The 128004-nt window shown below is 43.9% G+C and overlaps 3 protein-coding genes and 1 long non-coding RNA gene across 5 annotated transcripts; 2 read left to right on the top strand and 2 right to left on the bottom strand.

The window, feature by feature from the left end:
• Nucleotides 1-12818: 12818 nt before the first annotated feature.
• On the bottom strand, nt 12819-47670 carry PNPLA2 (patatin like domain 2, triacylglycerol lipase). Its single transcript, XM_075837599.1, has 10 exons — nt 47545-47670; nt 47146-47360; nt 24666-24898; nt 21971-22036; nt 18487-18696; nt 16188-16248; nt 14931-15092; nt 14602-14734; nt 14393-14515; nt 12819-13589 (listed from the first exon to the last, which is right to left on the bottom strand). Exons 2-10 carry the CDS (start codon nt 47330-47332, stop codon nt 13313-13315), a joined length of 1452 nt encoding a protein of 483 aa, XP_075693714.1. The 5' UTR covers nt 47333-47360; nt 47545-47670; the 3' UTR covers nt 12819-13312.
• A 13902-nt stretch (nt 47671-61572) lies between these two features.
• RPLP2 (ribosomal protein lateral stalk subunit P2) lies at nt 61573-75831 on the bottom strand. The gene is made up of 5 exons (XM_075837598.1): nt 75722-75831; nt 73836-73959; nt 72497-72545; nt 68618-68716; nt 61573-61681 (listed from the first exon to the last, which is right to left on the bottom strand). Exons 2-5 carry the CDS (start codon nt 73956-73958, stop codon nt 61608-61610), a joined length of 345 nt encoding a protein of 114 aa, XP_075693713.1. The 5' UTR covers nt 73959; nt 75722-75831; the 3' UTR covers nt 61573-61607.
• Nucleotides 75333-81782, top strand: LOC142660761 (uncharacterized). Its single transcript, XR_012850564.1, has 3 exons — nt 75333-76093; nt 79124-79190; nt 81682-81782. It is a non-coding gene; the product is annotated as an uncharacterized LOC142660761 (long non-coding RNA).
• Nucleotides 81783-84360: 2578 nt separating this feature from the next.
• On the top strand, nt 84361-122373 carry PIDD1 (p53-induced death domain protein 1). 2 transcript variants are annotated; one of them, XM_075837596.1, is made up of 15 exons: nt 84361-84688; nt 88177-88590; nt 89640-89846; nt 102345-102399; nt 106075-106276; nt 106777-106911; nt 107263-107439; nt 107552-107690; nt 107995-108130; nt 109902-110052; nt 113476-113599; nt 116958-117076; nt 117820-117927; nt 118757-118962; nt 121811-122373. In XM_075837596.1, exons 1-15 carry the CDS (start codon nt 84430-84432, stop codon nt 122052-122054), a joined length of 2676 nt encoding a protein of 891 aa, XP_075693711.1. In that variant the 5' UTR covers nt 84361-84429; the 3' UTR covers nt 122055-122373. The 2 variants fall into 2 exon arrangements, with proteins under 2 accessions (XP_075693711.1, XP_075693710.1); XM_075837595.1 differs by having other exon boundaries at nt 107552-107699.
• Nucleotides 122374-128004: the final 5631 nt, after the last annotated feature.

Raw genomic sequence — 128004 nt, 5'->3', positions numbered from 1 at the left:
TGGAGTTCTATTATACTGAGCGACATTTTAAATTTAGCATCATTGACCATGTGTCCTCTTTGAGAAGGGGAGGAGATGGGGAGCATCTCCTAAAACGTAAAGAATTAGGGCCAGTTCACACAGTTTTTCGGAGCTGATTTTGACGCGGAAACCGTGTCAGAATCAACGTCCAAAAAACGACCAAAATTACCTCCCATTGATTTCAATGGGAGGCGGAGGCGTTTTTCCGTGGCGGCTTTCGGCCGCTCGCAGGAAAACAAGTGGTATGTTCTCTCTTGCCACAGTTTTGCTTCTGACCTCCCGTTGAAATCAATGGGAGGCAGAGAAAGCGTTTTTCACTTCGTATTTTGCCCGCGACGCTCAATGGCCACAAGCAAAAAACGCCACGAAAAACGTGGCAAGAAAGTGCAGGCATGTCAAAAGCCTTGTGATCCTTGTCTTGTTTTCGTGCCCACTGAAAATTGTGCATCAATGTATTTTATACCCTTTTGGGCTTTTGAGTGCTATTGTATTGCCTGTCATTACATTTATTATTTCAGATATACTGGATAATCAACACATCCGATTGCACTCATTTGCACTTTTTTGAAGATACTAATCTGAATGGAATGACGTATTCCCTGTTTTTTTATTATTTTGTATTATTTGTGTAAATATAATTTTATATTTTGTTTATATATATATACATAGTGTTTTCAGATCGATGTGAGAGCGCTGATACTTGGGTCACATCGGCGGTCTTGGTTTTGGTATAACTCTTTTTTTTCTATTTTGGGCCAGGATTAGTGACAGTCTCTAATTGCATTCATGGGTGCCTGTTTAGATATGTCTGCGCTGACAGGTGCGGTTTTTCAGCTGCTTTATAAATATGGATATTTGGAGATTCCAAAGGCTGGTAGTGGTCCCTATGGTGGACATATGGACCCTTATATGGGGCCCATTGTCTTATAGTTACCATGGCTGGTGGTCCCCTCTCTTCTATCTGGGGAGAGGTGATGACTTGCTTAGCCTCTAATAATGGGTCATTATACAGATGTATTCTTTTTAGGCCGGATTCACACGAGCGTGTGCGTTTTGCGCACACTAAAGGTTCATAAAAGCTCTGTGTGTCAGCAGCGTATGATGCGTGGCTGCGTGATTTTCGCGCAGCCGCCATCATTATGACACTCTGTTTTTATGTTTGTAAACATGGTGCTTTCCTGTTTTCATTCATAGTTTTGACTACTGTAGCACGCATCACGCGCGGCACACGGAAGTGCGTCCATGTGCCACGCACGGTTTTCACGCACCCATTGACTTCAATGGGTGCGTGATGCACGAAAAACGGGCAAATATAGGACATGTCGTGAGTTTTACGCAGCGGACACACGCTGCGTGAAAATCACTGACTGTCTGAATGGCACTATTGACTAACATAGGTCTGTGCGACACGCGTGAAAATCACGCGCGTTGCACGAATGTATTATACGTTCGTCTGAATAAGCCCTTAAACTGTTGCTCAGGGAATTTATTTGCCCCTTCTAGTGTGGCGCTATATGCGTCTAGTTGATCGTGCCTCATGATCCGCATCCGCTAGATTCTTATTCGTGATGGTGCACGTATTTATTTTGCTTTACATACTACAGCACTATATGTGTCTATAAGTGGTTATCCCATTATGGCTATCACTATTACTGGCCCTTTATTTAACTCCTACGTAATCTCTAGGAGTACATACCCCTACATAACATGGGGGCTGGTGTGCTCCTTTTTTATACCATTCTGTGGCTTGTCCCTGTTCCAAGATGGCGCTTGTTACATTATGTCTGCACTGCACATGTGCAGTGCACCTTTAGCGCTCTCATACTGGCTAGCAAACACGGAAATCACAGTTGATTGCACTGGACACCAGTTTTAGCATGGACGTCTTACGTATGCTTGAGTTGAACTATTAATATGGTTGTATTGCTTTTTAATATTTTTGTATTAATGATGATTAGAATTTATTGATTGACATGTTTGCTATCTCCCTATATATACCTGTTAATTTGCAGTTACTTTGCTTAAGAAAGGTTCTTTGCAGGATCGAAACGTCGCTTATGGATTAAACAAACCACTTTTTTCCCTTTTGCAATTTCGAGTGCCGCCTTTCCTTTATTGTAAAAAGCTCTGCACCTTGAGTGTTTTTCAGTGGTGCTTTGGACTTATATATACTAGTCCTTCTCAATGAATTAGAATATCATCAAAAAGTTTATTTATTTCAGTAATTCAATTCAAAAAATAAAACTCATATATGATATAGATTCATTACACACAGAGGGATCTATTTCCAGTATTTTTTTCTTTTAATGTTGATAATTATGGTAACAGTTAATGAAAACCCAAAATTTAGTGTTTCAGAAAATTAGAATATTATATTAGCCCAATTTCAAAAAAGATTTTTAATACCGAAATGTTGGCCTACTGAAAATTATGTCCACTATATGCCCTCAATACTTGGTCGCGGCTCCTTTTGCATGAATTACTGCATCAATGCGGCGTGGCATGGAGGCGATCAGCCTGTGGCACTGCTGAGGTTTTATTGAGGCCCAGGTTGCTTAGATAGCGGCCTTCCGCTCGTCTGAATTGTTGGGTCTGGTGTCTCATCTTCCTCTTGATAATACCCCATAGGTTACAAAAATAAATATATATGAATATAGTGATCTATAAATACATATTTGGGATCTCCATACACGTAAAAACCTGCGCAAGAAAGTTATGGTATAACTTAAGGTAAATGTGAATGGCATGAACAATTTTAATTAACCCGTTAGTGACCGCCCCATAGTGTTTTTACGGCGGCCACTTCCGCTGCATCGGAATAAATAAACAGAGCAGGGAGCCGTTAAATCTCCCTGCTCTCAGCTACCAGAGGTAGCTGGGGGCTGGAGACATCCCTGCTCGAACGGGTGAGATCGATATTAGTATCGATCTCACCCGTTTAACCCCTCAGATGCGGCGATCAATAGCGAGCGCCGCATCTGAGTTGTTATGGAGAGAGGGAGGGAGCTCCCTCTCTCTCCCACCGACACCCGGCGATAAGAGTATGTGGAAGTATTGCAGTGTATTATAAATGCGATAGTATGATCGCATATTGAAGTCCCCTAGTGGGACTAGTAAAAAAGTAAAAAAAAAAAAAAAAAAAAGAAGTGAAAAAAAAAATGTAAAACCCTCTTTTTTCCCTTACAAACTGCTTTATTATTAAAAAACAAAATAAAGTTAAAAAGTTACACATAATTGGTATCACCGCATCTGTAACGACCCCAACTATAAACTTATTACATAATTTAACCTGCACGGTGGACGTTGTAAAAAATGTAATTGCTGTTTTCTTTGAATCCAGCCTAAAACAAAATGTGATAAAAAGTGATCAAAAAGTCACATCTATTCCAGCCAGGACAGGATGTGTATTCAGAATCCTGACCACTTCTGTAGCATCTCTGTGATTTTCAGCACAGCGAGATCTCGCTCTGCTGTGCTGTAAATCACAGAGACGCTACAGAAGTGTCAGGAGAATGAATACACATCACGTCCTGGCTGGAGGTAATGTATATTCATTGTCATGACACATGAGTAGCGTTATAGTGTGTTTATGTGACTGCACATAGCGATATAACTATATCGCGATTTGCTGTGTAAATGAATGGGGAGAAGTGTATGACGCTGATTGGTCACCGATTGGTCAACGTCATACGCTTTTCTCCACAACGCCCACTTGGCCATATAGTAAAACACGCCCAGTTGTCCATTGAGAAACTCATTAGCATAAAGCTAATACAGGTCATAATTCCGTAAAAAAATTATCGTTTTTCTAAATAAAAAACACTACTGTAATCTACATTACAGCGCCGATCACATCATGTACAATATAGGCCACTTATAATGTGGTGACAGAGCCTCCTTAATGGTCATTAAGGGGTTTAAATACTATGGTGAAATTGCAAGAAACAAAACGGACTGCAGGAGCTGCACTGTAGCATATATTGGGTGCTATCCTCAGAGGAATCTTGACAAAAAACCTCTAAGGCCTCATTCACACGGCAGGGTTTCCCGTCCGGGTGCCGGCCGTTCATAAATCGGCCGGCACCCGGCTGCATTAGGAATGATAGACCCCTAATGGGGCTATTCACACGACCGATTTTTTGACGGCCGGAAAATCCGGCCGTCAAAAAATAGGACATGCTCTATCTTTGCCCGGGTACCCGGCCGCCCGGCTCCCATAGAAGTCTATGGGGCCGGGTATTACACGGCTATCACCGGAATGTGTTCCGAGTGATGGCCGGGTTTCCCGTGGCTTGCACTCTATCTCCTCCTCCTCACAGCGCAGAGTGCATGTGAGGAGGAGGAGTTGATGCCATTCTGACGAATGGCATCGCTGCACACTGTGTTGCAGGGCCGGGGTGTACAGCAGGTGGAGGGAGCGCTGCGCTGGCTCCCTTCCCCTGCTTGTTAAAAGCACCCTGGCTCGGCGACACCTTAGATGGCGCCGCTAGTAGCAGCAGCTGCTGCTGCGGCTGCTACTACTGCAGCGACGCCACTATAGCAGAGCAGGGAGGTATCTCCCCGCTCTGCTATGTGCTAGCCGCACTTTAGCTCCTTGAAGGAGCGGAATCCCCGTGTGTTCGGGGATTCCGCTCCTGGACAGAGCGCTTGATGTCTCTGTCCATATCTGGGCAGTGACATCAGGGGAAACTCCTGAAGCGGAATCCCCGAACACATGGGGATTCCCCTTCAGGAGCTGCCGCTGATGTCACTGTCCGGATCTGCCCGGCCCGGCACGGATGCATAACTTTATGCAAACCGGCCGGGCAGAATGGCCGATTTTACCGGCCGGCACTCGGGCTCGGACCCGACCCGGTCGTGTGAATCCCGCCTAACCAAATTAGATCCAAATCCAAAAGAAGAGGCAGCACTCCGGTAATATAGAAAAATACAAAATTTATTCACCCAACATACGGGCTGATGAAATTGCTACATTTATGTATTTCGTCATTTTAAAAAAAATTCATATATATGAAACGTCAACTTATATGTACCCCAAAATGATGCCTACAACGTATCCTGTAAAAAAAACAAGGCCTTAAATCGCAGTGTAGTCATGATAAAAAAGTAATGGCTGACTGAATACAGGGAGGCAGTAACTGAAATATAGTTTTTTGGACAAAATGGCCACAATGTTTACTTATGGGTAACATAAATAATTAAAATCAAAATAACCATAAATTTAAATCATGAAAACGAATAAAATATCAATATTAAACCAATAAAATACCGCCCAGCATTTGTCTGGGTGACAAAACCCTCAAAAAAAACAAAACATTGCGGGAAGAAGGGACGTGAAAATCATTAGAGGGAGGGAGGGAGGGCGTCTGTCCAATTCTTCCAAAACTACTGCTTAACCATGACGGGACCGCTTCTTTTATGGCCCATTTTCCCACCTTAGAAATTCAAATGTCCAAACTGTTGATGCTAGGAGAGAATCTGCCCGGTGGTAGGAAATTCTGGAACCTGCTCATGCAACTGCATAGCTGACCAAGGTCCAATCAGCTGGTACCAAAGAATAATTTGCCTGGATACAGAAACATCTGGAACTGGCTCGTGCCAACAGCACAGCTTACATAGGGGACACCAGTATGGTAAGTATCATTCTACAATATAGAAAATGGGAAAGGGGGGGGGGGACATACCAACAACGCCGCAAACTACACCATACAGAAACTTTGGGGGTTCATGCGACCAAGTGTCCTCCGAGCAATAGCTTGGGGGGCCCTGTCATTAGATGAAAAACCCTGTTAAATGACAAGGATATGAGAAGAAAAAAAAGACACAGAGCGCTCTTCTAAGGCGATACCGTAGATTCAAAGACTAGCAAAGGTATTTTTGGAAATATACACTCCCCTTCTGTGGTTGTGCTAGAAGGTCGGCACAACTCGATCATCTAGCGTGTGGAGCCATTGAGCTCCATACTCAGGCAGTCTGCTGGCCTTCAGAATGGACACCAGTGGCTGAATAATCAGCAGAATCCGATGTGGGAAACAGTCCAAAGAAACTTGAAAAAGGATCACTCCTTGCTGAAGGCGCTCCTGCACAAGCGTTGGAAGGCCACGTCCCCAGTAACTGAAGTATTGGATGAAGTATAAAACAGCTTAATGCCTGATGAAGACTTAAGTAGTAGGTCAAAACGCGTAGCTTCCAGAATCACATATAGAGACATATACTGTTTCAATACACGTCTTTTTAAGCAATAAAGCAGTTTTATACTTCATCCACTGAGATGCCTTTCCGTTACTGGGGACGTGGCTGTGTAGGAGCGCCTTTAGCAAGGAGTGATCCTTTTTCAAGTTTCTTTGGACCGTTAAATTACAAGGCAGGTGTGGGAGTGATGGGCAACATATTTGATAAATCCATTTACAGCCATAGGACAACTGATGGAAATAAATGGTTTATGGACAGAGTTGTGTTTGCTATGGACAAGAATTACTGAGAGTGTCCACAGCCAGATATTTCCATAGGAAATTCAGTTAAATGCAGTAGGGTGGGGTTGTTTGTGGTCGGAGTTTTAACTAATCCTATCGTTGGTGTCGAATTCTGCTTCCTCCGTTTTCTAAGGAAAGCAGTAATACCTCCTGTAATGTAATTTGGAGTGAGTGCTTTTGAGCCAGTCTTGGATCTTTGCAGGTGACTTACATAAAAAGGATGGTACAGTAATGTACAGTAATGTGGACATGTGGGGCATCAGCCGAGATGAGCGGGGTGGCGAGCTTTGCTTGGAGACACCACATGCACTGGACAGTCCTGATCCCTAGTCATGAGGTCATTTTGTTTTACACATTTTTTAGAGTATATCCCTTTAAGTGCAGATTACTGCAAATAGGAAATACCGGACCAGGATTGTGTAATAGAATACGGAACGAGTGCTGATTTGTGAATATGTGCTTTAAGGGTGGATGTCAATCTGATAGCCTCAACAATGCATATGCTCACTGACGGTCTCTTCCAGATTACTTGCCAACAGGTACTGTTACAATCAATGCTAGACAGGAGTCCTCAAATGGTCAGGATTACCTGTGCATGCCACCATTAGCTTCTTCTGCCAGACAGCTAGTAGGACATATTTGTCTTTTTGACTTACAAAGTATTATTAAAAGAAAAAGGCAAGGAATTTACCTCAACAACCTTAAAACGTGGCTTATTGTGCCTGGGCTCACTAGGGAGGTCAGTGACAAGCCTTTACAGTGTGTGAAATTTTGGCTCAGTCAAGGTGTACCATGAATAGCAAAATCTGTACGACACTTCCCATAGTACTGCTGTTCTTTAAGTGGTAAAGGGGTCTTTTAGCCCCCTCAGACACCGTAGACCTGCACTCCTTTGTAATCCCTCATTTGTTACCATTTAAAAAGGTGTTGTCAGAGATTAGGAAAAAAAGTTACTTTTTTTTCCTGACCAGCGCCAGTCTTGTCCATGGGCTGTGAATGGGACTGAGCTGCAATACCAGTCACAGCCCATGGATTAGAGGGGTGCTGTTCAAAAAAATAAAAAATATCAGACACCTTTTTTTGAGTCTCAGACAACCCCCATAATGAATAGTAGTATATTGTAAGTGAGAGTATAATTCACTATAACATGTTTTCTGAATTTATCCAGTGCAGAATTTAAACATGAAGAATTTAGGCTTAGTTCTCATTTATGTTCAAGGGATCCGTTTGCCGCTTTTTGCTAGAAACGGGAATGAATCTCAACCCAAGGCCGCATTCAGACGACCGTAGTATACGTCCGTGTCAGCGGCCGTCACATGTATTTCAATGGGGCCGTTCGCACGGTCATTGTTTCAGTCTATAGGACTGATGCATTCAGCAGGGAACAGCGCTGGACTGTTTCAGTCAGTCCCTTAGAACATTGAATGGAGCGGTGGGAACACGCTTGAGGGAATTTTTACCTTTTATTATCAAGTCTTAAAAATTCTGTGCCGATTAATTAAATTATCATTATAGCGGTTGGAGCTGTTTTCCGGATAGAGCTCCAATTTCCCTGCACAGACATGCCTGCAGCTGCCACTAGAGGTGTCCAAGGGCGGACATTCATTTTAAAACAGTCATTTATTAGAATTACTAGAAATCACCTGACAGCAAAACTTGACTGTACCTTATAGCAGTAAACAATGGAGGGAAGGAACCCCTGAAAACACGATAATCCTCAGCCCCAGCCTGCTATGGGTCTATACTGTATCTTCATTTGCCACAGATTTTATATGGAGTCACATAGAGGCATGTAGCTAGAGGCGTAACATGAATCCTGCCTACTAGGGGCTTTTTATTATAGGAATGTCTTCTTATGCAGCAGAGGGACCTTTGGGCCCCCCATGCACTAGGGTACAGTTGTGACTGTAATCTCTGCACCCCCTGTAGCTACACCCCTGCATGTAGCATTGCTTGCAGGATTATGGAAGCCCCATACAACGAAACCCTAGGAGTCTGCAATACTGACACTCCGGGCGCCGCTGTACAGGGACGTGCACAGGACTTTGCCGAATGCACGAGCCCAGAGACTATCTTCACATTTGTGATAAACCAGTCCATGTCTCATGTTATACAAAGGTGAATACATCCTGAAACAGAGATGTCCTTTAAGACCTCACTTGCAAATGAGAACTCGGAGCCAGCGGTGTTATGCAATCATAAATCCTTTTATTTATATACATAGATAAATACATAAAGCAGCTGTAAATGGCAGCTAGGAAGGAGAAAGTGCAGTAAATTCCAAGTCTATATACAAATATAATACATGTGGTAATTTGAACGTCCGCACACAGATGCATCATTCTTGGTAGTTCTTTTCCTATGGCGCGACTGTAAGGCGCTCTTTGCGGTAATGGACTTAGAAAATTGGCAAGTAAATACTGTAGTCTGCGTGACCAACTATATACCATGTAAAAAAAAACCTGTTCAGACGTGTAACTTATATACCAACAAGAGATGGAGAACCACCGGTGGTCCTACCCGTAGGTTGCTGCACAATAATATGGAATGCTATACATAATCATTCAATCAAGACTCCAAGATCATTTCAGTCGTGGCTTAGAATTTAACGGACATCACCGAGATGGTACAGGCTAAAGTGATGTGTGAACGGAGGTTACGTGCCATCCTTGATCTCTTCATTCAGCGATCTCAGCCATGAACTGGATCGTCACCAGTGATTGCAGAACATGACAACATCCGGCAGCCAACACTTTCTTGTGACTGAATTGTAAACTGGAAAAGTCAAATGCAAAACTTGCCTGGGGCTGTACAGAAACTAGCAACCGATCTGAGCGGAGGTTATTAATCTAGTTTACTACCCTGCAACTTTGACAAAATCAGTTTTTCCTTCCAACAACAGGTTTCGCACTTTAAGATGGTTATAAAACCTACCTACAAAATCCACCTCAGCCGACAGTGGCGTCCTATTCCTCATGTAACGAAGAAAAAGCGTTCTGGGCATCCCTTGCAACCAATTGTATCTCAGGTTTCATAGAGAATGAATACTGAAGTTTGATTGGTTGCCACACATGCCAATTAATGTGGAATTGGGACAGATTCATGTATCTTAACATCTTATGATAAAAGTGGATTTTGGTCCAGAGAATAACGGGTTGTCCAGTGTTATGTAAATAAGGCCGGATTCACGTGAGCGTGTTCGGTCCGGGATATAAGGACCATATGTCAGCAGTATTTCCAGGACCGAGCACGCTGCAGGGAGCCGGGCTCTTATCGTCATAGTTATATATGACGCTAGGAGTCCCTGCCTCGCTGCGGGAAAAAACTGTCCCGTAGTGTAATCACGTTTTAATTACAGGACAGTTTTCCGCAGCGAGGCAGGGACTCCTAGCGTCATAGATAACTATGACGGTAAGAGCCCGGCTCCCTGCAGCGTGCTCGGTCCTGGAAATACTGCCGACATACTGTTCATATATCACAGACCAAACAAGCGCGTGTGAATTCGGCCTAAAGCTTTACCTAAATATATTACACAGTTGCAGAACATTTCATCACATTGTGTTTTTTGTTCCTCACCAGTTAAAATCTCTGCTGGCCTCCAGTGAATGTAAACATTCATTATTTATCTGAAAACCTGTCCTCAGGTTCATGGCTAGTTACAGTGAACCAAAGTGCTTTCTTGTATGGAGTTGTGCGCCTGTTTCAGGTGGACATGATGAGGACAGATTTCCAGTCACGGAATGTTTCAATTCACTATCAACAAGCAGAGATCTAAAAAAAAAATAAAAAAATTAAAAGGTGGAGCATTGACACATAAAATAGATTACCAAGTTGCATAACTTTTAGTCATACAATGAATAAACTCTATTTCTATAAAAACAGACAACCCCTTTAATAGTTATCTTCTGGTGATCTGATCCCCAACACCGGTTCCTGATGTCCAAAAGCAATAACAAAGAAAAGAAAAAAAAAAAAAAAGTATAAAAAAGGGCTAATAAACTCAACAAACGTCCAAGCTCAGTTCAAACAGGTATATCCTAGAAAACCTGCACATGCTGACTATACTAGTGAAGAGGCAAGTAGGGCAAACAGGCTCTGGTGATGGCAACGCTAATACCAGGTCTGCTTCAAAGTGTGGCCTGTGTGTGGTTATTCCTCGCAGGAAGACACACATACAAGTAAAAACAGCAACATGGATAAACCGGCTTCAAATGACAGATCACTGAGAAACCCTTAGATTCCGTCAAAAAATAACATGTCTTCCATCTGCAATAAGATGATGTATGTATGTATGTATGTATGGCTGTATGTATGACTGTATGTATGTATGTATGTCTGTATGTATGACTGTATGTATGTATGTGTGTATGTATGTCTGTATGTATGACTGTATGTATGTATGTATGTGTGTATGTACTGTATGTATGTATGTCTGTATGTATGGCTGTATGTATGTACTGTATGTATGTATGTATGTATGGATGGCTGTATGTATGTATGGCTGTATGTATGACTGTATGTATGTATATATGTCTGTATGTATGACTGTATGTATGTATGTATGTGTGTATGTACTGTATGTATGTATGTCTGTATGTATGTCTGTATGTATGGCTGTATGTATGACTGTATGTATGGATGTATGTATGGATGTATGTATTGCTGTGGCCACGCTATAATGTAAGGGGCTAGATAAACAACAATTACGTTACAGCAAAACAGAGCAGCTATGTTTATATATGAAGTAGACAAAGAATAGTTTGGGTACTGCATCCCTGAGGTGGAAATCTTTTGTGTTATTCTGAGTGTCACCCAGTCTAAGATTCACAAAATGTATATGTTGCTATATAGAAGGCAGCGTAGGTCGGAAAGTATTAAAAGCAGAAATATCTGTACACAATATAGAATGCTAAAAACAGAGCACGTAATAAATTAGTAGAGAAAATAACGTGTGCGCTCCACGTACTGGTTCTACAGGCCGTGCGTATCATTCCTGGTAGAACAACGGACTATAATCTTACCGCAAGAAATACAAGCCACCATTCTGTAGAACAGTGAAGTGTGATTTATACAGAGCTGTGGAGATGTGCGCATGTGTAAGTCACGGGCCGCAGAAAGCTACGGCGTGCCATTTTTATACGAACTTAAAATAAAAGACCCAGCGCGCCTGTGCATTATATGAATGGCGTCTAATACTACAACCGCGGCTTCCCCCCGCGTATACAGCTGATCAATGGGGATAAAGAAGCCTGACCAGTCTCGATCATTTGATCGCTGTGTTGGATTCTTTTTTTTTTTTTTATTAAAAAAAATAAAAAAGTTTCTTGGTGAAACAACCCCTTTTAAAACACAAAAACCTAGTAAATAGGAGGTCTGACTGCAACCAACAGCAGCTGTGGCAGCCCCCACTAGACCCCAATATCTACACAAGCTCAGGTAGATTTCATTACGCTGCTTATTCAGCACTTCCTAGAAGCGTCCTAACGTCTCCGCGTTGATGTCCCAGCAAACAATTATTGTCTACCGGGGGCATAGATAGGAAGGGACTGGCAAGGCATGTGCCCCGGGTGCTGCGTACCAGGAGGAGCACAAAAAGCCCCTCTCCTTAACCATGGTATTTAGAGACAGGGCTTGGGCAGCAAACTGAATCTTTGCCCCAGGTAAAGAAAATCCTCACTACAACTCTGCTGTACGAATCATTTTATCTTTTTCCTTAAATGTCGCACATTGTTTAACCTTTCAATGATCAGTCAACAAATCGCATACAATTCTTTCCTCAAACATATTCTTATCCATTTACATCAGTGCACCCCCCCCCCCCCCACCCCTGCTGTCCTGGTCAGGTAGAGGATTCTCACTAACAGATGAGATGATTGCGAATCTGTGGACACTGATACAATCGATTTACCGATATTGATATCAACTTCTAGTTAAAAGATAGAAAATAGATTCTTCAATGCTCCGCAAGGGGTCAAATTATGCAAATCAATTTGTAAACTGTACAACCTGGTGAAATGATCTGCTCATCATAACTATATTTTGGGGAAATAATATTACAAGTAGTGCTCCACTCACAACTTTCGTTTTTGGTGGAACAAAAAAACCAATCTTCTAGGGTAAAGATTATATACACATGACTAGTAAACTGGAATTCAATATTGGCACTAGAGATACAGGCAGATACAGATCTAGGACCAAACGGCTGACACTTTACTCGCCTCATCTATACGATACCCGGTCTGTATGGTAATTATGATATAGGCCTATTATATGTATTGACTGAACGCTCTCTGGGATGAATGGAAATGTGGCAGGAACCTCACCTTTTCTACTTTAGCAAATTTATTATTGTGCCTTTTGAAAAGGTTTATCTGCGAATGGAAAGACTGAAGCCGTGTACTGTGTTTAGACACACGATGCGAACAACGTACGTATAGACTCTGATATTTGTAGAACTTTCTTTTTCTTGCATCACTTGCAGTTTTCGTTCAGATCTCTATAGCTCCTATATATTAAACAGAATCTCTACTTCTCAATAACCCTGGTACTCCATACAACAAATGAGTATTACAGCGTGGTATCATAATCCATATCCAGTGTGCGTTATGAGGTTTTCACACCATTAAAAAAGGTGACAGTCGCTCTAGACACCGACATTCGAGTCCCTTATTTAAAATGCCACTTTACCTTAAACATTGGACCATGATCATTTGTGGATATATCTTTCTATAACTCAATAGAAATACCACTAGGAGAGAAGGTCCTAAACCAAACAGAGACAGGTTCTAGTCAGTGGTGTACATCTAAAAATATGGTTTTCACGAGGTCTCGGAGACATCAGCTTTGGTCACTTCCACCATAAGGCTGTTGGGGTCCATGGAGATCTCCGGCTGTTGGTGGTAGAGCGTGGCCTGCATGTCCACGTTAATACAGAAGAGTCCAGGCATCAATTGCCGTTGATAGTCCTCCCATTTTTGCATCACGTCCATTAAGGAGGCATTGCTCCTAATCCACCTGGGCAAAGACTCGCTGGCGCCAAAAACCAGTGGGACAGGAAGGCTCTGCGATCGCCTCAGTTCCAGATGGTAATATAGCCTGGAACAAAACGCAAATCATAAACTAGAGAAATTTCTGTAAAGAGACGGCATGTAGCACTCTTTATTTTGACTCTTAGGCCCTGTTCACACAGACTTTTTGTGCAGGCATAACATCTGACTCAGAATTTCTTCAGGAATTTTGATCTGCCTGCACATATATTTCTGCGGCATTTTGTTGACCCGCGGCGCTAAACAATGGCCGGGGGGGCCATTGAAGCTAACGCAATGACCGCGTGTGAAAAATGCTCAGAAACTAGCGCCGCGGGTTTTTTTCTGATGCCCATAGACTTCAATGGGAGGTTGAGGCGGAAACCTCAGCAAGAAAGGACATGCTGCTTTTTTTTTTCCACGAGCAGCCAAATTCCAAACGGAATTTTCAGGCAGATTTTCCGCCTGTAAAAAAACTCTGTGTGAACCCAGCTGTAGGCCTCATGCACACGACTGTAGCCATGTGCACGGCCGTGATTTTCAGGTCGGCTGGCAACAGAGTGTCACCAGTGAGCCGGCTGCAAATCGCGGGGCGTGCACATGGCCGCGTCCATTATTTCCTATGAGCCTGGACCACAGAACACGGCCGTAATAAGACATGCCCGTTCTTTCTAAGGTCCAGGCTCCTGGGCCATGCACGGACTGTGGAAACCACGGGCGTGTGCATAGCCCCATAGGAATAAATGGGGCTGCAATTCTCCCGTGGATTTTTGTTGTTTAAAAAAAAAAAAGGTAATATGGAATCTCTCTTTAATTTCAATATTTCCTTCAGCCATTATATTAGGACTTAATAGAAAAGAAATAAAAGTGTACCGAGCAGATATGTGACTCCCCAGCTTCTTCTTCGCTTTCCTGAGGACATAGTGACATACTTTCCGGGTCTGATCCTTTATCCATCGGATATCCTCTGGGACATCAGGAAGCCATTCCAGAAGCCTGCAACAGAGAGAAGCATAGTTCTAAAAGTTTACCGTTAATATGTAAATCGGGACATTATGTTTAACCCTTCGCCTATTTCATACCTGACGGTGAAGGACACTGCAGATTCCAATGGTAAAGTGTATGGTAGCATTAAGGCAGATGCCAGGCGTACAGGCAGCAGGTTGGATATGGATAGGTACACACTACGCTTCTCAGTACAGGCCTCTAGAAGAGCTGGCGAGGGAGGAGAGAGACGGTGAGTTATCGGAGACCAAAAAATGTATGTGTAATAGGAGGATGGGGGTGATATGATGACGTAGAACTACAAACATCAACCTCTTCCACTAGGAGAACAGCTGTGCATTCATATAGCAAACATCACTGAGGATTTCTTATGGTTGGCGCTTCTACATAGATTTCTAATTCTTACCCTGGTTTAGTCTCTGAGGAAGATGCTCAAATACATGTTCTTCTGCCTCCTCAGCTGCAGTACTTTCTGCCGCCTGCTCCTCTCTTTCACGGCTTTCTTCATTCTGGTGGGCCGGTGGTGGCAGGGCCAAGTATCTCATAGGCCGCGGTCGGTTCAACAGCCCTACGGTGAGAAGGCATGGAATAAATTTTGTTGTACTACGGATTTAAAAAAAAAAAAAAAAAAAGTCTTTGCAGCGGCCTGCTGCACTATTCTTGCTGTCAAGTGCTGGAAACCCTGACAGTGAAAGCAAAAACACCAGTGGGCACTAGAGTCTAAAGGAATAGTATTGGATTCGAAAAACGTGGCTGCCCTATTCCAAAACCGCGCCACACCTGTCCATGGGTCGTGTCTTGTATTGCAGCTCAGCTCCATTGAAGTGAATGAAGCTGGGCTGTAATACAACACACAACCTGTAGACAGGTGTGGCGCTATTTTTGGGAGAGGGCAGACATGCTTTTCTAATCCTGGACAACCTGTTTAGGGCACATTCACACGTGGCAGAATTGCTGTTGAATTCCGGTGCCGACAGTCCGCAGTGGAGTTCTGCAGCAGCCGTTTTTTTCATTTCTTTCTATACATTTTTAGGAAAGTTAGTTCAGACGTTGCAGAAAATAACTGTGCGGAAATCAGGCTGCGGTGCAGAATTTTCACTCCGCAGCATGCTCATGACGTTGTGGAGAAGAAGCGGAATTTCACTGCGGATTTCAGCCTTTGCAATACAAAAACTGAAATCTGTGGCAAGTCCGCTGTGATATCTGCAACGTCTGAATTACCTGTCAAATATGCAAATGTTGGTGGAGATTCGTTGCGTAATTGCCCCAAATCTGCACCAACATTTGCAGCGGAACAATTCTGCCACGTCTGAATGTGCCCTTAAAGCAAAATAACTTCTTGTAGAAAACTCAGCTTGTGTGATAGTGTCCAGACATCCCAAACTTTTCAATTCGAACTAGCCTGGGGGTCCTGCCTCTGAGAATCAATGAAGGAGGGTCCACGTTGCCAGCGAAACAGCCCTGGACCCGGCTGAATAGTTGCCATTTGTTACCAGTTCTGAGTACAACAGGAACATGGATCGATCATGTCCTTTTTATTAGAACTTGTGAATACAAAAAAATATCGCTATATTTCATATATAGAATATGATGTATGTACAGAATAAACATATGTTGATGAATAATCCAGGAAACCTCATGTAGTAAATACATATATACATACCATTCTTCTTTAGGAAACGTAGAGCGTCCTTGTATCCCTGCTTGCACATCTCTTTCAAAACCTACGGAGAAAAAAATAATAGGTTAATATAGAAGCACCTCTGATGTGTGTACAAGAGCCTATAAAAATATACTCGATTACAAACTAAACTTAGATTTTTGTCCCCTTTATAAGGCCTCAGTCACACAAACGTGTCAGCTTTGCATCTGCAAAATTCTGGCTGTTTTTCATGAATATGACTGTGTTGGGCGACTGTGATTTCCGTGTGTCAGCAGTTTTTCTCTTTCGTGTTTCTCTTCTGTAAGCACTTCCTGGGTTAACTTTTTATTCTCTGCATTTCTTTAGCAACTGATGCGTGAAAAACGGACAGCACGCGGATGTCGTTTGTGTTTTTCACGCATCCATAGACTTCAATGGGCGAGTCTGTTCCGCAAAAACGGACCAGAATAGGACATGCAGTGAGGTTCGTGCAACGGGAAAAAAAAAAACATGGCTGTGTGAATAGCCCCAATGAATCACATGGGTCAGTGTGCTGTCCGTTATTTAAACGGACAGCACACAGACGTGAAATACATTTGTGTGAATAACGCCTAATTCCCATCTGCGTTTGACGCTCTGTTAGGGCCTCCACCACAGATCCGATTAAGAATACTGTAAATACTGCGCTATTGTTTCTGGTAAAACCACCCCAACAGAAACCATTAAAGTCAATGGGTTCAGTAAACCGCCACTGGTGTCCATCGTGCATTGGAACCCGCGCATACGTTTTTTCCCTTGTTCTGCTTTTCTGACGGAGCAGAGCAATGGAATGTCGAACGCAACGAACGCTCGTCTGCCCGATAATCGTCCTTTGTAAAACCCCATTAAGACGTGCATGGGAACGTTTTTTTTGCCAATTGTGTGTAGCGGTTCCTCCTTATCTACTAATGTTTACCAAACAACTCACATGCCTCCTAATAACTAGGGCAGCGCCAACACCGCCTTTAGTATAGGTAATACATGGCATACTATACAATGTCAGTTTTAACAAATCATTCTTGGTCTTTTCCACTGCTTCTTGAAGGGTTTACTCGCCATCATTACCTAAATACACCTGGATTAAAAAGGTAAAATTCCAGTTTGAAAGGAAACAGTTTGGACTATAAAGCCACTGAGGACACCAATAAGAAAAGTCTGGACAGCCAGCCGCGCCACGGACGAGCTTACAAAAGACAACGTGTGCTTTCAATGTAATCTTTGCCTGGCTGTCACTCTGGGAGAAGCAGTTCTAGTGCTATATAGATGTGTAACTATGGGGGCGCGCGGCAGACAATAGAAACGGTACGTTAACGTAAGAGTTTACTGGAGAAAAAAAAGATTAACCCTATAAAGCTCCTTTATTGTTTCACCGTGCAATAACTGTTCTACGGAGTAATGTTTACATGTAACATAAGAGAGATTGTATTCTTCTAATAATCCAGTGGGGGGCGCTCTTCAGAAAACATCTGTGCATATTGGGATATATTCTCTAATACGGTCAGGCAGCATACCAGTATTTAATTATAATGTAGCGTGCGCTATTTCCCAAGACAGCGATGTCAGGCAAGCTATATGTTTCTGCATAAAAAAATAATAATTATTTCTACCTATTTTCTTAGTTGCAATTTACAGAAGTTATCCATGATTATTATATTATATACGCCATAACACGTCCCTGCAAAAGTATAAAGAAATCTACAAAACTATGTACAGCATAAGGCCCGTTCTCCCGTACAAAGTATGGGAGCACGGGCCGTAAAAAAAAAAAGCAAAAGTTAGGACATGTTCTTTTATCCGTAGCGATACGGCAAGGTGTCCACGGCCAATAGAACTGAGTGGGTCCGTAGTTGCGGACCGTATTACGAAGAATTTTTACGGTCGTGTGCATGGGGCCTAAGAAGATCAGAAAGTGTAAAAAGAAATCATAGTTATACATTTTTTACCACTAGGTGGCAGCAAAGCACAGCAGAATCTCAGCAAAAAGTATTGTCCGAGTATTGCAATAATAAAGTTTCTATTTCCAGGATTACAAGTCTTGACGGTCTATAAGAGCCGCATTTTCAAGCATGTGGGTTATATTATCCTAAGCAAACCTTTTATCTAAATTCCAGATCTATTGAAAACCCCCGACATAGTATAAAAAAAATGTTTTTCTTGACATTGCCACATATCATGCATAAATCCCGTCCATTCCAACTTTGTTACATGCACAAATGATACTACATGGTAATAAACCTATAATTGTCCCGTCTGACACATGATAATGGATGGTCATCAGTACCTGAGGCTCTGGAGGGAACAGGGCTTTGGACAGTCGGTACAAGTTACTGAGGTTGAACTGGATGCTGGTGTTTGTGACCCGGAGCTCATGGATGTTGGTGCAAATATCACGGGGACAGATGTCACTCTCGCCTGAAAAGGGGGAGACTGTGATGGTGTTCTTCAGCTCATACTGGGGGAGGTTATCAGAAATTCCACCATCTACATATCTCTGAAACAAGAAGGAAATGAGTTGGTGAGATATGAATAGATCTAAAAACTTACAGCCATGATAACAGAAGCGAGCAACGCTTTATACTAAACTCTATACCGTCACGTGGCATCCCCCGCTATAGTCAACCTTTCACAATCCACAAGGTCACTGACCAACGACAGATGTAAAGTAAATACGTGCTAGCAGGGATTTGTACAAGTCAATTCAGTAAAAGTTAGCAGAGTTGTCAACACCAAAGTTACAGCAAGAATGAACTTAGTGCAGGACGCCACAACCTGCTCATATTCACTTTCAAAAACCCTCATCTGTGCCGACAGGGCATCCCGCTCCATCTGCGGCCTAAACCTTTATTCCTTGGCTTCCCAATTGATTATTTTCTATCCTCAAACTCCTCACATGAGCCCGTTCTTTAGTCACATAACTGGATAGGAATCAGACACTTAGAGGACCACTACACTCATCATTTGTAACGTACGTATCCTCTAGTTGCATGGCCACACACGTTGAAAAGCTGCCAACCCAACACTCGCCATTTCACCCAGCCATTGCCTGCTCTATTTATTACAATGGTGAGAGGGGACTAGGCTGGCAAGCTGCTCTGGCAGCGGCTTGTTTCCTGTGGGAATAATAGAACAGGGCATGTTGAAATTTAACATGTCCGATTCACCCCCCGCCCCCTACAGCTGCTGTTTGGGGACAGTCAGACGAGACTAGATCACCAGCCCTCCTGCCAAAATAGTGTTTGGCCATTTTTATATAGACAGGAAATCCTCAAGATAGGTTCCAACATTGATTTACAGTTATATTCCAGGACAAATGGGTCCAATAAACACAGGTCTACAACTGTTACATTGAGATTTTCAACAATTGGTAAAAATTATTTTTTAAATAAGTTCTTGAAGGTTCTTATACAGCGCTGGAAGCAAAATAAGCCCTATAATTCTGGGGACTGGATGTGGGAGGGGTGTATGGATTTGGTTTATTCATATGGACAGAATATTTATATATATTTCTATGTAAGTATTCCATTACCCTGCCCATATATGAAGTCTAAGTAGACAAACACCCCCCCCCCCCCAATGCGGTCCTGGAGGATAACAATTCTGTCCATGGTCATGTGATGGACACACGGGTGCTGCGAGGGTTAGAAGACTCCGCTCTGATAGACACACTTGTGTGTCCATGGACTGAATTTTATCCACTGGAAGTAAACAATGAATATTCCTACTGAATGACAACAAGCAGAGATCTTGAAAATGGTTAGGAATTAATACAGAGAGTATATTGGAAAATTGTATAACTTTTAATTATATAAAAAAATAACAGTAATTTTCTGAAACCGGACAACCCCTTTAAGAGCTCAGGGACAGAATTTAAGTATATATTAATAAACACAGAAAAAGCCCGCAGAGAACCCCATAAAAAGCTTAGGGGCAGTCATTACAGACTGAACCCGGATAGAGATCTCTACTCTGATAAATGTCTGGTCATTTGTCCTGGAGATATTTAAAGATTACCATTCACCTGCACAACAGAAGCGGTTCCGTGGCGGTGGCAAGAGTATCGTCAGCAGCGGCATCGGAGCACACGCTCTCACTCTTCAGCTCTCAGCAAACAAGGACGACAAGACTGTGTGATCTCGCACAGATCAGACGCGGTTGCAGACGATACACCCGCTGCCACGGAATTCATTCTTCTTCTCTTCCTCTGTTCCGTGGTGGCAGCGGAGCTGTGCGTGCGCGCTCCCCTCTCTATCTCTTGTCAGACAGTGAAGGAAAAAGACTGATCTCGCGAGAGAGATCACACAGCAAAAGCCGCTGTGACACGAACCGTAGCTGAACTGGACAGTGTCACAGCGACAAGTAACACGCCCCATTGACAGTTCAAGGGGTTATTTACATATTGGGCGCCAAATATAACGGCACTGATATCTAAATAACAGAGGATAGGAAAAAAATTAAAGTGAGGGTATGTTCACACGCAAACTCAAAAACTTCTGAAATTACTGGGCTGTTTTCAAGGGAAAACAGCTCCTGATTTTCAGACATTTTTAAGCCACTCGCGATTTTTGCGCTGTTTTTTTAGCTGTTTTCCATAGAGTTAATGATAAACAGCTCCAAAAACGTCCCAAGAAGTAACCTGCACGTTTTTCAAAACGGCCCGTCGGAACAGAACGCCGTTTTTTTAAATCAATGGGCAGATGCTTGGAGTCGTTCCGCTTCCGATTTTCCGGCCGTTTTTCAGGCGTTTACGGCCTGAAAAACGGCAGAAAATGGGTCGTGTGAACATACCCTGAGACCGGGTTTGTGCAGCCCTGCCTATTACATGCAGCACATGTATGGGCAGGTGAAAGGTTCTCTCATTTTAAGAAGCCTTAACCAACAGAAAGCCAACGTGTAGGTATTCAGTCCGAAAGGCCAAGCGCTCGTCTCATGTATGGCAGATGTTGATTTGTAAAGAAGTTCATCTCCTTTTCATGTGGAAATAATTAAAAATGACAGTAATAATGTCTGAAGCTCAGTGATGAAGAGATAACAGGTCATTCTGCATTTCATCAGCGTTGCACAGAACCATAAAAGACAAGGTGCAATGACTGAGCCGGCACATTCACAAGGATTACACAACGGCTCATGATTATTACTTATATTGGAAGCAGAATTTACTTTTAACCACGTCATTGCCCGCCTGTTATACCATATTGACATTTTGCTATGTGTATAGAGAAAGACAGTCTGCAATGTTCTACTAATAGCAGTGCTTGGAAAGTCAGCCTGTACCCTGCATCTATTTACCAATGTAATGTGTTTTGCCAAAGGCACTGCCCGTTTAATGAATAGTGGCGGACTTCTTTCACGGTCACTAAACCCGCATTGGTTGGTCTTGGCCTCCTTTAATGATATTCTGCCATTTTTGTCAGCCTGACCACAAGGACTTCTACTTCTGGCTCAGAACAAAACGAGGAATTTACTGCTTATGTCGCTTAAAAGGGGTTGTCTGGGACTGGCTGTGATAAAACAAAATAAGGATTACACGCCTGGTTAATCCCCCGCCACTCCAGCGCCGCCGCTCCTGTGAGGACGGTGATTGGATGGAGCGGTCATGTGCGAGTCGTCCCCTGCCACTTCATGCGGCGCTGAAGTGGCAGGGGATTTATCAGGTGAGTTATACTTATTTTATTTATCCCATCCCCTGCTCTTAGTGAGTCTTTTAAATGTCCCGGACAACCCCTTCAAGCGTGTCCTTATGAAGACACAGCATTGTCTATACTCACCACTCCTTGCAGACATGGAGGTATAAGTCCGCAGTATACAGGTATAAACGTACTGCACACGCAGGCCTGAAAGACAGAGCGGAATCAGGTTAATTACGTCAACATACCTGAGAATATCAAACAATATAATGGAAGGCTTCTTATCGATAAGTGTTATTATAAAGCGATAGCTTTTCATGTATTCATTTTATACAGATTGTGAAAAATTTTTTTTAGAAATAAATAAATATATATATATACTATAGTTCTCATGGAGCTACGGACATTGGTAACCGACTTTGCGCTTACGCTCTTCAGTTAGGTTACTAGACGTCAATAAATGGATTATATTAATAGGCACAATTTCTCTATTCACAGTGTGGAAGTATTTAAATAGAGGAATATATTCTAATAAATTCTAAACATAAAGGGTATGACAGAAACAACTTTCAGGTAGTATTTACGGTGGTAATCAGCTGATCGCTGCAGGTCTGGCTCTTGGCATCCCTGGCAAACAGTTGATTTTTGCTGGGGAAACCCGTGGCCAGTCATATCTTTCCCCTGCACGGAAATGTAGTATTACATGGCGGCCATTCAGATAAATAGCCATCCATGTAATGCATGGACCGCTCAGGTCTGCCCGAGTGGAGCCCCATGGGACGTCCATATGCCTTAACAAGGAATACGGACAGGGGTTGTCTTCATGCAACAACCCTATTATTTGGGGTCCTGCAGAGATCCAAAGGGTCTGGATAGCTCCCTGCACCTTAATCAACTGCACGTAGTAAAGAACTGTCCTGTCCTTTGTAGGAATGTCGCTGAACTTGCTAATAAAGTATTGGTTATATTCATCTGCTTGCAAGAAGGACAAAGCAGATCATACACCACTAAATACAGTGAGATCAGGGCCGCACCGTCCATTATGCGAGATGAGCATCTCGCCTCAGGCCACCCCCACTATAATTGTACATGCGTCTATAGGACGCGGATACAATTACATGCATAAGCGCTGAATGGCAGGGCACGTTCCGTGCCCTGTCATTCAGCACTTTTTAATGACGCAAGTAGCGCGATGACATAATCTGAGGTCATCGCGCCGCTTGCGTCATTGAAAGGTGCTGATTGGCAGGGCAGAATACCTTGCCCAGCCTTTCAACGGAGCAAATGATGTCATCGCGCCGCTTGCGTCGTTCAGCCCCAGCAGACCTGCATTGCAAGAGGACGGGGCGGGAACGGGATCAGGTGACTATGGTTTTGTTTTTTTCTGTTAAAAGTATGTGCTGAACTATCTACAGGGGGCAGTGTGTGTGTGGCACAGTGTATGGTGCGATTATAATCAGGGACACAGTGTATGGTGCTATTATATTTAGGGGCGTAGTGTGTGGCACCATGAGAAGTTTATTGCCGTTTTTAGGTGCAGAAATGTTTGAAAAGTGAGAAGCTGAAAACATCGGAGCGGCAAACTGCAGAAATGGACTGTGGCTAGGAGAAGTCATCATAGAATTCTGGACCGGATGGAGAAGAGAAAAACAAACAACTAGAATCTGTCACTTAATGTAAAGGTTTATTCTTCCTCTAATCAGTGCTGTAGTAACTGTATAACCTGTAGCGAGATGATGGATGGTCCGATTTTTTTTTTTTTTTTGTGAAATCACAACTCCCAGCATATCCTTACCATTGTTCTGGCCATTCTGGGAGCTGTAGTTTTACTCCGTACAAACGTATACGACAGGGGTTGCACTAAATTGAGAAGTATATGTGCTTGTGCCGTACATACGTACTGAGCTTTGTTCTGGTGCCGTACATATGTACTGAGCTTGGTTCTGGTGCCGTACATATGTACGGAGCTTTGTTCTGGTGCCGCACATACGTACAGAGTTTTGTTCTGGTGCCGTACATACGTTCAGAGCTTGGTTCTGGTGCCGTACATACGTTCTGGTGCTGTAAATACGTACTGAGCTTTGTTCTGGTGCTGTATATATGTACTGAGCTTTGTTCTGGTGCTGTATATATGAACTGAGCTTTGTTCTGGTGCCGTACAAACGTTCTGGTGCTGTAAATACGTACTGAGCTCGGTTCTGGTGCTGTATACATGCACAGAGCTTGGTTCTGGTGCTGTATATATGTACTGAGCTTTGTTCTGGTGCTGTATATATGTATTGAGCTTTGTTCTGGTGTTGTATATATGTCAGAGCATGGTTCTAGTGCTGTATTTATGCACTGAGATTGGTTCTGGCGATGTATATATGTCAGTGCTATGTTCTGGAGCTGTAATTATATAGGATATATTTATAATAACTAAATTGCAGGGCAGATGGAATTGTTTTAAATTCATTGTATATTTACTTTCTCGGATGCGCCATTGCCTTGTACTCCTTGGGCACGCACCGTGTAGCGAGGTGTACTCTGCATGGCTTCATCGCTGCACCACGCATGCCAGTGGAGCACAAGGCAACGGCGCATCTGCAAGAGTTGGAGGAGGCTGCTAGTGATGTAGAACAGCCAGGGGGATGTCAACCAAGACCTGGGGGGGGCGCCATTTCAATTTTCGCCTCAAGCAGCAGAAAAACTAGAATTGACTCCGACAGTGATAAGTGTGTGTTTCTGTAGGAATCAGGCAAACTATACAATCCTCTAAGATTAGGGATTGAAGACCGATTTTCAGTCTATGCCTGACATTATATTTACTGATAAAATATGACAAAGTATTCATTACCTGTATAAGCTCTTCCTTGGTGTTGAACTGCGTCAGCAGCACATTCTCCCCATCAGACACTCGTGTCAGGGATATCCCCAGCCTTCCAGTAGCATGCTCGTGTGCATCGTCCGGCAAGGTCTTGTACAGACAGTTCCGAATTATCTTCACAAGATTAAATGAAGGATGCAGCGGACCCAGGAACCGCTTTCTTGCCTCCTTAGAGACATCAATAATGTTTGCACCTGCCTCTCCTATAAAAAAATAGAGCAAAAAACATGTATAAATATAAAACAAAATTTAAAAAAAATAAATAAAAAAATAAATAATATATATATATATATAAAAATAAAAAAATAAAAGAAATAAGCAGCACTCACAAAGGCTTATAGTGAAAAAAGAGGGCGCTTTATTGACCCCAAAAGTATGTATATATATATATATATATATATATATATATAATTAGTATCAGATTCAGTAAAAAGCGAAGCATAATTTATATTGTAGTTTATCTGTGCCTATGGGCTTAACACGTTCTATTGTTTCATTAAGTTAATTGACGTAGTATTTCTTCCTCTTTTAAGTTGGCATGCCATATCTTGACTAGAGCTATTTTTGGGAAAGCGAGGGGACAACTATGAAGGCTGCCATTGCAGCTCCCACAGGGGTCGTCACCCAGATACCAAAATTTTAATTTGGCTTGAAGAATTGACAGAAGCTGACAACTCCAGATCTTATATTTACTGGTAAATGGGTTTTATTTTGACAGGAAAAATAAGAGCTTTTTGGTTCGAATAATAATTTCAGTCTTATGGTAAAAGTGAAAGGTTTAAAACATCGTAAATATTTCACATTGGTCTTGGCAAACATCAGAGAGGCTTTTGAATAAATATCACTTTCTGGAAATGCGAAAAAGTTCAGTCATTATGATAAAACTCAACCTCACTGCAGTCTCATGTTGTTGTCGGGAACTTTTGCCCAATTTTCCTACATTTTCTCTAGGGGAAGAATGTTCTATAACCGCCTGCTTCTCCACCAGCAATGTGTTCTTACCGAGGAAGTGGACCTTTTATACACTAGATTATTATCTCCATAGCCTTCAGATCCACCATCTGGTTCCAGAGTAGTAGGAGGTAGATCCAAATCCACTTTTTGGGGTTTCTTTTGTCATACACCGTACTAGTCAACAATGTAGACTTTATAACGTACAAACAACTCAAAAGCACTTACAAATATTCAATTTTTCCGACATTTATGGGATAGCCTTAAAACGGGGTACACAACCTTTCCTGGTACATGGGCCTCCTTGTCAGATTATTCCACTCCCAAGATCAACAAGAAAACTTAGAGATATCCTCATCTCTGACATTTATGCCCTATGGACAGTATGTTCTACTTTTGGGGGCATTTCGCAACTCCCATAAACTACAATGGGGAGCACAGCATGCATGTTTTGCCACGTCTTCACCTCATCTCATTCTCTCTAGAGTGTCGATCAGGGGATATGCCATAAATATCTCAGATTGGAACACCCATTCAAAAGGATCATGGTTGTGTACCATGTCCGATAGCCATAAGAGGCGGCCACCACATCCAGATGATGGCTGCACACCCACGTGGTCACCTCCGTTCATGTGTATGGCAGCCTGTTCTGCATATCAGTACATTTTGAGACTCACTTGCTAGACAGAGAATGTATTGATGAAACTGTCACATTATATAACAGGCCTGGACTTGTTCATAGGAGACTAGGCTGAAGGCCAGCAATGCCCCGTCCTCTGAGCAACTGTTGTAAATGTGACACCGCTCTCTGCAACGTGCACTGATCTCTCAACAATTATCACGTGGCTGATGTCCACGTCATGTGTATCCTGAGTGACGAGCCGTATCTTCTGGGTCACATATCTACACTATAACGTTCTTTGGGATCATGCGGTCTACCGCTAACACCACAACTTGCCACCGGCAAAAATTAAGTGGACATTTTTGCAGATTGTAATGCACAAATAAATAGGGGTAGAAAAGTTCTATAATTTCTCCCATCCCTTGGTTGAACTTGATGGACCGGTGTCTTTTTTCAACTGTACTAACTATGTAACTATGTGGAAGGAAACTCAGTGACTGTAGTTGGTGACCTTCTGTAGATCGCAGCTAAAAAATGACTAAGATGATAGTCCTATAGAGGGTGGAAGAGCAGAGAAGAAAATATGGGTGTACGCCTAACTCTGTGCATATCGAGCACTGCGAGAAAGCTTACTAAATCTCAATTGGCAGTGAACAGGTTACCAGGGTTATTAGCCATGAAGCAGTTAATAGCAATATGCCAAAGCAGGTTTTTAATCCAGCACCCTTTTCGCCCAGCTAGCTATGTGTTGTGCTAAAGAACTGGCTTTACTCCATGTGTGAACAAAGGGCAGGCAGCTTTCCAGTGTCAGCCCCTGTGACAGCTTATCATGTTGGCCATGGTGGTAAAGGAATCTGAATAGACTCTGGGATATTTAGGAAAAATCCCAAAGCTCCAGTGAGTAAATAACGCACACGGTGTACTCTTGTACAGGACAACAGCAATATGATCAGTGCATATAAATATCCAGCATTGCTGTACAGTACAACTTAAACGCTAATAAAAGCTTGACACGTTAAAAAACCCATAAAAACTTCACATTGCGCTCCCGTCTTGGTCGATTACTCACCAGCCAGAAAACGCTTGTCTCTAGATTACTGACCCTTATGGAAATAGATGTCTAGACCACAGCAAGGCTACAATGTTGCCTATCCTTAGGATCTCCCGGATCCCCATTGATCACCCTGTGAGCGCCGCGTCCCCTTCATTGTTTACACAACGGCAGCTGTGCCTCCTACTGCAGCTTTCCCCATTCCCCTTGTGGCCCCTTCATTGTGCTAATCAGCAGGTTCCCCCCACTGATTAAACATTACTTGCCTCTGCTAGATTAGGCCATCAATGCTTAAGTCCAAGAGAACCCTTTTAAAGGATATGTCTCTTTTAAAAGACTACTTTCCATATGCCCTAAGGTAAAAGACGGGGATAACCTGGGGGTTAAGACCTCCATCGATCACACATTGATAGGCAAAGTTCATCAGAGTCCACCACTCCTTTAGAACGGCCCCCCGCGCTGCATCATAGAAAGGAAGGTCCCGAACGAGGGACGGTCCCAAGCCTGTATAAAATCCCTGTGCCGAAATAGAGACCCACATGGGCTGACGAGCAATAGCTGAACACTTTAGAAACCCAATGATGAAATAGAACCCCAAAAAGTTAAACAAACTTCCTGTGCAATGAACAATATTATAACAAATATGATGATGTATATTCTGGGGTCAGCACTGTGTAATATGTTAACGCTATATCAATAATTGAAAGCTTCAAAAAAAGATCCCACATAAATAAATTCGATTTTATAGTAAGTCCGTTACCTAGAAGTAGACATTTCCGTAAAAGGAGGTACTAGGTTTGCAAAAATATAAAAACAAACAGTCAATAGGATGGAATAAAGTAGAAGGCAAAGATTGATACTGCAGTAAAGTGCAGCTGTACGTGAGGTAAAGGTCCTCATTATACGCAAATTCCTCTCTTCAATAAACATTTCTAGGAAAAACATTTCTAAGAAAAGTCTCGGAGTGTGCTGGCTGAGTGCCAGGAGCTGGCTATATATAGATATACACACACACACACACACACACACACACATGAGCGGGATCCCATAACCTTCACGAGTCAAGGCTTGGGTAATCTACGGATCTCCATTTGTTGTATAAGGGAACAATCACATCCTGGACAATTGGCTTTATTTTCTCTGACAGCTCTGGGGGATTTGATTTCCCGCTCCTCCGCCATTACCAGAATCAATCCTGCTTGTATAGGGAACGATTGGGGTAATAGAAATAGATGAGGTAACTGCTCATAATAGAATTCCCAAATATACAGAAAAGAGTTCCCCAAAGAAAATCATCACATAGGATGTACCAAGAAAGTGTGCCCTACATAGTTATAGGTCAGAAGTCTGTGAGCTGCTGAATACCAGTCGCACAGATTAACACGCGGTAGAATGAATCCATTATGAACGAGGACTTCATTTTTAGCCGATTGTACATTAAGCCCATAATCCAGATCGTCACATGCCGTCACTACAGAGGGAAAAGCCAGAGAAATTGTCCTATTTCTGAACTAGAGCAAGAAAACTATTATACAACATCCATCCTACATAAGACACCTCATGTATAATCATGTTAGCAAATTATTTGAAAGTCTGCGGACAAGACTTGACAATGCTACTGTAATGACGGGGTAGGGAGACAGACAGGTGAGCCCTAATCTGCCCGCCACTCAGTCCCTGCCTACTTGCACGACCCGTCCTAGGCGACGGAGTACAACTGGGCGACGGTCCCTACGCTTAATACGTGCACGACAGACAAACAGACAAGGGTACACAGAAGCTAAGGGAAATGGGGCAGTTGCCCACGGCAACACTGTGAGCAACAAGAGTAGTGAACGAGCCGAGTCAAACCAGGAGTGTACGAGGTACCAAACGCAGAGCAGGAGAGTAGTCAGTAAAGCCAGGGTCAAAATGAAGCAAGGTCATTAATAGCAGGAGCAGCAGAGCCGGGAAACAGGAAAGAATCACAGGCAAAGACAAGCAAGAAATTAATGTATAAATAGACAGAGGGCGGGTGCTAGAACCGTCTGGCCAGGCTGTGATAGGTTCTCCCACTCCTCAGCCTACCAGCCTGAGTGGTAGCAGATCGAGTCACCCTATCAGACCTAGGAGCAGATGCAGACCGAATACCCACGGGCGTCGACACAGAAGCTGTGTCTGGCAGATACTTTACAGCTACCTCTCACCCCCCACGCCCCATAAGTTCTCCGTTTTTATTAGTGGCTCGATGGGAAAGGTGCAACCGGACAAAACAAGTATTGTAAACAATCAAGACAAGCAAGGCAAATAGCTGAAAAAGTCGTGGAATTGTAGTATTATATGGTAGCGGGTGTCCGCCTTGGCTCATATAGGAGGGTCCCAAAAGGGAACCCCCTCCATGAAGTCCATGTGAAAAATGGTTGTCAAGAAAATACAATCCCCTTGCACACTATAATAAGGATCTGTGCGATACGGAACCCAAACACTTGCGTGCTTAAACCATTAGTGATAGTGTCCATGATAGATAAAATGCATTACTAGGACTTTAGTAAATATTAAAAAAAACAACCAAAAAAAAACCAACCACAAGTTAGAGGCCAGAATTTGGGCTTTGTCCTGTCTTGCTAGGATATATTCTCGGTAGTTGATAAAAACAAATAGTTCGGCATGTTCTTTAACTGGATATTTGGCATCACAAGATATCATATCTAAGAGGAGATAGCAGAAATATGACCAAGAGCCTCTGCTTTTGACAGATAAACAACACATTTTTGAGGTATGCCTGTTATTTATTAACCTTCTCCCTACCGCCTACCTCAGGAATTTGGAAGAGGGATGCAAATACAACCAATGTGATCATGACATCGATGTATGAAAATTGTACACATAATAAATGAACTGTGTCCAGTATAGAAAGAAAAGTACTTTAGAATTAGAAATACAGTGTGTCCTATAGAACAATCAAATCCTTGTAACCAGTGTGTGTGTATATATATATATATATTACACACACACACACACACTTCTAAAAATGATCAATGAGATTCCAGTTCGGACAGGTAGTGATTAAAATGATGGGATCCCGGACCATTAGGGGAGACCCACATAGTATTACAATCATCACTGTGGTCTATTTAAGTATCATTTTTGGTGCAAAGTCTTTCCCGCCATTTTGATGGTAAAGATTTTTGGCACTAGTGATGGCTGCTATTGGATCCTGTGTCATGGCATCCAAAGGGAGGAATTTAGATGTCCAGTAACGGGCCTGGGATTGAGAGATAGATGTGTTTAAGTGATCATATTTAGGTTTATATGTCGAAATGTTCAACAGTTTGTGTCAGACTCCCTATTGTAGGTTAGGAAGGCATTGTTTGTTCTACATGTATATTAAAGGGGTTGTCCCAGAATCCCCCCCCCAAAAAAAAAAGAGGATTCCCCTATCCACAGGACAGGTGTTTTTTTTTTTTTGGGGGGGGGGGGGGGATTAACAACTGGGGGTCCCCACCAATCAGGTGAACAAAAACCCTGTTCCTCCTCCCTGCTTTACCGCAGTAGGGAGGACATTAAATGGTGCAGTGGTGAAGCATGCGCGCTGCTGCTCCATTCAGTCTGCAGGTATAACGGAAATCACCAAGTACAGCACTCTGCTGTTTCCATAATTCTCATAGACATTGAATGGAGTGTCGGGCGCATGCTCAATACAAGCTTCTCCTCATTGTGGGGGGTTGACGTGAGGAGGATCTATTGATTTAGGACTCTCGTTCTTGGGTGTCACTGCTGGGACTGTCACCATCAGAAAATTCTCTACTATTCAGTGGATAGGTGATATGTTGGATTCTGGTACAACCTCTTTAAATTTTGTATTAAAAAAAAAACAAAAAAAAACAAAAAAAAACACAACTTTAGGATTAGTTTTTATTAAACATTTTTTTTTACTTTTTGAGATACAGCTGCTTTGCATTTTGCATACAGAGCAGCTGTATCTTACGCTGAATCCTGTACCCATCAAAAAGGTGTACTTAGCCCTTAAATGCATGTCACTAGACAGCCTGTATTATCTGACCTATTCGCACAAGTGGCCACAAAAGAGCAGGCAGCAGGTTGCTGACAGATTTGAACAGCTATTGAGGAGAATTTGGCCCGCTAAAGACGAACCAACACTAGAAGTCAGATGTAGTCAGGGGTCTCCCTATTTTCTGCATGTAATGGTCAGCCCACAATTAAGCAGTCAGTCTGAGATAACCCTGTGTTGTAGAATATACCACTATGCACAAATAATAGAGGGGTTCTGACTACAGAACAGACTCTGTTCCTGCAATGGAGTACATTGATTACAAAAGTCTTCTTACGTTGCTCTTTATGTTTAAACCCTGTATTGTAAAAGTTTACAGCCAGCACATTCACCTAGACCTTGGTTCCCATGCTTGGTGGAATTATCCTATGATACATTACTGAATGGAATAGAACCCACTCGATGCCGGATGAAAACAAATAAAGAGTGAGTAGCATCTTAGAGGACAGAGATTTAATTCACCTTTATGTATTACCTGGATTTATAATCAATTAAATGGGAATATGCAAAGAAATTGCTGCCCTCTGGAACAACAGGGGTTACACTGTTTTTCTTTTGCTGTCCCGTCAATGGCGTAAACCGTGCACGCTCTAAACACTGTTCTAGACAGAGGTGACAGGAGCATTCACGTGTTCATGAACGCATGTGATACCCTCTGCCAATAATACCACAGGGTCACAATGCAATTATCAGCCGCTGTTATGGATGCAGGCAAAACAGGAACGGGGGGCGGGGGGCGGGATAGGCCAACAAATCACCTCTCTCATTAAAGAGACTTTTGTGTTTTAGTTTTACAACGCTCTGGGTTCAACTTGTACACTTGGTTTTCCCTTGTACTATTTAGAAGAAAAAAAAAAAAAAAAGGAACGGATCCCAGAGAGGTGAAAGATAAAATGTCCCGAAGAAAACATGTAATCGCTCTTAAAGAGGTAAAATACTTCATTTAAAGAGGACCGGTCACCTCTCCTGACATGTCTATTTTACTAAATACTTGTATTTTCCATGAAACAACAATTCTGGGATATCTTTTCTTGGAACTCTGTTTTGCCAATCCTCTATTATTCCTCCTAGAAATTTTTGAATATATCGACAACTGGGTGTCATTCTCCTTGTCAAAGGGGCGTGTCCCTACACAGTCTCACTTGGTCGGCGCGAATTGGACATTGGCAATCTGTGTTCGCCCATCACCACAACTAGATGTCAATTTATTCATACATTTCTAGGAGGAATATAAGAGGAACAGCTAAACTTAGAGTTCTAAGAAAAGATGCTCCAGAATGGTTATTTCATGGGGAATATAGTTATTTACTAAAACAGACACGTCAGGAGAGGTGACGGGTCTTCTTTAAGGTGGTCAACCCCCGACACAACACATGCTAGGAGAAAACCACTAAAGACTTCTATTAGGCTGGGTTCACACGACCATGTTACGTCCGTAATGTACGAATTGTATTTCGGCCGGAAGACCCGGACCGAACACACTGCAGGGAGCCGGGCTCCTAGCATCATAGTGATGTACGACGCTAGGAGCCCCTGCCTCTGCGTGGAACTACTGTCCCGTACTGTAATCATGATTACAGTACGGGACAGTAGTTCCACGCAGAGGCAGGGACACCTAGCATCATACATAACTATGATGCTAGGAGCCCGGCTCCCTGCACTGTGTTCGGTCCGGGTCTTCCGGCCGAAATACGTTCCGTACATTACGGACGCAACATGGTCGTGTGAACCCAGCCTTACAGTGTTCACAGGGACGGCCACACAACTTTCCACAGATCCTGACATGAATCTGTATTTTATCCCATGCCTCAATGCCATTCCAATGTCTCGGTAACAAACCAAGTGCCCTCACCAATATCAGTTACTTCATTCATTGAAATGTTCCTCTGGGCAAATTTGTACTCGGTGTTCCAAGAACTGTACCTTGTGAAAGTACATTTGAACGTTGACTTCCTGGCAGATAAGACTCATGTCCTTGAATGGGACACTATTTTAGTATAAGTTCACCACAGCAGATTGTGCTTCATAAAATAGCGATAGGGTGTCGCATTGGGCCACATTCAAGGTGGAGGCATCTGATTGACGTAAGACTTAATTGGCACAAGTGTACTCAGCCGGGCAGAAGACTGGGCGAGTCAGAGCGGAGGAATGACTGAAGAGCACTTGTTCATGGGGGAAAATCATGAGTAGTACATGGCAAACACTCAAGAGAATGATGTAGTGCGGTCATTACGTGTGTCCTATCTACACCCCTACTGATGTGCGGCTTTATAGAGCGGACGTGCCCTATAAACTATTAGCATGCAGGTGTTTTATTTTTTACACAGTTCAATGCATATTTTTTGGTCGGGAAACTAACTTATCTGGAAAATCTGCTAACCTTTTTTTGACAAATAAAGCGTCAAAAATGGTTAAGCCGCACGGCGCTGTTTTTTCCGCCTCCAATTGATTTCAATGGGAGGTTTAAGACTGGAACATGCCCTAAGATAGAGCAAGACGTTTTTTCAATAAACGAGCAGAAAGTTAGTCCATGAAATCAAAGGGAGGCAGAAAACAAGTAAAAAAAAAAATCAGCGTTTAAGAAAAATAAATGAAGAGTTTAAAAAAAAAAGTGTGAGTCCCGGCAGTTGGACCCCACCAATCACACAGTGAGGGCATATGTTAGCGATAAGCCATTCATTTATGGGATAGGAAGATTGGTTAATGGACTTTATTAGTAGCACTTTAGCTAAGGCCTGATTTACACGAGCGTGTGCGTTTTGCGCACGCAAAAAACGCAGCGTTTTGCGTTTTAACGGCTGTGTGTGTCATCAGTGTATGATGCACGGCTGCGTGATTTTCGCGCAGCCGCCATCATTATGACACTCCGTTTGGATGTTTGTAAACAGAAAAGCACGTGGTGCTTTTCTGTTTACATTCAGAGTTTGACAGCTGGTGCGCGAATCACGCAGTTCGCACGGAAGTGCTTCCGTGCGGCATGCGTGGTTTTCACGCACCCATTGACTTCATAAATATAGAACATGTCGTGAGTTTTACGCAGCGCACTCACTCTGCGCAAAACTCACGGACTGTCTGCACTGCCCCATAGACTTGTATAGGTCCGTGCGACCCGCGTGAAAAGCACGCGCGTCGCACGGACGTATATCACGCTCGTGTAAACTAGGCCTAAGGGTGGGCATTTTCTGCCCAGGTAACAAGCACCGATCGACAACAAGTCGATTGGTGCTCGTTCGCTCCATTTACTTGGAGCAATGACGGAGTATGGGAGACGAACAATAGTTAGTACGATTGTTCATCCCCATGGTACTTTCATAGTGTCGGCAGCAAATCCCATTTACATTGGGAGATATGCTGCCAACAAATTCCCATTTTTATGGGATCGCCGGCGGATCGCTGCCATGTTTACACAAGCCAATGATTGGGAAGGAGCATTAGTACAAGCGCTCGCTCACCTGATCGGCCCATGTAAAAGGGGGTAATACTAGTTAGCTGCTTGCTCAAAATCCTTGATTATGTTCACACATTGTGTATTTCATGCAGAAAAAGAAAAATCTGTAACAAGTCCACAATGTTTTGCGGCCGTACACTATCCGCAAAGGCTGGACCACAAAAAAAAAAAACCATGTCATTATACGTCCGCATTTGCTATGTACGTTCTGGGTTCATTGAAATGAATGCGCATCTTCTGTGTGCACGGTCCGGGACTGCGGACGGCCCGCGGATGACGCTCCGTAGCCCGTCCGTGACGTAATCACTGACCGCACTCACAGCTACGGCCGTGTGCAGGAGGCCTTAATCTATATCTGCGCAAAAAAAGCACCACTAGAAATAGCAAATATATGTAACCATTCCCCAAAATGTCATGTAATATTCCAGATATATTTAAGAAGCAGATAGTTCTACACATCTAAGAACGTCACACATGCTCAGCCATACAGATAGGGTTTCAGTCAGCGGCAGCGCTCAGTCTTGTTATGCAGCACCCAGAGGGGAGGGGGTTAACACAGGGAGGTTATAAGAGTTTATTGACGGTCAGTTACCTTCCTCATAGATAAGACAGCAGTCTATACCGTGAAAAACAGGTCAACATTGCTCGCTCTTAGGACTTGTTCTCATGTTAGCGTTTTTGTAAAGCGCTTCTTAAAATACAGGCGTTTTTGATGCGTTTGGACGTGTTTTTTAAACACATAGGGGTGCATGTCCCATAGAGTCAGATTTGAAGGCAAATTTTACCCTTTGCAATGCAGAGAGAAATCGGTGTCTAATCCACAACGTGTGAACATACCCTGAGGGTATGTTCACACGGCTTATTTTCGGCCGTTTTTTGAGCCGTAAACGGGCGAAAAATCGGAAGCAGAACGCCTCCAAACATCTGCCCATTGATTTAAATGGGAAAGACGGTGTTCTGCTTCGACAAGTGCATGTCAACTCTTGAGCCGTTTTTCATTGATTCCATAGAAAAAGAACTCCAAAAACGGCCATAAACACGCAGCGTCCTGCAGTTCTAGTTGCTGCAGTAGTCTCCGTTCAATGCTTTTATACCCCCCCCCCCCTTTTCTGGTATAAAATAGACCACCCATGGAGTAAGTAAGTGGTCATCACCCAACTTTCCAAGAAGAAATTATAACACCCTAATAGAAAACGACCACTCAAGGACTTCTCTTGTAATGGGACTAGCAGTGAATTCTACAAACCCCATTCACACGATGCAGGAAAAGCTGCATGGATTTGAGGACATGCACTCGATTTTCAGATCCGCGGTTTTTGCTGCCGCTAAATGAAATCCGTGGCAAAATCTGCGAGATCATCTAGTGAACGTGACACAATGGTTCATGGCTCAGCCTCTGCCTCATTTTACAGTGTATTTATGAAGAACTATTTCATATACTGAAGTGTGTCGAAGTTCATTGTGGCAGGGAAGTTGTAATAAGAACACGGGGCTGCACTTAGTTTACAGTTCCCTTCCTTCCTCTTTTTTGGAACAGAAAAATAACATAACCCCCACCAGGCAATATTACATGAGACTTCTTCACAAACAAATCTGGCCAGGTACTTGTAAGGGCATGTTCACACGCAGTGTTTTCGGGGCGTAAACGCCTCGAAAAATGACTGAAAAAAAAAGGAAGCTGAACGCCTCCAAACATCTGCCCATTGATTTCGTTTTTTTACGCGGCCGTTTGAAAAAAAGGTGCATAAAAAAAGCGCCCCGTAAAAAGAAGCGCATGTCACTTCTTGAGCAGTTTTTCATTGTGTCAATAGAAAAACTTCTCCAAAAAACGTGGTTTACCCTTGAAAACGGCTCCATACAGCCGTTTTTTACTTCAGCGTGTGAACATAGCCTAAAAGGGATGGCATAAACAGGATCACCTCCAAACAACGAGATAGGCAAACACATTGAACCCCACCGCAGTGATGCACTATGCCGCTACCTCCCACGAGTGTATTACTTATCAGTACGCCATTCCTTTTTTTTCTGCCCATTGAAGTCTTTGGAGAGTGACAACTACAGATGCATCAGTATGTAATCAGTATTGTATCAATAGTTCAACTGCTTTTCAAAGTGGCCGTCTCATGTAGCCGTGATGGCCCAACAGTGTTACTGATCAGTCATACGGATGATACACTGATGCGATTTTATCTGAAATACGTCCATATTTCAGATCCTACCAATATGCTTGTGTTGCAGAGGACACACGGCAGATTTGTTGCAGAAATTTCTGCGACTGTCCTATACATCTGAACAAGGCTTACAGAGGACCGTGCACATTTTGTAGAAACAACCCCATCTGCTACGTGTGAACCCTGACACATCAACATATAATCAGAAGAAACATCGAAGCTGTAAACAGCAAAACGTAACTATTAAAACTGGAGAGCAGTTGCCCATAGCAACCAATAAGAGCACTTTTATACCGAAGGAAAACGTTAGGCGAAATCTTTCTGGTTGCTCTAGGCATCTGATCCAATGGACATGCAGTTTTTATACATTCGGTCCCGTATTACTATAAAAAAAAATCTGCTGCAAATGTGGCATTTATAGAAGGGATAATGTAGCCTTGGCGAGAAGTTAAAAGAATAGAACTCCTCAGCTGCTGCAGAACCTCTTGACTGACATGGAATGTTCTCATCCATTTAAAGATGAGAATCTGTATCCAAAGTGTGTACTGAGAAGTGAAGAACTCTATAGTAAGCACCGCAGCTGCTTAGGAATCTCTTAGTTTTAGGGGTATCAATCCTTGTTTGGCACAGGAGAATGAACTTCTTTCAAAAACGATCTGCGATTGGCGCAGCTTGTTTCTCCAAATAATTTTAAATATATTTTTATTTTTTGTTCTTTGAAGTTGCAATAAAAGCAGGATAAACCAAAGTGAACCATGATACATAGACTAATATTTCAGAGAGAAAATTGACCGCCACGTATAAACACAAATGCACACAGTAGAGAAGTTGCCCACAGCAACCAATAATCAGTTTTTTATTTGGAGTGATTTGGATAAAAGGGGGTAAAGGGGGGGGGGGGGGTGTCACTAAAAGCTTTATTCAAGGTGTGTTAAGTTTTGGCTTGTGTTTACCATCATCACATGAAAAGGAACGGAATCATGATGCAACCTTTTACAAGTTTCAGTCTTGTCCCATAGGATATGTTTACAGGAGTATGTTGTTGTTGTAGTGTTTTTGTGTTTTTTTTTGCTACAATAATCATGGAAAACCTGCGCCATTGTTTTTCAAAACTGCAAACTTTTGCCGCAATTACAAAAAAAAAACAACTACTACTACTTATGTAAACATAGCAATACAATGGTTCCCAATCCTTGCCCTGATGAGCTCTAACAAGCCTAAAACAGCTGAATGTGCCGTAAGCTGAAATAAGGCTCTTCTCACATCTACGTCAGCGGCTCCGAGCCTTTGTCGCAGATGATGTCAGATTTGAATGAAAGAACATTATTAAGACACCAGGACAGAACCCAACAGACCCAATTATAGGTCAATGGGTTCCATCGGGCGCCTGTGGTATCCGTTGTTCTGGATGAATAGTTGGCATCAGTTACATAAGGGTACAAATTTGATCTTAACCCTGGACTTTTTGGGTAATTGATGGTAAGCTATGTACGGTACCTTATGTTATGAGAAAGCCTTGGTGTGTTTAAGGGCATGTTCAGACATAGCAGAATTTTTCCGCTGCAAATGTTGGTGCAGATTTAGGGTAATTACGCAACGAATCTGAGCCAACATTTGCATATTTGGCAGGTAAGTCAGACGTTGCAGATGTCACAGCGGACTTGCCCCAGTTTTCAGTTTTTGCATGGCAAAGGCTGAAATCCGCAGTGAAATTCCACTTCTTCTCCGCAACGTCGAGCATGCTGCGGAGGGAAAAATCTGCACCGCGGCCTAATTTCCGCACAGTTACTTTCTGCAATGTCTGAACTAAGTTTCCTAAAAATGTATAGAAACAAATGTAAAAAACGGCTGCTGCAGAATTCCACTGCGGACTGTCCGCAGCGGCATTCCACAGCAATTCCGCCACGTGTGAATGTGCCCTAAGGCCTCATGCACACTTCAATCACTGTTTTCACGGCTGTTTTTGACGGATCCGTGTCCATTTTGGTATCCGTGTAGTTTCCGTGTGCACTCAGTGTCCGTTCCCGTATTTCAGTTTTAGGCCTGATTTACACGAGCGTGTGCGTTTTGCGCGCGCAAAAGGCACTTGGCAGCTCCGTGTGTCATCCGTGTATGATGCGCGGCTGCGTGATTTTCGCGCAGCCGCCATCATAGAGATGAGGCTAGTCGACGCCCGTCACTGTCCAAGGTGCTGAAAGAGCTAACTGATCGGCAGTAACTCTTTCAGCACCCTCAACAGTGAATGCCGAACACAATATACACCAACCTGTGAATAAAAAAAGACTTTCATACTTACCAAGAACTTCCTGCTTCCCCCAGTCCGGGCTCCCGGCCGTTGCCTTGGTGACGCGTCCCTCTCTTGTCATCCGGCCCCACCTCCCAGGATGACGCCGCAGTCCATGAGACCGCTGCAGCCTGTGATTGGCTGCAGCCTGTGCTTGGCCTGTGATTGGCTGCAGCTGTCACTTGGACTGAACTGTCATCCCGGGAGGTCGGACCGGAGTTATCGGTAAGTCAGAACGTCTTTTTTTTTTTTACAGGTTCATGGATTTTCGGAGCGGAAGTCACTGTCCATGGTGCTGAACCAGTTTAACGCTTTCAGCACCGTGGACAGTGACTGTCTCCTGACGTCGCGTACCCGAACATTTTTTACCGGTTTCGGTCAAAACGAGTTTGGCCGAACCCGGTGAAGTTCGGTGCGCTCATCTCGAATTTGACACTCCGTTTGGATGTTTGTAAACAGAAAAGCACGTGGTGCTTTTCTGTTTACATTCAGGAGTTTGACAGCTCTTGCGCGAATCACGCAGTTCGCACGGAAGTGCTTCCGTGCGGCATGCGTGGTTTTCACGCACCCATTGACTTCAATGGGTGCGTGAAAAACGCACGATTATAGAACATGTCGTGAGTTTTTTTCTGCGCACACGCGCTGAGCGCAATTCACGCATCGTCTAAACTGCCCCATTGACTAATATAGGTGCGTACGACATGCGTGCAAAGCACGCGCGTCGCACGCGCGTATATTACGTTCGTGTAAATGAGGCCTTAAACGGATGTTGTGCTTCCGTTTCGCTTCCGTGTTTCCATTAAAAAAATGGAAGGTATTGAACTTCATTTGAACTTGTGACATGTCCCAGTCTGTGAACTTTTGCACGCCCTGCCATTGCTAGGGCAACAGATCCGACAAAAATGGACGGCACATGGAAACCTTCCGTGTGCCGTCCATTTTTTTGACGGACCCATTGACTTCTGTGGGCCCCACGGTCACGGAATTACTGACCACAGTAGGACATGCTCTACTTTTGACGGAACAACGGATCAGTCAAAATAACGGAAGTGTGCATGGGCCCATTGAATGAATGGGTCAGGGTGCTATCAGTGCCAAAAACGGATAGCACCCTGAAGGAAAAAAACTGAAGTGGGCATGAGGCCTTACAGAAATTAATCCACCATTAAAGGCCATGTGAACTTGTGATTGTTTTTTTGTTTAATTAAATCGATGTTTGTGTTTTTAAGCAATATTGTAATTGACCTTTTATTATTTTTTTTTTAACGATACAGCTTCTATGTATCCTGTGTACATAGAAGCTGTATCTTTCCCTCTCAGCCGATTCCATCTGTTCAGCTGAACTGACGGCTCAGCTCAGAGCGGGACCTGCCTGTCTGACTCACAGGAGTCAGCAAATAGCAATCACATCTAAGTTATAAAAATTTACACGTGATCGATATTATGTGGATCCTGTGTATCAGAGACACACAGGATCCGCTGTCACCGAGCCGTCAGTTCAGCTGAACTGATGGAATCGGCTGAGAGAACGATACAGCTTCTATGTACACAGGATACATAGAAGCTGCATCGTAAACACGAAATAATAAAAGTCAACTACAAAAATGCTTAAAAAAACAAGGACATTATTCAAGTGTATACACTAGCCGCAAAGCAACGCGTCTGAGGTAGTGTTGGTTGAGGAAGCTTCTGGCAGCGCTTGTCACCTGGCTTCTAGGAACAGGCAGGCGTAGGATTACAGGCAGGTGACAGCGGAGATTAGAGACTGTGTCCAGTTACCACCTGTTCCCACACACATCCAGCCCGCAGTCACAGCGACTAGTGCAAAACGCAAATCTCATCTGACAGTAATCGATGCTGCATTAACCCTTCTGGTGCCAGGTGGCCATGCTCAGCTCTTTATTAATATTAAATGATGAGAAACGCTGGCACACCAAATGTAACTAGATAAAAGGTTATTAATTCCTGTACTTTAGAACGCAGGAGTGTACTGCACCTGGTACGAAGTCTACAGCTCTGTGTCCTCAATTACCATGTTGTATCGCTGAGTAATATACAGTGGCAAGGGAGATAATCCTAGAGAACAAAGCGATAAGGGGCAGTACATTCAGCTTCTGTCCACGCTATGGTAAATCTCCCACCCTCCATCCCGCAGCTCCTGATAACCTCAGCACCACCGATCTCATGGTCCACACGGCGTCCAGTATAAATATAGAGATATAATAGTGCTGTATCCAGGTGATCGTGTCATGACACCAGGGCTCTCTTTAGCTTTTTGAGGGCCCATTTCAAGAGTTAATGGTGGGGCACCCCCTGCACTTTCCAAACATCAGTGTGTCACTCTGGCCCATAGTGTTTTCTTAACTTGCCTGGTCTTCACTAAATCACTTGTGTATAAGTCTTCTATTGTCTTCAGGTGCCAGCCGGGCCCATTGATCATATGACACTTCCTGTCTGTGTCATGTGATCCACGCGGGTGTGAGGGTATGTTCACACGCAAACGCAAAATACGTCTGAAATTACGGAGCGGTTTTCAGGCGAAAACAGCTCCTGAATTTCAGACGTTTTTACAAGTACTCCCGTTTTTCGCGGCGTCTTTTACGGACATAATTGGAGCTGTTTTTATTGGAGTCAATGAAAAACGGCTCCAAAAACGTCCCAAGAAGTGTCCTGCACTTCTTTGACGCGGGCGTATTTTTACACGCCATCTTTTAACAGCGACGCGTAAAATTACACCTCGTCTGAACAGAACATCATAAAACCCATTGCAAGCAATGGGCAGATGTTTGCAGACGTCATGGAGCCGTCTTTTCAGGTGTAATTAGAGGCGTAAAACGCCTGAATTACGACTGAAAATAGGCCGTGTGAACATACCCTAAGATGACGCTGCTCTCTCCTGAGGGCCCCAGAAAACAGTGTCACGTGACAGGCTTAGATACAGGGCCCCAGCAGACAGTATCCACCGTATTAGGGTATGTTCACAGGGCTTATTTTCAGCCGTTTTTCGGGCCATAAAGGGCCGAAAAACCGGAAGCAGAATGCCTCCAAACATCTGCCCATTGATTTCAATGGGAAAAACGGCGTTCTGTTCCGACGGGCTATTTTTTTTACGCGGTCGTTTTGTAAAACGGGCGCGTAAAAAAACGGCCGCAAAAAAGAAGTGCAGGTCACTTCTTGGGACGTTTTGGAGCCGTTTTTCATAGACTATTATTAACAGCGCCAAAAACAGGCGTAAAAAACGCACCGAAAATTGCGAGTGGCTTAAAAAACATGTGAAAATCATGAGCGGTTTTCCCTTGAAAACAGCTCCGTATTTTCAGACATTTTTGAGGTTGCGTGTGAACATACCCTTATACTTACCCAGTCACCACCCCTGAGTCCATTCCTCTTCACCTCCAGGCACAGCACTGGTTCCTAAAGCCATTTAGCGTCAGGATGTTGTGTGGAGGTGAAGAGGACTGGACTGGAGCGGGGAGAGGGAGTATATGGAGTGATGGAGTTTGGGGACCGGGCCCTGCATGTCACAGAGGCAGCCGACACGAAGAATCCGAGATCTTTACATCAAAGCAACTAATGGGTACTTTTCAAGAACACCCGGAAACTCCAAAAGGAACCTTAAAGTGTAGCTAATTGTTTGACAAACTTCTGACATGTCATAGTGACATGTCAGAAGTTTGGATTGATGGCGGTCCGAGCACTGAGACCCCCACCAATCGCTAGAATGAAGCAGCTGAAGCCCTCGCGTGAACGCTCAGCCGCTTCGGGTCTGTTTGGCTTTTTCCAGAAAGCCGATGAACCGGAGTACGGGCTCATAGACTTTCTATTGAGTCCGTACACCGATACATTGATTACCGGAAAAAGCCAAACACGAAGCGGCTGAGCGCTCACACGAGGGCTTCAGCTGCTTCATTCTAGAGATTGGTGGGGGTCTCAGTGCTCGGACCCCCATCAATCTAAACTTCTGACAGGTCACTATGACATGTCCGAAGTTTGTCAAACGTTCAGCTACACTTTAAGGCGATATTCAGACAGTGCGGTCAAATTGACGTTTATTACCAAAATGCTGCCGTATATAATTTAAAAAAAACACATTTGCCCGTCTTGTTTTTCTCTTCTTGTACACACGCTCTACTCTTCCTATTCTTTCTCATTGTGACCTGAATGTTCTGATCTGAACTTTGAGATGATACATCATTTTGAGACTGTCCCGTCACACAGTCATAAATTACCTTGTAACATGCGTGCCTAAACTTTATGCTTCCTAAAGGTACAATGACTCGTTAAATAATGTACTATGGTCATTTAAAGGGGCTGTACAAGATTAGAAAAACGTGGTTTCTGTCTACCAAAAATAGCACCACACCCGTCCACAGATCGTGTGTGGTATTGCAGATCAGCCCCAGTCACTACAATAAAGCAGAGAAGCAATACCAGACACAACCTGTGGACAGGTGTGGTGCTGTTTCTGGCAAAAAGCAGCCATGTTTTCTAATCCTGTACAACCCCTTTTAATGAACAGACTCAAGTATCACAAGTCATGGGGTCAACTCAGAAGAAGACCCCAACAAAAAAACGCTCCCTTCAGAAGGACAATGGGTTCCATCTACCAACAACAGCCCCAGTAAACGGAGTCCTTGTTGCCCACAGCTAAAAGAAAGAGTTTGAATAATACTACCGTGTAATAAATCTGCCGCGTGCCATACCTGTTGCAGAAATACCGCACATTTTTACGGCGAATTTATGGCGCATCTGCACGTGTTACATGCGGATTCCTAGACCAGTTCGCCAGCATATTATTTATGCGATTGTCTGAACCGAACGTTTTGAGCTTTAACTATTTGATCGCCACCATTTATACGACGATTGACAAAAGAAATTCATACAACGTTAAACAGGTAAGATTCTGTTTCATCTGCGTCGGACCCTCCGTCGCAGATTCCATCTTTTTCTTTGGGCAAAATAACGCCGCATGCTGCACTATCCTGTCCGGCGAGACAATGGCAACCCATTAATAAGTTCCCTTGGGTGACTGATCCAGCGACTCCGGTTCTTCGTTGTTCTGCTGCAATGACGAAGAACAACAACGGAAAATCCTAACGCATGTGTGAACAGGGCCAATGGTAAACAGTTTACAAGTCCCATTATAATGCTTGTGATCAGACAAGTCCTCAAACAGCCCTGCCTAGGACTCTGTAATAAAAGAACTGACTCAGGTGACCTAGCACCGTACTCATGTGCGATTTACATTGTGACACTGGGAGGGAGCTGAGTAGACTGAAATATAGACAAGCGAGCAGCCTGTATATACAGAGATCTGCTTAGGCAGCGCTGGAAGGTCACATCAGGATTTGTCTACAACACACAGAGAGAATACACTGACAGATCCCCATTACACTGCACAGGACGAGATTGATCATTTGTGATCGCTTCATGTAGAGGGATTTATGTCACCAATAGTCAGAGAGAAGTCAGCCAGAGAATCTAGTCTATGGGGGATGCGTGAGATCACGTCCCGCAGAGCTCGGCTGCAGTTTTTCACGTCCGAGCTGCGCCACGCCGGTGTGAATCCAGCCTAAGGGGTTTTCCATCTTGTTAGAGCCCCTTGATAATAAATGGACAACAAGGTGCCCTGTTGATGTAACCTGTGGGGGCAAGTGTTCAGTCCTCCTAAAATGTCATTGCAATTAAAATCTATGTAATCCATGAAAGTGGCGCGGGCCTCCGGAGCGACAGACCTCTTTGTAGTAGCACTGGCTATTCGATGAACGAGAGACCCCCATACAATGGAGGGAGATTCATCAGGGCACTCACCCTACTTTTCTGGCACAATTGCCTTGAACAGAATGGTGTTTAATGAAGCTCCGCCGACACTTCTACACACGCAGCGCGGCTTTCCAGCCACAAATTATGAAGGTTTTCCACTACTTTTCTCCTTAGAAAAATGCCAGTCCATAATACCCGGTACAGGCTGGCGATGTTCAATAGCTGGCACCATATTCACACCTTTTTCGGGGATATATGGTGAATGCCACCCTGCAAACTACAACTGGTGCACTTCACTGAAGAAACCGCAGCAGCCGATGTTACGTTGTAGATTTAGGCTAAATTTACACTTGCATTGTAGGCAGATATTCCTCTCCCAGCACGCCGATTTTCGCGGCGATTATCGCGCCGTTTTTCGCCCGCGGCCATTGAGCGCTGCGGGCATAAAACAGCGAGAAATACGCTTTCTCTGCCTCCCATTGAAGTCAATGGGAGGTCAGAGGCGGAAGCGCCCGAAGATAGGGCATGTCGCTTCTTTTTCCCGCGAGGCAGTTTTACTGCTCGCGGGAAAAAGACGCCGACGCCTCCCATTGAAATCAATGGGAGGCGTTCTCGGGCCGTTTTTGCGATGCGGTTTCCGCGTCAAAAAACTCGGCAAAATACCCCGTGTGAACATAGCCAAAGGATGCAAAGGGATTACAAGCTATTTGTATAGGTTTTACATTGACACCAATGATAAAAATAACCCATCCGTTAGACAGTTGTTTGTTTTTTGAACAGAGAAAAAGTCCTGTACTCTGCACTTTTATCTCTGTAAAAAAAAAAAAAAATGGATGCCTATACATAATGGACGCAATTAAAAAATCCTATTCATTTTAATGGGATTTTTAACGGATCACTTTTTACCCTTATTCTAATCTAAAAACGGATCAAAGTAACAGATTATTCAAGTGTGAATTAAACCTAAGGAATTTTTACTTTTTTAATTTCTGTTTTTTAAGCCACAGCCTGCCCCATGTGTTACATTGTTGGTTCAGTTTTGCCCCATTAACTACAATTTTATTTTCCATAGAAATAATTCCACGAACATTTCCAAGAATTTCTTCTCTAATAAAGACCAGCTTCAAAACCGGGACTGAAACCCCATATTAAAAGTTTTACGATTGTCACCGGCAACTTTTTCCCCCAAAAGGAAACCCTGAGGTTGCCGGATGGTCAGTCACCCGTAGTTTACCGGGACCACGTGAAGCCCTAGCCCCAATGTCATAAATACGCCATTCCTGCTGAATTATATATATATAAAAAATATTTCTGTAGCTTTGGATTATTATTATCGCCGTCTAGAAGGGCATTTACCAACAGGCCGGTACACTGCAGATTTTCTTAGCAACAGAAATCCGCCGCAAATCGTTTTTTTGCTGCGCATATTGCTGCAGAAATGCAGTGTAATTGCAGAAATCATTGCAGATTTTTTACTTGCAGATTCAGCGTGAAACGCGGCGTCAAATATTAATTCTAGAACACTTTATTTGAAGCTGCGGAATTGATGTAAAAATCGCAACAAAATACCGCTTGCGATTTTTCCAACAGATTTCATGCTCCACATTAAAGTCTACGGAAAAAAAACTCAGCATCTCCGCTCAGAATGCCAATGTATGCCGCGGATAACAAAGTCGCACCGCAACTGAATTTCCGTACCAATTATGTGAGGATTTTTTAGCCGCAGTGCGGGGAGCAGAGTTATTGAAATCTCTTCCACTTTGCCGCTACTGTAAACACTGCGGATTATCTGCACGTTCATCCATTGCGGAAAATTGGCAGCGTATCCAGCCCCGCGGGAACATACCCTACGTTTTGCCTTTTTCGTTCCCAGCACGGATTCCGTGGACGCTTTTTTCCCAGCATGCTCTAGGGGTGCCCATTTTTCCCCACATAAACCTAAATACCAAAAAGCACAGACTAGTGTTGCGTTTTTGTTACCTTTTAGTGTGAACAAGCCCCAGACTACGAGTAATGACAGAGAAGTATACAGATCCAGACTATATACACTGTCTACATAGACGATATATATACACTGTCTACATAGACGATATATACCGCTGCACTCACCCAGGCAGGCTCCGCTCACCAGGGCAGTGGCGGTCAGGGCTCCAGCAGACGCTCCATAGATGTTTCTGGCATTTTCCACCAAGAATGGAGCGTGTTCCTTCAGACAACTGGCGACTCCAATGTGATATATGCCCAGAAACCCGCAGCCGGCAAAAGAAATGTTCCAGGAGGAGTCCAGGGGGAACATGTCCGAGACTCCTGCTGCCCCGTGTATTCTGTACAGGAAGAGAAGCCGGTCTATTATCCCCATATACAGTGCACTATGTAGATGACAGCCGCTACATGACCCCCTCCCTCCTTCCCGCGCTGCCCACCGCAGAGCCACCAATGCTATGTCTCCTACATGGCAGCGCCCCATAATAGATCCCTGCGCCAATTCCACAGCCGTGCGACATTTACCTGGTTGATGGTGTCGCCTCGGTCAGTGTCACTCCGCCAGTAGCCGCAGTCTTCTGTAGCCCCGGTGTCCTGTCCCTGGAACCTTATTTTCTTTCCAATTCCTAGTATTTTATTATGGGAGGCATCGCAGGCGACACCAAGCATAGCGACCAATCACCGTGCTCTCCTCAGCGGAGACGTCACAGCCGATAAACAGCCGCCGCACCAATGAGCGCCGGAGGACGAGCTACACCCTCATGTCTGGGTGGAGCCGCTGCACTTTGCCCCGCCCTGCGCTGTGCCCCTGAGCGCTGCACTTTTCCTCTGCTGTCACTGCTGGAACTTTTGTCCTACATGGAGGGTTCACATACTATTCTTATTTCTCAATTTATTCGCAGAAAACAAAGCAACGTGTGAAGTAACGCTGAGTGTGAACATAAGACTGAGTTCACACGTCGTGGATTTGACACAGATTTTCAGCTCAGGTTTTACACTTTGCAATGCAAAAGGGTGAGCTCTGCGTCAAAACCGCAACAAAATCTGCGACAAATCTGCAACGTGTGAACTCAGCCTAATGGGGCAGATTTACCAATGTTGTCTTTAGACAGCGGAAATTTGGACCAGGCAGAAGATGCGTCACATTTATCACAGTGGTACATGCTGTATGATAAATTTGGCGAATCTTACTAGACATTTTAGGCGCCTTTTACGCCGGCAGATTGACTACAACAGCTTGTTGATTGACGCTTGTTTGCTCCATTTCCATAGAGCAATGATCGGAACGTATGGGGAGAACGCTCATTAATTTAGCATTTTGTCCCCTGTTTACATGGAGAGCTGTGCTGCCGAAAAGCGACCATTTTTTAGGGCGCATAAAAGGTCCAATCAGCTGACAAATAAATGTTTGCTTGTTTGTCGGCTGATCGCTGCCCTTTTTACACCAAGCAATGATCGGGAATGAGGGTTCGTAAGAGCGCTGGTTCACCCGATCATTGGCCCGGGTAAAAGGGCCTTTAGGCACTTAAAAAGGACCGGTTACTAGCTCCTATAAAGCGAGTTATTAGACTCACGGAATTGCCGCTGTGTCTGGGAATGTCTGAAGCAAACAGCCTCACACTGATAGGTCAGCGTCAGAGGCTGTCTGCTAGCTCCGCCCATTGAAAATTGTTGGCGGCCATACCCACTTGGGTAGCCAGTGGTTCATTTACATATTGTGCAATAAATAAAGAGGGGGCAATATCTCAGCAACAGGGGGACACAAAAGCAACAAACACCGCTGGACTCACAGACACAGCAGCAATTACGTGAGCCTAATACCTCACTTTATAGGAGCTAGTGACAGGTTTTCCCAAAATCATAAATGATCACCTATTCACAGGATGGGACCCCCACGGATTTTGAGAAAGGAGGTCTTGAGCCCCCAGGTTCTCCTCACTGCACTCCACACAGTGAGGAAGAGCTTGAATTGACTTTAGCTATTCACTGTCTGAGAATGATGGAAACAGCCGAGCGCTGTACTCAGCTGTTTTAGTCACTCCCATAGACTTTGAATGGAGCGTCAGGGCGCATGCTGGACTGCCAATCCATTCAATGTCGTCCTCACTGCGGTGGAGCAGTGAGGAGGATCTGGGGGCTCAGGACCTCCTTTCTCACAATCGGTGGGGGTCCCAGTGATAGAAACCCCGCAATCAGAAAATTGTCACCTATCCTGTGGCTAGGTGACAATTCATGATATTGGGAAAACTCCTTCAAAACTCCTTTCTACGCCAGGCACAAAAGTCGCATTTTATGGTAAAAATTTTGACTATTGTGCAGTTCCCGTCACTTTTCTGAAAAATAGGTGCAGCTTATCAGAAGGGGGCAGGGCCTGACACATTTATCATAGGTTACGACCGAAACTGGCGTAAATTACTGTGCAAATCACGGACGGCCAGAGATGCACCTATTTTTTATTAAAAGGCGTGCACCTCTTAATAAATTAGGCATATTTTAGTACAACTTTCTGAAACGCCAGTCTTAATATATTCCCCCCTTAGTTTCTGCACTGTGGCGCATTTTAGCCATACCCTTCTTTTCTAAGCCACACCTCCTGTTTGAGAGACTTTTGAATAATGACTAGCGAGGCACAAACATCTGTTCTTTTTGGCGCATTTGCTTCACATATAGGTGTAAATCTTTGTGACGTTTTGTGACATATTTTGGCGCATTTTACGATATGGTCTAGGCGCAATCACATTAGTAAATCTGCCCTAATCAGGTTCCCTATGATATAATAATAATTGTTCAAAATACCGTAGCGAAACGAAAGAGCAAATTAGAAATCTTTTTAAGTTGTGAATAACATTGATTAGATGTGGTTTATAATGTTCTTGATCAGAACGAGGAAATCTGGGCGGATGTGGCCACCCGACAAGTCGTCAACAATGATTCACTGTGAACGTTTTGGTCATAGATTTCCAGTAGATGATTAAGCGTCTAATTATTACCCATTTGTATGCAGAATTAATTGCACAATTTCTGCGCTGATCAAAAAATGGTCCATTCTTTATTGTTTTAAAGCCACAATGTTTTTTGATTTTTTTTCACGGACCGAACATGGCTGTGTGAATAAGGCCCTTTTACACTGGTCAAATATCGGACAAACGAGCATTCACAGAACATTCTTTCCCGATAATTTCCCTGTATAAACACAACAACGATCAGCCGATGAACGATTGTTTAAAACGGATCGTTATAAAGACTGAAACTATTAGGCTGGATTCACAAGAGCACATTACGTCCGTAATGGACGGAACGTATTTCGGCCGAAAGTCCCAGACCGAACACAGTGCAGGGAGCCGGGCTCCGAGCATCATAGTTATGTACGACGCTAGGAGTCCCTGCCTCGCTGCCGGACAAGTGTCCCATACTGAAAACATGATTACACTACGGGACAGTTGTCCGGCAGCGAGGCAGGGACTCCTAGCATCGTACATAACTATGATGCTAAGAGCCCGGCTCCCTGCACTGTGTTCGGTCCAGGACTTGCGGCCGAAATACGTTCCGTCCATTACGGACGTTAATGTGCTCGTGTGAACCCAGCCTTATCGTTGTCGGCAGAGCATCTCCCTGCGTAAACAGAGAGACGTGCTGCCGACATTATAAAAATATATGGGGATAAACATTCAGAGTAACAAGCGCTCGTCCCTATACTAGCTCCTTGTTAGAGGAACAAATGAGCGCCGATCAACGAGTTGTCTCGTTGAACTGCGCTCGTTTACACAGCCCACGTCGGGCCACAGACAGCTACAGATATCCCCTTAAAAGGAATCTGCATTAGGCTGGATTCACGCGAATGTCAATTGCGTCCGTGCAGGCCGCGTGGTTTTTACGCGCCACGCACAGACCAATACAAGTCTATGGGGCAGTACAGACAGTCCGTGCTTTTTACGCAGCGTTTGTCCGCTGCGCAAAAAGCGCGACATGGTCAATATCTCGGCGTATTTTGCGCATCACGCACCCATTGAAGTCAATGGGTGCGTGAAAACCACGCAGGTCGCACGGAAGCACTTCCGTGCGAACTGCCTGTTTCGCGCAACAGCTGTCAAAAGGATGAATGTAAACAGAAAAACACCACGTGCTTTTCTGTTTACAAACATCCGAATGGCGTGTCATAATGATGGCGGCTGCGCGAAAAGCACGCAGCCGCGCATCATATTATGCTGCCTCATGGAGCAGGTAAGTGGCTTTTGCGCAGGCAAAATGCTGCGTGTTTTGCTTGCGCAAAAACGCCACACACGTCTGAATCAGCCCTTAGTCTTGAGGCCTCAAAACTGCTGAGAGAGCGATATAGGGGAGGGCATTTTAAATGTTACCTTTTTTTCTCATGTGTCTGAGAAAATGACATTTGATTCCCCCGCCCAGAGGTCGCAAGTGCCAATTTCTGCAGCTCTGTGTGCCAATTACAGATGTGTGCCTTTTGGCCAGATTCACATGAACGAGTGTAAACTCAGACGTGAAAAACTGCCATTTTTCACGTCCGAATTGCACACGTGCGGGTCCCGTTTTCCCGTATCCCCATAGACTTGAGTTTATCGAGGGATGCGTGAAAACGGAAGAAAATAGGACATGTTCTATGTGTCAACGGACCCTTCACACGGTCCATTGAAACAATGGCCAGGTGAACGGCCCCATTGAAATACATGCGTCTGTGTGACGGCCGTTGTTTGGGCTTATTCAGATGAACGGGATATACGTCCGTGCAACGCTCGTGATTTTCACGTGTGTCGCACAGACCTATATTAGTCTATGGGGCCGTGCAGACAGTTGTGTGATTTTTCCGCAGCGTGAGTCCGCTGCGTGAGGGTATGTGCACACGTAGTGACCAAAAACGTCTGAAAATACGGAGCTGTTTTCAAGGGAAAACAGCCCCTGATTTTCAGAAGTTTTTTGAGCAACTCACGTTTTTCGCTGCGTTTTTCGCGGCGTTTTCTACGTCCGTTTTTGGAGCTGTTTTCATTGGAGTCTATGAGAAAACGGCTCCAAAAACGTCCAAAGAAGTGTCCTGCACTTCTTTTGCCGAGGCTGTATTTTTACGCCTCGTAGTTTGACAGCTGTCAAACGACGACGCGTAAATGACAGGTTGTCGGCACAGTACGTCGGCAAACCCATTCAAATGAATTTGCAGATGTTTGCCGACGTATTGTAGCCCTATTTTCAGGTGTAAATCGAGGCATAATACGCCTCGTTTACGCCTGAAAATAGGTTGTGTGAACCCAGCCTAAAAGTCACGACATGTCCGTTCTTTGTGCGTATTTCGCGCATCACGCACCCATTGAAGTCAATGGGTGCGTGAAAATCACGCGCACCACACGGAAGCACTTCCGTGGGACGCGCGTGATTCGCGCAACAGCAGTGAAAAGGATGAATGAAAACAGAAAAGCACCACGTGCTTTTCTGTTTACAAACATCCAAATGGAGTGTCATAATGATGGCGGCTGCGCGAAAATCACGCAGCCGCGCATCATACAGGGCTGACACACGGAGCTGTTAAGTGCCTTTTGCGCACGCAAAACGCCACGTTTTTTGCGTGCGCAAAACGCAGTAGCTCGTGTGAATCCGGCCTAAGGCTGTGAGTAGTAAGTTGGAGCTGTATCCCTGATTTCGCCAAATTAAAGAAAATGTGTCAGAGAAGTATCAGGATTTTTGTCAGCACGGAGCGCAGAGATGATATTATACCTCCTACAATTGTTACACCTGGAGGGTATGCTTCCACTCTTTATACATCCACTCCTCTGTTCTGACTATTGCAGTAAATGACGAGGGCATACTACATTTTTTTATTTTTACGCACTATCCCACTCCATAATACGCAGGTATCCTTCCCCAGAAGCATTGCTTCTAGGGAGTATATAGCTCCATATTATTGGACCGTAGGTACTCCTGTACTAGATCTGTGAGGGCGGATTTACACGAGCGTGTGCGTTTTGCACACGCAAAATACGTGGCGTTTTGCGCAGCCGCCATCATTATCACACTCCGTTTGGATGTTTGTAAACAGAAAAGCACGTGGTGCTTTGCTGTTTACATTCATTCTTTTACTGCTGTTGCGTGAATAACGCGCGTCCCACGGAAGTGCTTCCGTGTGGTGCGTGTGATTTTCACGCACCCATTGACTTCAGGCTGGGTTCACACGAGCACATTAACGTCCGTAATGGACGGACGTATTTCGGCCGGAAGTCCCGGACCGAACTCAGTGCAGGGAGCCGGGCTCCTAGCCTCATAGTTATGTACGATGCTAGGAGTCCCTGCCGCTCCGTGGAACTACTGTCCCGTACTGAAAACATGATTACAGTACGGGACAGATGTCCTGCAGAGAGGCAGGGACTCCTAGCATCGTACATCACTATGATGCTAGGAGCCCGGCTCCCTGCACTGAGTTCGGTCCGGGACTTCCGGCCGAAATACGTCCGTCCATTACGGACGTTAATGTGCTCGTGTGAACCCAGCCTCAATGGAGCGTGATGCGTGAAAAACGCAGAAATATAGGACATATCGTGAGTTTAACGCAGCGGACTCACGCTGCGCAAAACTCACGGACAGTCTGCACTGCCCCATAGACTTGCGTAGGTCCGTGCGAACCGCGTGAAAACCACGCGGGTAGCACGGACGTATAGCACGTTCGTGTAAATCCGCCCTGAACATGACTTTGCCACGTTCATGGAGGCCAACAATGAATTCCGCTATAACAGATCTACTATGTTTATGCTGGTAATATTAAATATTAGGAAACATTGAGTTTCTCAATATATTGCATAATATTTGTTTTCTGTGGATGGTAACGCGCTTACCCAGCATTTTTAGCCTGTTTACTGATTGAATTAAATGGACACACAATGACCATGGATAATTGATGGGCTTTGTAAACAGAACATTTATGTTGGCACGTGCAGTGCTGTTTATTTTTTACTTGGTATTGGGGTATGTTGCTATTATTGATGTGGGGTTTGTGCCAAATAAAATGCCTGTCATGTGTAAAAGTTAGAAGGCAATAATAACGTATTAAATTCGGAAAAAGCCGTATTGTAAACCAGTTATTAGTGTAACCAAGATAACCACGCGATACCTGGACAGGTGTGTGCTGATAATCGCCCTATACACCTGGCAGGTGCCATCTGTCTATATACGCTGACACACACTTCTGCTGATAGTATAAACTGGAGTTTGTTTGTTCGGCCAGTGCTGAGATGGTAAAGCGCTGTTTGGTATCCTAGCATTGGTAAAGCTGACCATGATGTTGAACGTCACGTTTGGACTAATGGCTGCATGGCAAATCTCTAGAATCAGGCAAGAAAATGATAAACTGTCGATGAGCAATGCAAGGGTTAACCTGCTAATTCTAGGTATACATAGCTAAGGGTGTGTTCACACGTACAAAAAGAAGTGGCTGAAAATTACGGAGCTGTTTTCAAGGGAAAACGGCTTCTGATTTCAAGGCATTTTTGAAGCTGAAAATGAAGCTTTTAACTTGAAGTTTCTTTTGAGGCGTTTTTCATAGTGTCGAAAAACTGCGTTTTTTTAATTCAGCAGCGTAAAAATACACCTCATGTGATCAGCACAGTGTATTTCCCAATGAATTCAATGGGAAGCTGTTTGTAGGCGTTTTTCCAGGCGTATTTCAAGGTGTTTACACTCAGAAATACGCCTAAAAAAAACTGTGTGTGGGAATACCCTAAGGGCTTATTCTTACAAACCAGTGTAAACTCGGGACGTGGAAAACTGCAGTTTTTCACGTCCGAGTCGCATACGTGCGGCACCCGTTTTCACAGATCCCTCATAAACTTTAGTTTATAGAGGGATCCGTGAAAACGGACAAAAATAGGACGTCCTATTTTTTCATGAGCCCTTCACACGGTCCGTTAAAAAAAACAGCCGTGTGAACAGCCCCTTAGAAATACATGCAGCCTTGTGACGGCCGTAAAAAACAGCCGTCACACGGACTACATATTTGTAAGGCCTTATTTACACGAACGTGTTTCATGACCGTGATACACGCGTGAAAATTACACGCGTCGCACAGACCTATGTAACTCAATGGGGCCGTTCAGACAGTCCGTGATTTTCACGTAGCGTGTCCGCTGCGTAAAACTCACAACATGTCCTATACTTGAGTGTTTTTCGCGCATCACGCACCCATTAAAATCAATGGGTGCGTGAAAACCGCGCACGGCACACGGACGCACTTCCGTGTGCCGCGCGTGATTCGCGCTACAGTTGTTAAATAGTTGAAGGAAAAAGCCGTGGGTGAGATTTTAACAAATCTCGTCACCACACAGCGGAAAAGAGCCGCTGAAAAAAACCACATAAATTGACCTGTGGTGCGGTTTCTTCAGACGCAGCAGGTCAATTAATGCTGCAGAATCGCAGCTCTTTTATTGCAGGGTTTTTCCCATTGAATTCAATGGGGTGCTTAAACCCGCAACAAAGTAGTGCGTGTTGCCACATTTTCCCGCGAAAATCACAGCGATTCCACCGCAAGTAAGAAAAAAATAAAAATGTTATACTTACCCAGAAATCCCTGCTTCCTCTCCAGTCCGGCCAGGAGGGATGACGTTTCATCCCATGTGACTGCTGCAGCCAATCGCAGGCTGCAGCGATCACATGGCCTGCAACGTCATCCCAGGAGCTCAGACTACACGCAGAGAAGAGGGAGGGGGAAAATATGAAAGTTTTTTTTTGTTTTTCCGGTGCTGCTTTACACAATGGAGCGATTTTTTTTGGACGGCATTTCCTGCGGTGTTCAGGGTGGATACGCTGCAAAGCTTTATGCAGCGTATCCACCCTGAACACGCTGTGTGTTCGTACCCTTAGGGCCAGTTCACACGTTGCGTAAATACTGCAGATTTTCCACAATGGAATTAGTTGCAGAAAATTTGCAGCAAATACAGTAGCAGCAAAGTGGATGAGATAACACAAATCTTATCCACACTCTGAGTAAATACTGTGCGGAAAAAATGCTCCGAAATTGGCCTGCGGTGCAGTTTTATTTCGCCTCATCAATTGTATTTACGTAAACGCTGCTTATTTGTTGCAGGATTTCCTCATTGAATTCACTGGGGAGGCAAATCGCGCATCAAATAGCAGTTGTTCCGTTTTTGCGGTGGGTTCGCAGCGATCCCGCTGCAAAAAACGCAACTCAGAAAACAAAAAATATATTATACTTACCTAGGAGTCTGTGTTTCATCCTCCTGTTATGACGCTTCATCCCATGTGACCGCCGCTGCAGCCAATCACAGGCTGCAGCAGTCTCCTAGGATGAGACATCAGGCCGGCTAAGTGGTGCAAGGTTTCACAGCGGACATTCCGGGCAAAAAAATGCACCACAGTTTGGTGTGCTTTTTCGCCTGGAATTCCCTGTGGCACACAGGGTGGATATGCTGCATGTTATTACGCAGCGTATCCGCCCCGTGTGAACTCAGCCTTAAGGGGCATGTTTAGGACGCTAAACCTGAGCAGTATAACACGCTGGTGGCTTAGTGCCCTAAAATCTAGCAACAATACATTTTCCTACTGGGAACATAAGGTTCCATAACATCCTGAAGCAGAGTTTTAGTAAACGCCCAGAAAAACGGCTGAAAATACGGGGGCTGAACGCCTCCAAACATCTGCCCATTGATTTCAATGGGAAAAACTGCGCTTTGTTCCCCCGGGGCATTTTCTTTTTACATGCCGTTTGCAAAACCGACGCGTAAAAAAGAAGTGCATGTCACTTCTTGAGCCGTTTTTCATTGTCTCAATAGCTGATAACGCAGGTCCCCGGTCTTGGTCTCCCAGTTATCGTTGTCTCCTGCAGGTTTATGTATATACTTTTGTCTATGCTATATTTTGACTTACTTACATGTGTGTATACTAATGAATATCTAATAATAATCCGTGCAATATACCAGACATTTCACCTGTTTAAAATTACTCTGCATACACTGTTGTATTTGGGGGACTTTGTTACCGTGTCACCATTGGATTGATCCGCTGCTTCAGTGTTCTGTTTCCGTTTTATTCTGTGTTTTTAATCTTATTCATGTGTTTGTTCATGTAACATTAATAAAGTATTTTTTGTATTTTCTTAAATACATGGTCTTGACTTCTTTGCTCTTTTTCGATGTGAACAAAGCCTAAGTCGCAGAAAATTTCAGCAACAAAATCTGCTGTGTGTGACCTCATGCACACGACCGTAGCCATGTGCATGGCCGTGATTTTCGGTCGGCTGCGGAGTGTCACCTGCAAGCCGCCCGCAAATGGCCATTATTCCCTATGAGCCTGAAAACCACGGTCATGTGCATTGGCCCATAGGAATGAATGTGGTCGCAATTCTCCCGTGGATTTTCGGGGGAATTGCAGCCGCAAAAGCACGTTCGTGTGCATGGGGCCTTATTCACACAGTGCAGATTTTGAATGTGTTTGTTGTTATGTAAATTCTTTATTTTGAGTTTCGGGTAAAGGTACATAAGAAAGGATCGGAAGACATGGGTGTATAATGAGGGCAAGGGTTGCAAAGGGAAGACAAACCAGGAAAGGCCCTGTTCACACCGAGTTTTTTACCTCTTTCTTCAACAGGCAAAGGAAAAAAAACGCAAGCGGTTTTTGCCTCAAAACGCCATGACTGTTTGCAGTGGTTTTTTTTCTGTCTCCCATTGATTTCAATGCGGCTTTTGAGGCGGAAAACACCTCAAGATGCGGCATGTCTTCTTTTTCCCACGAGCAAAATGAAATCAATGGGAGCCAATTTCAGCCGTTTTCCACGGCAAGAACCGCGTCAAAATGCTCCACGTGAACAGGGCCTAAGGATTTCATAAATACCCCGTATATTTGCATGTATCGTTAAGCCACAACCAGGAAGGGAACCCAAACAGAAGAAATATCTCCTCTCCTGCATCCAATACTGGTTTTGGCATAAGAATTAATGCAAAATCTGCCTTAGGCCGGGTTCCCACGTAGCGTAAACGCTGTGGAATTTCTGCAACAGAATTACATGCGAAAATTCCACAGCATTTACAGTAGCAGCAAAGTGTATGAGATTTAGAAAAAAACTTAATTTAATCTGCAGCATGTCAATTGATGCTGCATTTTAATTGATTTTCCCGTGCGGGTTTTCCCCATTGAATTCAGTGATTACGCTGCAAAAATCGCAACTACGGAAAAAGAAAAGAAACATTCTTACCCAAAAGTCTGTGTTTCTTCGACCAGTTGGGACACCTGGGATGACGTTGCATCCCATGTGACCACTGCAGCGGCGGTCACATGGGATGAACCGTCATCCCAAGAGGATGTGTGGTCACATGGGCTGCAGTGTCATAAAGGTAGGCCGGAGCGGACTGCACAGGAGGGGCGCGTCACCATAACAACGGCCTAGGTAAGTATGAGCCGTGTATTGCGGGTTCCAGGCAGGATACACTGCGCAGTTTTTACACAGCGTATCCGACTCGTGGGAACACGGCCTTAGGGTAGGAACGCACGGCGTAAACGCTGCATTTTCTGCAACGAATTCATTGCGGAAAATCCACAGCGTATTATTGTAAATTTCACCAAATCTCATCTCCACAGCGGAAAAAATCAGCCGAAAAAAATGCACATAAATTGACCAGCGGTGCAGTTTCTTCTGGCGCAGCATGTCAATTAATGCAGCGGACTCACCACTCTTCTGTTGCGGGTTTCCCCCATTGAATTCAATGGGGTGCTTAAAACCGCAACAAAAGTGGAGTTGCGAAACTTGCGGCGGTATCGCGACTCCGCCACAAAAATGGCAAGAAAAAAAAATTACCCAGAGTTCCCTGCTTCCCCAGTCCAGCATCCTGGGCTGAAGTTTCATCCCATTTGACTGCTGCAGCGGTCACATGGCCTGCAACATGACGTTAGGAGGCCGGACCATGCACAGAACAGAGGGAGAAGGTAAGTACGAACGTTTGTATTTTTTTGGCGCTGCTTTCTGGTGGTGTGGTTTTTAGGACGCCATTCCCTGCGGTGTTTAGGGCAGAAACACAGTGCAGCTTGACACATCGTATCCTCCCTGAACACGCAGTGTGTGTGCCTACCCTTAAAGTAGAAAAACCCTTTAATGATGTAGAAATCTTCAGTCCTGTATATAGATCTGTATTCACCTGTAATACACACTATATGGCCAAAAGTATGTGGACACCTAACCGTCTATGAGCTTGTTGGACATCCCATTACAAAACCATGTGCACAGGGACACTCCAGCCAAAACAAAGCACTCCCATGTGTACCATTATGGTTTTCCATGTGTCAGTCTCTCATCTGTTATTTTTCTTGCTGCTTCTATCTATATATCTGACTGGGATTGTTGCTTAGCAGCAGTGTGAATCCGTCTCGGTGACACGATTTCTCTACTTGAGTCCATGGAGATCTATGTGTCACCAATCACAGGCTTCAGCAGCTCCCGTACCACACTAGTGTTGCACAGGAGGGGACAGAAACATCTATAATCAGCTATCACTGATACTTAAACAGGTTCTTGTCACACGGGTATAATGTAGAAGAATATTGTGCAGCCTCCCTGTCTGTATACTTATGGTTTCTCAGCTTATTTAGGAGAATATAGAGACTGATCATCACAGTTTCCCCCGGCATGCAGAAATTGTATGGTCTTTAGCTGGTCATGTGATGCTGTGCCAAAGCTTCATGGGATTGATAGCAATGCAGAGAGGAAGAGAAAGCTGGAGAAATCTAAGAATCAAGATGGAGGCTTTTTTAAAGCACAAACAAGGCAGCAGCTCAACAAGTAAGTACAGCATACATAAAAGTGGAGTATGGTATACAGTCAGGTGGGGAATGCAGACATGGAAAGTTGTGTTTCCACTAGAGGTCTTTAAAATGTTTGGCCCCATTTTGAAGCCATTATTCTTATGGAAAGGATTTCCTACAAGATTTTGGTGCATCTCTCTGGAAATTTAAATTCATTCAGCCAAAAGAGCATTTGCGAGGCCAACGTTGGATGAGATCTGCCTCACAATCAGCGTTCTACTTTGTTTTTGATGGGGTTGAGATCAGGGCTCTGTGTGGGGCTCTAGTTCTTCCACACCAAACCATGAACAGAAAAGCAAAAAGCACAGCGCCACATAGTGCAGGTCAATGAGGTTTAAATGGAATATTGAACATGGTCTATTATGCTCACCACGATAGTGCTTGGAAAAGGCAATGAAAAAGTCCACAGGTGCTGCTGCCAGGATCCAAACCGGTAAACCAGATGGTCACCGCTAGTTAGAACGTAAAGAGGTAGTGGGAAAAGGGAGAATCCGTATTACATTTTAGATCATCCACACATTAGATTACAATTGCTTGTGTGCTAATTTCTAAAATGTAATACGGATGATCTTTTATCTTTTTTCCTTTTGTGTAGGTATCAATGTTTTTAAAACAATTTTCCGATATAGATGTTATTTATGACGTCACAGTCACTCTTTGACCTTTCCCCTTTTGACCCTTTTTTCCTTCCTGTGTGCTCAAATTTTCGTTGATATATAAGCAACTTCTTTTGTATGTAATTTTAACGGCCTGAGGAAGACGCTAGTACAGCGTTGAAACGCGTAGCCATTATTATTAATGTTTTTCAATAAACATATTTATATCATTTTGTTTACCATCGCTGAGTTCCTTCAACAGCCACGCAGCAGCGCCTTACAGGATCCTCCCTTTTCCCACTACCTCTTTACATACACCAAACCATGTCTTTATGGAAAATGCTTTGTGCACTGGGGCAGTCATGATGGAACAGAAAAGGGCCGAACCCCAAACTGTTCCTACAAAGTTGGAAGCTACAATTCTCCAAAATGTCTGTGTGTGCTGTAGCATTATTATTATTATTATTACCCTGCACTGGAAATAAGGGGCCTAGGCCAAACCCTGGAATACAGCCCCAGACCAATATCACCAGATCTTAAAATAGGCGCTACGCACTCAGGTAGGTAGAGTTCTCCTGGCATCCACCAAACCCAAATTTGTCAGACTGCCAGATAGTGAATGATGACTAATTTCAGAGAACACATCTCCACTCCTCCAGAGGCGGCATCTTCACACCACGCCATGAGACACTTGGAATTGTGCATGGTGATGAAAGGCTTGTATACAGCTGATCAACCATAGAAACATATTTCACAGAGCTCTTGAACAGGTCTTCTGCTGAGGTCACCTCCAGGGGGAATTTTGGAACTCTGCAGCATGTCTGGCAACAGAGGATATTGGATTTTTCCACGTCACAGTACATTAGTCATTAGTACACAGTAGTCTTTCTAAACTGGACAACCCCATTAAGTATCAGGACAGATTAGAGGCCAGATTGGGTGCAACTCAAGTAGTATATAAATAAACCAATTCAGAAATTCCATCTTAATGTAGGGTTGAGTACAGTTTTGTATAGGAAGTATATTTTATACTGAAACCATCCATATGAGAGTTACTACCTCAGGGCACAATATTGCATCATACACACCAAGTAAATAAGGATGCATTCATTTCTTCGGCCATGGTCAAAACTAAATTCAAGAAAACCACCGGGGCTAAACAAAGATATTTTATTTTATCTGCCACAAGTTCTAATCAAAGAGGCCAAAACCCATGTCTTCATCAGACTCCTCAGACTCTTCCTTCTCTTCCTTCTTCTCTTCAACTGAAAAACAGTGTTCACATTAAGACATCGGATAATCGCACGTATCAAGTATTGTCATGACGTTTAACATAAACAGCAACTGTCGTGGTATCAGGCGATAGGAAACAAGATCATGGGATGTAGTGCTGGAACGGCGCGTGACTCGGAGGAAAACATGAGATTAGATTTCGGATTACAGCGTCAGTGGAACAGTAAGTAATTCAACCCAACAAACTGTGCCCACTAAGCAGCACCAAAAGTGGCAACGGCGGTGATGGAAAACTGTCTCAGTCTTGACTGGTGAAGAAATAAAAAATTAGCCTGATTCAAAGGAGGCCAGGAAAGGATTAGAGCTCGATGGAGTGGACGGGGACATGTCATCTATGCTCATTTGTATATCTTTAACCCCTCCGCACACCTAGACGTGCTATTACATCCGGGTGCGGGGGGATGTTTAGAGCGCGCTCACGCGCTCCATATGCTGTGGGTGTCGGCTGTATTTTACAGCGTACACCCGGGAGCAGCGATCGCGCTGTTCCTGGCTATTTAACCCCTCAAATGCTGCAGTCAATCGCGACCGCAGCATCCGAGGCGTTAGAAAGAGGGTGGCAGCCCACTCCAACAGCTCATCGCCCCCACGCAGTGAGATCGTGGGGTGACTACGGTTGTTATGGCCGCCCAGGTGCCTAATGAAGGCTCAGGGCTTAACAGAAGCCTGTAAAAATGACAATATGCTGCAATACGTTAGTATTGCAGTATATTGTACCAGCGATCTAACGATCGCTGCTTAAAGTCCCCTAGGGTGGCTAATAAAGTCTGTAAAAAAAAAAAAGTGAAAACTGTTTGTGACAAAAAAATGTAAAAAATATAAACCAGTTGAAAAAACAAACCCTTTTCCCATTTCCCCCCTAAAGTAATGTAAAAAATAAAGTAAACAAAATTGGTATCGCTGTGTCCGTAAAAGTCTGAATTACTACAATATAGCATTACTTAATGCACATGGTGAACGCCCTCAAAAATAAAATGTAAAACGCTAAAATCGATGTGATATTTGGTCAACTTTGCGCTAAAAAAAATGTAATAAAAAGTGATCAAAAAGTTCTACGTACCCAAAAAATGGTACCGATAAACTACAGCTCGTCCCGCAAAAAATAAGCCCTCACACCGGTCAATCGGTGAAAAAATAAAAAAAGTTGTCTCAGAATGTGGCGGCAAAACTTTTTTTTTTAATAAGAAGTTTATCAATAAAAGTAGTAAAATATAAAAAAACCTATATAAATTTGGTATCACCATAATCGTATTGAGCCACAGAATACAGATACGTTTTTACCGCACGGTGAAAGCCGTAAAAACGAAACCCAAAAAACTATTGAGGAATCAGTTTCTTCCAACTTCGGCCCGCAAATAATTTTGTTTCCAGTTTCCCAGTACATTATATGGAACTATAAATGGTACCAAAACAAAATACAACTCCTCCCGCAAAAAATAAGCCCCCACACCGCTCTATTGACAGAAAAATAAAAAAAGTTATGGCTCTTGGAATGCGGGGAGTGAAAAACAAATCAAAAAATGGCTGCGTCCCGAAGGGGTTAATGGCAGCAACGAGTTCAGCACTAATAATGCCGTAATCTAACAGAGCCTTGGTGACATTTCCCCCTTAATATTGGTTGTTAGAGAAGCTGAGAGTTTCCACACATTGTCACGCTCATTCTTCATTTCTTACAGGAAATGAGTCCAGTATAGAAGATCATTTCTACTGCCGCTCAGGGAACATGAAGTATTATTGGAGTAGAAAGCAGAGTAAATCTCTCTGTAAAAAACGATGAGTCCTGCTAACCCCGCCCACATACAGGGATTGACCGTAGCGATCACTGGGCGGTGTTAGCAGGACTCTCGCTGTTCTAGACTAGGGAGTCCTCCCAGGATTTATTCTGATTTTTACTCCGCAATACACCAAATGACCCTATAAACGTCTTTGCTTTTTATATCGATCATAGACTGCTCTCAGATACATCAGCCTAATTTATTGGACAGGTTCTTTTTAATATTTGCAGTGCAAGTCTCTAAAATTCACCTGCATTCGCCATCCCATTATAGCAAGTTTAAGATTAATACAACTACTGTGCACCGAGACTATTCTGAAAGTGCTACACCCCCTTGTGGTGGCTTTCGGGATTGTTGTTTCCATCTCCTGGTAACTATACATAACCCCTTCAGGACGCAGCCTGTTTTGGCCTTGTGGACGCAGACTATATTTACAAATCTGACAAGTGTCACTTTATGTGGTAATAACTTCGGAATGCTTTTACCTAGTCAAGCGACTGAGATTGTTTTCTCATGACATACTGTGCTTTGTTAATGGAAAAATTTGCTCGATAAATTTAGTGTTTGTGAAAAACACCAAACTTTACAGAAATTGCGCAAAAATTTGCATTTTTCTAAATTTAAGTGTATCTGCTTGTAAAACAAATCATAATACCACACAAAATAGTTACTAATTACCATTTCCCATATGTCTACTTTAGATCGGCATCGTTTGTTGAACGTCCTTTTATTTTTCATTTTATTTACTTTAGCAGAAATCACCCCATTTTGAAAACTGCACCCCTCAAAGTTTTCAAAATCGCATTTAGAAAGTTTCTTAAAGGACGAGTGTCGCGGAAATTTTTTTTTTAATATAAATTGGGTTTTAAAATACATTTTATTTATTTGTTTATTTGTGTTTCTTTTTTATTTTTTCTAACTTTTACTTCTCTATGGGGGCTGCCATTTTTTTTATCATCCCTGTATGTGTCGATTAACGACACATACATCCCAATAGAGAATGCGAACGGGAGCCGTTCCATTCACTATGGTGTACGCCGTCTGTGTGGGAACGGCGCATGCGCCGCTCCCACACGGTCCAAAAGGAAGGTCTTCCGCCGAGCGACATCGGGCGCCATTTTCATGTGGACCGGAAGCCGCGGCCGGACAGTAAGATGACTACTTCCGGTCGCAGCTTCCGGACATGTGTTCTGAAGCAAACACTAGGAACGGAGGGAGCAGACAGAGCGGATGGACCGGCGGCGGCTGGAGCAGGTAAGTTATGTCTGTACGTGTTTTACTGTGCGATTACTACTGTATGTAAACCTACTACACTGTGTATTCGCTCAAAAAATGGCGGCACACAGTGTAGGAGGTTTGAACATTCAATCCCCTCCTTTCTCCTGGCACTAGCCAGGATAAGGGAGGGGGGATTCTGTGAGCTCACTTGAGCGAGGGATTTTTACCCAATTTTGCAGCATAAAGCAATGTGGTTGCTTTACCACATGCCAATGCTGCAATTTTGGGAATTGCTCCCTCTAGTGACCAGCACAGGGAAATGTTATAAATTAGAATCTAATTTATATTATTTCCTGACTTGTGAAATATTAAAAAAAATAAGACAATGTCTAAATTCTTTCTAGCGACACATTCCCTTAACCCCTTAACGACCAGCCTATTTTGGACCTTAATGACCAAGCCATTTTTGACGTTTTTCCATCGTCGCATTCCAAGAGCTATAACCTTCTTATTTCGACATAGCTGTATAAGGTCGTTTTTCACCATTTTTAGGTACATATTATTTATTGATTAACTTTTATGAACTTTTTTTTTGGGGGGGGGGGGAATAGAAAAAAACTGACATTTCGGCACTCTTTTTGCGCCCTAAATCTACGCCGTATACCGTGTGGTATAAATAACACAATAACTTTATTCAGCGGGTTGTTACGATTGAAACGATACCAAATTTGTATAGTTTTTGTATGTTTTACTACTTTTACACAGGAAAAACACTTTTTTTTCAAAATTATTTGTTTTTGTGTCTCCATATTTGAAGCGCCGTAACGGTTTTATTTTTTCGCCGATGCAATTGTAGGAGGGCTTTTTTTTTGCGGGAAGACTTGTAGTTTTTATTGGTACCATTTTGGAGTAGTTGCGGCTTTTTGATCACTTTTTATCACATTTTTTTAAAGTCAGGATTCACAGAAAACAGCAATTTTTCCATAGTTTATTATTATTTTTACGGCGTTCACCGTGCGGGTTAAATAATGTAATGGATTTATAGTCGGGGTCGTTACGGACGCGGCGATACCAAATATGTGTAACTTTTTTACTTTTTGTTTTTTTAATAGTAAAGCATTTTGTAAGGGGAAAAGCTGGGTTTTTCATTTTTTTTTAAATGAACTTAATTAAACTTTTTTTTCACTTTTTTACTAGTCCCATTAGGGGACTATAATATGCGATTCTCCAATCGCATTTATAATACACTGCAATACTTTTGTATTGCAGTGTATTACTGCCTGTCCGTTTAACACGGACAGGCATCTGCTAGGTCATGCCTCCAGCATGATCTAGCAGGCATTCACTCCAGGCAGCCTGGGGGCCTTTATTAGACCCCCGGCTGCCATTAGAGACACAGACACTCGGCGATCGTATCGCCGGGTGTCGGTGGGAGAGAGGGAGCTCCCTCCCTCTCTCCAAAACCACTCAGATGCGGTGCTCGCTATTGTGCACCGCATCTGAGGGGTTAAACGTGTGAGATCGATACTAATATCGATCTCACACGGCAGAGCAGGGACGCTCCCAGCCCTCAGATCCCAGATCTGACAGCTCCCTGCTCTGTAAACTTATTCCGATGCCGCGACGCAAAAAGTCTATGGCATCGGAATAAGGCCCGTTAGTGACCGACGTAGAAACACGATAGGAGTTTAACAGGAATTAAAGCAAAATAGGTGAGATTTAAAAAAAAAAAAAATAATTCCCCCAAAATTCATTTGTAATAAAAAAAAGATTCTATAACAGAAGGTTTTACCAGAGAAATGCAAATCAATATGTATTACCCAGATTCTGCAGTTTTTAGAAATATCCCACATGTGGCCCTTGGATTTTGGGGCCTCTTTTTTCAGAATATATTTTAGTCACTATGTCAGGTTTGAAGAGGTCTTGTGTTGCCAAAACAGTGGAAACCCCCCCAAAAGTGACCACATTTTTCAAACTACACCACTCAAGGAATTTTTTTAGGGGTATAGTGAGCATTTTGACCCCACCGATTTTTTTGTAGAATTTAGTGGAATTAGGCCGTGAAAATGAATATCAACATTTATTCCAATAAAACGTTGAATTTCTACATTTTCACAAGTGATAAAGACGAAAAAGCACCCCAACATTTGTAAAGCAATTTCTCCCGATTATGGCAATACCCCACATGTGGTCAAATGTTTTTTCATTAGAAATGACTGAACCCTTTCAGGACTGGTGTTTTTTGCTTTTCCATAATCTTTTTTCCCTCCCCGCCTTCCAAGAGCCAGAGCGTTTTCATTTTTCCGTCAATAGAGCGGTGTGAGGGCTTATTTTTTGCGGGAGGAGATGGTTTATATGGACACCATTTAATGTCCTGGGAAACTGAAAGTAAAATCCTTTGTGGGCTGAAATTGGAAAAACGGATTCCTCTATTGATTTTTAGGTTTTGTTTTCACGTCTTTCACCGTGCGGTAAAAACTACAACTTCTCTTTATTCTGCCGCTACTACTTTTACAGCGAAAAACCTATTTGTTAAAAAAAAACATTGTTTTGTTTCACCCCATTCTGAGAAACAGAAGTTATATTTTTGGTTGATTGAGCCGTGTTGGTACATAAAACTGATCACTTTATAAAAAAAATTTGGAAAGCCAAGATGACCAAAAAACAGCGATTTTGTCGTTTTAATTATTTATTTTTTACGGCCTGTGGTATGAATGACAATTTTACTTTATTCTGCGGGTCGATACGATCATGGCGATACCGTATGTATATAGTTTTATTACTTTTGCTCAATACAAATCACTTTTTTTTAATAAAATTATTTTTTTCATGTCACCATATTCTGAGCCATAACTATTTTTCTGTCAAAAAAAGCGGTGTAAGGGCTTGTTTTTTACAGGACGGGTTGTCATTTTTATTGGTATTTTTTGGGTACATGCGACTTTCTGATCACTTTAGTCTATATTTTGGGAGGGGTGGTGACTAAAGAATAGTGATTATGGCATCGTTTTTCATTTTTTTTACACAGTTCGGAAAAAAACATTATAGCTTTATCGTTTGGGTCGTTATGAACGCAGTGATACCAAATGTGGGTACTTAATGGTTTTATTTTTTTCCTATAAGAGAATTATAGGAAAAAACCTCTTGTTTTTGTAACTTGTAACTTATTTTTACACTTTTTAAAAAAATGTATTCACTTTTTTTAGTTCCACTCCGGGACTTGAAGACCTGCAGCCCTGATCGCTGCTAGAATACATTACACGACCTATGTAGTGTAACGTATTCCAAATGTCAGTTTCACACAGACCGTGATAGAATAGAAAACCTGTGAACCAGCCGGAGGCTGATAGTCATAGGCTTCTGTACATGGCAGACCCAGAGGCCATTGTCTGGCCCAGGTTGCCATGCCAACCACCGGCAGCGCCCAAAATCGCATTGTGCGGGCTGCCGATCTGCTAAAAAATCCTTAGATGCAAGCAAGGTTTAATTGCCGAAATCAGCCAGGGACAGCTGATCTCCCGCGGTTCACACTGTCACCGACAGTGTGTACCGGGAACAACTCTAATTATATGTCCTCGTGCGGGAAGTAACCTCCCGCGACGACATATAGTTACTGACTCGTGCGGGTACGGGTTAATGTTATACTGGGATATACGAAGATGGTTTTTAGGAGACTATCACATTTCTATCATGTAGCAATTTGGTAGGGAATTTTCAACGAATACCAGGATCACGTTCAAACTAGGCCATGAGTGGCCACACCTCTCCTGCAAAGTCCCACCCACTTTTTAAAGACACGCAAATGGCGTAAAAATGCAAGTCGCCAGTGACGCAAATTGCGTCTTTTCTATGCCTGAGAACAGGCGTAGTGCTTGACAAATTCCCCACTAAGTGGGTGCTTTAGGTAAAAGTTACCTTTTGCAGCGGGTTGTCCAGCAGCAGGGGCAGCAGATCCAGTAGAGGCGGCAACAGCAACAGCTCCTCCAGCGGGCATACTAGCCAACTTGGTGTTACCTAGAAAAGACAAACCCTTTTGATTTCTGATGAAAAAACAAACATCTAATACCTGCACCAGAATACTGGCAGCTTACTTGGGATTAATATCCATTTTGGCCGTATACATGGGTACTGGTTAACAAAATATAAAGCTGTAATCTACAATGTTACCGACCACATGGACTTATATTGGAAATAATCTTGGTGGCCGCGCTTGCGCAGAAGCTACTGAACTATTTATGAGTACGGCCGGGTTCTCGGGAGTGCACATTTGAAGAGCACGCGCAGTAGCTCCTGACCCGGCCACCTCTCTGCTGCGCTATAGAAGTGAATAGGACCGCTCTCAGACATGCGCAGTAGTCAGAGCCGTCCTATTCAGAAGTTCAGTTAACGGCAGCACATCCCAGCTAAGACGTAGCCAGGGCTGTTACGACGATCTGAAGCACTATTTTCTCTATATGCAAATATAGAAATAGTGTGAACTTTGCAAAGTCAGCTCATGGTGACAGCCCTGATAACGGGCTCTGCTACAGTCATCTCCTCACAGACCTGCAGAGATCAGATGAAACAGCTGCTGACCGGGAAGTCCACTCCACCAGTGTTTATTACTGACGTTATCACACTGAAACAGAAGATGGTAACGAGAGGGGAATGGGACATAGTGGCACAGAATTGTACCGCCTGATGCTGCATGTAGTAATATTCATAGAAGCGGTGTCAGGAGCGCGCGCACCTACAAGCAGTGCTGTAATAATATCACAGCGCCACTTGCTGGATTTGTACAGAAAGGGGCTTAGCACCGCCCACTAAGTCAGAAAAGCCAGGGGATGAGGAGCAGGACCTGCCATGAAAGAGTGGAAAAGGAGAGGTAAGAAAACATTATGAAGGGGTATAACATGTTTATTTTTAATAGAAATTTTTTTTGGGGAAGATCATTTTTAAAAGTGAAGACGGGAATAACCTTTTAACTGAACTGTAAATTATGATTATATGAAGACTGGAATCTAAAGCTCCGAGAACAGTAACCCCCGGAGAGCTCTCTCAGAAACCTCAATTCCTTATGAACATTTTTAATGAGTGAACAGAAAAGCTTTGTTTCCTTGACCTAGAAATTATGTAAAAGGTTAAACATCAGTAACTTCTATATTCATTAAATGTACATTCGCGGCAAACATTATGTAAGAGGTAAGGCGCGAGTCACATGACATTATTGCACTACGTTTATAGTGTACGTTGGGAAAGCTCCTGACACACACGATAAACGCATTCATGGAGCTCAATGTCCCGACATTTTCCTGTGTCGGGCTGGTATACATTATTATTTTTTTAAGGATGGAATACCATAGTAGACTATGGTTTCCCATCCTGAGGGATCCCACACAAAAAATAAATGTATACCACTAGGTATACTTTTTTTTTTTTTTTTTTGAAACATGGAAGCCTATGGGTGACACATACGCCAGGGAGCTTCCCCAGAGTCAGAGTCCCCAGGCAGAGAATCAGGTAGCGCATGGCTCAGGAACTCCATCCCTAGGGAAGCCCTTGACGTCACTGGCCATATGTGGACAGTGACATCAGGCACTCCCTTCCAGTTTCTCAATCACCAGCCAGATTGTTGCTAACGGTATGGCTTCCGGCTTTGCAAAGCTCCTGACGTCACTGTACATACGTGGACAGTGACTTCACGTGTTTTTCCCTGGGCAATGTATTCCACTGTTTGACATACAGTGGGATACGTTTGGACTTTCGTCTGACCTATGTCAGTCTTCCCGACATACCTCCAAGGCCAAACCGTGATGTGAAAAAATAAAATAGTTCTATTCCAGGAGAGTCACAACAATGCTCATACCCCAATATAAATCAAGGTAAGTGCACGTCATGTTCTTCTCCCTAGCCTTAGTGCGCTGCCATAATATATATATATATATATATATATATATATATATATATACACATACACACACAAACAAACCTATATACCATTAAGAAATTCAGTATATCCATTGCATGCATTGTGTGTACCCTTTCCCTACGTTAAACGTTTGAGTGTGTAAGCTGATCTGGACATAGATTCGCTTGCCCTCGTGTCCTGGAATGAAAAGTCTCGTAAAGTTAAAAACGCACGTATCGCTCACTTCCACAGAAAGCTGACGACATTTGCTGTCCCTTCTTTCTAAGTGCTGAATGCCCCAGGGACGCTGGTAACAGTCCCACTGCTTCTAAGGACAGCAAAACAAATGCTTTTGCTAAAAATACTAACTCAGCATTAAAAATGAATATCCTCTAAAGTGGAACAAATGCGAAAAAAAATAACTATGATACATGTGGATAGGTTTTTACATTTTCAAATCCACAGCATGTCAATTCTGTTCAGCTTTTCACAGGGGATTTTACCCTTTGCAACGGATAGGGTTATATCCCCACCAAAAGCCGCACGCAACACACGCAGATTTCAGATTTGCTGTGAAATCTGCAATGGAAAATGTCCTCTTCCTGTTCTACGAATTAACAAAGAATGGCACGAACTGGTGTAAGCTATACGTATCAAAATATTAAGAATTTGCTTACACTGTAGATACAGGGGAAAACCTCTAGACGCCAGGCCAGCATGAGCGTGCATTACACAGAAAGCCCCTTGTTTTTAAAGGGAACAACGTAATGCTTCATTTCTCCTGCGGTGGCGCTGCAGGGGAAGGGCACACTTGCTGCCAGGTTCTCCCAGATTATAGCAGATTTATGGGGGTCAGCAGGACCTCATGTCATCTACTTATTGTTGGAGACCCTTCTGTACAGCTACTGTACTTACATAACAGGAGTCCCACTAGCACGTAACATCCTATGTCATTTCTCCATGCCAAAAACTAAACTCCACTGCCTTATGGGTAATTGGTGTGCAGTTTGCAACAAAGAACGTGGCCCAGAACATTTCCCACTGTACCCCCAAAACACCAGGATCTGTAGATGCCAAACCCTTTTTGGTTTAAACTGAAGGTGTAAGGGTATGTGCACACACACTAATTACGTCCGTAATTGACGGACGTATTTCGGCCGCAAGTACCGGACCGAACACAGTGCAGGGAGCCGGGCTCCTAGCATCATACTTATGTACGATGCTAGGAGTCCCTGCCTCTCTGCAGGACAACTGTCCCGTACTGTAATCATGTTTTCAGTACGGGACAGTTGTCCTGCAGCGAGGCAGGGACTCCTAGCATAGTACATAAGTATGATGCTAGGAGCCCGGCTCCCTGCACTGTGTTCGGTCCGGGACTTGCGGCTGAAATATGTCCGTCAATTACGGACGTAATTAGTGTGTGTGCACATACCCTAAGAATAAAATACTCAGTGTTCAGTCTACCTTGTACTACATTATAAGACAACACACAAGAACGTGTCTAGAGAAGCTTATCCAATGAGAGCTAGTAACCAAAACTCATTTCACGAAAAAGCTTCTCGAAGTTAATCTGGTCCATAAGCGAAACCCAGCAGGTACAGAACCAACCTCCAGGTATTAGAATGGACAGCGATTTTATAGAATATAATTAATAAGGATGATCACTAGAACAGGGGCCGCCCAAGTCACCCATTCACCCCCACCCGCAAGGCCGTGGTGAAGTTTGAACGGAGCGGCGATCCTGGCGATCGATGATCATGTACCACTTCAAGACAGTGAAATTAAACTGAGAAAGCAGACACTGTGGGTCATCAGCAGAAATCCATCATGTATAAAAGTCTAGAACACATTTGGTTTGGATGATCAACAATGTAAAAAACCATCCACTTAAGAAGCAGCATTCTTACCCTGGGCGATCACATCATCGATCTTCTTGCCCTTCAGTTCACTAATGACCTTTAAAGAGAAAGAAACCATTACACAAGTTTAAAGTATTTCCATTTAACTAGAGACGACAGCTCAATACATCAACAACTGTAAAAGCATCGCAGGATCCGATATGTACACCGTGCCATAAATGCAGATAGAAGATCGGCATGCTGCACTTTTTACCAGGATTAGGCCTCGTTCATACAAATCAGATCAGGATTGGATCCAGAAAAAGAGGAGTCTTTCCTATAAAGGTGACTCATGGCAATGTGCATTATGAAGTTTCATAACTCGTCATTAGACAATGATTTAAGTGTTTATCCACGAGAGTCACTTCTATGGCAGGTACGGAAACAGCTGAGTCCGATTGCTTGGCTGTTTCCGTAATTCCCATTGAACAGAATGGAGAGAGACTAACACATACAGCCACCTCTCCATTTATTCTCCCCCTGGATGTGGCGGCTGCATCACTAGATCCCATTATTTACATAGGTGCGAGTCCGCGAGCTGGGACCCTCCTTTATCAAAGATCATGTGGATATGCCATGAATTCTAAGCCTTCCTTTACCTCTTCCATAAACCAGACGACTGCAGGTCAGTGTCAGACATTCTTATAGATAAAGAATCATAAAATTTGACTTCTACAGAACATTTTCCACAACATCCATGTCAATTACAACGTAAGCGCATCATACAGCTAAACGCTGGGGGCGAACCAGAACCTGACAAATTATTACCCGTCAGTCTACTGCATGAGTCAGCAACCTTCAGCACTCCAGCAGTTGTGAAACTACAACTCCCAGCATGCACTGACAGCTAAAAGCTTTACTGCAGCCAAAGACTGTCAGGGCATGCTGGGAATTGTAGTTTCACAACAGCTGTAGTGCCGAAGGTTGCGAACTCCTGGCCTACTGTGTATAGGGGCACATAAATAAAGGTTGGAGAGCGGGTTGTCTTGCAATTCTATTCCTTGCAAAGGGTGAAACCCGCGGTGAAAAGATGCAACAAAATTGACACGCTGTGGATTACAAAGTCTGCAGAATTCCTTCAAATCCATGCGGATTGTTTTCATGTAAACGTGGATGGACTTTTTGAACCTCATCCACATGTTCTGTAAACTGCTGCAGATTTTCAGTGAAGAATCGGTATTGAAAGTCAGCAGTAATTCCGCAGCGTCTTAATTAGTGCGGCCGCCCTCATTCTGAGGCTTATGGGGACCCCGCTGTCAGACCTCCACAAATGAAGGTTGATGGCACAATCTGGCCACAAGACATCACTTCCCATAGTAGGAAAAAAAAAAACATTAGTTGCAAATACCTTCTCCGCACGCTCTTTGTCCAGCTCAATCCCCACACTGTCCAGGATCTTCTTAAGGTCACCAATGGAGGGGCTGTCATTACCGCCGAGCACGGCCAAGAGATATGAAGCGATGTAACGCATTCTGCGCAAAAGAAGATGGTAAAAAATAAGGACCGATCACAAAACCATCTCCCTATCGTAACAGATCTCACCAGGCGTGAGAACTCGTCTCTAGCCATTTTAAAAATTGCTACTTTAAAGAAGCACTCCGGGGCTTTCTCTGCCTCCCATTGATGTCAATGGGAGGTCCGAGGCGTAACCGCGCGAAGATCGGGCATGTCCCTTTCTCCCGCGAGCCGGTTTTACTGCTCGCGGGAGAAAACCACCTTTGCCTCCTATTGAAATCAATGGAACGCATTTTCGGCCTGTTTTTGGCAAGTTTTGCAGCGCAGTTTCCGTGCAAAAAAACTCTGTGTGAACCCAGCCTTAGGGTCAGTCCACTCGGCAGATTTGGCTTGGCGGACCCCGCCGCAAAATCCATTGCAGATTTAATTCTGCTGTCGGCAGGAAGATTCCTCCCATTAATTTCAACAGGAGGTTCGGGCGGAATCCGCCCGAAGATCAAGCAGGACGCTCCTTTTTTCCCGCTAGCTGAAAAATCAGCTAGAGGGAAACTGAAGCGTCTGGCTCCCATTGAATTGAGTGCGAGGCGGAATTATACGGCGGATTTCGCCGCAAAAAAAACACCGCGTGAACTGACCCGTATTTGGGTGTTTTAGGCTTGATTTATAATCTTGCAATTCCAGTTTTAAATATTTTGTCTGATATTTCTTAATTCTGCTCCACATTATTAATGTCAGGCCTCGTTCACATCTGCGTTGGAGGCTCAATTAGGGACCTCCGCCGCACACCTGGCCGAAAACACCAGAAACAATGTTTCCAGCAAAACCATTAAAGTCAATTGGCTCCATCGGTCGCCTTTGGTGTCTGTCGTGCAACGGATCCAACGCTTCAAGAATTTCCGTCCTATCAATAACAGCCAGTGACTACACCCCGCCTCCAGTGACTACACCCCGCCTCCAGTGACAGGACTAGGCAAGAATCATGGCGGCAGCCCACCGCGATCACGATACCGCACTGTAAATAGGAGGGAAGGAGACTGAACAAACCTGCAGCAGGGAAGAGCAGAGACAAGTTCGTTATATGACCAAGAACTTTCAAGGCTGTGCACTTCTGAATGGAATTCTTTTTTTAACGTGTTGGGTTTAAGAACTTTTTTGATTGACGTCTTACCTCTTTTGTACTTTTTACGATACATCATCTATATATCTCGTATACGTAGAAGCTGTATCGTTCCGCCTAAGCCGCGTCCATCAGCTCATATGTACTGACGGCTCGGTAGAAAACTGGTCCTACGTGTCTGACCACATCTAAAGTTATGAACATCGATTTCATCAGCCGAGCAGCTGAACTGACGGACGCGGCTTAGGTGTGAACAAAGCCTAAAAAAATAAAATTAAAGTAAAGCACGGTTCTATACAGCTGTACTGACGTAGCAGAGTTTGTCATTTGGCGGAGCTCATTGTGATGCACTATTCTGTTTACATGACAACTTGGGCTCTGCTACATCGGAGTAAGGAACTTGTGTACCACGTGTTCCCTCGGGCGGTTTTCAGCCAGAATCGCAGCTTAGCAAAAATTAAAACCACGAGAGGACATGCTGCGACCAGTAGTCCCTGCCCAGGGAGGGGACATGGTGTTCATGTACGTGGAGACCCCGGCACCTCAGAGCATCATACTACCGACCACATCCACCACTGTAATAACCGCACTGCGACCTGACACCCAGAGCAGAGACCGCCATTACAGCCCGACCGACCGAATCCCACCGGCCGCCAACTTACTTCACAAATCACGTTTTAGCACTTAGGCCGGAGAGAGAATGAGCTTCACGCGTGCTTCCTCTACGGAGGCCGGGGGAAAAAGGCCGCTCACAGGGAGGGGTTATACACAGGAAGATCCTGCTGCTGCAGAGGAGAAAAGCATCATGGGACCCAGCGCCATCTTACTATACTCAAATTGCTGCGCATGCGCCGTAGAAGAAGTGTACCCTGCCTACCAGGCCCTCCGCTCAGTGCTCCTCTCTACACCTCCTCAGTGCATGGGGTCAATGTATTACTATTCTTTGTCTGCGCATGTTGCTCAGTGATATCCTTTGCTATCTTAGTCTATGCAGGTTTATGTGGGAGCCGCTTGTAGCAGACCAGTGCAGTCCAGTGAGTTAGTTGCCTGATTATTTCTTTACTTACCATTTTTGTAACTTTGTGGAGTCACCCAGAGATCATTCTTATAATGACAAGTTTGTAAAGCAAAGACAGCAAGTTTCCATCCAAATATTACAATGTGCCCATGTACCCTGCACAGGGGACCCCTGCTGCCCTGATAGATGGGGGTCCCGGCGGTCGATGTAGCACAAATGTCTGAAGTGGGAATACAAGGGGCTCTACGGGACTTATATATTTATTGATGGCCTATGCTTAGGATAAGCCATCAATGTTTGATTGATGGGGGTCCCACCCCGGCACAATAAAGGGGCTGTGGCGCTCTGGCAGCGTATGGGCGGCTGTGCCTGGCACCGCAGCTCAGTCCTATATAAAGTAAATTCTAAGGATGAAGTCCCAGAGAGTTCCCCAGAATATAAGTCATTAAGAGAAAACATTGATCTCCCTTTCAGGATGATATTAAATGTTATTTGTTATAAGGGTATGTTCACACGGCAACGCCAATTACGCCTGAAATTTCAGACGAAAACAGCTCCTGAATTTCAGACGTTTTGACAAGTGCACAGGTTTTTCGTGGCGTCCATTACGGATGTAATTGGAGCTGTTTTTCTATGGAGTCAATGAAAAACGGCTCCAATTACGTCCCAAGAAGTGACATGCACAGAAGCCCGTCTGCACAGAACATCCATCGTAAGACCCATTGAATTCAATAGGCAGATATTTGCAGACGGTTTGGAGCCATTTTTTCGGACGTAATTCCAGGCGTAAAACGCCTGAATTACGTCCGTAAATAGGGCGTGTGAACATACCCTAAGATTTACATCATGAGAATTACAATGTGGCCAGTGTTTAGTGCTGAAGAATGGCTAGAAAAGCTTACACTTCACTCATGTAATTACTATGCGGTTCTGTAATGCCCTGGGATCTGTCATTTACTTGTTACCATGATTGCAATCTATAGGGATTTTATCAGCCAACTTAATTTAATAACACCAAAGCTAAATAAAATGAATGGAAAGTCAGTTGAGGCTAGAAAATCTCCCTCCCAAACTCCCTTCTCTTAACTCTTCCCTAATGTTGTCCCCAATTTATCATTTAGCAGGGGCCTGGTCTAGTCGACCATCATCCTAAGGCCGGATTCCCACGTAGTGTAAGGGTATGTTCACACGTAGTCAACCAAAACGTCTGAAAATCCAGAGCTGTTTTCAAGGGAAAACAGACCCTGCTTTTCAGACGTTTTTTACCAACTCGCATTTTTACCAACTCATTTTTTTACCAACTCGTTTTTGGAGCTGTTTTCATTGGAGTCTATGAGAAAACAGCTCCAAAAACGTCTGAAAGAAGTGTCCTGCACTTCTTTTGACGAGGCTGTATTTTTACGAGTCGTCGTTTGACAGCTGTCAAACGACGACGCGTAAATAACAGGTCGTCTGCACAGTACGTCGGCAAACCCATTCAAATGAATGGCCAGATGTTTGCCGACGTATTGCAGCCCTATTTTCAGACGTAAAACGAGGCATAATACGCCTCGTATACGTCTGAAATTTGGCCGTGTGAACATACCCTTAACGTTGAGGAATTTCCACAGCTTTTACAGTAGCAGCAAAGTGTGTGAGATCAAGAAAATCTCAAGCCCACGCTGGGGAAAAAAACCGCAGCGTAAATGTTAATAAATTGATCCGCGGTGCGGAATTTAAATCCGTAGCGTGTCAATTTATCCTGCGTTTTCATTGCTTTTTTGTTGCGGGTTTTCCCTGTTGAATTCAATGGGGATGCAAAACCCGCAACAGAAAGCCATGTGTTGCGGCGACTCTACCGCAAAAATCACGACTCTGAAAAAAATAATAATATTGGACTTACCCAGAACTCCTTCTTCCTGCAGTCCGGCCTCTTGGGATGACGTTGCATCCCATGTGACCGCTGCAGCCAATAACAGGCTGCAGCATCACATGGCCTGCAACGTCATCTTAGGAGGCCGGACTACGCGCAGAGAAGAAAGGGTAAGTATGAACGCAGGTTTTTCCCCCCAGTGCTGCTTTTCCGCAGCGGAAATTCTCTTAAAAAAACCGCACCATATACCACCGACACACCGGGACCCTATTGCTGTCGTGTTGTTCCTCGTTTTGACAGGAAGAATATCACTACATGCATCACTATTCCCCTCTTCAAATCTGATGGGATTTGCTACAGGGGCTCTGAACATACAGCCTAATTTCTCTAACCCTGATCAACCCTGTAGGCCATGTTCAGACGTGACGGAATCTTTCCGCTGAAAATGTTGCTGCAGATTCGTTGCGAATTTGCAGCAACATTTTCACATTTGACAGGTAATTCAGACATTGCAGATATCACAGCGGACTGGCTGCAGATTTCAGCCTTTGCAATTCAAATGCTGAAATCCGCAGTGAAATTCCGCTGCTTCTCCGCAACATAATCTGCATGCTGCAGAGGGAGAATTCTGCACCGCAGCCTAAATTCCGCACAGTTATTTTCCGCAACGTCTGAACTAAGTTTCCTAAAAATGTATAGAAAGAAATGTAAAAAACGTCTGCTGCAGAATTCCACTGCGGACTGTCTACAGCGGAGGTCAACAGCAATTCCGCCACGACTGAACGTGGCCTTAAAGGAGTAGTCGTGGAACTCCTCCTCAGGCACTGCATTAGGCATAACACTATGGGGAGTCTTATTAATACTGTCCTAAAGGTAGACAGGATAAAACTACACCAGACAGAAACTGTGCCACATTTATCATGTTAGGCAGGTTTCTCTTCCTTCCGCCACCTCAAAGCTGACGTATTTGACATTAGTCATTTCTGCCAAAAGAATAGAGCGCATCATCTTTAAATCTTGTGCGTTTTATGACTCTTAGCCACGCCCCTTTTCTATGCACTGTTGAAAATTGTCAAGGAAGTCGTAAAAAGTGTCCAAAACAACAGATAAATTTGGCGAATGGCACGAACACCACATTTTTGACACAATTTATTACAGAATTCTGGTGTATTTTACTTCGTCAATCTTTCCCAGTGTGTACATTTTCTGCCCGGAGAATATGTCAGAAGATTGGAGCGGAGCAGTCTGATGTCGGTATTTGGTAAGACACTTAGGGCTCATTCAGACGGGCGTAAAACTCGTCCGTGTGCTGTGCGCGGAAATAACGCACAGCACACGGACCCACTGATATCAATGTGGCTATTCACACATGCAGGAGTTTCCACGCAGCGATTGTCCGTTGCATGAAACTCACTGCATGTCCTATACTGGTGCGTTTTCACGCATCTACCCACCCATTGAAGTTAATGGGTGTGTGAAAACCACGCACAGCGCACGGATCGTGCATCTGTGTGCTGCGCATGATTTGCGCATCAATTCCATTGAGGCCTTATTCACACGAACGTGTCCGTTTTACACGCATAAAAAAACAGCGTTTTTCTTGCATTGCAGTTCCGTGTGTACAGTGCGTCTGCGTTTTTTACGTGCATATGTCATCCGTATGTCACGCGTTTTTTACGTCAGCAAAAAAAACTGAAGGAGATGTTTTTCTTTTTCTCATAATTTCTTTAGCAACTGTTGCGTGAATCACGGACAGCACACGGATGACGCTCATGTGCTGTCTGATTTTCACGCACCCTTTGACTTCAATGGGTGCGTGATGAGCAAAAAGTATAGGACATCTGTTGAATTGCATAGGTCCATGTGACGTCTGTTGTTTTAACGCGCGTAACACGGACATGAAATACACTCGTGTGAATAAGGCCTAAAAAAAAATGAGTGTGTGAAAAACAAATGCCACACGCAAAGCACAGATGAAATAACGCAACGCACACGGACCAGATTTACGCACGTTTTTTTACGTGCGTAAATCTGTCACGCTCGTGTGAATGTAGCCTTAGAAGTTTCAGTCTGAAGCAATGGTGTAAATCGGTGCAGAATGTGTTGGCGCTATATAAATAAAGATTATTATTATAATGGTTAGGCAAGGTTCACGCGGTTCGCTTCACGTTTGGCCATACAGTTGACAGTATATGAGGACCACTTATTGTATATTGAACACATAAATGTCGGGTGCCCGGCAGTCAGCGACTAGCAATGACCCTAGAGGGAAGACAGAAGAGGTTTTCACCACTTCTGTCTTCTCTGTACTCACAATGGGATGCCGGTACTAACTAGGCCCAGCACAGCCCTATCAGTGACAATAGTTACTATAAGGCTATGTTCACACAGAGTATTTTGCCGAGTTTTTTGACGCGGAATCCGCATCGCAAAAAAACGGCCCGAAAACGCCTCCCATTGATTTCAATGGGAGGCGTCGGCGTCTTTTTCCCACGAGCAGTAATTCTGTCTCGCAGGCAAAAGAAGCGACATGCCCTATCTTCGGGCGTTTACGCCTCTGACCTCCCATTGACTTCAATGGGAGGCAGAGAAAGCGGATTTCACGGTGTTTTATGCCCGCGGGCGAAAAACGGCGCGAAAATCGGCGTGCAGGGAGAGGAAAATCTGCCTCAAAGTTCCAAACGGAATTTTGAGGCAGATATTCCTCCTCCAAAATACTCCGTGTGAACATAGCCTTAGAGGGCTGATTTTCCCTATAACTAGGACTGCTGTGCAGCGCCAGTTACAGTGAAAATGTATAGTGTAAAAAAATTTAAATGAAATAAAAAAATCCCTAAATGTCTTTACTAACTTTTGAAGGATAGGCCATAATAATATTAGGACAAAAGTAAAAAAAAAAAAATGAAATAAAAATTACACATAAAATACCCCCCCCCCCCCCCCCAAAAACACTTTCCCGTCAATCATTTTCGGAACACTAGCTGTGCCCCAATTACCCTGAAATAGACATGTAATATATTAAAATTTACGGTAGACAATGACGATCACAGTTAAAAGGCTATTTTAGGGTAACACTATATTATTATTAAAAAAAATTAGCCCAAAATATGCTAAAAAAGCAAAAAATTATGTGTATAATAATGATCAGAAAAGAAACCTGCATTGATCACGAACCAAATATTGCAAAAATCGCGTCATTAGCCCAACAAATAAAAAACGTTTTAGCCGTTTAACTAATGCATGCCTAAATGGCGCCTGGTCCTGAACTGGTTATAACAACGTCCCCAAGTTCCAAAGATAAATGCATCCTTTTTTTGTTTTCCAATTTGCCTGTACACATTTTGGCTTATGTCTTTTGTCCTGTATCTGCCCTATATAATCCTACGGATACCATACAGTATACGTACGGATAGTTTTTGTGTATTTTCGGATATAAGTCAACTGTAGGGCCAAGAGTGGTGTGAATAATTGCGCCCATGACTGATATACCAGGTATACATCTGTACATATGTTTTGTGTTGTGGCAGCACAGATTTTCGAGAGCACAATAGGACTGTCCTGTCATCTGAATAGGGAAGGAAAGGGAGGGCTGAGTAGAGGCAGCTCCATTGCTCCTGCCCATTTCTCGTCACCGAAGACTCATGTAACCAGGAAGTTTAAAAAAAGGGACTCTACCGAAACATACAGATCTGCAGCTCACAGGGACCATGAACGGTTTGCAAAAAGTTTCAATTAACCCTTCACTTTTACAGAGAAACGTGTAACCCCTGGATCCCTATGTTGTGTGATTGAGACTGCTGCAATGAAGAACCAAGGACTCGTTCACTGAACCACAACGGCCATCAACTGACTTCATTTTGTGAGTACTAAAACTATTGCTGCGGTTTATTTGGCGCTTGATTCATGGAAAATGTGTATCCGTGTTAACAATTCTAGTGTTTTTTTGTATGCAGAGAAGAAATGTTGGACCAGTCCCGCAACTTGCAAACAGGATTTTTTTTGTCTGCTATAAAGGTGCTCAAATAGTACATTAGCATTAGAGCTCACACTTTCCACTATATACGGTGTTCAAATTTGGTCCTTAAGGGCTGATCTTGAGGACCATGACTGTAAGAAGACGGATTGCTTATTAGGATGGCTTCCTATGGTGGCCTCTTTTGGACAAGATATGTGGGATATATTCATGTTGCTGTACCCTGTCCATAGTACTACATGTTCAGAGGAGCAACATCTATATAAGCTATCCCCTCTGCAGCCACAGTCCCTGAGATTGACGCTCAGGAATCTCATTTCACATATTTGCAAAAATGTGCAGTCCTATGTAAGCCTTGTTTATATCAAACTATAGAAGCCAAGACCCAAGTATATAAGAAATGGGCAACTCTACATATAGAAAACGATTTCAAGGTCCATCGGTTATGAACAATAATTGCACGCTATAGTCTATGAAAATCTGCAAAAAATAGTCTATTCTGACGCTCCCGTTGGACGCACGGTTCGACAGTTCAGTCACATTTGAAGGCAATAATAATGCAGCATGCAGCTCTATTCTTGCCATCTAAACGAGGGAATCCCCAGCAGAACCCCGGACAGACCCCATTACAAATCAATCGGGTCCATTAGGTGATGTTGGGATCCGCTGTATGAAGGATCCGGCACAGCGTCATTGCTTCCGTTAATAGAATGTTACAATAACACATCTAAGGACAACTCTTTGCCAAAATACATCACGATCCCGAAATTATACAGCCCCCATATGTAATGTATTTGAAATTTGGGGGCCATACACATTTAGTATTTCCGGACGATTATTTTCTGAATTGAAAATAAAAACCATGTGCAAGCAAATGAACAGTCACCCATGCTTGGGTGGCAACTCCATACACACTATACCTGTGGAGAGACAATATGACCGCCTCTCTCAGATGTTATGAACAATCGTTTTCGCAATATTTTCACACAACAGTTGGTAAAAGAACAGGAGTGCAGTGTTATTGTATATAGTTAGTACTGCATAATTAAGACCCTTTTACACGGGCTAATGATCGGGCAACTGAGCGTTCATATGATTGCTCGTTCCCGATCATTGTCCTGTGTAAACAGGGCAACGATCAGCCGATGAACGATCAATCGCTCGTTCAACGGCTGATCGTATTGTTTATGTAGAATAAAATATTATCGTTGTCCGCAGCACATCTCCCTGTGTCCCCATTCATTACTGACCATTGCTCCTTGTGAAAGGAGCAAATGAGCGCTGATCAACGAGCGGTCTCGTTGATCGGCTCTCGTTGTTACGGCTAAAATTGGCCGGTGTAAAAGAACCCTTATACCATAGGAAGTTACCATCTAATATGAAAAATCTTCATGCCCATGAGCTCACTTTAATGGCCCTAGAACATAGGAATGTGACCATATACACGATACATTTGTTGGCAGAGTCAGATCATTTTTATGGGATCCTCTGACAGTCTAATGCCTGTCGCCGACCATAAACATTGGATTGTCAGCAGATACCACCAACATTTTGAGGATCTGCCCACAAATATCATTATATATGGCCACTGCTATCTAGTGTGCATGGACCTGAACTACGGACTCGTAGGCACTTAGAGTGGGAACTCGCTATGTATAAGGGTATGTGCACACACACTAATTACGTCCGTAATTGACGGACGTATTTCGGCCGCAAGTACCGGACCGAACACAGTGCAGGGAGCCGGGCTCCTAGCATCATACTTATGTACGATGCTAGGAGTCCCTGCCTCGCTGCAGGACAACTGTCCCGTACTGTAATCATGTTTTCAGTACAGGACAGTAGTTCCACGCAGAGGCAGGGACTCCTAGCATCGTACATAAGTATGATGCTAGGAGCCCGGCTCCCTGCACTGTGTTCGGTCCGGGACTTGCGGCCGAAATACGTCCATCAATTACGGACGTAATTAGTGTGTGTGCACATACCCTTACACCAGGCATTAGAACCTGTAACGATTTATTTTTTTCTAAAAAACCTATGGGTGCAGAGATTTATGTGTGCATTGGGCTGTTAAACGTTTTTTTTTAATGGTCAGCTACATCTGGAGATAAAAAATATTGCAAATTGTCTTTATTTCTATTTGCCATTTTTAATGACCCAATGTGCAAAATTCTGCATATTTTATAACGGTTTTGTGAATATGTTCAATGCATTGCTTGAAAAGGTGAAGCAATGTATTTTTACTTTACATTTGCACTTTCACTGTGTTGTTGTTTTTTTTTGGGTGATTTTTTAATTATTTAAAAGTAATTAAAAAAAAAATTAAATAAAAAAAAACCTGCCTCCCTTGACTCTAAACCTTAAATGTGCCTCTTTTGACATCGTTCAATGTATGATATATGTATTTCCATTCTCTGTTGATGGTTATACGTTTCACTCTCTATCTTGACAGCTTGGTATAGCTGACATCTTCTCCGTGCTGGGCGAGCTGTGACATGCCTGTGTTGCCACACTTAGACAATGAGAGATGGAGCATCTTCTGGACCCCCAGGGGGAGGGAACCAGCACGGAGGAGCGAGCCTCTCCCACTCCACATATCGCAGGCAACAGACTCATCCTCGATGTTTACCCGGACGGATGTAAGAGGTTCCTGCAGGTGACAGAGAAGCAGACCAGTGACCTGGCGGAGGTGACAATTCTCCGTCTTAGCAGCAATGATGCAATGATAACATCAGTGGTGACTGATCTGCCAGTGTTCAGTCATCTCACATCACTGGTACTAAAAGGTAAAATATTCTTGTAAAACGATTACTATTACCCATCACGTTGCATGTAATAAGTTGACCGTACTGGGGATGATCCTTTTTGGGTCTACAACACTATGCGGTTTAGGTTCGTAGAGCCCAGGATCCCAACCTGTGGTGTGTATACCCCAGGCTGTACATGCCATCTTTCTAGTGGGTACACGTGCTGTCCCCAAGCTGTGCTTTTATTGTACACCACTGTGTATGATCAAAGCCTTGGGGGTACTTTGATATTAACTATTTGGGTAGGGGGTACGTGGCTTGGAAATGCTTGAACTTTTCCGTATGTCACTGTATTAGCATCCTATATGTATCGCATCCACATACTTGTGTATGTAAGTAAACACTGCGTCCCCTGAGATCAGCTATGTGTACTATATATTACTATTTCTTCTGCCAAATTTTGTTTTTTAAGTTGTTACAGGTTCAATGAAAACAATATAATTTGTATTTTTCAAGGAAATTACAGGGGTTCAGGTAAAGTAAAAACAAAGAAATTGCACATTGGGGTAGATGTATAAGGACTGGCGTACCTACTGTCATGTAACCTGTCAAGGTTGTTAAAGTCTTGTGTACCCAGTATCTCCATAAAGGTGCATGGCGGTTGGAGAATATTGGGCGCACTACAGAACAATGCCATGTTGTACCTGGCCTTGTTCACCACCACCACTCAACAGAACTGTGTCGGAAAAAACGTTATGAGCTATACCCTCTTTTACCAACTCAAACAATATATGTCGTTTCATGTTGGTAAATATGGAGCTCAGAATAGACACTTTTTTTAATTTTAATTTTTTTAATTAAATTTTTATTTTGAGCATTCCAGGTGCAACATACTGTAGTAATACATATCATTTTCTCATATGCTTACAATACAAAACATAGTAACCATATACCGTACTCTTTGCCAAGAGTATACTAACGGAAACAATATGGGTATGTTCACACGCTTAACAAAAAACGTCTGAAAATACGGAGCTGATTTCAGAGAAAACAGCCTCTGATTTTCAGGCGTTTTTGAAGCTGAAAATGAAATTTGGAGCTTCTTTTGAGGCTTCTTTTCAGGCGTTTTTTGAGGCGTTTTTGGAGCTGTTTTCAATAGAGTCAATGAAAAACGGCTCCAATTACGTCCCAAAAAGTGTCCTGCAGTTCTTTTGACGAGGCTGTATTTTTACGTGCCGTCTTTTGACAGCGACGCGTAAAATGACAGGTCGTCGGCACAGTACATCGTAAAGCCCATTGAAAGCAATGGGCAGATGTTTGCCTATGTATTGGAGCCGTTTTTTCAGACGTAATTCGAGGCGTAAAACGCCTCCATTACGTCTGAAAATAGGTCGTGTGAACCCAGCCTATCAGTCACCCTCTGTAGAGGACATAGTTGCTTAAATGGATAAGCTTAAATTACTGGTAATCGTCAAATTATTTTGCTTAATTTTTTTTTTTTACTCAATAAATTTTTATTGAACATTTTTCTAACATACATAATAACAGACATTTTGCATTCCAATGCCAACAGTGAGAAATACCAGTATTGTCATACAGATATAATACAAAAGAAGTAATACAATATACATGAATTAATACAAGATCTCTCATTCAATGTCCTAGCAAGTGAAGGTGCCTCGGGCTCTAGTAGATACCGCTACGGTTTTTCCTCTATTTAGCAAAGTTGTGAACGCTATCCAACCATGGACCCCAATCTTTTGTCATATTTAGGGATAGAATGACCCTTATGTGCCATCATTTTCTCGTGCGAGCATGTACTGTTAACATGGGCAATAATTTCCGTTAGTGGGGGGATTGTCTGACTCTTCCAACACCGGTTATTGCTAATTTGGTCGCAATAAATATATGCGCTGCAATTACTCTGAAATCTCCCGGAATGTCTTCAATGTTTAGAAAGAGCAGTGCTAGCGATGGGGAAGGAGCAACTGTAATTCCTGTAATATCAGACAATAAAAGGAATGAAGCTTTCCATAGATTTTTGAGTAACGGACAGGCCCATAAAATGTGTAACCGCGTCCCCCTACCTCCGCAATTTCTCCAACAATAGTGAGTGTCAGTCGGGTATATGCGTTGGAGCTTATCTGGAGTATAATACCATCGGAGCATTGTCTTCATTACTGACTCATAGTGAAGAGTACACTTCAAATGTTTCGCTATAAAAGTAAGTGCATAAGACCACATTTGTGCAGAGTATTCATTTGTGAGTTCCTTTTTATTTTGCTTAATTTTAAGGTCAGGATCATACACAAAGGTTTTGGTGCAGTTTTTTTTTTTAGCCGAAGGCACAAGTGGATCTAAAAGGAGGGAGAGGTATAAATAATAGACTGATGCATCTCCTTTCTTTTGTGTCCACTCCTGTGTTTGGCTAAAAAAAAAAAACTGAGCCAAAAACTGCATCAAAACTGTCGTGTGATCCTGGCCTAAAAGGGAGTCAAGATATATCATGGAATAGTTAGGGAAAAAAAAAAAGGCCAAAAAGGTGCAAGTAAACCAGTGACCATAGGGATGGAGAAAGAAAAGATAGACAGAGCCAAGCAGAGAGTCTGTTGGGATAGGTGAATAGTGCAAAAGGCAACCCACCAATATTGGACCGTAATGGCCGTAGGCGGTCGACATCAGGATAAAGCAACAAAACTATTTTAAGTCGAATAAACCACTTTTGTAGTCCTGGGAGAGAGCAGGATGATGCTGTAGTGGCCATTTACACGTTCAGGCGGCAGCCTTTGTCTATTACAGTGTGGCCTGTCCATTGTCTCTGTAGAGGAGGGAGCAGACGAGCGTTCAGGAGAGGTGTACATGAAGTTCCCCATCCAGCACGGACCATTAGAGGAGTTGACCGAACCATGTCTGCAAATCCGAGAGGAAAATTGGGCCGTTCAGCTAAACTTTATAGAACCAATGTCTGGCCACCTGCATTAAATGCCCCTATGAATCACATCATCTGTTTGGGGCCTGAGGGCAGTTCTTTTTTGTCAAGTTCATCTAGTTATATCAAGTGGACGTTAGAGTCTGCTGCCATCAAACTTCGTAGGGTTATTTCTCCATATCTTCAAGAGACCAGAAACAAAGATGGATTTGCAGATAATGGGGCAGATTAACGAATGTGTTTGCAGTTTGAATATGTTGTAAAATGTGGCGCATTTCTGGCGCATAATGTTTCATCAGGTTTTAGACCTATTTATTAAGCATATGTGCCAAAAGAACAGATCTACAAAAATGTCTAGAAAAGATGCTAGACATGCTGCTAATGTGTTATATTAGTCCTCTTAGCTATAGACCAATCGCTTATCATCTTTGATTCGTTATGATTTTCCAATTTTTCTGTAAAAATGTTGCTGTTTTTTTTTGGGTGAATTGTCCTTAAAAAAAATAAAAAAATCAGGTTGGCAACCCTGTTGTGCACCTATATATGATTTTATAGGAGATAAGTCTTGCAGTCATACCTATTATATCGCACTTCTTAGGTGGACATCTACGGGATGATTATGGGCGCTGTCAGAAGGGTTTGCTCACCACTCTACCACCAGATATCAGTAAGCTTTCTTTGCTAAGCCACCTGGATCTCAGCTTCAACCGCTTTGCCGAGCTGCCATCTTGTGTCACTGCCCTTCCTTTACTTACCACTCTCCATCTTGGGCACAACCAGCTCAGGACACTTCCAGATGATATTGGTGAACTGAAATCCTTGACAGAACTCGCTCTCATGTCTAACCAACTAACAGCGCTCCCTGCAGGCATTGGGCAGCTGAAAAATCTGAAGAAAGTGGACCTGTCTGAGAACAGGCTGGCGTCTCTACCAGAGGAGGTTGGAAACTTGCAGCAATGTATTGATCTAGAGCTTTCTGGAAACAACCTTGCCAATCTTCCCGAAACAGTGTGTAAGTGTCCTGAAAGGCAAAGTGTGAATAGAGCCTTAGGGCTTGTTCACATCTGCATTGGAGGCTCCTTTAGGGGCCTCCGTCACAGATCCAGCCAAAAATACCAGAAACAATAGCGCAGCATGCTGCGCTGTTGTTTACGGTAAAGCCACGGACACCCTGAAGGAAACCCGATGGAACCCATTAAAGTCAATGGGTTCTGTCAACGCTGATGGTGTCTGGAATACAACGGAACCAGCGCTTCCGGTATTTTCATTGTTCTACGCTTCTCTAATGGAGTAGAACAACGGAAACACTGACGCAGGTGTGAACAGGCCCTAAGAAGATTTCTATTCATTGTCATCTAGCAGAGATTTTGAAAACAGTAATAAAAAAAGGGCCTCATATATCAAATCTGTGGCACATAGAATTGCCATTTCTAAATAATAAAAATAAAACATAGACCCTAATTTGTTTTCAAGGCCACTTTTTTTTTTTTTTTTTTTACTGTGGATGTTTTGATTCTTGAGATCCAATGTGTATAACTAGTTCCATAAGGGAAGCTTAATAATTGTCTAATCAAACATGATGCAACTTTCTAAAATAATGATAAATTCAATTCCTCAACATTTTCAAGATCTCTGCTTGCTGTGAATCAATGCAACATGTTCAATGTTTACATCCAGAAGCTGAAAAAAGTTGTTTTATTGTACATACCTAATACAACTCACAGCTAACAGTTTTACTACAATTGTTTCCAGTCTAGACAATGCTCTGTGATAAATTTGTGGCGCTATCCTGTAGCAAACAGCTGTCAAGGATATTATGTCTGTTCCGGTTCTAAGCCTCAGAGCAATATATTATACATGGATAAAGCTTTATTTATACATAAAACCACTTATAAAGTGTATTCATCATTATTTCCATTTTTTCTAAATATAATTATTTGGTAATTTTTGTATGCAGTACCTTGTACAACTATAGCGGAACAACCAGCGGAGTGAACCACGTATTTAATCCCAAATAATATAGGAATATGTTTGAATAATGAATAATTCTTCTTTCTATAGGTAACATGATGTCCCTCCAGCAGCTTTACCTTCACAGCAATGCTCTTGTGGCTGTGTCAGCAGGTCTGGCCAGTTTATCTAACCTCTCTCGTCTGGACTTAAGGAACAACAGGTTACGCAGTGTCCCTATAGAAATACTTGAGTGCTCGTGTGCATGTCTCCAAGGGAACCCCATAGGTGAACCAGAGCTGCCACCTCTTTCTGAAGGTAAAATACTATATAAAGGGCTGCAAAATATGTCAGCTGACAAGAATTATCTCCGTGATTGACAGTCTTCTCTGTAAGGGCATGCCCCCACGTGGCGGAATTCCTCCGCAACTGTCCGCATCAATGCCGCACCTAATCCGGGTTGCGGATTACGGCTGCGGATCTGCCCAAAATGTGCAGTAAATTGATGCGGACTAGCTGCTGCGGACTGCGGGAAAAGTGCTTCCCTTCTCTCTATTAGTGCAGGATAGAGAGAAGGGACAGCACTTTCCCTAGTGAAGGTAAACGACTTTCATACTTACCGGCCGTTGTCTTGGTGACGCGTCCCTCTTTCGGCATCCAGCCCTACCTCCCTGGATGACGCGGCAGTCCATGTGACCGCTGCAGCCTGTGATTGGCTGCAGCCGTCACTTACACTGAAACGTCATCCTTGGAAGCCGGACTGGAGACAGAAGCAGGGAGTTCTCGGTAAGTATGAACTTCTATTTTTTTACAGGTTGCTGTATATTGGGATCGGTAGTCACTGTCCAGGGTGCAGAAACAGTTACTGCCGATCGCTTAACTCTTTCAGCACCCTGGACAGTGACTATTTACTGACGTCGCCTAGCAACGCTCCCGTAATTACGGGAGCCCCATTGACTTCCTCAGTCTGGCTGTAGACCTAGAAATACATAGGTCCAGCCAGAATGAAGAAATGTCATGTTAAAAAAGCAAGACGCATCCGCAGCACACATAACATGTGCATGACAGCTGCGGACTTCATTGCGGAATTTAGAATCTCCATTGAAGTCAATGGAGAAATTCCGCCATGAGTCCGCAACCAGTCCGCCACTGCTCCGCAACAGACAGAGCATGCTGCGGACACCAAATTCCGCTCCGCAGCCTATGCTCCGCAGCGGAATTTTACTCAACGTCTAAACGAACACTTCTAAATTAAAGTGGAAGTCAATGGAGAAACGGCTCCGCTGCGGATTAACGCTGCAGAGTGTCCGCAGCGGAATTCAAGTGCAATTCCGCCACGTGTGAACCCAGCCTAAGGCTCTGTTCAGGGGCTTCCGGGGCAGATCTGGCAGGGTTTACCGGAGGCAATAACGCAGCATGCTGCGCTATTGTGTCCGGTAAAATCACAGACACTCCGACGGAAAGCCGACAGAACACATTAAAGTCAATTGGGTCCGTCGGCAACCGGCAGTATTCGTTGTGCAACGGAACCGTTTCTTCCAACGGAACACACCAATGCAGGTGTAAAGTCGACCTAAGGCCTTATTCACACGAACGTCTTATACGTTTCGCACGGACCTATGTTAATGAATGGGGCCGTTCAGACTGTCAGTGAATTTCACGCAGCGTATGTGCACTGCATGAAACGCATGACATGTCCCATATTTGCCCGTGTTTCACGCTGCACGCACCCATTGTAATCAATGGGTGCCGGCAAATCGCGCTCGGCACACGGAAGCACTTCCGGGTGCCGCGTGTGATGCGCGCTACAGCAGTAAAAACAATGAATGAAAACAGAAAAGCACCATGCTGCCCGCAGATCAGACTGCATTCTCAATGGGACAGGTTCCCTTTAAGGAAAATTCCATGTGTAATTTATCCTTGAAGATGCTTCACTCGTCTTTAAACATTCTCTATTGACATGAAATCTATAAGTAAAGGAGTTGTCTCAGGAGAGACATTGACAGCTTATCGTTAGGATAATTGCCAGAGTGAAGTGACAGTAGCAGTGCTAGGAAAGGGCTCAGAAGCACGATGCCGCTTGCTCTGTTTACATCACATCAGTGATGGCGTGCCATAATGTACCATCAGTGATGGGGTGCTGTAATGTACCATCAGTGATGGCGTGTTGTAATGTACCATCAGTAATGGGGTGCTGTAATGTACCATCAGTGATGGGGTGCTGTAATGTACCATCAGTGATGGCGTGCTGTAATGTACCATCAGTGATGGCGTGCTGTAATGTACCATCAGTGATGGGGTGCTGTAATGTACCAGCAGTGATGGGGTGCTGTAATGTACCAGCAGTGATGGCGTGCTGTAATGTACCAGCAGTGATGGCATGCTGTAATGTACCATCAGTGATGGCGTGCTGTAATGTACCAGCAGTGATGGCGTGCTGTAATGTACCATCAGTGATGGGGTGCTGTAATGTACCAGCAGTGATGGCGTGCTGTAATGTGCCAGCAGTGATGGGGTGCTGTAATGTACCAGCAGTGATGGGGTGCTGTAATGTACCAGCAGTGATGGGGTGCTGTAATGTACCAGCAGTGATGGGGTGCTGTAATGTACCAGCAGTGATGGCGTGCTGTAATGTACCAGCAGTGATGGCGTGCTGTAATGTACCATCAGTGATGGCGTGCTGTAATGTACCAGCAGTGATGGCGTGCTGTAATGTACCATCAGTGATGGCGTGCTGTAATGTACCAGCAGTGATGGCGTGCTGTAATGTACCAGCAGTGATGGCGTGCTGTAATGTACCAGCAGTGATGGCGTGCTGTAATGTACCATCAGTGATGGCGTGCCGTAATGTACCAGCAGTGATGGCGTGCCATAATGTACCATCAGTGATGGCGTGTTGTAATGTACCAGCAGTGATGGCGTGCCATAATGTACCATCAGTGATGGGGTGCTGTAATGTACCATCAGTGATGGCGTGTTGTAATGTACCATCAGTGATGGGGTGCTGTAATGTACCATCAGTGATGGCGTGCTGTAATGTACCAGCAGTGATGGGGTGCTGTAATGTACCATCAGTGATGGCGTGTTGTAATGTACCATCAGTGATGGGGTGCTGTAATGTACCAGCAGTGATGGGGTGCTGTAATGTACCAGCAGTGATGGCGTGCTGTAATGTACCATCAGTGATGGCGTGCTGTAATGTACCAGCAGTGATGGGGTGCTGTAATGTACCATCAGTGATGGCGTGCTGTAATGTACCAGCAGTGATGGCGTGCCGTAATGTACCAGCAGTGATGGCGTGCCATAATGTACCATCAGTGATGGCGTGTTGTAATGTACCAGCAGTGATGGCGTGCCGTAATGTACCATCAGTGATGGGGTGCCGTAATGTACCATCAGTGATGGCGTGCTGTAATGTACCATCAGTGATGGCGTGTTGTAATGTACCAGCAGTGATGGCGTGCTGTAATGTACCATCAGTGATGGGGTGCTGTAATGTACCATCAGTGATGGCGTGCTGTAATGTACCATCAGTGATGGGGTGCTGTAATGTACCATCAGTGATGGGGTGCTGTAATGTACCATCAGTGATGGCGTGCTGTAATGTACCAGCAGTGATGGCGTGCTGTAATGTACCATCAGTGATGGCGTGTTGTAATGTACCAGCAGTGATGGCGTGTTGTAATGTACCAGCAGTGATGGCGTGCTGTAATGTACCATCAGTGATGGTGTGTTGTAATGTACCATCAGTGATGGGGTGCTGTAATGTACCATCAGTGATGGCGTGCTGTAATGTACCATCAGTGATGGGGTGCTGTAATGTACCATCAGTGATGGGGTGCTGTAATGTACCATCAGTGATGGCGTGCTGTAATGTACCAGCAGTGATGGCGTGCTGTAATGTACCAGCAGTGATGGGGTGCTGTAATGTACCAGCAGTGATGGGGTGCTGTAATGTACCATCAGTGATGGCGTGCTGTAATGTACCATCAGTGATGGCGTGCTGTAATGTACCATCAGTGATGGGGTGCTGTAATGTACCATCAGTGATGGCGTGCTGTAATGTACCATCAGTGATGGCGTGCTGTAATGTGCCATCAGTGATGGCGTGCTGTAATGTACCAGCAGTGATGGCGTGCTGTAATGTACCAGCAGTGATGGCGTGCTGTAATGTACCAGCAGTGATGGCGTGTTGTAATGTACCAGCAGTGATGGCGTGCTGTAATGTACCATCAGTGATGGGGTGCTGTAATGTGCCATCAGTGATGGGGTGCTGTAATGTACCAGCAGTGATGGCGTGCTGTAATGTACCAGCAGTGATGGCGTGCTGTAATGTACCAGCAGTGATGGCGTGCTGTAATGTACCATCAGTGATGGCGTGCTGTAATGTACCAGCAGTGATGGCGTGCTGTAATGTACCAGCAGTGATGGCGTGCTTTAATGTACCAGCAGTGATGGCGTGCTGTAATGTACCAGCAGTGATGGCGTGCTGTAATGTACCAGCAGTGATGGCGTGCTGTAATGTACCATCAGTGATGGCGTGCTGTAATGTACCAGCAGTGATGGCGTGCTGTAATGTGCCATAAGTGATGGCGTGCTGTAATGTGCCATCAGTGATGGCGTGCTGTAATGTACCATCAGTGATGGCGTGCTGTAATGTACCATCAGTGATGGCGTGCTGTAATGTACCATCAGTGATGGCGTGCTGTAATGTACCATCAGTGATGGCGTGCTGTAATGTACCAGCAGTGATGGCGTGCTGTAATGTACCAGCAGTGATGGCGTGCTGTAATGTACCAGCAGTGATGGGGTGCTGTAATGTACCATCAGTGATGGCGTGCTGTAATGTACCATCAGTGATGGCGTGCTGTAATGTGCCATCAGTGATGGCGTGCTGTAATGTACCATCAGTGATGGCGTGCTGTAATGTGCCATCAGTGATGGCGTGCTGTAATGTACCAGCAGTGATGGCGTGCTGTAATGTACCATCAGTGATGGCGTGCTGTAATGTACCATCAGTGATGGCGTGCTGTAATGTGCCATCAGTGATGGCGTGCTGTAATGTACCATCAGTGATGGGGTGCTGTAATGTACCATCAGTGATGGCGTGCTGTAATGTACCATCAGTGATGGCGTGCTGTAATGTACCATCAGTGATGGGGTGCTGTAATGTACCAGCAGTGATGGCGTGCTGTAATGTACCAGCAGTGATGGCGTGCTGTAATGTACCAGCAGTGATGGCATGCTGTAATGTACCATCAGTGATGGCGTGCTGTAATGTACCAGCAGTGATGGCGTGCTGTAATGTACCATCAGTGATGGGGTGCTGTAATGTACCAGCAGTGATGGCGTGCTGTAATGTGCCAGCAGTGATGGGGTGCTGTAATGTACCAGCAGTGATGGGGTGCTGTAATGTACCAGCAGTGATGGCGTGCTGTAATGTACCATCAGTGATGGGGTGCTGTAATGTACCATCAGTGATGGCGTGCTGTAATGTACCATCAGTGATGGCGTGCTGTAATGTACCATCAGTGATGGGGTGCTGTAATGTACCAGCAGTGATGGGGTGCTGTAATGTACCAGCAGTGATGGGGTGCTGTAATGTACCAGCAGTGATGGGGTGCTGTAATGTACCAGCAGTGATGGCGTGCTGTAATGTACCAGCAGTGATGGCGTGCTGTAATGTACCATCAGTGATGGCGTGCTGTAATGTACCAGCAGTGATGGCGTGCTGTAATGTACCATCAGTGATGGCGTGCTGTAATGTACCAGCAGTGATGGCGTGCTGTAATGTACCAGCAGTGATGGCGTGCTGTAATGTACCATCAGTGATGGCGTGCCGTAATGTACCAGCAGTGATGGCGTGCCATAATGTACCATCAGTGATGGCGTGTTGTAATGTACCAGCAGTGATGGCGTGCCATAATGTACCATCAGTGATGGGGTGCTGTAATGTACCATCAGTGATGGCGTGTTGTAATGTACCATCAGTGATGGGGTGCTGTAATGTACCATCAGTGATGGCGTGCTGTAATGTACCAGCAGTGATGGGGTGCTGTAATGTACCATCAGTGATGGCGTGTTGTAATGTACCATCAGTGATGGGGTGCTGTAATGTACCAGCAGTGATGGGGTGCTGTAATGTACCAGCAGTGATGGCGTGCTGTAATGTACCATCAGTGATGGCGTGCTGTAATGTACCAGCAGTGATGGGGTGCTGTAATGTACCATCAGTGATGGCGTGCTGTAATGTACCAGCAGTGATGGCGTGCCGTAATGTACCAGCAGTGATGGCGTGCTGTAATGTACCATCAGTGATGGCGTGTTGTAATGTACCAGCAGTGATGGCGTGCCGTAATGTACCATCAGTGATGGGGTGCCGTAATGTACCATCAGTGATGGCGTGCTGTAATGTACCATCAGTGATGGGGTGTTGTAATGTACCAGCAGTGATGGCGTGCCGTAATGTACCATCAGTGATGGGGTGCCGTAATGTACCATCAGTGATGGCGTGCTGTAATGTACCATCAGTGATGGGGTGCTGTAATGTACCATCAGTGATGGCGTGTTGTAATGTACCAGCAGTGATGGCGTGCTGTAATGTACCATCAGTGATGGGGTGCTGTAATGTACCATCAGTGATGGCGTGCTGTAATGTACCATCAGTGATGGGGTGCTGTAATGTACCATCAGTGATGGGGTGCTGTAATGTACCATCAGTGATGGCGTGCTGTAATGTACCAGCAGTGATGGCGTGCTGTAATGTACCATCAGTGATGGCGTGTTGTAATGTACCAGCAGTGATGGCGTGTTGTAATGTACCAGCAGTGATGGCGTGCTGTAATGTACCATCAGTGATGGTGTGTTGTAATGTACCATCAGTGATGGGGTGCTGTAATGTACCATCAGTGATGGCGTGCTGTAATGTACCATCAGTGATGGGGTGCTGTAATGTACCATCAGTGATGGGGTGCTGTAATGTACCATCAGTGATGGCGTGCTGTAATGTACCAGCAGTGATGGCGTGCTGTAATGTACCAGCAGTGATGGGGTGCTGTAATGTACCAGCAGTGATGGGGTGCTGTAATGTACCATCAGTGATGGCGTGCTGTAATGTACCATCAGTGATGGCGTGCTGTAATGTACCATCAGTGATGGGGTGCTGTAATGTACCATCAGTGATGGCGTGCTGTAATGTACCATCAGTGATGGCGTGCTGTAATGTGCCATCAGTGATGGCGTGCTGTAATGTACCAGCAGTGATGGCGTGCTGTAATGTACCAGCAGTGATGGCGTGCTGTAATGTACCAGCAGTGATGGCGTGTTGTAATGTACCAGCAGTGATGGCGTGCTGTAATGTACCATCAGTGATGGGGTGCTGTAATGTGCCATCAGTGATGGGGTGCTGTAATGTACCAGCAGTGATGGCGTGCTGTAATGTACCAGCAGTGATGGCGTGCTGTAATGTACCAGCAGTGATGGCGTGCTGTAATGTACCATCAGTGATGGCGTGCTGTAATGTACCAGCAGTGATGGCGTGCTGTAATGTACCAGCAGTGATGGCGTGCTTTAATGTACCAGCAGTGATGGCGTGCTGTAATGTACCAGCAGTGATGGCGTGCTGTAATGTACCATCAGTGATGGCGTGCTGTAATGTACCAGCAGTGATGGCGTGCTGTAATGTGCCATAAGTGATGGCGTGCTGTAATGTGCCATCAGTGATGGCGTGCTGTAATGTACCATCAGTGATGGCGTGCTGTAATGTACCATCAGTGATGGCGTGCTGTAATGTACCATCAGTGATGGCGTGCTGTAATGTACCAGCAGTGATGGCGTGCTGTAATGTACCAGCAGTGATGGCGTGCTGTAATGTACCAGCAGTGATGGGGTGCTGTAATGTACCATCAGTGATGGCGTGCTGTAATGTACCATCAGTGATGGCGTGCTGTAATGTGCCATCAGTGATGGCGTGCTGTAATGTACCATCAGTGATGGCGTGCTGTAATGTGCCATCAGTGATGGCGTGCTGTAATGTACCAGCAGTGATGGCGTGCTGTAATGTACCATCAGTGATGGCGTGCTGTAATGTACCATCAGTGATGGCGTGCTGTAATGTGCCATCAGTGATGGCGTGCTGTAATGTACCATCAGTGATGGGGTGCTGTAATGTACCATCAGTGATGGCGTGCTGTAATGTACCATCAGTGATGGCGTGCTGTAATGTACCATCAGTGATGGGGTGCTGTAATGTACCAGCAGTGATGGCGTGCTGTAATGTGCCATCAGTGATGGCGTGCTGTAATGTACCATCAGTGATGGCGTGCTGTAATGTACCATCAGTGATGGCGTGATGTAATGTACCATCAGTGATGGGGTGCTGTAATGTACCATCAGTGATGGGGTGCTGTAATGTACCAGCAGTGATGGCGTGTTGTAATGTACCAGCAGTGATGGCGTGCTGTAATGTACCAGCAGTGATGGGGTGCTGTAATGTACCAGCAGTGTTGGGGTGCTGTAATGTACCAGCAGTGATGGGGTGCTGTAATGTACCAGCAGTGATGGCGTGTTGTAATGTACCAGCAGTGATGGCGTGCTGTAATGTACCATCAGTGATGGGGTGCTGTAATGTACCAGCAGTGATGGGGTGCTGTAATGTACCATCAGTGATGGGGTGCTGTAATGTACCAGCAGTGATGGGGTGCTGTAATGTACCAGCAGTGATGGCGTGCTGTAATGTACCAGCAGTGATGGCGTGCTGTAATGTACCAGCAGTGATGGCGTGCTGTAATGTACCAGCAGTGATGGCGTGCTGTAATGTACCAGCAGTGATGGGGTGCTGTAATGTACCATCAGTGATGGCGTGCTGTAATGTACCATCAGTGATGGCGTGCTGTAATGTACCATCAGTGATGGCGTGCTGTAATGTACCATCAGTGATGGCGTGCTGTAATGTACCAGCAGTGATGGCGTGCTGTAATGTACCAGCAGTGATGGCGTGCTGTAATGTACCAGCAGTGATGGCGTGCTGTAATGTACCATCAGTGATGGGGTGCTGTAATGTACCATCAGTGATGGCGTGCTGTAATGTACCATCAGTGATGGCGTGCTGTAATGTACCATCAGTGATGGCGTGCTTTAATGTACCAGCAGTGATGGCGTGCTGTAATGTACCAGCAGTGATGGCGTGCTGTAATGTACCAGCAGTGATGGGGTGCTGTAATGTACCAGCAGTGATGGGGTGCTGTAATGTACCATCAGTGATGGCGTGCTGTAATGTACCATCAGTGATGGCGTGCTGTAATGTACCATCAGTGATGGCGTGCTGTAATGTACCAGCAGTGATGGCGTGCTGTAATGTACCAGCAGTGATGGCGTGCTGTAATGTACCAGCAGTGATGGCGTGCTGTAATGTACCAGCAGTGATGGCGTGCTGTAATGTACCATCAGTGATGGGGTGCTGTAATGTACCATCAGTGATGGGGTGCTGTAATGTACCAGCAGTGATGGCGTGCTGTAATGTACCATCAGTGATGGCGTGCTGTAATGTACCAGCAGTGATGGCGTGCTGTAATGTACCAGCAGTGATGGGGTGCTGTAATGTACCAGCAGTGATGGCGTGCTGTAATGTACCATCAGTGATGGGGTGCTGTAATGTACCATCAGTGATGGCGTGCTGTAATGTACCATCAGTGATGGCGTGCTGTAATGTACCATCAGTGATGGGGTGCTGTAATGTACCAGCAGCGATGGGGTGCTGTAATGTACCAGCAGTGATGGGGTGCTGTAATGTACCAGCAGTGATGGGGTGCTGTAATGTACCAGCAGTGATGGCGTGCTGTAATGTACCATCAGTGATGGGGTGCTGTAATGTACCATCAGTGATGGCGTGCTGTAATGTACCATCAGTGATGGCGTGCTGTAATGTACCAGCAGTGATGGCGTGCTGTAATGTACCAGCAGTGATGGCGTGCTGTAATGTACCAGCAGTGATGGCGTGCTGTAATGTACCAGCAGTGATGGCGTGCTGTAATGTACCATCAGTGATGGGGTGCTGTAATGTACCATCAGTGATGGCGTGCTGTAATGTACCAGCAGTGATGGGGTGCTGTAATGTACCAGCAGTGATGGGGTGCTGTAATGTACCAGCAGTGATGGGGTGCTGTAATGTACCATCAGTGATGGCGTGCTGTAATGTACCATCAGTGATGGCGTGCTGTAATGTACCATCAGTGATGGCGTGCTGTAATGTACCAGCAGTGATGGCGTGCTGTAATGTACCAGCAGTGATGGCGTGCTGTAATGTACCAGCAGTGATGGCGTGCTGTAATGTACCAGCAGTGATGGCGTGCTGTAATGTACCATCAGTGATGGGGTGCTGTAATGTACCATCAGTGATGGCGTGCTGTAATGTACCAGCAGTGATGGGGTGCTGTAATGTACCAGCAGTGATGGGGTGCTGTAATGTACCAGCAGTGATGGGGTGCTGTAATGTACCAGCAGTGATGGCGTGCTGTAATGTACCATCAGTGATGGCGTGCTGTAATGTACCATCAGTGATGGCGTGCTGTAATGTACCATCAGTGATGGGGTGCTGTAATGTACCATCAGTGATGGCGTGCTGTAATGTACCATCAGTGATGGCGTGCTGTAATGTACCAGCAGTGATGGCGTGCTGTAATGTACCAGCAGTGATGGCGTGCTGTAATGTACCATCAGTGATGGGGTGCTGTAATGTACCATCAGTGATGGCGTGCTGTAATGTACCAGCAGTGATGGGGTGCTGTAATGTACCAGCAGTGATGGGGTGCTGTAATGTACCAGCAGTGATGGGGTGCTGTAATGTACCAGCAGTGATGGCGTGCTGTAATGTACCAGCAGTGATGGCGTGCTGTAATGTACCATCAGTGATGGCGTGCTGTAATGTACCAGCAGTGATGGCGTGCTGTAATGTACCATCAGTGATGGCGTGCTGTAATGTACCATCAGTGATGGCGTGTTGTAATGTACCATCAGTGATGGGGTGCTGTAATGTACCATCAGTGATGGCGTGCTGTAATGTACCAGCAGTGATGGCGTGCTGTAATGTACCATCAGTGATGGCGTGCTGTAATGTACCAGCAGTGATGGCGTGCTGTAATGTACCATCAGTGATGGCGTGCTGTAATGTGCCATCAGTGATGGGGTGCTGTAATGTACCATCAGTGATGGGGTGCTGTAATGTACCATCAGTGATGGGGTGCTGTAATGTGCCATCAGTGATGGGGTGCTGTAATGTACCATCAGTGATGGCGTGCTGTAATGTACCATCAGTGATGGCGTGCTGTAATGTACCATCAGTGATGGCGTGCTGTAATGTGCCATCAGTGATGGGGTGCTGTAATGTGCCATCAGTGATGGCGTGCTGTAATGTACCATCAGTGATGGGGTGCTGTAATGTACCATCAGTGATGGCGTGCTGTAATGTACCATCAGTGATGGCGTGTCGCACTGCAGCAATCATGTGCCCCTACAGCACCTCACTGCTGTGATGTAGACACGGACTGGCGGGGTCCATGGGATCATCAACGCTAGAGCAGCAGGGGATTTCATAGGTAATTATTCTCTGATTTGTTATTTTAGCTTATATTCAATATTTCGATTTTTTTTTTTTTTAAACAGCTAGACATGCCCTCTTAGGCTGGATTCACAGGAGCATGTTCGGTCCGTAAAATACGGAACGTATTTCGGCCGCATTTCTCGGACTGAACACACTGCAGGGAGCCGGGCTCCTAGCATCATAGTTATGTACGACGCTAGGAGTCCCTGCCTCTCCGTGGAACTACTGTCCCGTACTGAAAACATGATTACAGTACGGGACAGTTGTCCTGCAGCGAGGCAGGGACTCCTAGCATCGTACATAACTATGATGCTAGGAGCCCGGCTCCCTGCACTGTGTTCGGTCCAGGACTTGCGGCCGAAATAAGTTCCGTCCATTACGGACGTAATGTGCTCGTGTGAATCCAGCCTTACCTTTATTGTTAATTTATAACATTGTCAGCTATTTGTAAAAAAGTGTCATGGGGTTGGAAAATCCCTTTAAGCAGAAATCTCATATCTTCATCAGTTTTTGGCTTCGTAAACATGACAAAATTGCCCAAGCAGATTTGTCTGGGCTGTTGTACCATGGAACCAGAAAAGACCTCATGACTCCTGTAATGTAACCAGTACTTTTCCTATAAATATCAGTGTGGAGCCACGTTCACACAGGGAAGTTTGATGCAGCTTTTTAGCTAAAGCCAAAAGAGGAACTTAAAGGGGTTTTCCCATCTCAGACCTTTATGGCATATCCACAGGAAATGCCTTATTTATCTGAAAGATGTGGGTCCCAGCTATGTGACCCGCATCTGTATCGAGAATACGAGTCACCTGCTGGCTGCCGTTTCCAGGCGGAGACTAAGTATAGAGGTGGCCACGCATGCATGCCGCTCTCTACATTCTCTTTTATGAGAGTTACGGAAACAACTGATCAGCGCTTGCTTGGCTGCTTCTGTAACTCCCATAGAGCAGAATGCTTAACATAGCATTATAAATAAAACAGGTATGGCTGAAATATGGCGAAGATGAAAATGAAAAAACTTCCCTTGCTAATTATAGCCAAAATCGGCTAAGTCCTCTAGGAGTTAAAGAGAGAAAAAGTATAAAGCAAAAGACTTCTCAACTTGGATCTACTACTGGTTTAGGGTGAAAGCATGTAAAAAATGCACCAAAACTGAGCTGTGTGAACAAGGCCTTGTACTGGTGACAGTTCCCTCTATGATTGTACTGTCTTCTCTGCAGATGAAAGTCAAAGTGTAGACCTAAAGGAGCTCTATGTGAAAGCAGAAGACAAGAGGTAAGTCATGCCAGTCTTTGCAGTTTTCCAGTTACAGTGTAGCTAAACGTTTGACAAACTTCTGACATGTCATAGTGACATGTCAGAAGTTTGGATTGGTGGAGGTCCGAGCACTGAGACCCCCACCAAATGTTTGTCAAACGTTTAGCTACATGTGTTTTGAAGCTTCATTCGCTTTGTTCACAAGCTAAAGTAAAAACGGCTGTAAAATACGGAGCTGTTTTCAAGGGAAAAACGCCCCGTCGGAACGAAATGCAGTTTTTTAAATCAATGGGCAGATGTTTGGAGGCGTTCAGCTTTCGTTTTATCAGCCGTTTTTCGGGGGCGTTTATGACCCGAAAAACGGCTGTAAATAAGCCATGTGGGGATGCCCTAATAAGAAATGGGAATGGGTCCCAGCATATCAAAGAGGAAAAATCCTCTTAAAGGAAAATGTTCACCTTCTCCTGGTGTTTGGATCTATTCTTGTTAATCGTAGGCATGTAATGAATGGGAGAAATTTATTGGAACCGAGCTCTTTATTCACACGTCGTCCGGTTACCACAATCACAGACAATGGCAGCAGTTTTCCTGTTTAGAAGATTCTGGTCTTTTGTATAAAGTCCGCTGTCAATAATTTGAGGTTACATTTTAGGGCAGTAACAGAAAATGACTATCCTAAAACCTTACATGGGAGCACACAATGTGGGGTTCACCTGCCTTTCTATTCAATCTGTACACCTTCAGCGTTGGTATAGAGTGGGGTCAAGATCCGTCCAATTTTCTACAAAAAGTAAATAGTCCCTCGCCTGAAAGGTACAGGACTCAGGAGTGTGTATTTATTTATACAGGGTACATCAGGACACTGCTCCCTGTAGGTGCTGGGGGTGCTGTGATTTTGGGAAACAAGGCTAGGAGATCTTGTGACACTATAAGTATATTTTTATGGGGTGGGAAATCAGTCATAACTTGAGCATGATCTGCAGGAAGCAGTACAATTAAGTAATAGATACTATAAGTCTATGTTCACACGTAGCGTAAACACTGCAGATTTTCTTCAACGGATTTCTCCGGGGGAAGTATAAACTTTTTTTTTCTCTCAATCACTGTTTTCCACAGCGGACATTCTGCACAAAAAAATGAAACATAATTTGGTGTGATTTTTCGGGCGTGTTTCAGGACGTATATGCTAAAAATACCAGAAACAAAAGTTAACATGAAGCATGAACAAGGGGCAGACAAGACAAGGGAACACACAAAATGGGGGGAGGGGATCACATGGGGCAAGAGGAAGTAAGTTGCTTCCATCATAAGAAACACATCATGTAAAAATTTAGTCTCCGTTTGACTTCAGAGAAATTAAGGATCTGGTTAATAAGTCTATTAACGGTGTTCACTGCAGCAGGCAAAGCTCATTTCTTCTTGACTGCCAAACAATCTATAGCGCTAACCTGCACTCCAAATCTCGGTAAATACTTGCTGAACCACACAGGAGAGCTGACAGATCCTCTTTACTGCACCACACAGAAGAACTGACAACTCCTCTTTACTGCACCACACAAGAGAACTGACAACTATACTACACCACACAGGAGAGCTGACAGATCCCCTATACTACACCACACAGGAGAACTGACAACTATACTACACCACACAGGAGAGCTGACAGATCCCCTATACTACACCACACAGGAGAGCTGACAGATCCCCTATACTACACCACACAGGAGAACTGACAGATCCCCTATACTACACCCCACAGGAGAGCTGACAGCTCCTCTATACTACACCACACAGGAGAGCTGACCGATCATCTATACTACACCTCACAGGAGAGCTGACAGATCCTCTATACTACACCACACAGGAGAGCTGACAGATCCTCTATACTACACCACACAGGAGAGCTGACAGATCCTCTATACTACACCACACAGGAGAGCTGACAGATCCTCTATACTACACCACACAGGAGAGCTGACAGATCCTCTATACTACACCACACAGGAGAGATGACAGATTCTTTATACTACACCACACAGGAGAGCTAACAGATCCTCTATACTACACACAGGAGAGCTGACAGATCCTCTATACTACACCACACAAGAGAGCTGACAGATCCTCTTTACTACACCACACAGGAGAACTGACAGATCCTCTATACTACACCACACAGGAGAGCTGACAGCTCCTCTATACTACACCACACAGGAGAACTGACAGATCCTCTATACTACACCACACAAGAGAGCTGACAGATCCTCTTTACTATACCACACAGGAGAACTGACAACTCCTCTTTACTGCACCACACAGGAGAGCTGACAGATCCTCTATACTACACCACAAAGAAGAGCTGACAGCTCCTCTATACTACACCACACAGGAGAGCTGACCTATCCTCTATACTACACCACACAGGAGAGCTGACCTATCCTCTACACTACACCACACAGGAGAGCTGACATGCTCCTCTTTACTACACCACACAGGAGAGCTGACAGCTCCTCTTTACTACACCACACAGGAGAGATGACAGATTCTTTATACTACACCACACAGGAGAGCTGACATCTCCTCTATACTACACCACACAGGAGAGCTGACATCTCCTCTATACTACACCACACAGGAGAGCTGACCTATCCTCTATACTACTGCACACAGGAGAGCTGACAGATCCTCTATACTACACCACACAGGAGAGCTGACAGATCCTCTTTACTATACCACACAGGAGAGCTGACAGATCCTCTATACTACACCACACAGGAGAGCTGACATCTCCTCTATACTACACCACACAGGAGAGCTGACAGATCCTCTATACTACTGCACACAGGAGAGCTGACCGATCATCTATACTACACCTCACAGGAGAACTGACATCTCCTCTATACTACACCACACAGGAGAGCTGACAGCTCCTCTATACTACACCACACAGGAGAGCTGACCTATCCTCTACACTACACCACACAGGAGAGCTGACATGCTCCTCTTTACTACACCACACAGGAGAGCTGACAGCTCCTCTTTACTACACCACACAGGAGAGCTGACATCTCCTCTATACTACACCACACAGGAGAGCTGACATCTCCTCTATACTACACCACACAGGAGAGCTGACCTATCCTCTATACTACTGCACACAGGAGAGCTGACAGATCCTCTATACTACACCACACAGGAGAGCTGACAGATCCTCTATACTACACCACACAGGAGAGCTGACAGATCCTCTTTACTATACCACACAGGAGAGCTGACAGATCCTCTATACTACACCACACAGGAGAGCTGACATCTCCTCTATACTACACCACACAGGAGAGCTGACAGATCCTCTATACTACTGCACACAGGAGAGCTGACCGATCATCTATACTACACCTCACAGGAGAACTGACATCTCCTCTATACTACACCACACAGGAGAGCTGACAGATCCTCTATACTACACCACACAGGAGAGCTGACAGATCATCTTTAAATGAACATGTATTTATATTCTCCTGTGTCATGGTTTGAATTTTGTGAACAAAGCTTTACCTGTATTTTTGCTTGCTTTATGTAAAAGTCATGTAATCCGCTGAACAGATTGTCACTCTGAAACTAAAGTGCATGTAGTTTGCACAAACCAATAAATTATGCTGCCAATAATAACCTTTCCCTCACATCTATTCTCAGTTTTTGTGTCACACCAAATGGATGCTGGGTATTCCTCCCACATGGCTTTCACCTTTGTTTTCCTCCTGGATCTGTGTCGACCACCACAAGAATATATTACCAAATACTGTTACCAGACCAGCAACATGTGAGACTTGGGCACCATGATGTTCTGCTAAGCAGTACTTTGGAGTTACAGCCTCATGGTATACAGTTCCTTCGGGTAAGATGCAGTTGATAATGGGTGATGTTCACTTGTATACCTATCATAGAGGCAGACTATGCCACTGCTATGGGGCCCTTGGTTAGAGTGGACCCAGCCCTGGTTCCATTAGGTTTAATATTGGGTAACTGCCACCCGTGCAGGGCACCCTACTCCAGAGGAACTGCATTCATAGCAAACGAGGGACTGGGGAATCGGCCCAAGAGTCCTGAATAGGGCATAGAGGGGGAAAGAAAGAATAGGCTCTTCTGTCCTGGGTGAGAAAACCCAACACCAAAATAGGGGGCCCATTTTAACCTTTGCTATGGGGTCCCCTTTTCTATCTTACCAGTGGATATGTCTGCTTATTAAACTAGCCTAAATAAATGACATTTTCTAATGAAAAAGTAGGGTTTGCAATTGTATACAGTATACAAAAAGTAGACAAATATTTGAAAGGTGTGCTGGGTAAGTTTACATATTGTATACTTATACTTAGTGTCTTCTCCATTGTACCACAGGATGTGGAAATCAATATCTCATTTGCCTTCCTAAAGCCTATGCCAAAGCGTGAGGTGGTTATCAGGACTTTTGGTGATTGTTCTGGAACATGGACCGACCTGAACACCACAACAAAAGAGAAGTCATTGCATGAGGTATGATCACTATGATGAAACGGATAAGTGCTGCAGAATGGCATTTGTAACATTTGTGATGACAACAAATTTATTGATTCGGTCCCCCTAGTGATGTCAGCATTTATATATTTCTACACACATTGGGGTTCATTCGTTGGTCTCTTAACACCTACATTGCATTACATCAAAGGTAGTTGAGATGATATAATAACAAGATGCCTACACTGTCCAATAAATATTCTCCAGAGGTCAAGAAAATATTTAACACACATAGTAATATACATGGATTGATGGATACACATGACTGATAAATCATTGCGTGGCTTTACTGGACAATACTGACTTTTTTTCCTTTCTTTGCGAAAATAGATGCTGGCCTCTTGTAAGACTTGTCACTTCTCCTGGTTCCTTGTGGTCTCACGTTTAGTTGAAGATTGCTGTGAAGTTCCAAAAGAGGGCGAGCTCCTGTTCTCCTGTGTAGACCAAAACATACGGGTTGAGTTTCCTCCTGGTGCAACTTTAGAGACCCGCACAGTTCGCATGCAGGTCAGTGATCTTTAATGGGAAATTTCTACAGCCGAACCTGATTACCTAATTCTACCCTGTTCTCTAAGTTTCACCCTTTTGTTTTGTTTTTCTCATTTACTCGTCATTTTAGGTTTTGCCAGTCTCCAAGAAAATGCTGGAGAAGATCACTGGAGACTCTGAGTCCTCTGCTAGTCCACTGTTATGTCTTTCACAAAGTTCTGCAGGAAACTTTTTGAATCCTGTCAAGATTCAGCTGCCTCTTCCGCTAGGTGTGACAGGTCAGATAGTTGTTCTGTGCCAATGACACTTTGCTCTGTGTTCTCTCTGAAAATAAGGGCACATTTCCATGGCAATATTGCTGTCAGTATTTAGCATCAGTATTGGTAGAGCAAAATCAGTAGTGGAACATAAAAATAGAAAAAGTATAATGGAAAGATTTGCACCTCTTCCGAGTTTTGGAATCATTCCTGGTTTTGGCTTACAAATACTAAAACAAAATACTGACCAAAATACTTCTGTGTGAAAGTGGCCTAACAGTCCTCATTGTCAGTGCACTTATTTTGTTTTTTGTAGGTGACAACTTGATAAGGTCCCGTCTGTTCCTTTTGCATGGCGATTCACGGGCGCAGACCTGGACTGACATTACCAACCAGGTTGTGTTGCAAATCACTCATATTTATGCCCAGTTCCAGGTGGATCATTTTTCTTGGTGAGTCCCTTTTATGTGCCATGTTTATTTTCTTTAGAAACCATATTTTTTGACTATTTCCTAAACTATACAGCAGCTTATACCTTCTTTAGGTCATATTTAAATTTTTCATGCATTGCTGTTTTACACACTTAAAGAGGCTCTGTCACCACATTATAAGTGCCCTATCTCCTACATAATCTGATCGGCGCTGTAATGTAGATAACAGCAGTGGTTTTTATTTTGAAAAACTATCATTTTTGAGCAAGTTATAAACAATTTTAGATTTATGCTAATTAGTTTCTTAATAGACAACTGGGCGTTTTTTACCTTCTTACCAAGTGGGCGTTGTAAAGAGAAGTGTATGACGCTGACCAATCAGTGACCAATCAGCGTCATACACTTTTCTCCATTCATGTCCATTTGTACTCAGCACAGCGTGATCTCGCGAGATCATGCTGTGCTGTCACATACACCCACACTAACTTTACTGAAGTGCTTGAGAGTGAATAGACATCACCTCCAGCTAGGATGCGGTCTATTCACATTCCCGACACTTCGGTAAAGTATTTGTGGGACTTACTCACACAGCACAGCGTGATCTCGCGAGATCACGCTATGCTGTCATTCAGTCCCACACTAACTTTACCAAAGTGTCGGGAGTGTGAATAGACATCGCGTCCTAGCTGGAGGTGATGTCTATTCACTCTCAGGACACTTCAGTAAAATGATCACGCTGTGCTGAGTACTAATGGACATGAATGGAGAGAAGTGTATGACGCTGATTGGTCACTGATTGGTCAGCGTCATACACTTCTCTTTACAACGCCCACTTGGTAAAAAGGTAAAAAACGCCCAGTTGTCTATTAAGAAACAAATTAGCATAAATCTAAAATTGCTCATGACTTGCTCAAAAATGATAGTTTTTCAAAATGAAAACCACTGTTGTTATCTACATTACAGCGCCGATCAGATTATGTAGGAGATAGGGCACTTATAATCTGGTGACAGAGCCTCTTTAAAGGCTATGTACTCCTTTGAAAACAATTTAAAAAAAAACTGTATCGGTGTGTTTCGTGCAACATTGTAATGACTTTTTATTAAAAATTATTTTTACTTTTTCTGATACAGCTGCTTTGTGTCCTAGATACACAGCAGCTGTATCCTGCACTGAAACCTGTATCCGTCAGGTCAGCAGCGCTGGCAGGTTCAGTGACATCAGGTCCTGATGTCTCTGACACGCATGTGATTGGTAACAGGTTGATCCTGCGTGTCTCCCGCTGACACTGAACCAATCAGTCCAGCTGACCTGAGGGATTCAGGTCTCAGCTCAAGATACAACTGCTCTGTATGCAAAAAAACAAAGCAGCTGTATCTCAAAAAGTATAAATAATTTTTAATAAAAAATAATATATATATAAAAATAGTTTTCAAAGGTTTATATAGCCTTTAAGGACTTACGCATATGGCACCCATAGCATTCTATACTATACCCCTGTGTATTTCTGTTTGTACACAGGAATCCATGAGGAAAAAAAGGGATGGCATACGTAATTGCATGCCATTTTACAGGGGTATTCTCCACTAGAAGCACTGCTATTGAGGAAAATATGATGTCTCTCAGAGGCATTATATAGTGGCACACATGGTGAATTCTGTGCATCGTACTGGTGCTGTGTACATGATCCTACTGTGTGCATGAAATCTAATGCTGTGTATATATATCTGAAGTCAAATATCACTCCTTACAAGTGTGGTTTATTTGCTTCTACTTAAATGCTCTTTTTTTAAGGTACTGGCTATGGTATACCACAAAGTCCTATGTGGGGGAGCTGGCCAAGAATGTATACCAGCGGCTGCGTATGTACCAGGTCAACTTTGTTGCTTTGCAGAGGAAACGGGACCCAGAGCAAGTGCTGCTGCAATGTGTCCCTAAGAACAAGGTACAATCCATATCTTTTATTTCATATCAGTTTTACTATATTCATTTCCTTATTATTAGCATAGGTTTCACAACGACGAACTTACACTTTAAAGTTTTAGATGTTTCCGACCAAAGTTGGTTAATGTCAGTTTAAGAACACAGATTTTATAGAGATAGGGAAGTGTAATGAGAATGTCAGCTCACTTTTGTACATTGTGCTTCAGACAGAAGTTGGGAGCGTCACACACACAACTGCTCAAGTAAAAAAATCCAGCTTTTTCCAGCTAAGTAATAGCATGTCTGTATGAGATTGTTGTGTGACTCGTGTTGTACTAAATACATTGTGTGGATAAATAAGCATGTAAAGCTAGACCAGACTCAAATGTTACTCTAAAGGGGTTATCCGAGAATATACATTAGTGCCCTATCTCTATCATTGGCCATCAACATGTAACTGATGGGCGTCCGACCTTTGGGACCCCACTATTTAGCAGAAGGACAGGGCCATTGCGCTCCAGTGAGCTTCAATGTTTATCCAGCCATAGCTGTTCATCCGTGCCTGGTACTGCAACTCAGCCCCATGCAAGTAAAATAGGCTAAGCTGTGGTACCAGGCGCCGCAGCATGTACAAACAACCGATCAAGTATTGCAGCCCCTTCAGTTTGCTGATCATGGGAGTCCCGGAGGGTTGGACCTCCACCGATCATCCAGAATATGCCACCAATGTATACACCTGAAAAAAAAACGTATGCCTCATGCACACGACAGTGGGCGCCAGCAGAGTTCCGTCAGTGATCCGTGGAAAGATAGGACATGTTCTATCTTTCCACGGATAGGAGAATTGGGTCCGTTTTCACAGACCCGGTTCACCCGCTAAATTGAATGGGTCCGTGAAGATTATCGGGCACGTCGGTCGTGTGCAACTGCCATTAATGTATATTTAGACGAAAGCAAAAAAAGTGATAACACTACACCGAGTAGACCCCAAAATCTGAGGAGATTTGTGTTGCATGTTTTTAACTTTTAACACATATGATGAAAAGTTGACAAGTTTTTTTATATTTTTTTCTTTTTATTACACTAGTTCTATGCTACCAAAAATGTACTACTAAAACATTTGTATAGGTAGAGACGGTAGAAAGCTGGTTACAGATACTGCTATTGACCGTTTTAGGTCTGTTTAAAAACCGGAGTAGATGCAAGCAGGGAATCCAGCACTGCTATCCAATGCCATTGACAATGCCCGATCTCCATAAGCAGATCTATGTTGTGACCATGGCTGGAAAATGTAACCTGTAACCAAAGTAGCTGAAAAATTATTCATTACGGAGTCTGTATGAACCCTTATGAATAATTACAATTTGCTATGTGCCCCCACTATACAGCCCCTTAATCCAGAGTCCAAGGGGCTGAATAGCCCTTCCTCTGACCAGCTGAATTAGATGTGGCAATGTGAGATAATACAATGTTAGATAATACATCTTTGTCTACAACTTTTAGCAAATCAACACCTGGAATGTCCAATAATGAAATAATTCTAGGTATTTGTGGATTTTTCATGCGGATAAGTTAAGTAAATCCGAAGTTTATGTGCATGTAATTTGTGCTTATGGATCGATTGCGATGTCTTATGCATGTCAGGTTTTGGCAACTGTGGGATTATACATTATGGCAATGTATTACCGGCAATGCTCTGATAGACTTTACTAACAAAAAGTACGTAGAACGTTTGTTCTATCATAAACTTATATTCAGGTCAAGCAACTGGCGGTGAGTATTCTATAGTGGTATTATTATAAATATTCTAGGTGTACCCACATGTAACAGGATGTTCTATTTTTCACACCTGCACAAATCCAAACACAGTGAAGACTCTAAAATACATTATTCCTACAGTCATGCCTGATCAGCTTATTTCATTATACAGATTACTTGGCAACCGTACTGCCCCTTCTGATGCTGCCGGATAACTATGTAAAACGCGTGTTCTTGTATCATATAACAAAAAAATCATTAGATGAGGATGTTGGCACTTTACATATCTACAAGCTAACCTAACGTTCCTCAAAGTAATGCCATCATAACTGTTATGATCTGATCCATGATCTCCATAGAAAAAGCCTACCAGTTGCCATTATTTACAAATGCCCCCCCCCCTTGCCCACGATTTTAAATAGGGTCTAACGTACTCTGTTGGAGCTCGGACTTGGGTGTCTAGAACAAGCCCAGCGGTCAATTCTTTGGAGATGAATAAGCGGAAAATGAACCAGGGAATGTAGTGGTACGATTAATGCGGGTTACATCAAATAGACATTCAATTCATGTACCAGAAGTAGTAGCAGCGGAATAGCAGAGCTGGGTGCGATGGTTGCAGAAGTTGAGAGAGTAGTCCATCCAGGGTCAGACTCAGAGATTCAGCATAGCTGAGTATGTAGTACAGAGGGAGAATCCAAAGGCGTAGTCAGGAATTCCAGGGTCAGTATCAGAGATGCAGCAACCCTGACTATGCAGTACAGAAGGATAATCCAAAAACGTAGTCAGGGGCTAAATGGGTGAAGACAGCAAGGCAAGTTCAGATTCAAAGCAAGATATAGCAACCAGGGAGAAACTACACTTATAACTAACACAGAGGCCAGTGTACCCAGTGATTAAAATAGCACGCCTAGCGCTTTGACTGTTTAGGAAGCCTTGCACTGTGTACATTCGCTGCCCGACATTTCTACTAGCCCCACCGAGACACTGACCGTGGGGGCCGGCAGGGACAGACGACGTAGGAATGTAGAGTACATTACTAAAACAACATAATATGACATTTCAAGATAGGTATAGACCATAGAAAGCCATCACAAATCTACCTTTTTTTCCAAGCCTGAGGAAGACCCTGATTCAGGGTCAAAACGCGTAACTTTTATTCAAATTTTATGACATAGCAAGTATGTCTTTAAAAAAAAATGTTTCCCTTATTTGACATCTTGTCCCAACTGGGATTCTAGTTGAATTTTATCTACAAGTGCAAGAGCGCCTTCCATCAGGGGTGATCATTTTTTTCTTTTTCACTATTTAAATCTACCTCTAGTTTCCTATTAGATAGCACACAACTTCCTATTCTTATTGTTGCAATTTCCCTTCTGGTCTTGCTTGTTTTTTATCCAGAAACTGCAATATGGTTTCTTGCGCAATCTTCTTGTACTTTGTTTTGGAAGAGACCGAGTGTCTATTGTGCAGCGCACACATCTTCCTGCTAACACTTCATTACATGTAGCTACAGTGTCATATTAATTCAACTGTGCATGGACATTCCGAAATAGAGATTTGAAAGTGAAATTTTTGGAAAAGGAGGTAACGGTGGATGATTGAGGCAACATACAAATATCTCTTAAGGTACTTCTAGTAAAAACAAGGTTTCTGAGTGCTCCATAAGAAGGTTTTTTTCCTCCTTTAGGTAGAGACAACTGTTAAAAGACTGCAGAATAGATACAAGGGCCCAGAGCCATCTGACCTGGTTGAACTGGTGGAAGGGGAACAGTTCTTTGCAACATTTGAACAAGGTCTAAAGCTGCATTCAGGTATAACGCATCTCAATTTTATATACCAGTGCCTCGCATAGCCCTCTTTTTTCTTTCCTTCTCTTTCTTTTGTATGATATATATTTTGGAAAAAAAGAAAAACGCTAGAGAAAATGCCGGTAAAAACACTGCAAAAACGGTGGCATTCTTTCCTATAAAAACACTGTAAAACCACCCTAAGGGCTTAACAAAAAACGGCTGTAAATCCGAGGCTGTTTTCAAGGAAAAACAGCCCCTTATTTTAGCTGTTTTTTAAGCAACTAGCGTTTTTTGCAGCGTTTATTACGCCCGTTTTTCTAAAACGGCTCAAGAAGTGACATGCACTTTTTATTACAAGGCGTTTTTTTTACACGGCCGTTTTTAAAAACGGCCGCGTAAAAAACGCCCTGTGGGAAAGGAATGCCGTTTTTCCCATTGAAATCAATAGGCAGATGTTTGGAGGCATTCAGCCCCCACATTTTCATTTGAACATACCCTAAGGGTGCCTTCACACGCCAAAAACGCTGCGGCCAGATATAAGCTTAAAGAGGCTCTGTCACCAGATTTTGCAACCCCTATCTCCTATTGCAGCAGATAGGCGCTGCAATGTAGATTACAGTAACGTTTTTATTTTTAAAAAACGAGCATTTTTGGCCAATTTATGACCATTTTTGTATTTATGCAAATGAGGCTTGCAAAAGTACAACTGGGCGTGTTTAAAAGTAAAAGTCCAACTGGGCGTGTATTATGTGCGTACATCGGGGCGTTTTTACTACTTTTACTAGCTGGGCGTTAGGAATGGGAGTGTATGATGCTGGCGAATCAGCATCATCCACTTCTGTTTGTTAACGCCCAGCTTCTGGCAGTGTAGACACACAGCGTGTTCTCGAGAGATCACGCTGTGACGTCACTCACTTCCTGCCCCAGGTCCTGCATCGTGTCGGACGAGCGAGGACACATCGGCACCAGAGGCTACAGTTGATTCTGCAGCAGAATCAGCGTTTGCAGGTAAGTAGCTACATCGACTTACCTGCTAACGCCGATGCTGCTGCAGAATCAACTGTAGCCTCTGGTGCCGATGTGTCCTCGCTCGTCCGACACGATGCAGGACCTGGGGCAGGAAGTGAGTGACGACACAGCGTGATCTCTCGAGAACACGCTGTGTCTGCACTGCCAGAAGCTGGGCGTTGTGAAGAGAAGTGGATGATACTTCTCGTCAGAACGCCCAGCTAGTAAAAGAAGTAAACACGCCCCGATGTAATGAACACAATACACGCCAAGTTGGACTTTTACTTTAAACACGCCCAGTTGGACTTTAGCAAGCCTCATTTGCATAAATACAAAAATGGTCATAACTTGGCCAAAAATGCTCGTTTTTTAAAAATAAAAACGTTACTCTTATCTACATTGCAGCGCCTATCTGCTACAATAGCAGATAGGGGTTGAAAAATCTGGTGACAGAGCCTCTTTAAAGCTAATAGGGAAAACTCACTGCAAACAGCATTTTTTTGGGTGGCTTTTTCTTATTTTGTCTTGAGTTTTCGGTTTAGTGGTGTGTTTTCAAAATCGCAGCAAGGCAGGTTTTGGCTTTCTTTTTAAGCATTAAGTAGCGTTTTTCTCCCACAGACCCCCATAGGTTTTATTCCTCGTCAAAAAAACATGTCAATGTGTGTTGCGATTCTTTTAATGGCATTTTTACAGAATAAATAATTTGTTGCAAAAAGGAATCTTACATTACATGATCTTTAAATCGCATGATTGGCAATGTGAAAACGTTACCTAACAAAAACACAGGTTGTAAAAGTATTTGCAAAAAACGCCATGAAAAGCACCGTAATAAAACCCATGTACTTTTACTAATAAAAAAAACTTGCATGTACTGAGGCAAAGTAAAAATACCACAGGATAAATGTTTTATTTTACAATGGGAGTCAATGACTGACGTATATGACTGCATGCCATACAGTGGCATAGGTTGGGTAATACTCTCTCCGACGTGCCTGAAAAACGAGATGTACTGTAGATGGAGCCTAAGTTTGCTAGTAACTATTATTGAAAAAGTGCAGGTAAACTAGCATTTATATTAAGCAATCTTTATAAGAGCTGATTGAGGGATACAAGGGACAGAATCTTCCTCTATCTATTATAGTTTCTCTATCAGCACTCTAATTGTATCTGTCCTTAAAGAGGCTCTGTCACCAGATTTTCAAACCCCTATCTCGTATTGCAGCAGATCGGCGCTGCAATGTAGATTACAGTAACTTTTTTTTTTTTAAAACAAGCATTTTTGGCCAAGTTATGACTATTTTTATATTTATGCAAATGAGCCTTTCTTATGTACAACTGGGCGTGTTTAAAGTTATGTACAACTGGGCGTGTATTGTGTGTACATCTGGGCGTTTTTACTTCTTTTACTAGCTGGGCGTTGTGAATAGAAGTGTATGATGCTGACGAATCGGTATCATCCACTTCTCTTCGTTACCACCCAGCTTCTGGCAGTGCACAGACACACAGCGTGTCCTCGCGAGATCACGCTGTGACGTCACTCACTTCCTCCCACAGGAACTTCATCGCGTCGGATGAGCGAGGACACGCTGTGTGTCTGTGAACTGCCAGAAGCTGGGTGGTAACGAAGAGAAGTGGATGATGCTGATTCGTCAGCATCATACACTCCCATTCACAACGCCCAGCTAGTAAAACAAGTAAAAACACCCAGATGTTACACACACAATACACGCCCACTTGGACATAAGAAAGGCTCATTTGCATAAATATAAAAATGGTCATAACTTGGCCAAAAATGCTCGTTTTTGAAAAAAAACCAAACGTTGCTGTTATCTACATTGCAGCGCCGATCTGCCGCAATAGGAGATAGGGGTTTGAAAATCTGGTGACAGAGCCTCTTTAAGGCCAGGATCACACACACAATTTTGAGGCAGTTTTTATCTCAGTTTTTTTAACCAAAGCCAGAAGTGGATCGAAAAAGAAGGAAAGATATTAAGAAAAGATTGATACATCTCCTTTCTTTTGTGTCAACGCCTGTGTTTGGCTAAAAAAAACGGAGCCACAAACTGCACCAAAAACTGTATCAAGACTGCGTGTGTGATCCTGGCCTAAGGGCGAGTTCAATGACTTTGGAGCATCACTAATGACTTTATACTTTATTATCCGTGAATACTATTTAACCAATTTATAATAAAAGTTCAGTTTTATATTTCTTTATGGTAACAGAGCAGATTTCTATATCTCCATAGACAGTGTATTAATTCTTCAGTGTTGGTCTGACATTGAGGCCCAGTCATCGAGCAGTGGCACTTGTACGTGGTGGAGAGAACTGTGAACCGGCCGCTCAGTCATTGTTCTGTCTTTTTTACCTCAGAACGTCCTGATTGTGTGGACGGCAGAATATGTTTTGTGTTCTACTCACGTATGAAAAACATGAAGGAGGTGTATGTTATGTCATCTGCAGACAGGATGGAGAAAGATGTTAAGGGACAGGTGAGAACAATATTTACTGTGTATAATACTTATCAAACCACCTACATCTACAGCTGTTCACTAGAAGGTTCTTAGGTTTTACCTCGGTCAATCACTTTTAAGGTGTATTCACACGCGACAGATTTGATGCAGAAATTACTGCGACTGTCCTATTTATCTAAATGAGGCTTCAGATATCCATGCACATGTTGCAGAAACAACATGTATATCGAATGGATTATTCAGTCTCAATTTCTGCAACAAATCTGCTGCGTGTGAATATATCCTTAAGGTGGCCATACAGACTCGATGGCTATTTTCCACCTGGCCAACATGTTATCTCCAACAACTTTCCCATAAACATGTTTATTAAAATGGTAAAGAGGAATAAGTAATAGATAGACACTTCGGACAGTGGCTCCTCTCCTGAAGGAACAAAGGATTGGACATTATGAAATCCAACATGCCAAATACTTCCTTCCCCCGACATCTGCCTTTGAGAGACTGTCATGCTGCCACATACATATTAAGCATGGGGTGATCCCATTAAGAACGTCCGGTTTGGTCGTCTCTGATCTATGTCTATGGCCATCTTTACAAATAAGTCTCCTTTGCATTTTTCTCCCCATCCGGGTTCCATTTTAGTTTCTACTCAAAAAAATGTTACGTGAGAAATGCTTATAATATGCAATGTGTAAACGTAGCCTTACATGCAATCTTTAGTTCCTTTCGCACATTATCATATATAACTGTTTGTTTCATAGGTTTCTTTTTATCGTGGATCAGTCCCAGAAGGTCTTCCTGAGGAAGCCACTAAACACCGGAAGGGCTCCCGGTCTGATTGGATGGCAACACTGCCTATCAAACTGCCTGTAAGATACTTAATGCTTTAATCAACCCTGTTGTTTTCTTATTTGGATGAGTAGCTCCTGAATTCTACACTACTATTCCATATTTAAGGGGTTTTCCAGTTATAGGAAAGCGATGGCCTATCCTCAGGATAGGCCATCACTATCTGATCGTTAGGGGTCCGACTTCTGGTTACCCTCGCCAATCAGCTGTTTTGAAGCAGCTGCGGCGCTCATACGAGCGCTGCTTCCCCTTCATTCCGGTCAATGCTCATACTGTGAATCGCCGACACACTTGTAGAGGCGGTTCAAAGTAATACAGCCTTCTCCTGTTCACTTGAATGGGAGAAAGTTGTAATACTGTGAACCGCCGCTGCTAGTGTGTTGGCGATTCCCAGTATGAGCAGATAGGAAATGAAGGGGAAGCAGCTCTTTGCACCAGCCCTGCAGCCCCTTCAAAACAGCGGACTGCCACCAATCAGGTATCCTGATTATTTCTTATAATTGGGAAACCCCTTTAAGCTGGACATATGCATTAGATAAAAGCCGTCCAAACCTGACACTTTTGTCAGTATCGGCCGATTCTCCCAGACGGCAGATATCGGGGGAAAGGAGGCTCTGTCATGGTGGGTTTTTACATGCCTGATCCTTTGTTCCCACCGGAGGTAAGCTGCTGCCAGAGGGGCCTGGCAATTACTTATTCCACATTATTATTGAAAAAAACATGCACGGGAGGAATAGCTATCGGCCCAATGAGGGTTCGGCCGAAAGTGTATGACCAGGTTTGCTTGAAATTATTTCGGATGACTGTGCACCTAATAATTGCAACACTTTTTCTTATCTTTTTTGCTAGAGAATGAAATGCACAAATGGAGAATATGAAAAGCAAAAGAATGATCATTCACTGCCCCCCTTGAATATAGGCAATCCGGAGATGGGTTATCTGACAGAAACCAACCTACTCGGTATCGCCGGAAGGATTGGACCAGATTGGATGAACGTTGGTATTAACCTGGGACTGACGTATAATGAGCTAGAATGTATTCGTCTTGATAAATGGTGAGAGATGTAGTAATATGATTAATTTGGTGACTATTCATGTTTCAATTCCAATGAAGGCAGAAAGAGTTAGCAGCTGCCAGATATCTCTTGGGCCACTCATCTGAATAGGCAGAAAACAGAACTGGACAGGATGGTCCGACTTGTCCGATTTACTTTTCCCTCAAGAAAATATTTCCAAAGGTGTGTGACTGCCCTGCAGACATTGGATAGTCATTAAAACTGGGACCTATTATATATATATATATATATATACACACACACACATACACATATATACAGGCTTAGACCAATGATATTGTAATCAAATCGAGTAAGGGCCCTTTTACATGGGCCAATTATCGGACAAACGAGCGTTCACAGAATGCTCGTTCCCGATAATTGCCCTGTATAAACAGGGCAATGATCAGCAGATGAACGAGCAAACACTCGTTCATCGACTGATTGTATCATTTAAATGCCGAAAATATTATCGTTGCTGGCAGCACATCTCTCTGTGCAAACAGAGAGACGTGCTGCCGACATGATAATGATGTATGGGGACGAGCGATAGGAGTAACGAGCGCTCGTCCCCATACTAGCTCCTTGTGAAAGGAGCAAATGGGCGCCGATTAACAAGCTGTCTTGATCGTCGCTCGCTGTACCGGCCAAAATGGGCCAGTGTAAAAGGACCTTAAGTATATAGAAAAATACATTCATTAAACAAAAAGTCACCATTTCCAGACAAACTCTAACCAGTTTTACAGTAATAGTACTAATGGAAAACAGAACTATTAGAGATGGATATTCAAAAAAACTGCTTGTACTATAAACCAAAAGATGGCATCCATGATTGTATGTTTTGTCCTGTCATGCGAATAACACCTATGGCCTACCAAGAAAATAGTCGTTTTGGGTTAATATAGGGATTAAAGGTTATCACAATTGACTATATATATATATATATCATACCTCCCAACTTTCAAGTATTGTGCACATAGCAAATTTTTACCGTTAAGCCACGCCTCTAACCTCGCCAAATCCCCGCCCTTGCACACCCAGTTCAGCCCACACAGTATAATGCCCCCATAGAGCCGCCCCACAGTATAATGCCCCCATTGGTGCCTCTACACAGTATAATGCCCCCATTGTTGCCTCTACACAGTATAATGCCACCATAGTGCCTCAAACACAGTATAATCCCACCATAGCTGCCATCCACACAGTATAATGCCCCCATAGTGCCCCGCATAGTATAATGCCCAATAGTTATTCCTACACAGTATATTGTCCCATAGCTGCCCCCACACAGTATAATGCCTCCTATAGCTACCCCATACAGTCTAATGCCCCATAGCTGCCCCCACACAGTATAATGCCTCCTATAGCTACCCCATACAGTCTAATGCCCCATAGCTGCCCCCACACAGTATAATGCCTCCTATAGCTGCCCCATACAGTCTAATGCCCCATAGCTGCCCCATACAGTATAATGCCCCCATACAGAATAATGCCCCTATAACTGCCCCCACACACAGTAGAACGCCCCCATAGCGGGGCCCCCACACAGTAGAATGCCACCACATCTGCCCCCTATGACCAGTATAATACCCCCATAGTGCCTAATAAAAATAATAAAATAAATACTCACTTAACCCTGTTCCCACGATGAATGGAGGGGATCCCTCTGCTCCTCCAGTCTATGCTATGAGTGGCTTGGCGCAGACAGGTTCGATGATGTCAGTGCACTGCTCCTGTCTGCGCCAAGCTGCTCACGAAGACGCAGATAAAGTTGAAAACGGGACATGCCACCTACCGCCCTTACCAGTGTACTCACTAAGTATTGCTATGGAGGTGCGCGGTCTAATTTGGTAAATTTTGCTGTAATATTTTTGCAGCAGAAATCTCTAGATTATACAGTTGGAGGAGACCTCTTATAAACCCATCAAGGATATACTCCCGATCCGTGGGTATGTGGACCCACTAGGCCACCCTGCCGTAGCGGAGTAGCAGCTGGCCAAACAACAGTCCTAGTACAAGGGTACCTTTGATAGTCCAGACAGTAGCGGAGGCTGAGGCACAGATGAACTTGCAGACAGATGACACCAGAAGTGGTGTATAACAGCAGGTGTGACAGGTGGCACAATATGACTCCAACACTCTAAGGCACAGGAACAAATATAGATCGGGATACAGGTAGCAGGGCACGGGAACAACAGGAGCAGGATAACCCTAAGGGACCATTTGCTAAGACTAACATGGATAAACACAACAATGCTCAGGCGATGAGTGAAAGGGCAGAGTCCTTTTTATAGTCCATGGTGGTCATGGGCTAATTACAGATTTTACACATGTGCACGTACTGGCCCTTTAAGACCGGGCGCGAACGCACGCGCTCACCCTATGGGAACCAGCACAGTTATGTGGAAGTGAGTGCCGGCTTATCTCAGGAGCGAGATGCCACCCAGCACTCACTCGTCCACGGCTGCGGCCGTCGATGGGTAAGTTAGAACGACGGTCCGCGGCTGTGGACGTTACAGATATCCTGCATAGATGAAAATAATCAGTTACCTGGAGCTCAAGATTTTTTAAGTTGAAGATTTGAAGATCCAGGTTCCTTTGTGAAGTGCCACTCTCACCCTTATGTATGGGACACTTTTGGTCCTAGACTCCTGCGAGGCCACCTGAATGTCCACACCTGAACTGCCACCAGTAGTTAGAATAGGGTAGACACAGGGATTGAAATTAAGCAAAGCGTAGACATTTTTTTTACCAATAATTTGTATCTGCTTTAACATTTCCCAGTATCTGATTATGATGATGATGATGATGATGATGATCTGACAATTCTTATTTTCCATCTTTCCAGCAACAATATTGATCAAGTAGTCTTAAATATGATATTTGTATGGGCCCGGAGAAACTCTAAGCAGCCGGACTGTCTACAGAAGTTAATAGAAGCTCTGCGGAATAGCAAAAGAAATGACATAGCCGACCATATAGAAGATGTGATCACTTTGGGAAAGGAAATATACACAAGGTCCATCCGAAGAGTTGGTCTGGACCAAGGCAACAGCAGTGAAGACTCCGCAATTGCAATGAGTCAGTCATAAAGACAGAATGGACACGAGCTGGAGAATGAGAGTGTTCCTCCAATTATAGAAGAAAAACGACTATAGTGCAGGATTTTGGTAAATAATTGTTTTTCTATATAACTTGCTTAGCAGATTCTGCTTCTGCATAGCAGCGTGGAGCGGCGGCGGTCCATGCTGCGCGGTGCTTATAACTGTGCAGTAGGCGAGCGAGCACTGCAGGATCACATTACATTGCTGGCTGCTGTACTGGAGAAGGGAGTAGAGAAGACGTAGTAGAAAGTCCTGTCTCCTACTGCAGAGTCATGAGCAGCTCACAGCACGTATCGCAGTCGCTCCGTGCCGCTATTTACAAGCAGGATCTGCTAAACAAGTTATATAGTAAAAAAATTGGCAAAATCCTGCACCATAATCGTTTTTCTATACAATTGGAGGTACACTATAAACAAAATCTATCAAATAGTGATGGTTTTGTCTTTCAGGGGGATAAATGTGAGACGCAGGGATCTCATATTGAGGTTTTGCTGCCATATTTATGAACTGTATAGTCAAATTCAATTAACTGGAGTGAAGTATGAGAATTTCCTCTCTGTCATCTCAGTTGCTTGTTTTTTTTACGCAAACATGTTAAAGGGGCAGGGGCTGTTGAAGTTTCTAAGTACTGTTTAAGGCTGGAATCACACATGCAGTTTTTAAGGCATTTTTTGATTAAGTTCTTTGAGCCAAACACAGGCGTAGATACAGGGGCATAGCTGAAGGCTCATCGGCCTTGCTGCAAGAATTCAGCTTGGCCTCCCTACCCCTTCCCGACAGCACCAGACCCCTGAGCACGCCTATGCCCAGCTGCCTTGCCCGACAGACCCCATGAATTCCTCCACAGTATAATGCTCCCAATAGCTGACCCCACAGTATAATACCCCATAGCTGCCCCCACACAATATAATGCCCCCCATAGCTGCCCACACACAGTATAATGTCCCCATAGCTGCCCATACAGTATAATGCCCCATAGATGCCCCCACACAGTATAATGCCCCCCCCATAGCTGCCCCCACAGTATAATGCCCCCATAGCTGCCACCACAGTATATTGCCACCCATAGCTGCCCCATACAGTATAATGCCCCCATACACTATAATGCACTCCATACAACATAATGCCCCCATACAGTATAATGCCCCCCATAGCTGCAGCATACTCTATGTACCATACAGTATAATGTACCCATAGCTGCCACATACAGTATAATGCCCCCAAAGCTGTCCCATACACTATAAAGTCCCATACAGTATAATGCCCCCATAGCTGACACATACAGTATAACACACCCCATACAGTAAAATGCCCCCAAAGCTGTCCCATACAGTATAATGCCCCACACAGTATAATGCCCACCATAGCTGCCCCATATAGCATAATGCCCCACACAGTATAATGTCCCCTATAGCTGTCCCATAAAGTATAATGCCCCCATACAGTATAATGCCCCCCATAGCTGTCCCATACAGTATAATGCCCCACACAGTATAATGCCCACCATAGCTGCCCCATATAGCATAATGCCCCACACAGTATAATGCCCCCTATAACTGTCCCATAAAGTATAATGCCCCCCATACAGTATAATGCCCCCCATAGCTGTCCCATACAGTATAATGCCCCCCATACAGTATAATGCCCCATAGCTGTCCCATACAGTATAATTCCCCCCATACAGTGCAATGTCCCCCTCAGCTGTCCTATAAAGTATAATGCCCCCTCAGCAGCTACCATATGAGCCCCCCTCCAATACCCAGTATAATGCCCCCATATGTACGTACCAAATAGAAAAATAATAACATAGTTACTTACCTATCCCCGTTGCCACGACGGGCGGCGGATCCTTCTCCTCCGGTCTGTGCTGTGAGTGACTCGGCACAGACAGGCGCGATGACATCACTAGATCGCGCCTGCCTGCGCCGAGCCGCTCGCAGTGCAGTGAATGCTGGAGTAAGGCTCCAGCATTGCACTGAACTGTATTTGCGTCCTGAGGACGCAAATACAGATGGAAGCGTGGTCAGCACTGTGTGGCAACGGGGGCCCTGCGGGCAACTGTGACCTTTGTGACCCCTATAGCTACGCCACTGCGTAGATACAAGAGGGGAGATGTATCAGTGCTTCCTTTATATTGCTCATTCCTTTTGTATCCACTCCTGTCTTTGGCCAAATAACTGCATCACAAACTGCATTGTGATTCCAACCTTACAAGCAGACAAAGTGTTACGCTTTTATAATATACACTCCGTACTTGCAGCATATAACGGAGCTGTACGGCAACACATGAAAGCCGCGCAGCTACATACTAGGGAGCCATAAAGCCTCCGTGTACAGCCTTCATGCCCACGGCTCTACTTGCATAAACCTTAACAACCTCTTTAATATAAAGGGCGTTCCACATTAAACTTTTTAATGTAATGTATTGGAAATGACATCAAATATTTAATCAAAGAGCAGATCTACCCTAAGGGTATGTTCACACGAGGTCATTACGTCCGTAATTGACGGACGTATTTCGGCCGCAAGTACCGGACCGAACACAGTGCAGGGAGCCGGGCTCCTAGCATCATAGTTATGTACGACGCTAGGAGTCCCTGACTCGCTCCCGGGCAACTGTCCCGTACTGTAATCATGTTTTCAGTACGGGACAGTTGTCCTGCAGAGAGGCAGGGACTCCTAGCGTCGTACATAACTATGATGCTAGGAGCCCGGCTCCCTGCACTGTGTTCGGTCCGGTACTTGCGGCCGAAATACGTCCGTCAATTACGGACGTAATGACCTCGTGTGAACATACCCTTACATTAAAGCACACTGCACAATCTGAGCCAGGTCTATATACAGACTGCAGACTAGGATTGCCACCTATGCCACTTTTATCATAGATAAGGTGCAGGTTTTCCCTCAGGTAATTGTCTGGAAGACCAAAATGTTGTTTGCTATAGGGTTTCCCGTCCCCCACCCCCTACACACAGGACTAAATGGAGATCTCCTTGCCAGGCTGAGGATCTGTCCAGTATGGCAGTCTAGTACCATAAAGAAACCATTTGCGAGTGGTATTTTATGCTATTTTTTGTGTTTTACAAGCGGCTGAGAATTTGCTGTCCTGCTTTTAAAGATATGAGGAGGCTGGGGCCAGCGCTTGCCAACTCGTGGCTGCGGCTGTCAGGGGGAGGTTGGAGCTGACAGCCTGCAGCCACGGACATTAAATGCAAAGGATATGTAAAAGCGACACGGATCACAGGGAATTAGGGAGACATCACACCATTCATATTACTTATGCTGTCTAATATATTAGCCTTGATTTACTGAAAATATAAATCAAAAAATTCCACATTAATGTTTCCATACTAACTAGCTTTAATAGCAGTAGTTATAATGTTTACATTGATGCGGTACAATGTGAATTTTACAAAAGTGAACCGACAAAACGTCGACTACTGGACAGGAAGTGTTATTTACACACTGGAACATAATGTTTGGGCCTGCAACGTCAATTATAGACCTCACCACACACAATTAATGATGTATATAATGATATATAATAAAAATATAATGAAAAACAATATTCTCATCTTTAATCTGTGTATTGAATGCTTTTTGTTGCCCGTTAAGTTTTAAGGTGAAACGCCTTCTTCGGAGTCACTTTAATAAATGTTTTAGATGATGGTTGAATAATAAATAGTTCCCTAGTATAACATTATAATTGGGATAATTTCCTTTAGCTGGAGGAGAAATCCAATAATAGCCTGTAGGAGTAAGGAGTATGGGAAATTTCCCACTCGTGTCCTTCAGACTGCCGTCCATCCACAAACTACAGACTGTTGTAAATGAAAGCCTATAATCTGCTGATGGGGGATTCGGATAATAACATTATATCAGAAAATTCCTTTTCATAGAATCTGTATACCTCAAGTTTATCAAATGTAATATTAGTATACAGTGGACTTTTCACCAAGACAAAAAAATTCACGTTTTTGTGATAGATATTAGAATTTCCATTTCCTGTCATTTAAAACCGCAACTTCCTGTGTGTGACTTATTGAGATACGAGGCCCAACATTGTGAATGTGTACACTTTGTGAGTTTAGCTGTATATTTCTGTATACATTTGCTGTATATTTTTGTAAATATATTTATACAAAAAATGTATGACAATGTCTGAACCGTGTCAAATTATTGCTGTGTCCTGAGCTGTTTTAAAGGAACCGTCATGCCTAGTGCAGGGCCTGGGGGGCGGTGCATGACTTGGGGATTCAAAGAACACTAGAGAACTTTTAGGCCCTACAGAAGGGCTAACACAATGTATTAGGTTTTCCTGGAGTGTTCCTTTAACTGGTTGACAATGCATGACGAGTATGCTTAAAAAATGGGAACTCGGCACTCCAAGGTATTTATGCAATAAGTGATATTTTAGTTCACATATAGCGAAAAGTAGTAATCCAAAAATAGGTTTAACGTTTCGGTCTATACATTCGACCTTCTTCAGACACTACAAAATTAAATACACAGAAATAAAAAAAAGTAAGATCAAATACACAAATATATACATATATACATTCAATATTAATCTCCCCTAGGCTTAGGGGGAGATAAATCAAAGTTCACATACTGATATACAGAAGTTTATCTATAGCTAGATCTGTTTTACGATGTATGGGTCATTTTGAAGAATACATAGTACAAAATGCATTTATAGGAGAGGAAGACACGTGTAATGTCCATGGCTGCAAGCTGTCCGCTCCAACCTCCCCCTGACAGCCGCAGCCACGAGTTGGCAAGCGCTGGCTCCAGCCTCCTCAGGAGATGCCTGCGCTCGCATCCACTCACCTCAGCCGGATCCCGTAGGGTGCGCGCGCACGCTCGTGCCCGCTCTTAAAGGGGCAGCGCGCGCACCGGACCTCGTTGATGAACTTTGACCCGTGAGTACCCTGGACTATAGAGGGGTCCAGCCCCCTAGTTCTATGCCTGAGCGTTGTTGTGTTCCCTAGTTTGTCTATGTGATGGCCTCCTAGTGTGTTACCTGCTCCAGTTCCTGTTCCAAGGCAGTACGGTCCAGTGGGTCCACAGACCCTTCGTGACAACACGGAAAGAGTAACTATGATATGACATTGGTACAGAGCACACATTGAAATGGTTACTAGTAATAAAACAATGAGATTTAAGAAAAAATTTCCTACAATATGGTGTGAGTATTTACTGAAATGAATAGAATGATACTACTAAACAAAAAGAGTAGATAACTCTAAATTGGTACACACAATGTACTGCAACTGGCATAGTATTAACAGCGTGTCAATAATAAAGTCAAGGAGTATAGAGAGTATTCCAAAGTTATATATAACGATGACGAGTATGCTTGTCATGAGCGGCAGTACGTTGCCGCACGTCATGACGCTGATCACATGGACACAGTAAGTGTGCCCCTTCAATCAGGAGTGGAGCAATGGCTGTAATACACTGAGATTATGGCTGAGATTAGAGAAATCGTTAAAGGGAATGTGTTGCTAGAAAAAAATTAATGTGGTGCCAAGTCCTGCTGGAAAATGAAATCAGCATCTCCATAAAGCTTGTCAGCAGAAAGAAGCATGAAGTGCTCGAAAATTTCCTGATAGACGCTGCGCTGACTCTGGACTGGATATAACACAGTGGACCAACACCAGCAGATAACATGGCCCCCCAAACCATCACTGACTGTGGAAACTTCACACTGGACCGCAAGCAACTTGGATTGACGCCTCTCCACTCTTCCTCCAGACTCTGGGATCGAGATTTCCAAATGAAATGCAAAATTGACTTTCATCTGAAAACAGGACTTTGGACCACTGAGCAACAGACCAGTCCTTTTTCTCCTTCGCCCAGGTAAGACGCTTCTGACATTGTCTCTGGTTCATGAGTGACTTGACACAAGGAATGTGACAGTTATAGCCCATGTCCT

This window comes from Rhinoderma darwinii, chromosome 9 (assembly GCF_050947455.1).
Source record: "Rhinoderma darwinii isolate aRhiDar2 chromosome 9, aRhiDar2.hap1, whole genome shotgun sequence".
NCBI lineage: Eukaryota > Metazoa > Chordata > Amphibia > Anura > Rhinodermatidae > Rhinoderma > Rhinoderma darwinii.
The sequence above is the reverse complement of the archived record's forward strand: the minus strand, read 5'-3'. Positions and strand labels throughout refer to the sequence as shown.

What these genes read in the sequence shown, in the direction of transcription:
- PNPLA2 (XM_075837599.1), bottom strand. Translation starts at nt 47,332, where the DNA reads ATGTTCCCCCTGGACTCCTCCTGGAACATTTCTTTTGCCGGCTGCGGG. An exon ending in CCAAGGAAGAGCTTATACAG is followed by an intron (nt 22,037 to 24,665) that starts GTAATGAATACT and finishes TCTGTCTTTCAG; the next exon opens with GCCTGCGTGTGCAGTACGTT. An exon ending in GCAGTGTCCTTCACCGTCAG is followed by an intron (nt 14,516 to 14,601) that starts GTATGAAATAGG and finishes TCTCTGTTGCAG; the next exon opens with GCTTCTGGAATGGCTTCCTG.
- RPLP2 (XM_075837598.1), bottom strand. Translation starts at nt 73,958, where the DNA reads ATGCGTTACATCGCTTCATATCTCTTGGCCGTGCTCGGCGGTAATGAC. An exon ending in ACAAAGAGCGTGCGGAGAAG is followed by an intron (nt 72,546 to 73,835) that starts GTATTTGCAACT and finishes TTCTCTTTAAAG; the next exon opens with GTCATTAGTGAACTGAAGGG. An exon ending in TGGACAACCCGCTGCAAAAG is followed by an intron (nt 61,682 to 68,617) that starts GTAACTTTTACC and finishes ACTGTTTTTCAG; the next exon opens with TTGAAGAGAAGAAGGAAGAG.
- PIDD1 (XM_075837595.1), top strand. Translation starts at nt 84,430, where the DNA reads ATGGAGCATCTTCTGGACCCCCAGGGGGAGGGAACCAGCACGGAGGAG. An exon ending in GTGAAAGCAGAAGACAAGAG is followed by an intron (nt 102,400 to 106,074) that starts GTAAGTCATGCC and finishes ATCTATTCTCAG; the next exon opens with TTTTTGTGTCACACCAAATG. An exon ending in ATGGTATACAGTTCCTTCGG is followed by an intron (nt 106,277 to 106,776) that starts GTAAGATGCAGT and finishes ATTGTACCACAG; the next exon opens with GATGTGGAAATCAATATCTC.